Here is a 144,179-nt window from a genome sequence, read left to right as displayed (position 1 = left end):
AGTTTTGGCCTGCATCGTGATTCGATATTTCACATTACGCAGGAACGGACCGAAAAAGACGGTATTATCAGCTGGCCAATGATAGTTTGTTCAGGGTCTGTAGATAAGATTGGTTCGATTGCTGGCTTCCGAAGATTGCGCCGTGTCCAGCAAATGTACATACGACTCACAAACTACTTAAGCGCCCGTAATACAATCATCTTACATATTGATTGTGTTAAGGTGAGTCCGCATTACAAAATGCTCCGAGTGCGCTCGGATTTTTCAATTAGTCGTATCTGATAAACAGGCTTCCTAGTAGCCGAGCTTGATAGATAATTTTGAGAAATAAAATGTGAGTTTTGGCCTGCATCGTGATTCGATATTTCACATTACGCAGGAACGGACCGAAACAGACGGTATTATCAGCTGGCCAATGATAGTTTGTTCAGGGTCTGTAGATAAGATTGGTTCGATTGCTGGCTTTCGAAGATTGCGCCGTGTCCAGTAAAAGGACATACGACTCACGAACTACTCAAGTGCCCGTAATACAATCACCTTACATATTGATTGTGTTAAGGTGAGTCCGCAATACAAAATGCTCCTGGTGCGCTCGGATTTTTCAATTTGTCGTACCTGATAAGCAGGCTTCCTAGGAGCCGAGCATGCTAGATAATTTTGAGAAATAATATGTGAGTTTTGGCCTGCATCGTGATTCGATATTTCACATTACGCAGGAACGGACCTAAACAGACGGTATTATCAGCGGGCCAATGAAGGTTTGTTCACGGACTCTAGATAAGATTGGTTCGATTGCTGGCTTCCGAAGATTGCGCCGTGTCCAGTAAAAGGACATACGACTCAAGTACTAATCAAGCGCCCGTAATACAATCACCTTACATATTGATTGTGTTAAGGTGAGTCCGCATTACAAAATGCTCCGAGTGCGCTCGGATTTTTCAATTAGTCGTATCTGAGAAGCAGGCTTCCTAGTAGCCGAGCTTGCTAGATAATATTGAGAAATAATATGTGAGTTTTGGCCTGCATCGTGATTAGATTTTTCACATTACGCAAGAACGGACCTAAACAGACGGTATTATCAGCTGGCCAATGATAGTTTGTTCAGGGTCTGTAGATAAGATTGGATCGATTGCTGGCTTTAGAAGATTGCGCCGTGTCCAGCGAGTGTACATACGACTCACGAACTACTTAAGCGCCCGTAATACAATCACCTTACATATTGATTGTGTTAAGGTGAGTTCGCATTACAAAATGCTCCTGGTGCGCTCGGATTTTTCACTTTGTCGTACCTGATAAGCAGGCTTCCTAGGAGCCGAGCATGCTAGATAATTTTGAGAAATTATATGTGAGTTTTGGCCTGCATCGTGATTCGATTTTTCACATTACGCAAGAACCGATCTAAACAGACGGTATTATCAGCTGGCCAATGATGGTTTGTTCAGGGTCTGTAGATAAGATTGGTTCGATTGCTGGCTTCCGAAGATTGCGCCGTGTCCAGCAAATGTACATACGACTCACAAACTACTTAAGCGCCCGTAATACAATCATCTTACATATTGATTGTGTTAAGGTGAGTCCGCATTACAAAATGCTCCGAGTGCGCTCGGATTTTTCAATTAGTCGTATCTGATAAACAGGCTTCCTAGTAGCCGAGCTTGCTAGATAATTTTGAGAAATAAAATGTGAGTTTTGGCCTGCATCGTGATTCGATATTTCACATTACGCAGGAACGGACCGAAACAGACGGTATTATCAGCTGGCCAATGATAGTTTGTTCAGGGTCTGTAGATAAGATTGGTTCGATTGCTGGCTTTCGAAGATTGCGCCGTGTCCAGCGAATGTACATACGACTCACAAACTACTTAAGCGCCCGTAATACAATCATCTTACATATTGATTGTGTTAAGGTGAGTCCGCATTACAAAATGCTCCGAGTGCGCTCGGATTTTTCAATCAGTCGTATCTGATAAGCAGGCTTCCTAGTAGCCGAGCTTGCTAGATAATTTTGAGAAATAATCTGTGAGCTTTGGCCTGCATCGTGATTCGATATTTCACATTACGCAGGAACGGAACTAAACATACGGTATTATCAGCTGGCCAATGATAGTTTGTTCAGGGTCTGTAGATAAGATTGGTTCGATTGCTGGCTACCGAAGATTGCGCCGTGTCCAGCGAATGTACATACGACTCACGAACTACTTAAGCGCCCGTAATACAATCACCTTACATATTGATTGTCTTAAGGCGAGTCCGCATTACAAAATGCTCCTGGTGCATTCGGATTTTTCAATTTGTCATACCTGATAAGCAGGCTTCCTAGGAGCCGAGCTTGCTAGATAATTTTGAGAAATAATATGTGAGTTTTGGCCTGCATCGTGATTCGATTTTTCACATTACGCAAGAACCGATCTAAACAGACGGTATTATCAGCTGGCCAATGATAGTTTGTTCAGGGTCTGTAGATAAGATTGGTTCGATTGCTGGCTTTCGAAGATTGCGCCGTGTCCAGTAAAAGGACATACGACTCACGAACTACTCAAGTGCCCGTAATACAATCACCTTACATATTGATTGTGTTAAGGTGAGTCCGCAATACAAAATGCTCCTGGTGCGCTCGGATTTTTCAATTTGTCGTACCTGATAAGCAGGCTTCCTAGGAGCCGAGCATGCTAGATAATTTTGAGAAATAATATGTGAGTTTTGGCCTGCATCGTGATTCGATATTTCACATTACGCAGGAACGGACCGAAACAGACGGTATTATCAGCTGGCCAATGATGGTTTGTTCAGGGTCTGTAGATAAGATTGGTTCGATTGCTGGCTACCGAAGATTGCGCCGTGTCCAGCGAATGTACATACGACTCACGAACTACTTAAGCGCCCGTAATACAATCACCTTACATATTGATTGTCTTAAGGTGAGTCCGCATTACAAAATGCTCCGAGTGCGCTCGGATTTTTCAATTTGTCGTACCTGATAAGCAGGCTTCCTAGGAGCCGAGCTTGCTAGATAATTTTGAGAAATAATATGTGAGTTTTGGCCTGCATCGTGATTCGATTTTTCACATTACGCAAGAACCGATCTAAACAGACGGTATTATCAGCTGGCCAATGATAGTTTGTTCAGGGTCTGTAGATAAGATTGGTTCGATTGCTGGCTTCCGAAGATTGCGCCGTGTCCAGCAAATGTACATACGACTCACAAACTACTTAAGCGCCCGTAATACAATCATCTTACATATTGATTGTGTTAAGGTGAGTCCGCATTACAAAATGCTCCGAGTGCGCTCGGATTTTTCAATTAGTCGTATCTGATAAACAGGCTTCCTAGTAGCCGAGCTTGCTAGATAATTTTGAGAAATAAAATGTGAGTTTTGGCCTGCATCGTGATTCGATATTTCACATTACGCAGGAACGGACCGAAACAGACGGTATTATCAGCTGGCCAATGATAGTTTGTTCAGGGTCTGTAGATAAGATTGGTTCGATTGCTGGCTTTCGAAGATTGCGCCGTGTCCAGTAAAAGGACATACGACTCACGAACTACTCAAGTGCCCGTAATACAATCACCTTACATATTGATTGTGTTAAGGTGAGTCCGCAATACAAAATGCTCCTGGTGCGCTCGGATTTTTCAATTTGTCGTACCTGATAAGCAGGCTTCCTAGGAGCCGAGCATGCTAGATAATTTTGAGAAATAATATGTGAGTTTTGGCCTGCATCGTGATTCGATATTTCACATTACGCAGGAACGGACCTAAACAGACGGTATTATCAGCGGGCCAATGAAGGTTTGTTCACGGACTCTAGATAAGATTGGTTCGATTGCTGGCTTCCGAAGATTGCGCCGTGTCCAGTAAAAGGACATACGACTCAAGTACTAATCAAGCGCCCGTAATACAATCACCTTACATATTGATTGTGTTAAGGTGAGTCCGCATTACAAAATGCTCCGAGTGCGCTCGGATTTTTCAATTAGTCGTATCTGAGAAGCAGGCTTCCTAGTAGCCGAGCTTGCTAGATAATATTGAGAAATAATATGTGAGTTTTGGCCTGCATCGTGATTAGATTTTTCACATTACGCAAGAACGGACCTAAACAGACGGTATTATCAGCTGGCCAATGATAGTTTGTTCAGGGTCTGTAGATAAGATTGGATCGATTGCTGGCTTTAGAAGATTGCGCCGTGTCCAGCGAGTGTACATACGACTCACGAACTACTTAAGCGCCCGTAATACAATCACCTTACATATTGATTGTGTTAAGGTGAGTTCGCATTACAAAATGCTCCTGGTGCGCTCGGATTTTTCAATTTGTCGTACCTGATAAGCAGGCTTCCTAGGAGCCGAGCATGCTAGATAATTTTGAGAAATTATATGTGAGTTTTGGCCTGCATCGTGATTCGATATTTCACATTACGCAGGAACGGACCTAAACAGACGGTATTATCAGCTGGCCAATGATAGTTTGTTCAGGGTCTGTAGATAAGATTGGTTCGATTGCTGGCTTCCGAAGATTGCGCCGTGTCCAGCGAATGTACATACGACTCACAAACTACTTAAGCGCCCGTAATACAATCATCTTACATATTGATTGTGTTAAGGTGAGTCCGCATTACAAAATGCTTCGAGTGCGCTCGGATTTTTCAATTAGTCGTATCTGATAAGCAGGCTTCCTAGTTTCCGAGCTTGCTAGATAATTTTGAGAAATAAAATGTGAGTTTTGGCCTGCATCGTGATTCGATTTTTCACATTACGCAAGAACCGATCTAAACAGACGGTATTATCAGCTGGCCAATGATGGTTTGTTCAGGGTCTGTAGATAAGATTGGTTCGATTGCTAGCTTCCGAAGATTGCGCCGTGTCCAGTAAAAGGACATACGACTCACGAACTACTTAAGCGCCCGTAATACAATCATCCTACATATTGATTGTGTTAAGGTGAGTCCGCATTACAAAATGCTCCGAGTGCGCTCGGATTTTTCAATTAGTCGTATTTGATAAGCAGGCTTCCTAGTAGCCGAGCTTGCTAGATAATTTTGAGAAATAATATGTGAGTTTTGGCCTGCATCGTGATTCGATATTTCACATTACGCAGGAACGGACCTAAACAGACGGTATTATCAGCTGGCCAATGATGGTTTGTTCACGGACTCTAGATAAGATTGGTTCGATTGCTGGCTTCCGAAGATTGCGCCGTGTCCAGTAAAAGGACATACGACTCAAGTACTAATCAAGCGCCCGTAATACAATCACCTTACATATTGATTGTGTTAAGGTGAGTCCGCATTACAAAATGCTCCGAGTGCGCTCGGATTTTTCAATTAGTCGTATCTGATAAGCAGGCTTCCTAGTAGCCGAGCTTGCTAGATAATTTTGAGAAATAATATGTGAGTTTTGGCCTGCAACGTAATTCGATTTTTAACATTACGCAAGAACCGACCTAAAATACGGTGTTTTCAGCTGGCCAATGATGGTTTGTTCAGGTTCTGTAGATAAGATTGGTTCGATTGCTGGCTTTCGAAGATTGCGCCGTGTCCAGCGAATGTACATACGACTCACGAACTACTTAAGCGCCCGTAATACAATCACCTTACATATTGATTGTCTTAAGGCGAGTCCGCATTACAAAATGCTCCTTGTGCCCTCGGATTTTTCAATTTGTCGTACCTGATAAGCAGGCTTCCTAGGAGCCGAGCTTGCTAGATAATTTTGAGAAATAATATGTGAGTTTTGGCCTGCATCGTGATTCGATATTTCACATTACGCAAGAACCGATATAAACAGACGGTATTATCAGCTGGCCAATGATGGTTTGTTCACGGTCTGTAGATAAGATTGGTTCGATTGCTGGCTTCCGAAGATTGCGTCGTGTCCAGTAAAAGGACATACGACTCAAGAACTAATCAAGCGCCCGTAATACAATCACCTTACATATTGATTGTCTTAAGGTGAGTCCGCATTACAAAATGCTCCGAGTGCGCTCGGATTTTTCAATTAGTCGTATCTGATAAGCAGGCTTCCTAGTAGCCGAGCTTGCTAGATAATTTTGAGAAATAATCTGTGAGTTTTGGCCTGCATCGTGATTCTATATTTTACATTACGCAGGAACGGAACTAAACAGACGGTATTATCAGCTGGCCAACGATAGTTTGTTCAGGGTCTGTAGATGAGATTGGTTCGATTGCTGGCTTCCGAAGATTGCGCCGTGTCCAGCGAATGTACATACGACTCACGAACTACTTAAGCGCCCGTAATACAATCACCTTACATATTGATTGTCTTAAGGCGAGTCCGCATTACAAAATGCTCCTGGTGCCCTCGGATTTTTCAATTTGTCGTACCTGATAAGCAGGCTTCCTAGGAGCCGAGCTTGCTAGATAATTTTGAGAAATAATATGTGAGTTTTGGCCTGCATCGTGATTCGATTTTTCACATTACGCAAGAACCGATCTAAACAGACGGTATTATCAGCTGGCCAATGATGGTTTGTTCAGGTTCTGTAGATTAGATTGGATCGATTTCTGGCTTTCGAAGATTGCGCCGTGTCCAGCGAATGTACATACGACTCACGAACTAATCAAGCGCCCGTAATACAATCATCTTACATATTGATTGTGTTAAGGTGAGTCCGCATTACAAAATGCTCCGAGTGCGCTCGGATTTTTCAATTTGTCGTACCTGATAAGCAGGCTTCCTAGGAGCCGAGCATGCTAGATAATTTTGTGAAATTATATGTGAGTTTTGGCCTGCATCGTGATTCGATATTTCACATTACGCAGGAACGGACCGAAACAGACGGTATTATCAGCTGGCCAATGATAGTTTGTTCAGGATCTGTAGATAAGATTGGTTCGATTGCTGGCTTCCGAAGATTGCGCCGTGTCCAGCAAATGTACATACGACTCACAAACTACTTAAGCGCCCGTGATACCATCATCTTACATATTGATTGTGTTAAGGTGAGTCCGCATTACAAAATGCTCCGAGTGCGCTCGGATTTTTCAATTAGTCGTATCTGATAAACAGGCTTCCTAGTAGCCGAGCTTGCTAGATAATTTTGAGAAATAAAATGTGAGTTTTGGCCTGCATCGTGATTCGATTTTTCACATTACGCAAGAACCGATCTAAACAGACGGTGTTATCAGCTGGCCAATGATGGTTTGTTCAGGGTCTGTAGATAAGATTGGTTCGATTGCTGGCTTCCTAAGATTGCGCCGTGTCCAGTAAAAGGACATACGACTCACGAACTACTCAAGTGCCCGTAATACAATCACCTTACATATTGATTGTGTTAAGGTGAGTCCGCAATACAAAATGCTCCTGGTGCGCTCGGATTTCTCAATTTGTCGTACCTGATAAGCAGGCTTCCTAGGAGCCGAGCATGCTAGATAAATTTGAGAAATAATATGTGAGTTTTGGCTTGCATCGTGATTCGATATTTCACATTACGCAGGAACGGATCTAAACCAAGCCCCGAACTACTGCCATCTCCGGCTAAGCAAATTTGCGTTGTCACCATGTTACAGTTGCATTGTGGGGGATAGGCTGGACGACTTAGTACAGGCGCTTATGGAAAAACGTCCAGTTTTAAAATATATTTGATTCGTATTGGGTTTGTAGTATTTTATACGAATGGAGCTTTGAATGAATAATCATCGTAACATTCAGGATTTGTTTCAGCCCAATATCTCGTGTTTATATCTGTGTTATCTGTGTATTTCGACATGTCGAAGACATCTCGTTTTGGTGGTAGCGTTTGTTGCGCCTGTTGGTGCAGTAAAAGGCAGAAAAAGATATCCACGGAGTCATATATGAGAAGTAATAGCGATGGTAGTAGCGATGAAGAGTCTTTGGTAAAGCGTCGGCATCCAAGAACATTTCACCGGTGAGTGAATGGCAGAATATGCAGGGCAGCAAGACTATCTTTGAAGAATCAGTTTCTATTTTTAATATTTCCTGACCATCACAGTTAATCAATGTCCAGATAAGCCACAGCATTAATGAATAGGCCATGTTAAAGTGTCATTATACCAGAACATTTTGTCACAAGTATAATGATGTTGGTATGATCAGAGCAGACTATATCAGCAGTCTCAGCACCATGTCAGTTCATCAGTATACCTGTAATAGCATGACCAGCCAGGTCACTGTTTGTATTCTGTATGGGCAGTTCAGCCAATAACTAGCTTAGTACTCAATCCTTGCTTAAAATTGTCGTGAAGGTTGGAGGTAGGACTAGAAGGAAAGGTATAATTGAGGGCCACACGGTTTTGTCCAGCATAGTTGAGTAATAACTCTATATTTCTGGTGCCAGATGCTCACACTAAAGTTCAAATTGCTAATTCCGTGGTCGAGTTCATTATAGCTTTGTGCGTGCGAGACGTTCGATTTGTCTTGTAAGATGTTTTTTTTAGGTTAACCTTTGGCTTTGGATTTAAAAGGTTACCTAATAGTTTATCCTTCAGGGGTAGAAAGTAACAGATATATCTAAATCAAACAAGATAATTTCACATATGTTCCTGCTACTTTTATCATCGTTCATAACAAAGAATGGTCAATTTGGTGTGCTTCGTATCATAGAATTACTTGTGAACTGATACAATGTTCTCTACAACACAGCTTTCCTACCAATGATTCCCTGAAAGAAAGATGGATAGAATGTATTAGAAGAAAAGACTGGGAGCCAGCAAGATCGTCGGTCGTCTGTTCTGATCATTTTTCAGAAAGTGATATTTACCGTGTTGGCGGGAGAATTCGTTTAAGGACGTGAGTGAGCAAAACCACTTTAAGTAGAAGTACTTCTTAACTGACCACCTCTGGTCATTGCTAGGGCTTATAGTTGTGTTTCCAGAGACGTAATGTCATGATAATATAAATTATGTGGATAGCTCAAATCTTTATGTTTAAAAAAAATCCAAGAGTTGGTTCTATCTATAGAACATATTCAGGTGTTTTTTCGATCATGCGTATTTTATAGGCTTCCATTAAAATATATTCTCTACTAGCACAGATTGGGCATTAATGTTATTTCATTAAGCTGGTTCTGTTACGGCGATTGACACCTTTGCCATATGTTCAATAATGAGGCTCAAGGTGATTCAATTGTTGAATTACCTTCACCCTTCCGTTGAAAAAGAAAATGACAATTCGTTACCGCTTTCCGATGTTGTCGTTGAGAAGGTGGATAACAATTTTGTTACATCTGTCATCCTTTTATCATTAGGCTGCATTCAGTGTCCAATACCTTTAGCGGTTAACTGTCAATATATAATTTATATGATATGTGCTCTGGTACACAGATGTAACTATCGCTTTATTACATACTTGCTCGTGGCTGTTTTCTTTTCCATTCAAAGGTTTTGGAATCGACCATCGTTAAGCTGTAAAGCCAACCCTGCGTCGCCAGAGAGAATATTTACATACCCAACTCTTACTTCAAACCCACGGAAGACACCGGCTAACCCACTGAATGAGGTGAGGCCACTTTCTTCGTATGCCGTAGAATTTTCATTATTGTAATTCTGTACTCACAGTTTTTGGTATCTTTACAGATAATAAGAAAACAAAAAAGGGAGCAAGTCTAGCCAACACATACTTCAAACCCGTAGAAGACACCGGCTAACACACTTTCTTTACTATTTTATACGCATTTTGGTATAAAAACGTTGTCGTGACATCAAGGTATGTCGATCAATGTGTCTTCAAGTGAACAATTTCTCATATGTTAGTTCATTTATCTTGAACAGTGCCCAAAAACGACGTCGTCGTCGTAGGACCCGTAGTGGGGTGGCCTTCAATGTGACTGTGCCTGTGCCGCGTAAGAAGAGAAGAAATTCCATTAAGTTGGAACTAAGATCAGAATCGGTTCGTTTATTATACCTCGTTCGCAGATATTAAGCCCTAACTTATCCCACATTTGACTTTCAGATCACCGTTAATTACGCCGAAGGCGACGTAAAGTCGATAACAATTAATTTATTTCTGGTTTTATTTTTTATGTTGTTATTTTAATAGAAAAATTCGTTTCTCATAACCGAAGCTGGTGTTTCTGAAAACGAGAGTTCAGCATTTTGGTACGAGACAGTACAGCGCGGTATTTCGTGTGACGAGGCAGCACAGTTCACATCTCCAGTTAGTTTTGAATCCAAACTAATTTCTGGTTTCATGAAAGTGCAAAACGAGCCAAGCTTCATGTACACACGCATATGGGTAGCTATAGGTGTAATTATGATAAAATACATGTACGCCGTTTAGATTGTATCTTGTGCCGTTTTGATTCGATAAAATTAATATTTATTATGAACTCCCAAAGTGCACAGATTGCTGTTACAACCAACATAGCCCCAATTTCACTGTGAATTGGGCAATTCTAGCTACATCTGAATAAGGACCCATGCATTTCTTGTTTCTCTCATTCAATGAACTCATTCAGTCACTTCTACAGAAATCACTACCCCATCGCCACACATAGCAGACATATCTTTACTTTCTCTTTTTTGGATTTATTTAAATACGCTGAACCAATAAATACGTAGAATAACCACAATGGCATTCAGTTGATTTCAGCAGTGCCTTTTGATATGTCCCATGATGCTGAATTTTCTCCATCAGCAATATTCACAGCTGGCAGTTATAGCATTCACATCAGCTCCATTGAAGTATGAAGATTTTGAATCCAGGATAGGTAATTCCGAGGCACGCTCCGATAATAACTTCAAGCTGACAATCGTAGATGCTTTTACTTCCTATAGAAACATATATCTGAAAGATAACTGAACTGGCATTATACATCTTTTGACAGCTTGGTTATTTCTGTACACGTAAAATATGCTGGATACAACGAGTAAAGCAATCTACATCAGGAATATAACCACAAAAAAATACATACGATGACACATAGACAACCTTATTTTACCACGAACAGTCGAAACCACTTATATCTTCGACATGTCGAAATACACCGATAACACAGATATAAACACGAGATATTGGGCTGAAACAAATCCTGAATGTTACGATGATTATTCATTCAAAGCTCCATTCGTATAAAATACTACAAACCCAATACGAATCAAATATATTTTAGAACTGGACGTTTTTCCATAAGCTCCTGCACTAAATCGTCCAGCCTATCCCCCACAATGCAACTGTTTCTAGTGACAACGTAAATATCGCGAGTAGCGCACTCCAGTGTTTATATAGCTCAGTGATCTAAACAGACGGTATTATCAGCTGGCCAATGATAGTTTGTTCAGGGTCTGTAGATAAGATTGGTTCGATTGCTGGCTTCCGAAGATTGCGCCGTGTCCAGCGAATGTACATACGACTCACGAACTACTTAAGCGCCCGTAATGCAATCATCTTACATATTGATTGTTTTAAGGTGAGTCCGCATTAAAAAATGCTCCGAGTGCGCTCGGATTTTTCAATTAGTCGTATTTGATAAGCAGGCTTCCTAGTAGCCGAGCTTGCTAGATAATTTTGAGAAATAATATGTGAGTTATGGCCTGCATCGTGATTCGATATTTCACATTACGCAGGAACGGACCTAAACAGACGGTATTATCAGCTGGCCAATGAAGGTTTGTTCACGGACTCTAGATAAGATTGGTTCGATTGCTGGCTTCCGAAGATTGCGCCGTGTCCAGTAAAAGGACATACGACTCAAGTACTAATCAAGCGCCCGTAATACAATCACCTTACATATTGATTGTGTTAAGGTGAGTCCGCATTACAAAATGCTCCGAGTGCGCTCGGATTTTTCAATTATTCGTATCTGATATGCAGGCTTCCTAGTAGCCGAGCTTGCTAGATAATTTTGAGAAATAATATGTGAGTTTTGGCCTGCAACGTGATTCGATTTTTACCATTACGCAAGAACCGACCTAAAATACGGTGTTTTCAGCTGGCCAATGATGGTTTGTTCAGGTTCTGTAGATAAGATTGGTTCGATTGCTGGCTTTCGAAGATTGCGCCGTGTCCAGCGAATGTACATACGACTCACGAACTACTTAAGCGCCCGTAATACAATCACCTTACATATTGATTGTCTTAAGACGAGTCCGCATTACAAAATGCTCCTGGTGCCCTCGGATTTTTCAATTTGTCGTACCTGATAAGCAGGCTTCCTAGGAGCCGAGCTTGCTAGATAATTTTGAGAAATAATCTGTGAGTTTTGGCCTGCATCGTGATTCGATATTTCACCTTACGCAGGAACGGAACTAAACAGACGGTATTATCAGCTGGCCAATGATAGTTTGTTAAGGGTCTGTAGATAAGATTGGTTCGATTGCTGGCTTCCGAAGATTGCGCCGTGTCCACCCAATGTACATACGACTCACGAACTACTTGAGCGCCCGTAATACAATCATCCTACATATTGATTGTGTTAAGGTGAGTCCGCATTACAAAATGCTCCGAGTGCGCTCGGATTTTTCAATTAGTCGTATTTGATAAGCAGGCTTCCTAGTAGCCGAGCTTGCTAGATAATTTTGAGAAATAATATGTGAGTTTTGGCCTGCATCGTGATTCGATATTTCACATTACGCAGGAACGGACCTAAACAGACGGTATTATCAGCTGGCCAATGATGGTTTGTTCACGGACTCTAGATAAGATTGGTTCGATTGCTGGCTTTCGAAGATTGCGCCGTGTCCAGCGAATGTACATACGACTCACGAACTACTTAAGCGCCCGTAATACAATCACCTTACATATTGATTGTCTTAAGGCGAGTCCGCATTACAAAATGCTCCTTGTGCCCTCGGATTTTTCAATTTGTCGTACCTGATAAGCAGGCTTCCTAGGAGCCGAGCTTGCTAGATAATTTTGAGAAATAATATGTGAGTTTTGGCCTGCATCGTGATTCGATATTTCACATTACGCAAGAACCGATATAAACAGACGGTATTATCAGCTGGCCAATGATGGTTTGTTCACGGTCTGTAGATAAGATTGGTTCGATTGCTGGCTTCCGAAGATTGCGTCGTGTCCAGTAAAAGGACATACGACTCAAGAACTAATCAAGCGCCCGTAATACAATCACCTTACATATTGATTGTCTTAAGGTGAGTCCGCATTACAAAATGCTCCGAGTGCGCTCGGATTTTTCAATTAGTCGTATCTGATAAGCAGGCTTTCTAGTAGCCGAGCTTGCTAGATAATTTTGAGAAATAATCTGTGAGTTTTGGCCTGCATCGTGATTCTATATTTTACATTACGCAGGAACGGAACTAAACAGACGGTATTATCAGCTGGCCAACGATAGTTTGTTCAGGGTCTGTAGATAAGATTGGTTCGATTGCTGGCTTCCGAAGATTGCGCCGTGTCCAGCGAATGTACATACGACTCACGAACTACTTAAGCGCCCGTAATACAATCACCTTACATATTGATTGTCTTAAGGCGAGTCCGCATTACAAAATGCTCCTGGTGCCCTCGGATTTTTCAATTTGTCGTACCTGATAAGCAGGCTTCCTAGGAGCCGAGCTTGCTAGATAATTTTGAGAAATAATATGTGAGTTTTGGCCTGCATCGTGATTCGATTTTTCACATTACGCAAGAACCGATCTAAACAGACGGTATTATCAGCTGGCCAATGATGGTTTGTTCAGGTTCTGTAGATTAGATTGGATCGATTTCTGGCTTTCGAAGATTGCGCCGTGTCCAGCGAATGTACATACGACTCACGAACTAATCAAGCGCCCGTAATACAATCATCTTACATATTGATTGTGTTAAGGTGAGTCCGCATTACAAAATGCTCCGAGTGCGCTCGGATTTTTCAATTTGTCGTACCTGATAAGCAGGCTTCCTAGGAGCCGAGCATGCTAGATAATTTTGAGAAATTATATGTGAGTTTTGGCCTGCATCGTGATTCGATATTTCACATTACGCAGGAACGGACCGAAACAGACGGTATTATCAGCTGGCCAATGATAGTTTGTTCAGGGTCTGTAGATAAGATTGGTTCGATTGCTGGCTTCCGAAGATTGCGCCGTGTCCAGCAAATGTACATACGACTCACAAACTACTTAAGCGCCCGTGATACCATCATCTTACATATTGATTGTGTTAAGGTGAGTCCGCATTACAAAATGCTCCGAGTGCGCTCGGATTTTTCAATTAGTCGTATCTGATAAACAGGCTTCCTAGTAGCCGAGCTTGCTAGATAATTTTGAGAAATAAAATGTGAGTTTTGGCCTGCATCGTGATTCGATTTTTCACATTACGCAAGAACCGATCTAAACAGACGGTGTTATCAGCTGGCCAATGATGGTTTGTTCAGGGTCTGTAGATAAGATTGGTTCGATTGCTGGCTTCCTAAGATTGCGCCGTGTCCAGTAAAAGGACATACGACTCACGAACTACTCAAGTGCCCGTAATACAATCACCTTACATATTGATTGTGTTAAGGTGAGTCCGCAATACAAAATGCTCCTGGTGCGCTCGGATTTCTCAATTTGTCGTACCTGATAAGCAGGCTTCCTAGGAGCCGAGCATGCTAGATAAATTTGAGAAATAATATGTGAGTTTTGGCCTGCATCGTGATTCGATATTTCACATTACGCAGGAACGGAACTAAACAGACGGTATTATCAGCTGGCCAATGATAGTTTGTTAAGGGTCTGTAGATAAGATTGGTTCGATTGCTGGCTTCCGAAGATTGCGCCGTGTCCAGCGAATGTACATACGACTCACGAACTACTTAAGCGCCCGTAATACAATCATCTTACATATTGATTGTGTTAAGGTGAGTCCGCATTACAAAATGTTCCGAGTGCGCTCGGATTTTTCAATTATTCGTATCTGATAAGCAGGCTTCCTAGTGGCCGAGCTTGCTAGATAATTTTGAGAAATAATATGTGAGTTTTGGCCTGCATCGTGATTCGATATTTCACATTACGCAAGAACCGACCTAAAATACGGTGTTTTCAGCTGGCCAATGATGGTTTGTTCAGGTTCTGTAGATAAGATTGGTTCGATTGCTGGCTTCCGAAGATTGCGCCGTGTCCAGCAAATGTACATACGACTCACAAACTACTTAAGCGCCCGTGATACCATCATCTTACATATTGATTGTGTTAAGGTGAGTCCGCATTACAAAATGCTCCGAGTGCACTCGGATTTTTCAATTAGTCGTATCTGATAAGCAGGCTTCCTAGTAGCCGAGCTTGCTAGATAATTTTGAGAAATAAAATGTTAGTTTTGGCCTGCATCGTGATTCGATTTTTCACATTACGCAAGAACCGATCTAAACAGACGGTATTATCAGCTGGCCAATGATGGTTTGTTCAGGTTCTGTAGATTAGATTGGATCGATTTCTGGCTTTCGAAGATTGCGCCGTGTCCAGCAAATGTACATACGACTCACAAACTACTTAAGCGCCCGTAATACAATCATCTTACATATTGATTGTGTTAAGGTGAGTCCGCATTACAAAATGCTCCGAGTGCGCTCGGATTTTTCAATTAGTCGTATCTGATAAACAGGCTTCCTTGTAGCCGAGCTTGCTAGATAATTTTGAGAAATAAAATGTGAGTTTTGGCCTGCATCGTGATTCGATATTTCACATTACGCAGGAACGGACCGAAACAGACGGTATTATCAGCTGGCCAATGATGGTTTGTTCAGGGTCTGTAGATAAGATTGGTTCGATTGCTGGCTTTCGAAGATTGCGCCGTGTCCAGCAAATGTACATACGACTCACAAACTACTTAAGCGCCCGTAATACAATCATCTTACATATTGATTGTGTTAAGGTGAGTCCGCATTACAAAATGCTCCGAGTGCGCTCGGATTTTTCAATTAGTCGTATTTGATAAGCAGGCTTCCTAGTAGCCGAGCTTGCTAGATAATTTTGAGAAATAATATGTGAGTTTTGGCCTGCATCGTGATTCGATATTTCACATTACGCAGGAACGGAACTAAACAGACGGTATTATCAGCTGGCCAATGATAGTTTGTTCAGGGTCTGTAGATAAGATTGGTTCGATTGCTGGCTTCCGAAGATTGCGCCGTGTCCAGCGAATGTACATACGACTCACGAACTACTTAAGCGCCCGTAATACAATCATCTTACATATTGATTGTGTTAAGGTGAGTCCGCATTACAAAATGCTCCGAGTGCGCTCGGATTTTTCAATTATTCGTATCTGATAAACAGGCTTCCTAGTGGCTGAGCTTGCTAGATAATTTTGAGACATAATATGTGAGTTTTGGCCTGCATCGTGATTCGATTTTTCACATTACGCAAGAACCGATCTAAACAGACGGTATTATCAGCTGGCCAATGATGGTTTGTTCAGGTTCTGTAGATTAGATTGGATCGATTTCTGGCTTTCGAAGATTGCGCCGTGTCCAGCAAATGTACATACGACTCACAAACTACTTAAGCGCCCGTAATACAATCATCTTACATATTGATTGTGTTAAGGTGAGTCCGCATTACAAAATGCTCCGAGTGCACTCGGATTTTTCAATTAGTCGTATCTGATAAGCAGGCTTCCTAGTAGCCGAGCTTGCTAGATAATTTTGAGAAATAAAATGTTAGTTTTGGCCTGCATCGTGATTCGATTTTTCACATTACGCAAGAACCGATCTAAACAGACGGTATTATCAGCTGGCCAATGATGGTTTGTTCAGGTTCTGTAGATTAGATTGGATCGATTTCTGGCTTTCGAAGATTGCGCCGTGTCCAGCAAATGTACATACGACTCACGAACTACTTAAGCGCCCGTAATACAACACCTTACATATTGATTGTGTTAAGGTGAGTCCGCATTACAAAATGCTCCTGGTGCGCTCGGATTTTTCAATTTGTCGTACCTGATAAGCAGGCTTCCTAGGAGCCGAGCATGCTAGATAATTTTAAGAAATAATATGTGAGTTTTGGCCTGCATCGTGATTCGATATTTCACATTACGCAGGAACGGACCTAAACAGACGGTATTATCAGCTGGCCTATGATAGTTTGTTCAGGCTCTGTAGATAAGATTTGTTCGATTGCTGGCTTCCGAAGATTGCGCCGTGTCCAGCGAATGTACATACGACTCACGAACTACTTAAGCGCCCGTAATACAATCATCCTACATATTGATTGTGTTAAGGTGAGTCCGCATTACAAAATGCTCCGAGTGCGCTCGGATTTTTGAATTAGTCGTATTTGATAAGCAGGCTTCCTAGTAGCCGAGCTTGCTAGATAAATTTGAGAAATAATATGTGAGTTTTGGCCTGCATCGTGATTCGATATTTCACATTACGCAGGAACGGACCTAAACAGACGGTATTATCAGCTGGCCAATGATGGTTTGTTCACGGACTCTAGATAAGATTGGTTCGATTGCTGGCTTCCGAAGATTGCGCCGTGTCCAGTAAAAGGACATACGACTCAAGTACTAATCAAGCGCCCGTAATACAATCACCTTACATATTGATTGTGTTAAGGTGAGTCCACATTACAAAATGCTCCGAGTGCGCTCGGATTTTTCAATTAGTCGTATCTGATAAGCAGGCTTCCTAGTAGCCGAGCTTGCTAGATAATTTTGAGAAATAATATGTGAGTTTTGGCCTGCAACGTGATTCGATTTTTAACATTACGCAAGAACCGACCTAAAATACGGTGTTTTCAGCTGGCCAATGATGGTTTGTTCAGGTTCTGTAGATAAGATTGGTTCGATTGCTGGCTTTCGAAGATTGCGCCGTGTCCAGCGAATGTACATACGACTCACGAACTACTTAAGCGCCCGTAATACAATCACCTTACATATTGATTGTCTTAAGGCGAGTCCGCATTACAAAATGCTCCTGGTGCCCTCGGATTTTTCAATTTGTCGTACCTGATAAGCATGCTTCCTAGGAGCCGAGCTTGCTAGATAATTTTGAAAAATAATATGTGAGTTTTGGCCTGCATCGTGATTCGATATTTCACATTACGCAAGAACCGATCTAAACAGACGGTATTATCAGCTGGCCAATGATGGTTTGTTCACGGTCTGTAGATAAGATTGGTTCGATTGCTGGCTTCCGAAGATTGCGTCGTGTCCAGTAAAAGGACATACGACTCAAGAACTAATCAAGCGCCCGTAATACAATCACCTTACATATTGATTGTCTTAAGGTGAGTCCGCATTACAAAATGCTCCGAGTGCGCTCGGATTTTTCAATTATTCGTATCTGAAAAGCAGGCTTCCTAGTAGCCGAGCTTGCTAGATAATTTTGAGAAATAATATGTGAGTTTTGGCCTGCATCGTGATTCGATATTTCACATTACGCAGGAACGGAACTAAACAGACGGTATTTTCAGCTGGCCAATGATAGTTTGTTCAGGGTCTGTAGATAAGATTGGTTCGATTGCTGGCTTCCGAAGATTGCGCCGTGTCCAGCGAATGTACATACGACTCACGAACTACTTAAGCGCCCGTAATACAATCATCTTACATATTGATTGTGTTAAGGTGAGTCCGCATTACAAAATGCTCCGAGTGCGCTCGGATTTTTCAGTTAGTCGTATCTGATAAACAGGCTTCCTAGTAGCCGAGCTTGCTAAATAATTTTGAGAAATAAAATGTGAGTTTTGGCCTGCATCGTGATTCGATATTTCACATTACGCAGGAACGGACCGAAACAGACGGTATTATCAGCTGGCCAATGATAGTTTGTTCAGGGTCTGTAGATAAGATTGGTTCGATTGCTGGCTTTCGAAGATTGCGCCGTGTCCAGCGAATGTACATACGACTCACGAACTACTTAAGAGCCCGTAATGCAATCATCTTACATATTGATTGTGTTAAGGTGAGTCCGCATTACAAAATGCTCCGAGTGCGCTCGGATTTTTCAATTAGTCGTATTTGATAAGCAGGCTTCCTAGTAGCCGAGCTTGCTAGATAATTTTGAGAAATAATCTGTGAGTTTTGGCCTGCATCGTGATTCGATATTTCACATTACGCAGGAACGGAACTAAACAGACGGTATTATCAGCTGGCCAATGATAGTTTGTTAAGGGTCTGTAGATAAGATTGGTTCGATTGCTGGCTTCCCAAGATTGCGCCGTGTCCAGCGAATGTACATACGACTCACAAACTACTTAAGCGCCCGTAATACAATCATCTTACATATTGATTGTGTTAAGGTGAGTCCGCATTACAAAATGCTCCGAGTGCGCTCGGATTTTTCAATTATTCGTATCTGATAAGCAGGCTTCCTAGTGGCCGAGCTTGCTAGATAATTTTGAGAAATAATATGTGAGTTTTGGCCTGCATCGTGATTCGATATTTCACATTACGCAAGAACCGATCTAAACAGACGGTATTATCAGCTGGCCAATGATGGTTTGTTCACGGTCTGTAGATAAGATTGGTTCGATTGCTGGCTTCCGAAGATTGCGTCGTGTCCAGTAAAAGGACATACGACTCAAGAACTAATCAAGCGCCCGTAATACAATCACCTTACATATTGATTGTCTTAAAGTGAGTCCGCATTACAAAATGCTCCGAGTGCGCTCGGATTTTTCAATTAGTCGTATCTGAAAAGCAGGCTTCCTAGTAGCCGAGCTTGCTAGATAATTTTGAGAAATAATATGTGAGTTTTGGCCTGCATCGTGATTCGATATTTCACATTACGCAGGAACGGAACTAAACAGACGGTATTATCAGCTGGCCAATGATAGTTTGTTCAGGGTCTGTAGATAAGATTGGTTCGATTGCTGGCTTCCGAAGATTGCGCCGTGTCCAGCGAATGTACATACGACTCACGAACTACTTAAGCGCCCGTAATATAATCATCTTACATATTGATTGTGTTAAGGTGAGTCCGCATTACAAAATGCTCCGAGTGCTCTCGGATTTTTCAATTATTGGTATCTGATAAACAGGCTTCCTAGTGGCTGAGCTTGCTAGATAATTTTGAGACATAATATGTGAGTTATGGCCTGCATCGTGATTCGATATTTCACATTACGCAGGAACGGACCTAAACAGACGGTATTATCAGCGGGCCAATGAAGGTTTGTTCACGGACTCTAGATAAGATTGGTTCGATTGCTGGCTTCCGAAGATTGCGCCGTGTCCAGCAAATGTACATACGACTCACAAACTACTTAAGCGCCCGTAATACAATCATTTGACATATTGATTGTGTTAAGGTGAGTCCGCATTACAAAATGCTCCGAGTGCGCTCGGATTTTTCAATTAGTCGTATCTGATAAGCAGGCTTCCTATTAGCCGAGCTTGCTAGATAATTTTGAGAAATAAAATGTGAGTTTTGGCCTGCATCGTGATTCGATATTTCACATTACGCAAGAACCGATCTAAACAGACGGTATTATCAGCTGGCCAATGATGGCTTGTTCAGGGTCTGTAGATAAGATTGGTTCGATTGCTAGCTTACGACGATTGCGCCGTGTCCAGTAAAAGGACATACGACTCACGAACTACTTAAGCGCCCGTAATACAATCATCTTACATATTGATTGTGTTAAGGTGAGTCCGCATTACAAAATACTCCGAGTGCGCTCGGATTTTTCAATTAGTCGTATCTGAGAAGCAGGCTTCCTAGTAGCCGAGCTTGCTAGATAATATTGAGAAATAATATGTGAGTTTTGGCCTGCATCGTGATTAGATTTTTCACATTACGCAAGAACGGACCTAAACAGACGGTATTATCAGCTGGCCAATGATAGTTTGTTCAGGGTCTGTAGATAAGATTGGATCGATTGCTGGCTTTAGAAGATTGCGCCGTGTCCAGCGAGTGTACATACGACTCACGAACTACTTAAGCGCCCGTAATACAATCACCTTACATATTGATTGTGTTAAAGTGAGTCCGCATTACAAAATGCTCCTGGTGCGCTCGGATTTTTCAATTTGTCGTACCTGATAAGCAGGCTTCCTAGGAGCCGAGCATGCTAGATAATTTTGAGAAATTATATGTGAGTTTTGGCCTGCATCGTGATTCGATATTTCACATTACGCAGGAACGGACCTAAACAGACGGTATTATCAGCTGGCCAATGATAGTTTGTTCAGGGTCTGTAGATAAGATTGGTTCGATTGCTGGCTTCCGAAGATTGCGCCGTGTCCAGCGAATGTACATACGACTCACAAACTACTTAAGCGCCCGTAATACAATCATCTTACATATTGATTGTGTTAAGGTGAGTCCGCATTACAAAATGCTTCGAGTGCGCTCGGATTTTTCAATTATTCGTATCTGATAAGCAGGCTTCCTAGTGGCTGAGCTTGCTAGATAATTTTGAGACATAATATGTGAGTTTTGGCCTGCATCGTGATTCGATTTTTCACATTACGCAAGAACCGATCTAAACAGACGGTATTATCAGCTGGCCAATGATGGTTTGTTCAGGTTCTGTAGATTAGATTGGATCGATTTCTGGCTTTCGAAGATTGCGCCGTGTCCAGCGAATGTACATACGACTCACGAACTAATCAAGCGCCCGTAATACAATCATCTTACATATTGATTGTGTTAAGGTGAGTCCGCATTACAAAATGCTCCGAGTGCGCTCGGATTTTTCAATTTGTCGTACCTGATAAGCAGGCTTCCTAGGAGCCGAGCATGCTAGATAATTTTGAGAAATAATATGTGAGTTATGGCCTGCATCGTGATTCGATATTTCACATTACGCAGGAACGGACCTAAACAGACGGTATTATCAGCGGGCCAATGATAGTTTGTTCAGGGTCTGTAGATAAGATTGGTTCGATTGCTGGCTTTCGAAGATTGCGCCGTGTCCAGCGAATGTACATACGACTCACGAACTACTTAAGCGCCCGTAATGCAATCATCTTACATATTGATTGTGTTAAGGTGAGTCCGCATTACAAAATGCTCCGAGTGCGCTCGGATTTTTCAATTAGTCGTATTTGATAAGCAGGCTTCCTAGTAGCCGAGCTTGCTAGATAATTTTGAGAAATAATATGTGAGTTATGGCCTGCATCGTGATTCGATATTTCACATTACGAAGGAACTGACCTAAACAGACGGTATTATCAGCGGGCCAATGAAGGTTTGTTCACGGACTCTAGATAAGATTGGTTCGATTGCTGGCTTCCGAAGATCGCGCCGTGTCTAGCAAATGTACATACGACTCATAAACTACTTAAGCGCCCGTAATACAATCATCTTACATATTGATTGTGTTAAGGTGAGTCCGCATTACAAAATGCTCCGAGTGCACTCGGATTTTTCAATTAGTCGTATCTGATAAGCAGGCTTCCTAGTAGCCGAGCTTGCTAGATAATATTGAGAAATAATATGTGAGTTTTGGCCTGCATCGTGATTAGATTTTTCACATTACGCAAGAACGGACCTAAACAGACGGTATTATCAGCTGGCCAATGATAGTTTGTTCAGGGTCTGTAGATAAGATTGGATCGATTGCTGGCTTTAGAAGATTGCGCCGTGTCCAGCGAGTGTACATACGACTCACGAACTACTTAAGCGCCCGTAATACAATCACCTTACATATTGATTGTGTTAAAGTGAGTCCGCATTACAAAATGCTCCTGGTGCGCTCGGATTTTTCAATTTGTCGTACCTGATAAGCAGGCTTCCTAGGAGCCGAGCATGCTAGATAATTTTGAGAAATTATATGTGAGTTTTGGCCTGCATCGTGATTCGATATTTCACATTACGCAGGAACGGACCTAAACAGACGGTATTATCAGCTGGCCAATGATAGTTTGTTCAGGGTCTGTAGATAAGATTGGTTCGATTGCTGGCTTCCGAAGATTGCGCCGTGTCCAGCGAATGTACATACGACTCACAAACTACTTAAGCGCCCGTAATACAATCATCTTACATATTGATTGTGTTAAGGTGAGTCCGCATTACAAAATGCTTCGAGTGCGCTCGGATTTTTCAATTATTCGTATCTGATAAGCAGGCTTCCTAGTGGCTGAGCTTGCTAGATAATTTTGAGACATAATATGTGAGTTTTGGCCTGCATCGTGATTCGATTTTTCACATTACGCAAGAACCGATCTAAACAGACGGTATTATCAGCTGGCCAATGATGATTTGTTCAGGTTCTGTAGATTAGATTGGATCGATTTCTGGCTTTCGAAGATTGCGCCGTGTCCAGCGAATGTACATACGACTCACGAACTAATCAAGCGCCCGTAATACAATCATCTTACATATTGATTGTGTTAAGGTGAGTCCGCATTACAAAATGCTCCTGGTGCGCTCGGATTTTTCAATTTGTCGTACCTGATAAGCAGGCTTCCTAGGAGCCGAGCATGCTAGATAATTTTGAGAAATAATATGTGAGTTTTGGCCTGCATCGTGATTCGATATTTCACATTACGCAGGAACGGACCTAAACAGACGGTATTATCAGCTGGCCAATGATAGTTTGTTCAGGGTCTGTAGATAAGATTTGTTCGATTGCTGGCTTCCGAAGATTGCGCCGTGTCCAGCGAATGTACATACGACTCACGAACTACTTAAGCGCCCGTAATACAATCATCCTACATATTGATTGTGTTAAGGTGAGTCCGCATTACAAAATGTTCCGAGTGCGCTCGGATTTTTCAATTACTCGTATTTGATAAGCAGGCTTCCTAGTAGCCGAGCTTGCTAGATAATTTTGAGAAATAATATGTGAGTTTTGGCCTGCATCGTGATTCGATATTTCACATTACGCAGGAACGGACCTAAACAGACGGTATTATCAGCTGGCCAATGATGGTTTGTTCACGGACTCTAGATAAGATTGGTTCGATTGCTGGCTTCCGAAGATTGCGTCGTGTCCAGTAAAAGGACATACGACTCAAGAACTGATCAAGCGCCCGTAATACAATCACCTTACATATTGATTGTCTTAAGGTGAGTCCGCATTACAAAATGCTCCGAGTGCGCTCGGATTTTTCAATTAGTCGTATCTGAAAAGCAGGCTTCCTAGTAGCCGAGCTTGCTAGATAATTTTGAGAAATAATATGTGAGTTTTGGCCTGCATCGTGATTCGATATTTCACATTACGCAGGAACGGAACTAAACAGACGGTATTATCAGCTGGCCAATGATAGTTTGTTCAGGGTCTGTAGATAAGATTGGTTCGATTGCTGGCTTCCGAAGATTGCGCCGTGTCCAGCGAATGTACATACGACTCACGAACTACTTAAGCACCCGTAATACAATCATCTTACATATTGATTGTGTTAAGGTGAGTCCGCATTACAAAATGCTCCGAGTGCGCTCGGATTTTTCAATTATTCGTATCTGATAAGCAGGCTTCCTAGTGGCTGAGCTTGCTAGATAATTTCGAGACATAATATGTGAGTTTTGGCCTGCATCGTGATTAGATTTTTCACATTACGCAAGAACCGATCTAAACAGACGGTATCATCAGCTGGCCAATGATGGTTTGTTCAGGTTCTGTAGATTAGATTGGATCGATTTCTGGCTTTCGAAGATTGCGCCGTGTCCAGCGAATGTACATACGACTCACGAACTAATCAAGCGCCCGTAATACAATCATCTTACATATTGATTGTGTTAAGGTGAGTCCGCATTACAAAATGCTCCGAGTGCGCTCGGATTTTTCAATTTGTCGTACCTGATAAGCAGGCTTCCTAGGAGCCGAGCATGCTAGATAATTTTGAGAAATTATATGTGAGTTTTGGCCTGCATCGTGATTCGATATTTCACATTACGCAGAAACGGACCGAAACAGACGGTATTATCAGCTGGCCAATGATAGTTTGTTCAGGGTCTGTAGATAAGATTGGTTCGATTGCTGGCTTCCGAAGATTGCGCCGTGTCCAGCAAATGTACATACGACTCACAAACTACTTAAGCGCCCGTAATACAATCATCTTACATATTGATTGTGTTAAGGTGAGTCCGCATTACAAAATGCTCCGAAGGCGCTCGGATTTTTCAATTAGTCGTATCTGATAAACAGGCTTCCTAGTAGCCGAGCTTGCTAGATAATTTTGAGAAATAAAATGTGAGTTTTGGCCTGCATCGTGATTCGATATTTCACATTACGCAGGAACGGACCGAAACAGACGGTATTATCAGCTGGCCAATGATAGTTTGTTCAGGGTCTGTAGATAAGATTGGTTCGATTGCTGGCTTCCGAAGATTGCGCCGTGTCCAGCAAATGTACATACGACTCACAAACTACTTAAGCGCCCGTAATACAATCATCTTACATATTGATTGTGTTAAGGTGAGTCCGCATTACAAAATGCTCCGAGTGCGCTCGGATTTTTCAATTAGTCGTATCTGATAAACAGGCTTCCTAGTAGCCGAGCTTGCTAGATAATTTTGAGAAATAAAATGTGAGTTTTGGCCTGCATCGTGATTCGATTTTTCACATTACGCAAGAACCGATCTAAACAGACGGTGTTATCAGCTGGCCAATGATGGTTTGTTCAGGGTCTGTAGATAAGATTGGTTCGATTGCTGGCTTCCTAAGATTGCGCCGTGTCCAGTAAAAGGACATACGACTCACGAACTACTCAAGTGCCCGTAATACAATCACCTTACATATTGATTGTGTTAAGGTGAGTCCGCAATACAAAATGCTCCTGGTGCGCTCGGATTTCTCAATTTGTCGTACCTGATAAGCAGGCTTCCTAGGAGCCGAGCATGCTAGATAATTTTGAGAAATAATATGTGAGTTTTGGCCTGCATCGTGATTCGATATTTCACATTACGCAGGAACGGACCTAAACCGACGGTATTATCAGCTGGCCAATGATAGTTTGTTCAGGGTCTGTAGATAAGATTGGTTCGATTGCTGGCTTCCGAAGATTGCGCCGTGTCCAGCGAATGTACGTACGACTCACGAACTACTTAAGCGCCCGTAATGCAATCATCTTACATACTGATTGTGTTAAGGTGAGTCCGCATTAAAAAATGCTCCGAGTGCGCTCGGATTTTTCAATTAGTCGTATCTGATATGCAGGCTTCCTAGTAGCCGAGCTTGCTAGATAATTTTGAGAAATAATATGTGAGTTTTGGCCTGCAACGTGATTCGATTTTTAACATTACGCAAGAACCGACCTAAAATACGGTGTTTTCAGCTGGCCAATGATGGTTTGTTCAGGTTCTGTAGATAAGATTGGTTCGATTGCTGGCTTTCGAAGATTGCGCCGTGTCCAGCGAATGTACATACGACTCACGAACTACTTAAGCGCCCGTAATACAATCACCTTACATATTGATTGTCTTAAGACGAGTCCGCATTACAAAATGCTCCTGGTGCCCTCGGATTTTTCAATTTGTCGTACCTGATAAGCAGGCTTCCTAGGAGCCGAGCTTGCTAGATAATTTTGAGAAATAATATGTGAGTTTTGGCCTGCATCGTGATTCGATATTTCACATTACGCAAGAACCGATCTAAACAGACGGTATTATCAGCTGGCCAATGATGGTTTGTTCACGGTCTGTAGATAAGATTGGTTCGATTGCTGGCTTCCGAAGATTGCGCCGTGTCCAGTAAAAGGACATACGACTCAAGAACTAATCAAGCGCCCGTAATACAATCATCTTACATATTGATTGTCTTAAGGTGAGTCCGCATTACAAAATGCTCCGAGTGCGCTCGGATTTTTCAATTAGTCGTATCTGATAAGCAGGCTTCCTAGTAGCCGAGCTTGCTAGATAATTTTGAGAAATAATCTGTGAGTTTTGGCCTGCATCGTGATTCGATATTTCACATTACGCAGGAACGGAACTAAACAGACGGTATTATCAGCTGGCCAATGATAGTTTGTTCAGGGTCTGTAGATAAGATTGGTTCGATTGCTGGCTTCCGAAGATTGCGCCGTGTCCAGCGAATGTACATACGACTCACGAACTACTTAAGCGCCCGTAATACAATCATCTTACATATTGATTGTGTTAAGGTGAGTCCGCATTACAAAATGCTCCGAGTGCGCTCGGATTTTTCAATTTGTCGTACCTGATAAGCAGGCTTCCTAGGAGCCGAGCATGCTAGATAATTTTGAGAAATTATATCTGAGTTTTGGCCTGCATCGTGATTCGATATTTCACATTACGCAGAAACGGACCGAAACAGACGGTATTATCAGCTGGCCAATGATAGTTTGTTCAGGGTCTGTAGATAAGATTGGTTCGATTGCTGGCTTCCGAAGATTGCGCCGTGTCCAGCAAATGTACATACGACTCACAAACTACTTAAGCGCCCGTAATACAATCATCTTACATATTGATTGTGTTAAGGTGAGTCCGCATTACAAAATGCTCCGAGTGCGCTCGGATTTTTCAATTAGTCGTATCTGATAAACAGGCTTCCTAGTAGCCGAGCTTGCTAGATAATTTTGAGAAATAAAATGTGAGTTTTGGCCTGCATCGTGATTCGATATTTCACATTACGCAGGAACGGACCGAAACAGACGGTATTATCAGCTGGCCAATGACAGTTTGTTCAGGGTCTGTAGATAAGATTGGTTCGATTGCTGGCTTCCGAAGATTGCACCGTGTCCAGCAAATGTACATACGACTCACAAACTACTTAAGCGCCCGTAATACAATCATCTTACATATTGATTGTGTTAAGGTGAGTCCGCATTACAAAATGCTCCGAGTGCGCTCGGATTTTTCAATTAGTCGTATCTGATAAACAGGCTTCCTAGTAGCCGAGCTTGCTAGATAATTTTGAGAAATAAAATGTGAGTTTTGGCCTGCATCGTGATTCGATTTTTCACATTACGCAAGAACCGATCTAAACAGACGGTGTTATCAGCTGGCCAATGATGGTTTGTTCAGGGTCTGTAGATAAGATTGGTTCGATTGCTGGCTTCCTAAGATTGCGCCGTGTCCAGTAAAAGGACATACGACTCACGAACTACTCAAGTGCCCGTAATACAATCACCTTACATATTGATTGTGTTAAGGTTAGTCCGCAATACAAAATGCTCCTGGTGCGCTCGGATTTCTCAATTTGTCGTACCTGATAAGCAGGCTTCCTAGGAGCCGAGCATGCTAGATAATTTTGAGAAATAATACGTGAGTTTTGGCCTGCATCGTGATTCGATATTTCACATTACGCAGGAACGGACCTAAACAGACGGTATTATCAGCTGGCCAATGATAGTTTGTTCAGGGTCTGTAGATAAGATTGGTTCGATTGCTGGCTTCCGAAGATTGCGCCGTGTCCAGCGAATGTACGTACGACTCACGAACTACTTAAGCGCCCGTAATGCAATCATCTTACATATTGATTGTGTTAAGGTGAGTCCGCATTAAAAAATGCTCCGAGTGCGCTCGGATTTTTCAATTAGTCGTATTTGATAAGCAGGCTTCCTAGTAGCCGAGCTTGCTAGATAATTTTGAGAAATAATATGTGAGTTATGGCCTGCATCGTGATTCGATATTTCACATTACGCAGGAACGGACCTAAACAGACGGTATTATCAGCTGGCCAATGAAGGTTTGTTCACGGACTCTAGATAAGATTGGTTCGATCGCTGGTTCCGAAGATTGCGCCGTGTCCAGTAAAAGGACATACGACTCAAGTACTAATCAAGCGCCCGTAATACAATCACCTTACATATTGATTGTGTTAAGGTGAGTCCGCATTACAAAATGCTCCGAGTGCGCTCGGATTTTTCAATTAGTCGTATCTGATATGCAGGCTTCCTAGTAGCCGAGCTTGCTAGATAATTTTGAGAAATAATATGTGAGTTTTGGCCTGCAACGTGATTCGATTTTTAACATTACGCAAGAACCGACCTAAAATACGGTGTTTTCAGCTGGATAATGATGGTTTGTTCAGGTTCTGTAGATAAGATTGGTTCGATTGCTGGCTTTCGAAGATTGCGCCGTGTCCAGCGAATGTACATACGACTCACGAACTACTTAAGCGCCCGTAATACAATCATCTTACATATTGATTGTGTTAAGGTGAGTCCGCATTACAAAATGCTCCGAGTGCGCTCGGATTTTTCAATTAGTCGTACCTGATAAGCAGGCTTCCTAGGAGCCGAGCTTGCTAGATAATTTTGAGAAATAATATGTGAGTTTTGGCCTGCATCGTGATTCGATATTTCACATTACGCAAGAACCGATCTAAACAGACGGTGTTTCTGCGCGGCAGTCTGAATCATGCGCTGCCGATTATAGGCGCAGAAGCCTGTCTATTGGGTTATCTACGGATGCTAATCGTTGTAATTCATACACGTGATCCATGACTTTAATAACACAATAGCACGCCCAACTTGATGATGATAGCTCATACTTAGCACAGCAACAGCAACATACAGCCGGCGAACGTAACAGAATCAAGATAAACGTAACTAATGTAAGATTTACAATTAATTTTGCGTCAACGTAAATAACCAACAAATGGTGGTCCGCAGACGCTTTATATAGCGGTAAGAACAGCCTATCTGAAAAGGCTTGATTACAAATGATTACTAAAATCAGGATTAACAAATAAAATGCGCAAGCGCGAACACTCCTCCATTTGACTGATCCCAGTCAACAGAATTATCAATGTAATACACGGTCCGAATCACTCGAATCATCATCCACATAGGCAAAGTGAGATTGTACAATGACCAACATACAAAGAGCTGCTGAACCTCCGATCCAAAATACAATATATATATATCACCCTAAATAGTAGAAAGGCGTTCACCAGCTCTACAAGCGATGAGAATGAATCACTTTTTAAATGGTAGGGTGGCGTTCGACTCTCTACAGGCGAGAAGAATAAATTATTTGGAATAAATATGGAAGCAGTCAGCAACTACACAAGCGATGATAATAGATCACTTTGAATTGGTAACGAGGCGTTCAGCATGTCTACAAGCGACGAGAATAAATCACTATGAATGAACGCAGACAATCGAACGCGACTCAACTTGGACAGTTTCACTTAGGCGCGTGATGATGACTCTCGATGTCGGATGAATCGTATCTCACTCTGGAAAATTCGTCACCTTCGGAAAAGTCGAAATAATCTTAGAGGCGTCCCCGCAACGTGCAATAGCTCGAAATGAATATTCCGGAATCATAACAATATTTCCGGCATTGCTCGGTAGAAATTCTTCAAATAGCCGAATTCTCGTTTCGATGCGAGGTGCCTGACACAAATCTAACAGACGGTGAGCGTCAATACAATGAGGCAACGGTAGCAGGGGCGAAACTGAAGGGACTGCGCAGAGGAATGAATGTATGTGCAGAGAAATTGTACCGTCTCGACCCTCTGCTGCCTTGAATGCCAATCCGCGTCATCGTCAGGTGCAGTTCTCGATCATCTCCAAGAGGCCGTTTCAATCTTCCGCATCCAACGTTTGTGCATTTCTGTCGGCAACTGTGACTCAAGCACCCGAGTGAATATGGTCCCTGGTGATATCATCTGGAGAGATAATATACTCTCCATGCAGTTGCGCTGCCATCTTTGCAATGATCCTGAATGTGGAAGCCATGCAATCGATGCGACTTTCAGACAAACGGAGGGAGAATGCTGTAAACAAGATCAACGCGTTGTTGGAATACGAAAACTGAACTGACGGAATGAAACCGAACTCTTGATTGGCGAGACGGTGAACGATGAACATAGAATATGGAAACATCGCAATCGTCCGCTCCGTCCAAGAGAAAACGCACTCTTCAATGTAGAGAGCATTCGAAAGTAAATCTTCCATCGGCGAATTGATTGTAGATTGCAAATTAATTGTAAATTGTTTCTGCGCGGCAGTCTGAATCATGCGCTGCCGATTATAGGCGCAGAAGCCTGTCTATTGGGTTATCTACGGATGCTAATCGTTGTAATTCATACACGTGATCCATGACTTTAATAACACAATAGCACGCCCAACTTGATGATGATAGCTCATACTTAGCACAGCAACAGCAACATACAGCCGGCGAACGTAACAGAATCAAGATAAACGTAACTAATGTAAGATTTACAATTAATTTTGCGTCAACGTAAATAACCAACAAATGGTGGTCCGCAGACGCTTTATATAGCGGTAAGAACAGCCTATCTGAAAAGGCTTGATTACAAATGATTACTAAAATCAGGATTAACAAATAAAATGCGCAAGCGCGAACAGACGGTATTATCAGCTGGCCAATGATGGTTTGTTCACGGTCTGTAGATAAGATTGGTTCGATTGCTGGCTTCCGAAGATTGCGCCGTGTCCAGCGAATGTACATACGACTCACGAACTAATCAAGCGCCCGTAATACAATCATCTTACATATTGATTGTGTTAAGGTGAGTCCGCATTACAAAATGCTCCGAGTGCGCTCGGATTTTTCAATTAGTCGTATCTGATAAGCAGGCTTCCTAGTAGCCGAGCTTGCTAGATAATTTTGAGAAATAATCTGTGAGTTTTGGCCTGCATCGTGATTCGATATTTCACATTACGCAAGAACCGATCTAAACAGACGGTATTATCAGCTGGCCAATGATGGTTTGTTCACGGTCTGTAGATAAGATTGGTTCGATTGCTGGCTTCCGAAGATTGCGCCGTGTCCAGTAAAAGGACATACGACTCAAGAACTAATCAAGCGCCCGTAATACAATCATCTTACATATTGATTGTCTTAAGGTGAGTCCGCATTACAAAATGCTCCGAGTGCGCTCGGATTTTTCAATTATTCGTATCTGATAAGCAGGCTTCCTAGTGGCCGAGCTTGCTAGATAATTTTGAGAAATAATATGTGAGTTTTGGCCTGCATCGTGATTCGATTTTTCACATTACGCAATAACCGATCTAAACAAACGGTATTATCAGCTGGCCAATGATGGTTTGTTCAGGTTCTGTAGATTAGATTGGATCGATTTCTGGCTTTCGAAGATTGCGCCGTGTCCAGCGAATGTACATACGACTCACGAACTAATCAAGCGCCCGTAATACAATCATCTTACATATTGATTGTGTTAAGGTGAGTCCGCATTACAAAATGCTCCGAGTGCGCTCGGATTTTTCAATTTGTCGTACGTGATAAGCAGGCTTCCTAGGAGCCGAGCATGCTAGATAATTTTGAGAAATTATATGTGAGTTTTGGCCTGCATCGTGATTCGATATTTCACATTACGCAGGAACGGACCGAAACAGACGGTATTATCTGCTGGCCAATGATAGTTTGTTCAGGGTCTGTAGATAAGATTGGTTCGATTGATGGCTTCCGAAGATTGCGCCGTGTCCAGCAAATGTACATACGACTCACAAACTACTTAAGCGCCCTTAATACAATCATCTTACATATTGATTGTGTTAAGGTGAGTCCGCATTACAAAATGCTCCGAGTGCGCTCGGATTTTTCAATTAGTCGTATCTGATAAGCAGGCTTCCTAGTAGCCGAGCTTGCTAGATAATTTTGAGAAATAATCTGTGAGTTTTGGCCTGCATCGTGATTCGATATTTCACATTACGCAGGAACGGAACTAAGCAGACGGTATTATCAGCTGGCCAATGATAGTTTGTTCAGGGTCTGTAGATAAGATTGGTTCGATTGCTGGCTTCCGAAGATTGCGCCGTGTCCAGCGAATGTACGTACGACTCACGAACTACTTAAGCGCCCGTAATGCAATCATCTTACATATTGATTGTGTTAAGGTGAGTCCGCATTAAAAAATGCTCCGAGTGCGCTCGGATTTTTCAATTAGTCGTATTTGATAAGCAGGCTTCCTAGTAGCCGAGCTTGCTAGATAATTTTGAGAAATAATATGTGAGTTATGGCCTGCATCGTGATTCGATATTTCACATTACGCAGGAACGGACCTAAACAGACGGTATTATCAGCTGGCCAATGAAGGTTTGTTCACGGACTCTAGATAAGATTGGTTCGATTGCTGGCTTCCGAAGATTGCGCCGTGTCCAGTAAAAGGACATACGACTCAAGTACTAATCAAGCGCCCGTAATACAATCACCTTACATATTGATTGTGTTAAGGTGAGTCCGCATTACAAAATGCTCCGAGTGCGCTCGGATTTTTCAATTAGTCGTATCTGATATGCAGGCTTCCTAGTAGCCGAGCTTGCTAGATAATTTTGAGAAATAATATGTGAGTTTTGGCCTGCAACGTGATTCGATTTTTAACATTACGCAAGAACCGACCTAAAATACGGTGTTTTCAGCTGGCCAATGATGGTTTGTTCAGGTTCTGTAGATAAGATTGGTTCGATTGCTGGCTTTCGAAGATTGCGCCGTGTCCAGCGAATGTACATACGACTCACGAACTACTTAAGCGCCCGTAATACAATCACCTTACATATTGATTGTCTTAAGACGAGTCCGCATTACAAAATGCTCCTGGTGCCCTCGGATTTTTCAATTTGTCGTACCTGATAAGCAGGCTTCCTAGGAGCCGAGCTTGCTAGATAATTTTGAGAAATAATATGTGAGTTTTGGCCTGCATCGTGATTCGATATTTCACATTACGCAAGAACCGATCTAAACAGACGGTATTATCAGCTGGCCAATGATGGTTTGTTCACGGTCTGTAGATAAGATTGGTTCGATTGCTGGCTTCCGAAGATTGCGCCGTGTCCAGTAAAAGGACATACGACTCAAGAACTAATCAAGCGCCCGTAATACAATCATCTTACATATTGATTGTCTTAAGGTGAGTCCGCATTACAAAATGCTCCGAGTGCGCTCGGATTTTTCAATTAGTCGTATCTGATAAGCAGGCTTCCTAGTAGCCGAGCTTGCTAGATAATTTTGAGAAATAATCTGTGAGTTTTGGCCTGCATCGTGATTCGATATTTCACATTACGCAGGAACGGAACTAAACAGACGGTATTATCAGCTGGTCAATGATAGTTTGTTCAGGGTATGTAGATAAGATTGGTTCGATTGCTGGCTTCCGAAGATTGCGCCGTGTCCAGCGAATGTACATACGACTCACGAACTACTTAAGCGCCCGTAATACAATCATCTTACATATTGATTGTGTTAAGGTGAGTCCGCATTACAAAATGCTCCGAGTGCGCTCGGATTTTTCAATTATTCGTATCTGATAAGCAGGCTTCCTAGTGGCCGAGCTTGCTAGATAATTTTGAGAAATAATATGTGAGTTTTGGCCTGCATCGTGATTCGATTTTTCACATTACGCAATAACCGATCTAAACAAACGGTATTATCAGCTGGCCAATGATGGTTTGTTCAGGTTCTGTAGATTAGATTGGATCGATTTCTGGCTTTCGAAGATTGCGCCGTGTCCAGCGAATGTACATACGACTCACGAACTAATCAAGCGCCCGTAATACAATCATCTTACATATTGATTGTGTTAAGGTGAGTCCGCATTACAAAATGCTCCGAGTGCGCTCGGATTTTTCAATTTGTCGTACCTGATAAGCAGGCTTCCTAGGAGCCGAGCATGCTAGATAATTTTGAGAAATTATATGTGAGTTTTGGCCTGCATCGTTATTCGATATTTCACATTACGCAGGAACGGACCGAAACAGACGGTATTATCTGCTGGCCAATGATAGTTTGTTCAGGGTCTGTAGATAAGATTGGTTCGATTGCTGGCTTCCGAAGATTGCGCCGTGTCCAGCAAATGTACATACGACTCACAAACTACTTAAGCGCCCGTAATACAATCATCTTACATATTGATTGTGTTAAGGTGAGTCCGCATTACAAAATGCTCCGAGTGCGCTCGGATTTTTCAATTAGTCGTATCTGATAAGCAGGCTTCCTAGTAGCCGAGCTTGCTAGATAATTTTGAGAAATAATCTGTGAGTTTTGGCCTGCATCGTGATTCGATATTTCACATTACGCAGGAACGGAACTAAACAGACGGTATTATCAGCTGGCCAATGATAGTTTGTTCAGGGTCTGTAGATAAGATTGGTTCGATTGCTGGCTTCCGAAGATTGCGCCGTGTCCAGCGAATGTACATACGACTCACGAACTACTTAAGCGCCCGTAATACAATCATCTTACATATTGATTGTGTTAAGGTGAGTCCGCATTACAAAATGCTCCGAGTGCGCTCGGATTTTTCAATTATTCGTATCTGATAAGCAGGCTTCCTAGTGGCCGAGCTTGCTAGATAATTTTGAGAAATAATAAGTGAGTTTTGGCCTGCATCGTGATTCGATTTATCACATTACGCAAGAACCGATCTAAACAAACGGTATTATCAGCTGGCCAATGATGGTTTGTTCAGGTTCTGTAGATTAGATTGGATCGATTTCTGGCTTTCGAAGATTGCGCCGTGTCCAGCGAATGTACATACGACTCACGAACTAATCAAGCGCCCGTAATACAATCATCTTACATATTGATTGTGTTAAGGTGAGTCCGCATTACAAAATGCTCCGAGTGCGCTCGGATTTTTCAATTATTCGTATCTGATAAGCAGGCTTCCTAGGAGCCGAGCATGCTAGTTAATTTTGAGAAATTATATGTGAGTTTTGGCCTGCATCGTGATTCGATATTTCACATTACGCAGGAACGGACCGAAACAGACGGTATTATCTGCTGGCCAATGATAGTTTGTTCAGGGTCTGTAGATAAGATTGGTTCGATTGCTGGCTTCCGAAGATTGCGCCGTGTCCAGCAAATGTACATACGACTCACAAACTACTTAAGCGCCCGTAATACAGTCATCTTACATATTGATTGTGTTAAGGTGAGTCCGCATTACAAAATGCTCCGAGTGCGCTCGGATTTTTCAATTAGTCGTATCTGATAAGCAGGCTTCCTAGTAGCCGAGCTTGCTAGATAATTTTGAGAAATAATCTGTGAGTTTTGGCCTGCATCGTGATTCGATATTTCACATTACGCAGGAACGGAACTAAACAGACGGTATTATCAGCTGGCCAATGATAGTTTGTTCAGGGTCTGTAGATAAGATTGGTTCGATTGCTGGCTTCCGAAGATTGCGCCGTGTCCAGCGAATGTACATACGACTCACGAACTACTTAAGCGCCCGTAATACAATCATCTTACATATTGATTGTGTTAAGGTGAGTCCGCATTACAAAATGCTCCGAGTGCGCTCGGATTTTTCAATTATTCGTATCTGATAAGCAGGCTTCCAAGTGGCCGAGCTTGCTAGATAATTTTGAGAAATAATATGTGAGTTTTGGCCTGCATCGTGATTCGATTTTTCACATTACGCAAGAACCGATCTAAACAATCGGTATTATCAGCTGGCCAATGATGGTTTGTTCAGGTTCTGTAGATTAGATTGGATCGATTTCTGGCTTTCGAAGATTGCGCCGTGTCCAGCGAATGTACATACGACTCACGAACTAATCAAGCGCCCGTAATACAATCATCTTACATATTGATTGTGTTAAGGTGAGTCCGCATTACAAAATGCTCCGAGTGCGCTCGGATTTTTCAATTTGTCGTACCTGATAAGCAGGCTTCCTAGGAGCCGAGCATGCTAGATAATTTTGAGAAATTATATGTGAGTTTTGGCCTGCATCGTGATTCGATATTTCACATTACGCAGGAACGGACAGAAACAGACGGTATTATCTGCTGGCCAATGATAGTTTGTTCAGGGTCTGTAGATAAGATTGGTTCGATTGCTGGCTTCCGAAGATTGCGCCGTGTCCAGTAAAAGGAAATACGACTCACGAACTACTTAAGTGCCCGTAATACAATCACCTTACATATTGATTGTGTTAAGGTGAGTCCGCATTACAAAATGCTCCTGGTGCGCTCGGATTTTTCAATTAGTCGTACCTGATAAGCAGGCTTCCTAGGAGCCGAGCATGCTAGATAATTTTGAGAAATAATATGTGAGTTTTGGCCTGCATCGTGATGCGATATTTCACATTACGCAGGAACGGACCTAAACAGACGGTATTATCAGCTGGCCAATGATGGTTTGTTCACGGTCTGTAGATGAGATTGGTTCGATTGCTGGCTTCCGAAGATTGCGCCGTGTCCAGTAAAAGGACATACGACTCAAGAACTAATCAAGCGCCCGTAATACAATCACCTTACATATTGATTGTCTTAAGGTGAGTCCGCATTACAAAATGCTCCGAGTGCGCTCGGATTTTTCAATTAGTCGTATCTGATAAGCAGGCTTCCTAGTAGCCGAGCTTGCTAGATAATTTTGAGAAATAATCTGTGAGTTTTGGCCTGCATCGTGATTCGATATTTCACATTACGCAGGAACGGAACTAAACAGACGGTATTATCAGCTGGCCAAGCATAGTTTGTTCAGGGTCTGTAGATAAGATTGGTTCGATTGCTGGCTTCCGAAGATTGCGCCGTGTCCAGTAAAAGGACATACGACTCAAGTACTAATCAAGCGCCGTAATACAATCACCCTACATATTGATTGTGTTAAGGTGAGTCCGCATTACAAAATGCTCCGAGTGCGCTCTGATTTTTCAATTAGTCGTATTTGATAAGCAGGCTTCCTAGTAGCCGAGCTTGCTAGATAATTTTGAGAAATAATATGTGAGTTATGGCCTGCATCGTGATTCGATATTTCACATTACGCAGGAACGGACCTAAACAGACGGTATTATCAGCTGGCCAATGAAGGTTTGTTCACGGACTCTAGATAAGATTGGTTCGATTGCTGGCTTCCGAAGATTGCGCCGTGTCCAGTAAAAGGACATACGACTCAAGTACTAATCAAGCGCCCGTAATACAATCACCTTACATATTGATTGTGTTAAGGTGAGTCCGCATTACAAAATGCTCCGAGTGCGCTCGGATTTTTCAATTAGTCGTATCTGATAAGCAGGCTTCCTAGTAGCCGAGCTTGCTAGATAATTTTGAGAAATAATATGTGAGTTTTGGCCTGCAACGTGATTCGATTTTTAACATTACGCAAGAACCGACCTAAAATACGGTGTTTTCAGCTGGCCAATGATGGTTTGTTCAGGTTCTGTAGATAAGATTGGTTCGATTGCTGGCTTTCGAAGATTGCGCCGTGTCCAGCGAATGTACATACGACTCACGAACTACTTAAGCGCCCGTAATACAATCACCTTACATATTGATTGTCTTAAGGCGAGTCCGCATTACAAAATGCTCCTGGTGCCCTCGGATTTTTCAATTTGTCGTACCTGATAAGCAGGCTTCCTAGGAGCCGAGCTTGCTAGATAATTTTGAGAAACAATATGTGAGTTTTGGACTGCATCGTGATTCGATATTTCACATTACGCAAGAACCGATCTAAACAGACGGTATTATCAGCTGGCCAATGATGGTTTGTTCACGGTCTGTAGATGAGATTGGTTCGATTGCTGGCTTCCGAAGATTGCGCCGTGTCCAGTAAAAGGACATACGACTCAAGAACTAATCAAGCGCCCGTAATACAATCACCTTACATATTGATTGTCTTAAGGTGAGTCCGCATTACAAAATGCTCCGAGTGCGCTCGGATTTTTCAATTAGTCGTATCTGATAAGCAGGCTTCCTAGTAGCCGAGCTTGCTAGATAATTTTGAGAAATAATCTGTGAGTTTTGGCCTGCATCGTGATTCGATATTTCACATTACGCAGGAACGGAACTAAACAGACGATATTATCAGCTGGCCAAGCATAGTTTGTTCGGGGTCTGTAGATAAGATTGGTTCGATTGCTGGCTTCCGAAGATTGCGCCGTGTCCAGCGAATGTACATACGACTCACGAACTACTTAAGCGCCCGTAATACAATCATCTTACATATTGATTGTGTTAAGGTGAGTCCGCATTACAAAATGCTCCGAGTGCGCTCGGATTTTTCAATTATTCGTATCTGATAAGCAGGCTTCCCAGTGGCCGAGCTTGCTAGATAATTTTGAGAAATAATATGTGAGTTTTGGCCTGCATCGTGATTCGATTTTTCACATTACGCAAGAACCGATCTAAACAGACGGTATTATCAGCTGGCCAATGATGGTTTGTTCAGGTTCTGTAGATTAGATTGGATCGATTTCTGGCTTTCGAAGATTGCGCCGTGTCCAGCGAATGTACATACGACTCACGAACTAATCAAGTGCCCGTAATACAATCATCTTACATATTGATTGTGTTAAGGTGAGTCCGCATTACAAAATGCTCCGAGTGCGCTCGGATTTTTCAATTTGTCGTACCTGATAAGCAGGCTTCCTAGGAGCCGAGCATGCTAGATAATTTTGAGAAATTATATGCGAGTTTTGGCCTGCATCGTGATTCGATATTTCACATTACGCAGGAACGGACCGAAACAGACGGTATTATCAGCTGGCCAATGATAAATTGTTCAGGGTCTGTAGATAAGATTGGTTCGATTGCTGGCTTCCGAAGATTGCGCCGTGTCCAGTAAAAGGACATACGACTCACGAACTACTTAAGTGCCCGTAATACAATCACCTTACATATTGATTGTGTTAAGGTGAGTCCGCATTACAAAATGCTCCTGGTGCGCTCGGATTTTTCAATTAGTCGTACCTGATAAGCAGGCTTCCTAGGAGCCGAGCATGCTAGATAATTTTGAGAAATAATATGTGAGTTTTGGCCTGCATCGTGATTCGATATTTCACATTACGCAGGAACGGACCTAAACAGACGGTATTATCAGCTGGCCAATGATGGTTTGTTCACGGTCTGTAGATGAGATTGGTTCGATTGCTGGCTTCCGAAGATTGCGCCGTGTCCAGTAAAAGGACATACGACTCAAGAACTAATCAAGCGCCCGTAATACAATCACCTTACATATTGATTGTCTTAAGGTGAGTCCGCATTACAAAATGCTCCGAGTGCGCTCGGATTTTTCAATTAGTCGTATCTGATAAGCAGGCTTCCTAGTAGCCGAGCTTGCTAGATAATTTTGAGAAATAATCTGTGAGTTTTGACCTGCATCGTGATTCGATATTTCACATTACGCAGGAACGGAACTAAACAGACGGTATTATCAGCTGGCCAAGCATAGTTTGTTCAGGGTCTGTAGATAAGATTGGTTCGATTGCTGGCTTCCGAAGATTGCGCCGTGTCCAGTAAAAGGACATACGACTCAAGTACTAATCAAGCGCCCGTAATACAATCACCTTACATATTGATTGTGTTAAGGTGAGTCCGCATTACAAAATGCTCCGAGTGCGCTCGGATTTTTCAATTAGTCGTATTTGATAAGCAGGCTTCCTAGTAGCCGAGCTTGCTAGATAATTTTGAGAAATAATATGTGAGTTATGGCCTGCATCGTGATTCGATATTTCACATTACGCAGGAACGGACCTAAACAGACGGTATTATCAGCTGGCCAATGAAGGTTTGTTCACGGACTCTAGATAAGATTGGTTCGATTGCTGGCTTCCGAAGATTGCGCCGTGTCCAGTAAAAGGACATACGACTCAAGTACTAATCAAGCGCCCGTAATACAATCACCTTACATATTGATTGTGTTAAGGTGAGTCCGCATTACAAAATGCTCCGAGTGCGCTCGGATTTTTCAATTAGTCGTATCTGATAAGCAGGCTTCCTAGTAGCCGAGCTTGCTAGATAATTTTGAGAAATAATATGTGAGTTTTGGCCTGCAACGTGATTCGATTTTTAACATTACGCAAGAACCGACCTAAAATACGGTGTTTTCAGCTGGCCAATGATGGTTTGTTCAGGTTCTGTAGATAAGATTGGTTCGATTGCTGGCTTTCGAAGATTGCGCCGTGTCCAGCGAATGTACATACGACTCACGAACTACTTAAGCGCCCGTAATACAATCACCTTACATATTGATTGTCTTAAGGCGAGTCCGCATTACAAAATGCTCCTGGTGCCCTCGGATTTTTCAATTTGTCGTACCTGATAAGCAGGCTTCCTAGGAGCCGAGCTTGCTAGATAATTTTGAGAAATAATATGTGAGTTTTGGACTGCATCGTGATTCGATATTTCACATTACGCAAGAACCGATCTAAACAGACTTTATTATCAGCTGGCCAATGATGGTTTGTTCACGGTCTGTAGATGAGATTGGTTCGATTGCTGGCTTCCGAAGATTGCGCCGTGTCCAGTAAAAGGACATACGACTCAAGAACTAATCAAGCGCCCGTAATACAATCACCTTACATATTGATTGTCTTAAGGCGAGTCCGCATTATTACAAAATGCTCCTGGTGCCCTCGGATTTTTCAATTTGTCGTACCTGATAAGCAGGCTTCCTAGGAGCCGAGCTTGCTAGATAATTTTGAGAAATAATATGTGAGTTTTGGCCTGCATCGTGATTCGATTTTTCACATTACGCAAGAACCGATCTAAACAGACGGTATTATCAGCTGGCCAATGATGGTTTGTTCAGGTTCTGTAGATTAGATTGGATCGATTTCTGGCTTTCGAAGATTGCGCCGTGTCCAGCGAATGTACATACGACTCACGAACTAATCAAGTGCCCGTAATACAATCATCTTACATATTGATTGTGTTAAGGTGAGTCCGCATTACAAAATGCTCCGAGTGCGCTCGGATTTTTCAATTTGTCGTACCTGATAAGCAGGCTTCCTAGGAGCCGAGCATGCTAGATAATTTTGAGAAATTATATGTGAGTTTTGGCCTGCATCGTGATTCGATATTTCACATTACGCAGGAACGGACCGAAACAGACGGTATTATCAGCTGGCCAATGATAAATTGTTCAGGGTCTGTAGATAAGATTGGTTCGATTGCTGGCTTCCGAAGATTGCGCCGTGTCCAGTAAAAGGACATACGACTCACGAACTACTTAAGTGCCCGTAATACAATCACCTTACATATTGATTGTGTTAAGATGAGTCCGCATTACAAAATGCTCCTGGTGCGCTCGGATTTTTCAATTAGTCGTACCTGATAAGCAGGCTTCCTAGGAGCCGAGCATGCTAGATAATTTTGAGAAATAATATGTGAGTTTTGGCCTGCATCGTGATGCGATATTTCACATTACGCAGGAACGGACCTAAACAGACGGTATTATCAGCTGGCCAATGATGGTTTGTTCACGGTCTGTAGATGAGATTGGTTCGATTGCTGGCTTCCGAAGATTGCGCCGTGTCCAGTAAAAGGACATACGACTCAAGAACTAATCAAGCGCCCGTAATACAATCACCTTACATATTCATTGTCTTAAGGTGAGTCCGCATTACAAAATGCTCCGAGTGCGCTCGGATTTTTCAATTAGTCGTATCTGATAAGCAGGCTTCCTAGTAGCCGAGCTTGCTAGATAATTTTGAGAAATAATCTGTGAGTTTTGGCCTGCATCGTGATTCGATATTTCACATTACGCAGGAACGGAACTAAACAGACGGTATTATCAGCTGGCCAAGCATAGTTTGTTCAGGGTCTGTAGATAAGATTGGTTCGATTGCTGGCTTCCGAAGATTGCGCCGTGTCCAGTAAAAGGACATACGACTCAAGTACTAATCAAGCGCCCGTAATACAATCACCTTACATATTGATTGTGTTAAGGTGAGTCCGCATTACAAAATGCTCCGAGTGCGCTCGGATTTTTCAATTAGTCGTACCTGATAAGCAGGCTTCCTAGTAGCCGAGCTTGCTAGATAATTTTGAGAAATAATATGTGAGTTTTGGCCTGCAACGTGATTCGATTTTTAACATTACGCAAGAACCGACCTAAAATACGGTGTTTTCAGCTGGCCAATGATGGTTTGTTCAGGTTCTGTAGATAAGATTGGTTCGATTGCTGGCTTTCGAAGATTGCGCCGTGTCCAGCGAATGTACATACGACTCACGAACTACTTAAGCGCCCGTAATACAATCACCTTACATATTGATTGTCTTAAGGCGAGTCCGCATTACAAAATGCTCCTGGTGCCCTCGGATTTTTCAATTTGTCGTACCTGATAAGCAGGCTTCCTAGGAGCCGAGCTTGCTAGATAATTTTGAGAAATAATATGTGAGTTTTGGACTGCATCGTGATTCGATATTTCACATTACGCAAGAACCGATCTAAACAGACGGTATTATCAGCTGGCCAATGATGGTTTGTTCACGGTCTGTAGATGAGATTGGTTCGATTGCTGGCTTTCGAAGATTGCGCCGTGTCCAGTAAAAGGACATACGACTCAAGAACTAATCAAGCGCCCGTAATACAATCACCTTACATATTGATTGTGTTCAGGTGAGTCCGCATTACAAAATGCTCCGAGTGCGCTCGGATTTTTCAATTAGTCGTATCTGATAAGCAGGCTTCCTAGTAGCCGAGCTTGCTAGATAATTTTGAGAAATAATCTGTGAGTTTTGGCCTGCATCGTGATTCGATATTTCACATTACGCAGGAACGGAACTAAACAGACGGTATTATCAGCTGGCCAAGCATAGTTTGTTCAGGGTCTGTAGATAAGATTGGTTCGATTGCTGGCTTCCGAAGATTGCGCCGTGTCCAGCGAATGTACATACGACTCACGAACTACTTAAGCGCCCGTAATACAATCATCTTACATATTGATTGTGTTAAGCTGAGTACGCATTACAAAATGCTCCGAGTGCGCTCGGATTTTTCAATTATTCGTATCTGATAAGCAGGCTTCCCAGTGGCCGAGCTTGCTAGATAATTTTGAGAAATAATATGTGAGTTTTGGCCTGCATCGTGATTCGATTTTTCACATTACGCAAGAACCGATCTAAACGGACGGTATTATCAGCTGGCCAATGATGGTTTGTTCAGGTTCTGTAGATTAGATTGGATCGATTTCTGGCTTTCGACGATTGCGCCGTGTCCAGCGAATGTACATACGACTCACGAACTAATCAAGCGCCCGTAATACAATCATCTTACATATTGATTGTGTTAAGGTGAGTCCGCATTACAAAATGCTCCAAGTGCGCTCGGATTTTTCAATTAGTCGTATCCGATAAACAGGCTTCCTAGTAGCCGAGCTTGCTAGATAATTTTGAGAAATAATATGTGAGTTTTGGCCTGCATCGTGATTCGATATTTCACATTACGCAGGAACGGACCTAAACAGACGGTCTTATCAGCTGGCCAATGATGGTTTGTTCACGGACTCTAGATAAGATTGGTTCGATTGCTGGCATCCGAAGATTGTGCCTTGTCCAGTAAAAGGACATACGACTCAAGTACTAATCAAGCGCCCGTAATACAATCACCTTACATATTGATTGTGTTCAGGTGAGTCCGCATTACAAAATGCTCCGAGTGCGCTCGGATTTTTCAATTAGTCGTATCTGATAAGCAGGCTTCCTAGTAGCCGAGCTTGCTAGATAATTTTGAGAAATAATCTGTGAGTTTTGGCCTGCATCGTGATTCGATATTTCACATTACGCAGGAACGGAACTAAACAGACGGTATTATCAGCTGGCCAAGCATAGTTTGTTCAGGGTCTGTAGATAAGATTGGTTCGATTGCTGGCTTCCGAAGATTGCGCCGTGTCCAGCGAATGTACATACGACTCACGAACTACTTAAGCGCCCGTAATACAATCATCTTACATATTGATTGTGTTAAGGTGAGTCCGCATTACAAAATGCTCCGAGTGCGCTCGGATTTTTCAATTATTCGTATCTGATAAGCAGGCTTCCCAGTGGCCGAGCTTGCTAGATAATTTTGAGAAATAATATGTGAGTTTTGGCCTGCATGGTGATTCGATTTTTCACATTACGCAAGAACCGATCTAAACGGACAGTATTATCAGCTGGCCAATGATGGTTTGTTCAGGTTCTGTAGATTAGATTGGATCGATTTCTGGCTTTCGACGATTGCGCCGTGTCCAGCGAATGTACATACGACTCACGAATTAATCAAGCGCCCGTAATACAATCATCTTACATATTGATTGTGTTAAGGTGAGTCCGCATTATTACAAAATGCTCCTGGTGCCCTCGGATTTTTCAATTTGTCGTATTTGATAAGCAGGCTTCCTAGTAGCCGAGCTTGCTAGATAATTTTGAGAAATAATCTGTGAGTTTTGGCCTGCATCGTGATTCGATATTTCACATTACGCAGGAACGGAACTAAACAGACGGTATTATCAGCTGGCCAAGCATAGTTTGTTCAGGGTCTGTAGATGAGATTGGTTCGATTGCTGGCTTCCGAAGATTGCGCCGTGTCCAGTAAAAGGACATACGACTCAAGAACTAATCAAGCGCCCGTAATACAATCACCTTACATATTGATTGTGTTCAGGTGAGTCCGCATTACAAAATGCTCCGAGTGCGCTCGGATTTTTCAATTAGTCGTATCTGATAAGCAGGCTTCCTAGTAGCCGAGCTTGCTAGATAATTTTGAGAAATAATCTGTGAGTTTTGGCCTGCATCGTGATTCGATATTTCACATTACGCAGGAACGGAACTAAACAGACGGTATTATCAGCTGGCCAAGCATAGTTTGTTCAGGGTCTGTAGATAAGATTGGTTCGATTGCTGGCTTCCGAAGATTGCGCCGTGTCCAGCGAATGTACATACGACTCACGAACTACTTAAGCGCCCGTAATACAATCATCTTACATATTGATTGTGTTAAGGTGAGTCCGCATTACAAAATGCTCCGAGTGCGCTCGGATTTTTCAATTATTCGTATCTGATAAGCAGGCTTCCCAGTGGCCGAGCTTGCTAGATAATTTTGAGAAATAATATGTGAGTTTTGGCCTGCATCGTGATTCGATTTTTCACATTACGCAAGAACCGATCTAAACGGACGGTATTATCAGCTGGCCAATGATGGTTTGTTCAGGTTCTGTAGATTAGATTGGATCGATTTCTGGCTTTCGACGATTGCGCCGTGTCCAGCGAATGTACATACGACTCACGAACTAATCAAGCGCCCGTAATACAATCATCTTACATATTGATTGTGTTAAGGTGAGTCCGCATTACAAAATGCTCCAAGTGCGCTCGGATTTTTCAATTAGTCGTATCCGATAGACAGGCTTCCTAGTAGCCGAGCTTGCTAGATAATTTTGAGAAATAAAATGTGAGTTTTGGCCTGCATCGTGATTCGATATTTCACATTACGCAGGAACGGACCTAAACAGACGGTCTTATCAGCTGGCCAATGATGGTTTGTTCACGGACTCTAGATAAGATTGGTTCGATTGCTGGCATCCGAAGATTGTGCCTTGTCCAGTAAAAGGACATACGACTCAAGTACTAATCAAGCGCCCGTAATACAATCACCTTACATATTGATTGTGTTCAGGTGAGTCCGCATTACAAAATGCTCCGAGTGCGCTCGGATTTTTCAATTAGTCGTATCTGATAAGCAGGCTTCCTAGTAGCCGAGCTTGCTAGATAATTTTGAGAAATAATCTGTGAGTTTTGGCCTGCATCGTGATTCGATATTTCACATTACGCAGGAACGGAACTAAACAGACGGTATTATCAGCTGGCCAAGCATAGTTTGTTCAGGGTCTGTAGATAAGATTGGTTCGATTGCTGGCTTCCGAAGATTGCGCCGTGTCCAGCGAATGTACATACGACTCACGAACTACTTAAGCGCCCGTAATACAATCATCTTACATATTGATTGTGTTAAGGTGAGTCCGCATTACAAAATGCTCCGAGTGCGCTCGGATTTTTCAATTATTCGTATCTGATAAGCAGGCTTCCCAGTGGCCGAGCTTGCTAGATAATTTTGAGAAATAATATGTGAGTTTTGGCCTGCATCGTGATTCGATTTTTCACATTACGCAAGAACCGATCTAAACGGACAGTATTATCAGCTGGCCAATGATGGTTTGTTCAGGTTCTGTAGATTAGATTGGATCGATTTCTGGCTTTCGACGATTGCGCCGTGTCCAGCGAATGTACATACGACTCACGAATTAATCAAGCGCCCGTAATGCAATCATCTTACATATTGATTGTATTAAGGTGAGTCCGCATTATTACAAAATGCTCCTGGTGCCCTCGGATTTTTCAATTTGTCGTATTTGATAAGCAGGCTTCCTAGTAGCCGAGCTTGCTAGATAATTTTGAGAAATAATCTGTGAGTTTTGGCCTGCATCGTGATTCGATATTTCACATTACGCAGGAACGGAACTAAACAGACGGTATTATCAGCTGGCCAAGCATAGTTTGTTCAGGGTCTGTAGATGAGATTGGTTCGATTGCTGGCTTCCGAAGATTGCGCCGTGTCCAGTAAAAGGACATACGACTCAAGAACTAATCAAGCGCCCGTAATACAATCACCTTACATATTGATTGTCTTAAGGTGAGTCCGCATTACAAAATGCTCCGAGTGCGCTCGGATTTTTCAATTAGTCGTATCTGATAAGCAGGCTTCCTAGTAGCCGAGCTTGCTAGATAATTTTGAGAAATAATCTGTGAGTTTTGGCCTGCATCGTGATTCGATATTTCACATTACGCAGGAACGGAACTAAACAGACGGTATTATCAGCTGGCCAAGCATAGTTTGTTCAGGGTCTGTAGATAAGATTGGTTCGATTGCTGGCTTCCGAAGATTGCGCCGTGTCCAGTAAAAGGACATACGACTCAAGTACTAATCAAGCGCCCGTAATACAATCACCTTACATATTGATTGTGTTAAGGTGAGTCCGCATTACAAAATGCTCCGAGTGCGCTCGGATTTTTCAATTAGTCGTATTTGATAAGCAGGCTTCCTAGTAGCCGAGCTTGCTAGATAATTTTGAGAAATAATATGTGAGTTATGGCCTGCATCGTGATTCGATATTTCACATTACGCAGGAACGGACCTAAACAGACGGTATTATCAGCTGGCCAATGAAGGTTTGTTCACGGACTCTAGATAAGATTGGTTCGATTGCTGGCTTCCGAAGATTGCGCCGTGTGCAGTAAAAGGACATACGACTCAAGTACTAATCAAGCGCCCGTAATACAATCACCTTACATATTGATTGTGTTAAGGTGAGTCCGCATTACAAAATGCTCCGAGTGCGCTCGGATTTTTCAATTAGTCGTATCTGATAAGCAGGCTTCCTAGTAGCCGAGCTTGCTAGATAATTTTGAGAAATAATATGTGAGTTTTGGCCTGCAACGTGATTCGATTTTTAACATTACGCAAGAACCGACCTAAAATACGGTGTTTTCAGCTGGCCAATGATGGTTTGTTCAGGTTCTGTAGATAAGATTGGTTCGATTGCTGGCTTTCGAAGATTGCGCCGTGTCCAGCGAATGTACATACGACTCACGAACTACTTAAGCGCCCGTAATACAATCACCTTACATATTGATTGTCTTAAGGCGAGTCCGCATTACAAAATGCTCCTGGTGCCCTCGGATTTTTCAATTTGTCGTACCTGATAAGCAGGCTTCCTAGGAGCCGAGCTTGCTAGATAATTTTGAGAAATAATATGTGAGTTTTGGACTGCATCGTGATTCGATATTTCACATTACGCAAGAACCGATCTAAACAGACTTTATTATCAGCTGGCCAATGATGGTTTGTTCACGGTCTGTAGATGAGATTGGTTCGATTGCTGGCTTCCGAAGATTGCGCCGTGTCCAGTAAAAGGACATACGACTCAAGAACTAATCAAGCGCCCGTAATACAATCACCTTACATATTGATTGTCTTAAGGCGAGTCCGCATTATTACAAAATGCTCCTGGTGCCCTCGGATTTTTCAATTTGTCGTACCTGATAAGCAGGCTTCCTACACTGTAAAAAATAAAGGTGGATTTTAGGGTGGAATTAGGGTGGAAATATTGTTTCCGCCCATGATCAAAGGAGGGTGACTATAATACACCTCCTGAAAGGTGATATCCTTCTTTCCACCCCTATTTGACTGTGGATGATGAATCTGCCTTTACGCGTGAGGTGCGCATACGGGGTTGTTGTCGCGAAATTTAATGCGTGTGCCCAAGGTGGCTGGTTAAACACACATATGAAGGCCGGAAGGACATTGGTATGTAATATGTGACCCTCATATCGGTACACAGAGACAGCGAGATAATAGTTATAAGCCATCGCGCAATCGTGCACAATCATTGAATGAAAATCTCTATCTTCATTGCGGGGAGCAGATATTTGTTCAATGTTCAGTTTGAAAGTGTTGGAATCAAAAATTATTCAATCGTCCGTTGGTCGTCCGCTGTACTAGTAGTTCGTCCGTTACTATATAAGTTACTACGTATATTAGTTATATGCCGTTACCGTATATAGTTAGAAGTTTGTTGTTGCCATTGTTACGGTGCGAGTTACTGAGTCTGTGAAATCGTCAGACTGATGCCTGCTTCTGATTGGTTGTTGTATCACTAAAAAGTTCGTGTGGTAAAAAGATGGCGCCGACAACACAGTTGTCTGCGACAAATTTTGTAGTAAGAGAAGCGAGTTTTTTTGAGTCCATGGAGTATACGAGAGGGAGATAGTTGGCTTTGGATTATGGATTGGCGTTGTCATGCTTGTATTAGAAATGCGTTGTCGTGTTGGACATACTTGCCCAGCCTGTCAAGTCTTCGGCTGTGAAATTGGATCGTGCAATCACATTGCCACGGCATGCAACAGCTACAGATGCCATTTAGATTCTCAACACATGACGGTGCAGGCCAGATATTCATGAACATTTGCTAATCAATCTGTCTGTTTAGGTAGCCATGAAATTGTTAGTTAAGCTATCAAATTATTGTCCGCTGATTACTGTCGACGACGCTTCTGAGATAAGAGAGGTTTCGGAAATACACAAAGGTGAACTCCATGACCGTGACTTCAAAATCCAGTGTTATGGCAGAAGATTAGGCCAGTATCTAGATCTGGAGTATGCGGATGTCGGAGATGATGACGTCTTCAAAGAGGACATTGCAATATGTCAAGTAATTGTAAGTAAGCACACACTGAATTCACATCATTTACTTGCTGCTAGCTGAACATTTTTTAGTTGTCCAATTCTGGTGCGATAGGCGTTACATTTCTATTGTCGAATTTATCCAGCGTATAATTCACTGGTAGCCGCGGCCCGTCGGTATACATGTTTTGTAGGACCGAATTCTGCAGTACACTCCTTGTTTTGTGATGCCACACCTGGTCTGCTCATATACCTGCCTTTGATTGCGTAATATTGATAGTACATTGACTCTTGCTGGTGCGAGAAAACATTGTTGTGTTTAAGAACTACGATTGGTGGTGTGTCGCACGTCCAACAGCTTTCAAAAATGCTTCATGAAGACTAAGTTTCGGTGTCACTGTACTGAATGTCCTATCAAGTTAATTCGAATTATTCCACGCCCGCAAAAGTAAAGTATATGCATATTGCATATTGTATATCCACACAAGTGCATGCCATCTCACAGTTTGAAAGGCAATGCTGCAAAGCCAATTTTGGTTCCGTCAGTATTCCTTGATCCCATAAGTACACTTCTCTTTACCCAGGTAAATATTGCATTGCCGAGAAAATGAATGATCCATTGGATGTGCTGTCGGAAATCGCCCTCAATTTGACGCCAGGTACTCATGACGGAAACGACAGTTCTGGTGAGTTATAGTAAATTTTGAACTGAGCTGTTGGTTTTAACAGAACTTACGATCTCGTCAATTATGCAATCAAGTATTTAATTGTGATCCATTATTTGCCATATGTGCTCATTAGTCATGTTCAATTGTACAGCAATCAACATCAGGACTTGCCATGAGTTTTTGTGCCGTTTTTGATCTATGCCAGGGGGGTCAACCTGTAGCCTTAGAAGCCGATATGAATAAATAGGTGAGCTCGGAGTATAAAATAAATGGACATAATCGACAATTTAATGCGGATATTTGACTTCCAGTTGGTGCATTAGGACTGTGCGCTGGAATGCGGCCGCGTGCTGTTTTAATATTAGGAAATCAGGCCGTGAATAGCAAAAAGGTTGGTCAACCCTGATCTACACCAATGCCTCCATAGCAAACAACACACTTATGCTCTGTAAGTTAGTTGTATTTTGTATTACAGAATCTGACGATCTGGACTGGATCTGCCATTTTCCTCAAAAATAAACTTCTTCCTGTCTGATCAGGTACGAATATTTATCGATATTATCAAGCAGTTGTTTGATTTGAAGTATACATAATTCGGGACTGTCAGAACGATTCGACAGTCCTAGTCGAACTTTGCATTTTATAGCAACTATGTAATTGTAGTTTAAACACATTTTTTCAACGGTATACATCCCATTGCTATTAAATCGTTTTTAGTCTGGCAGTTTTTCATAACTAATCATTTGGCTGGAAATTCGACAACAGAGCAGTCATGTTTTTTTATAGCTGCAACCGATGAAATAAGATCAGATAAGGGCATTTGAATATTTACTCCTTCTCAAACGCCCTGCTGTTGACAAGCCCGTGCACCCTTTTCATCGCAGTCGCAGTGAAGCAGTGGTGTACAAATGGCGTTTCGCAAAGCAATTTCTGGGTGTCCACACACTCAATTGGCAACATGAATGATAACCTAATTTTTAGGCCCTGATTCAGATCATCACGCCGTATATTTAGGCGATTACAAGTATATAAGTGGTGATCTGCAAGCCATGTTAGTGTTATATACTTCAAGTGGACATCTTGAGTAGTACAGCTTTTTCAAAAAGTAGAACTAAACGCATAATTTTAGCTGTATTTCGAAGGTGGCCACTTTTCAACTCGATAGATGCATATTCGCAACTTACTCAATATGAGTAATAACATGACAGTTGCAGTAAAACAGAGTTACAAATTCAAAAACTTTTGAGGGTGTCCAGCCCGCAGGACTGGACGGTCAAAAAGAGGTCGGCATGGTGACGACAAAAAGTTGGTGTCAGCGTGAACTGCTGACTAACACCTGGTTGTCAAGTCCATCTAATGTTCATATGCCCGAGCCAGTGGCGTTAAACGCAGTTAACAAGGCTATACTGAAGTAGAAGTAGGAAGACATAATTTTATTCGGTACGAGTTATGTTGTAAACCAGCTACAAGTAGACGTAGTTTGACAGTCTTTTGATACTACTCAAGTGAGCATGTATTTTTGAATAGTTATAATACGCTGCCAATATGTATGTTTAACCTGTTTCACAATACCAAACCTTTCTTCAGATGCCCAGATCAGCCTACCTTACAATTTGTTCTGCTGTGGAAAAGAAGGAGTGGGCCATCTACTTTGATAAGGAGACAGTCCGAGATATCAACAGCTTCCATGAGGGATTTGCAGTGATGCTTTCAGTCTACTGGATATTCGACATACAGTTTTCGACAAACATCAGAAATTCCCTCACTTTCATATCAGTTCTAGCACACTGTTGAAAGAGATGAGTTCTGCTGTTCGCACCAAACTTGGTAAAATCTGTGACTAATTTAAAAATAAAGTTTTGGAATAATGGCCATGTTGTGATTTATGTCAACGTGAATTATGAAGATTTAATTCGGATGTTGTGCGCATCTACGTCGTTTGACGAAGACATCCGGATAGGATGAGGTGGTATGTGGATAGGCTGATGAGGTGGTTTACCGATAGCATAGGGGAGGGAAATTTTCCACCTAAAATAGGTGGGGGAGTCCACCACCCTTTAAGGGTGGAGAAAATACCACCTCCTTTGGGTGATTTTTGAAACACCTCTGTAAGGTGGCCACAGTTTTTACAGTGTAGGAGCCTAGCTTGCTAGATAATTTTGAGAAATAATATGTGAGTTTTGGCCTGCATCGTGATTCGATTTTTCACATTACGCAAGAACCGATCTAAACAGACGGTATTATCAGCTGGCCAATGATGGTTTGTTCAGGTTCTGTAGATTAGATTGGATCGATTTCTGGCTTTCGAAGATTGCGCCGTGTCCAGCGAATGTACATACGACTCACGAACTAATCAAGTGCCCGTAATACAATCATCTTACATATTGATTGTGTTAAGGTGAGTCCGCATTACAAAATGCTCCGAGTGCGCTCGGATTTTTCAATTTGTCGTACCTGATAAGCAGGCTTCCTAGGAGCCGAGCATGCTGGATAATTTTGAGAAATTATATGTGAGTTTTGGCCTGCATCGTGATTCGATATTTCACATTACGCAGGAACGGACCGAAACAGACGGTATTATCAGCTGGCCAATGATAAATTGTTCAGGGTCTGTAGATAAGATTGGTTCGATTGCTGGCTTCCGAAGATTGCGCCGTGTCCAGTAAAAGGACATACGACTCACGAACTACTTAAGTGCCCGTAATACAATCACCTTACATATTGATTGTGTTAAGGTGAGTCCGCATTACAAAATGCTCCTGGTGCGCTCGGATTTTTCAATTAGTCGTACCTGATAAGCAGGCTTCCTAGGAGCCGAGCATGCTAGATAATTTTGAGAAATAATATGTGAGTTTTGGCCTGCATCGTGATGCGATATTTCACATTACGCAGGAACGGACCTAAACAGACGGTATTATCAGCTGGCCAATGATGGTTTGTTCACGGTCTGTAGATGAGATTGGTTCGATTGCTGGCTTCCGAAGATTGCGCCGTGTCCAGTAAAAGGACATACGACTCAAGAACTAATCAAGCGCCCGTAATACAATCACCTTACATATTCATTGTCTTAAGGTGAGTCCGCATTACAAAATGCTCCGAGTGCGCTCGGATTTTTCAATTAGTCGTATCTGATAAGCAGGCTTCCTAGTAGCCGAGCTTGCTAGATAATTTTGAGAAATAATATGTGAGTTTTGGCCTGCAACGTGATTCGATTTTTAACATTACGCAAGAACCGACCTAAAATACGGTGTTTTCAGCTGGCCAATGATGGTTTGTTCAGGTTCTGTAGATAAGATTGGTTCGATTGCTGGCTTTCGAAGATTGCGCCGTGTCCAGCGAATGTACATACGACTCACGAACTACTTAAGCGCCCGTAATACAATCACCTTACATATTGATTGTCTTAAGGCGAGTCCGCATTACAAAATGCTCCTGGTGCCCTCGGATTTTTCAATTTGTCGTACCTGATAAGCAGGCTTCCTAGGAGCCGAGCTTGCTAGATAATTTTGAGAAATAATATGTGAGTTTTGGACTGCATCGTGATTCGATATTTCACATTACGCAAGAACCGATCTAAACAGACGGTATTATCAGCTGGCCAATGATGGTTTGTTCACGGTCTGTAGATGAGATTGGTTCGATTGCTGGCTTTCGAAGATTGCGCCGTGTCCAGTAAAAGGACATACGACTCAAGAACTAATCAAGCGCCCGTAATACAATCACCTTACATATTGATTGTGTTCAGGTGAGTCCGCATTACAAAATGCTCCGAGTGCGCTCGGATTTTACAATTAGTCGTATCTGATAAGCAGGCTTCCTAGTAGCCGAGCTTGCTAGATAATTTTGAGAAATAATCTGTGAGTTTTGGCCTGCATCGTGATTCGATATTTCACATTACGCAGGAACGGAACTAAACAGACGGTATTATCAGCTGGCCAAGCATAGTTTGTTCAGGGTCTGTAGATAAGATTGGTTCGATTGCTGGCTTCCGAAGATTGCGCCGTGTCCAGCGAATGTACATACGACTCACGAACTACTTAAGCGCCCGTAATACAATCATCTTACATATTGATTGTGTTAAGGTGAGTCCGCATTACAAAATGCTCCGAGTGCGCTCGGATTTTTCAATTATTCGTATCTGATAAGCAGGCTTCCCAGTGGCCGAGCTTGCTAGATAATTTTGAGAAATAATATGTGAGTTTTGGCCTGCATCGTGATTCGATTTTTCACATTACGCAAGAACCGATCTAAACGGACGGTATTATCAGCTGGCCAATGATGATTTGTTCAGGTTCTGTAGATTAGATTGGATCGATTTCTGGCTTTCGACGATTGCGCCGTGTCCAGCGAATGTACATACGACTCACGAACTAATCAAGCGCCCGTAATACAATCATCTTACATATTGATTGTGTTAAGGTGAGTCCGCATTACAAAATGCTCCAAGTGCGCTCGGATTTTTCAATTAGTCGTATCCGATAAACAGGCTTCCTAGTAGCCGAGCTTGCTAGATAATTTTGAGAAATAAAATGTGAGTTTTGGCCTGCATCGTGATTCGATATTTCACATTACGCAGGAACGGACCTAAACAGACGGTCTTATCAGCTGGCCAATGATGGTTTGTTCACGGACTCTAGATAAGATTGGTTCGATTGCTGGCATCCGAAGATTGTGCCTTGTCCAGTAAAAGGACATACGACTCAAGTACTAATCAAGCGCCCGTAATACAATCACCTTACATATTGATTGTGTTCAGGTGAGTCCGCATTACAAAATGCTCCGAGTGCGCTCGGATTTTTCAATTAGTCGTATCTGATAAGCAGGCTTCCTAGTAGCCGAGCTTGCTAGATAATTTTGAGAAATAATCTGTGAGTTTTGGCCTGCATCGTGATTCGATATTTCACATTACGCAGGAACGGACCTAAACAGACGGTATTATCAGCTGGCCAATGATAGTTTGTTCAGGGTCTGTAGATAAGATTGGTTCGATTGCTGGCTTCCGAAGATTGCGCCGTGTCCAGCGAATGTACATACGACTCACGAACTACTTAAGCGCCCGTACTGCAATCATCTTACATATTGATTGTGTTAAGGTGAGTCCGCATTACAAAATGCTCCGAGTGCGCTCGGATTTTTCGATTAGTCGTATTTGATAAGCAGGCTTCCTAGTAGCCGAGCTTCCTAGATAATTTTGAGAAATAATATGTGAGTTATGGCCTGCATCGTGATTCGATATTTCACATTACGCAGGAACGGACCTAAACAGACGGTCTTATCATCTGGCCATTGATGGTTTGTTCACGGACTCTAGATAAGATTGGTTCGATTGCTGGCTTCCGAAGATTGTGCCGTGTCCAGTAAAAGGACATACGACTCAAGTACTAATCAATCGCCCGTAATACAATCACCTTACATATTGATTGTGTTCAGGTGAGTCCGCATTACAAAATGCTCCGAGTGCGCTCGGATTTTTCAATTAGTCGTATCTGATAAGCAGGCTTCCTAGTAGCCGAGCTTGCTAGATAATTTTGAGAAATAATCTGTGAGTTTTGGCCTGCATCGTGATTCGATATTTCACATTACGCAGGAACGGAACTAAACAGACGGTATTATCAGCTGGCCAAGCATAGTTTGTTCAGGGTCTGTAGATAAGATTGGTTCGATTGCTGGCTTCCGAAGATTGCGCCGTGTCCAGCGAATGTACATACGACTCACGAACTACTTAAGCGCCCGTAATACAATCATCTTACATATTGATTGTGTTAAGGTGAGTACGCATTACAAAATGCTCAGAGTGCGCTCGGATTTTTCAATTATTCGTATCTGATAAGCAGGCTTCCCAGTGGCCGAGCTTGCTAGATAATTTTGAGAAATAATATGTGAGTTTTGGCCTGCATCGTGATTCGATTTTTCACATTACGCAAGAACCGATCTAAACAGACGGTATTATCAGCTGGCCAATGATGGTTTATTCAGGTTCTGTAGATTAGATTGGATCGATTTCTGGCTTTCGAAGATTGCGCCGTGTCCAGCGAATGTACATACGACTCACGAACTAATCAAGCGCCCGTAATACAATCATCTTACATATTGATTGTGTTAAGGTGAGTCCGCATTACAAAATGCTCCGAGTGCGCTCGGATTTTTCAATTTGTCGTACCTGATAAGCAGGCTTCCTAGGAGCCGAGCATGCCAGATAATTTTGAGAAATTATATGTGAGTTTTGGCCTGCATCGTGATTCGATATTTCACATTACGCAGGAACGGACCGAAACAGACGGTATTATCAGCTGGCCAATGATAAATTGTTCAGGATCTGTAGATAAGATTGGTTCGATTGCTGGCTTCCGAAGATTGCGCCGTGTCCAGCATATGTACATACGACTCACAAACTACTGAAGCGCCCGTAATACAATCATCTTACATATTGATTGTGTTAAGGTGAGTCCGCATTACAAAATGCTCCTGGTGCGCTCGGATTTTTCAATTAGTCGTACCTGATAAGCAGGCTTCCTAGGAGCCGAGCATGCTAGATAATTTTGAGAAATAATATGTGAGTTTTGGCTTGCATCGTGATTCGATATTTCACATTACGCAGGAACGGACCTAAACAGACGGTATTATCAGCTGGCCAATGATAGTTTGTTCAGGGTCTGTAGATAAGATTGGTTCGATTGCTGGCTTCCGAAGATTGCGCCGTGTCCAGCGAATGTACATACGACTCACGAACTACTTAAGCGCCCGTACTGCAATCATCTTACATATTGATTGTGTTAAGGTGAGTCCGCATTACAAAATGCTCCGAGTGCGCTCGGATTTTTCGATTAGTCGTATTTGATAAGCAGGCTTCCTAGTAGCCGAGCTTCCTAGATAATTTTGAGAAATAATATGTGAGTTATGGCCTGCATCGTGATTCGATATTTCACATTACGCAGGAACGGACCTAAACAGACGGTCTTATCATCTGGCCATTGATGGTTTGTTCACGGACTCTAGATAAGATTGGTTCGATTGCTGGCTTCCGAAGATTGTGCCGTGTCCAGTAAAAGGACATACGACTCAAGTACTAATCAATCGCCCGTAATACAATCACCTTACATATTGATTGTGTTCAGGTGAGTCCGCATTACAAAATGCTCCGAGTGCGCTCGGATTTTTCAATTAGTCGTATCTGATAAGCAGGCTTCCTAGTAGCCGAGCTTGCTAGATAATTTTGAGAAATAATCTGTGAGTTTTGGCCTGCATCGTGATTCGATATTTCACATTACGCAGGAACGGAACTAAACAGACGGTATTATCAGCTGGCCAAGCATAGTTTGTTCAGGGTCTGTAGATAAGATTGGTTCGATTGCTGGCTTCCGAAGATTGCGCCGTGTCCAGCGAATGTACATACGACTCACGAACTACTTAAGCGCCCGTAATACAATCATCTTACATATTGATTGTGTTAAGGTGAGTACGCATTACAAAATGCTCAGAGTGCGCTCGGATTTTTCAATTATTCGTATCTGATAAGCAGGCTTCCCAGTGGCCGAGCTTGCTAGATAATTTTGAGAAATAATATGTGAGTTTTGGCCTGCATCGTGATTCGATTTTTCACATTACGCAAGAACCGATCTAAACAGACGGTATTATCAGCTGGCCAATGATGGTTTGTTCAGGTTCTGTAGATTAGATTGGATCGATTTCTGGCTTTCGAAGATTGCGCCGTGTCCAGCGAATGTACATACGACTCACGAACTAATCAAGCGCCCGTAATACAATCATCTTACATATTGATTGTGTTAAGGAGAGTCCGCATTACAAAATGCTCCGAGTGCGCTCGGATTTTTCAATTTGTCGTACCTGATAAGCAGGCTTCCTAGGAGCCGAGCATGCCAGATAATTTTGAGAAATTATATGTGAGTTTTGGCCTGCATCGTGATTCGATATTTCACATTACGCAGGAACGGACCGAAACAGACGGTATTATCAGCTGGCCAATGATAAATTGTTCAGGGTCTGTAGATAAGATTGGTTCGATTGCTGGCTTCCGAAGATTGCGCCGTGTCCAGCATATGTACATACGACTCACAAACTACTGAAGCGCCCGTAATACAATCATCTTACATATTGATTGTGTTAAGGTGAGTCCGCATTACAAAATGCTCCTGGTGCGCTCGGATTTTTCAATTAGTCGTACCTGATAAGCAGGCTTCCTAGGAGCCGAGCATGCTAGATAATTTTGAGAAATAATATGTGAGTTTTGGCTTGCATCGTGATTCGATATTTCACATTACGCAGGAACGGACCTAAACAGACGGTATTATCAGCTGGCCAATGATAGTTTGTTCAGGGTCTGTAGATAAGATTGGTTCGATTGCTGGCTTCCGAAGATTGCGCCGTGTCCAGCGAATGTACATACGACTCACGAACTACTTAAGCGCCCGTAATGCAATCATCTTACATATTGATTGTGTTAAGGTGAGTCCGCATTACAAAATGCTCCGAGTGCGCTCGGATTTTTCGATTAGTCGTATTTGATAAGCAGGCTTCCTAGTAGCCGAGCTTGCTAGATAATTTTGAGAAATAATATGTGAGTTATATCCTGCATCGTGATTCGATATTTCACATTACGCAGGAACGGACCTAAACAGACGGTCTTATCAGCTGGCCAATGATGGTTTGTTCACGGACTCTAGATAAGATTGGTTCGATTGCTGGCTTCCGAAGATTGCGCCGTGTCCAGTAAAAGGACATACGACTCAAGTACTAATCAAGCGCCCGTAATACAATCACCTTACATATTGATTGTGTTAAGGTGAGTCCGCATTACAAAATGCTCCGAGTGCGCTCGGATTTTTCAATTAGTCGTATCTGATAAGCAGGCTTCCTAGTAGCCGAGCTTGCTAGATAATATTGAGAAATAATATGTGAGTTTTGGCCTGCATCGTGATTTGATATTTCACATTACGCAGGAACTGACCTAAACAGACGGTATTATCAGCTGGCCAATGATGGTTTGTTCACGGTCTCTAGATAAGATTGGTTCGATTGCTGGCTTCCGAAGATTGCGCCGTGTCCAGTAAAAGGACCTACGACTCAAGAACTAATCAAGCGCCCGTAAAACAATCACCTTACATATTGATTGTCTTAAGGTGAGTCCGCATTACAAAATGCTCCGAGTGCGCTCGGATTTTTCAATTAGTCGTATCTGATAAGCAGGCTTCCTAGTAGCCGAGCTTGCTAGATAATTTTGAGAAATAATATGTGAGTTTTGGCCTGAATCGTGATTCGATATTTCACATTACGCAGGAACGGACCTAAACAGACGGTATTATCAGCTGGCCAATGATAGTTTGTTCAGGGTCTGTAGATAAGATTGGTTCGATTGCTGGCTTCCGAAGATTGCGCCGTGTCCAGCGAATGTACATACGACTCACGAACTACTTAAGCGCCCGTAATACAATCATCTTACATCTTGTTTGTGTTAAGGTGAGTCCGCATTACAAAATGCTCCGAGTGCGCTCGGATTTTTCAATTACTCGTATCTGATAAGCGGGCTTCCTAGTAGCCGAGCTTGCTAGATAATTTTGAGAAATAACATGTGAGTTTTAGCCTGCATCGTGATTCCATTTCCACATTTCGAAAAGAGCCGCCCTAAACAGATGTGATTATCAGCTGGCCAATGATGTCAAGCTTCTGTAGATATGATCTAGCATTGGATCGACTGCTGGCTTCCGCAGATTGCGCCGTGTCCAGTAAAAGGACATAGGACTCACGAAATAGTTAAGCGCCCGTAATACAATCACCTTACATATTGATTGTGTCAAGGTGAGTCCGCATTACAAAATGCTCCGATTGCGCTCGGATTTTTAAATTAGTCGTATCTGATGAGCAGGCTTCCTAGTAGCCGAGCTTGCTAGATAATATTGAGAAATAATATGTGAGTTTTGGCCTGCATCGTGATTAGATTTTTCACATTACGCAAGAACGGACCTAAACAGACGGTATTATCAGCTGGCCAATGATAGTTTGTTCAGGGTCTGTAGATAAGATTGGATCGATTGCTGGCTTTAGAAGATTGCGCCGTGTCCAGCGAATGTACATACGACTCACGAACTACTTAAGCGCCCGTAATACAATCACCTTACATATTGATTGTGTTAAGGTGAGTCCGCATTACAAAATGCTCCTGGTGCGCTCGGATTTTTCAATTTGTCGTACCTGATAAGCAGGCTTCCTAGGAGCCGAGCATGCTAGATAATTTTGAGAAACAATATGTGAGTTTTGGCCTGCATCGTGATTCGATATTTCACATTACGCAGGAACGGACCTAAACAGACGGTATTATCAGCTGGCCAATGATAGTTTGTTCATGGTCTGTAGATAAGATTGGTTCGATTGCTGGCTTCCGAAGATTGCGCCATGTCCAGCGAATGTAGATACGACTCACGAACTACTTAATCGCCCGTAATACAATCATCTTACACATTGATTGTGTTAAGGTGAGTCTGCATTACAAAATGCTCCGAGTGCGCTCGGATTTTTCAATTAGTCGTATCTGATAAGCAGGCTTCCTAGTAGCCGAGCTTGCTAGATAATTTTGAGAAATAATATGTGAGTTTTGGCCTGCATCGTGATTCGATTTTTCACATTACGCAAGAACCGATCTAAACGGACAGTATTATCAGCTGGCCAATGATGGTTTGTTCAGGTTCTGTAGATTAGATTGGATCGATTTCTGGCTTTCGACGATTGCGCCGTGTCCAGCGAATGTACATACGACTCACGAACTAATCAAGCGCCCGTAATACAATCATCTTACATATTGATTGTGTTAAGGTAAGTCCGCATTACAAAATGCTCCAAGTGCGCTCGGATTTTTCAATTAGTCGTATCCGATAAACAGGCTTCCTAGTAGCCGAGCTTGCTAGATAATTTTGAGAAATAAAATGTGAGTTTTGGCCTGCATCGTGATTCGATTTTTCACATTACGCAAGAACCGATCTAAACAGACGGTATTATCAGCTGGCCAATGATGGTTTGTTCAGGGTCTGTAGATAAGATTGGTTCGATTGCTGGCTTCCGAAGATTGCGCCGTGTCCAGTAAAAGGACATACGACTCACGAACTACTTAAGTGCCCGTAATACAATCACCTTACATATTGATTGTGTTAAGGTGAGTCCTCATTACAAAATGCTCCTGGTGCGCTCGGATTTTTCAATTAGTCGTACCTGATAAGCAGGCTTCCTAGGAGCCGAGCATGCTAGATAATTTTGAGAAATAATATGTGAGTTTTGGCCTGCATCGTGATTCGATATTTCACATTACGCAGGAACGGACCTAAACAGACGGTATTATCAGCTGGCCAATGATAGTTTGTTCAGGGTCTGTAGATAAGATTGGTTCGATTGCTGGCTTCCGAAGATTGCGCCGTGTCCAGCGAATGTACATACGACTCACGAACTACTTAAGCGCCCGTACTGCAATCATCTTACATATTGATTGTGTTAAGGTGAGTCCGCATTACAAAATGCTCCGAGTGCGCTCGGATTTTTCGATTAGTCGTATTTGATAAGCAGGCTTCCTAGTAGCCGAGCTTCCTAGATAATTTTGAGAAATAATATGTGAGTTATGGCCTGCATCGTGATTCGATATTTCACATTACGCAGGAACGGACCTAAACAGACGGTCTTATCATCTGGCCATTGATGGTTTGTTCACGGACTCTAGATAAGATTGGTTCGATTGCTGGCTTCCGAAGATTGTGCCGTGTCCAGTAAAAGGACATACGACTCAAGTACTAATCAAGCGCCCGTAATACAATCACCTTACATATTGATTGTGTTCAGGTGAGTCCGCATTACAAAATGCTCCGAGTGCGCTCGGATTTTTCAATTAGTCGTATCTGATAAGCAGGCTTCCTAGTAGCCGAGCTTGCTAGATAATTTTGAGAAATAATCTGTGAGTTTTGGCCTGCATCGTGATTCGATATTTCACATTACGCAGGAACGGAACTAAACAGACGGTATTATCAGCTGGCCAAGCATAGTTTGTTCAGGGTCTGTAGATAAGATTGGTTCGATTGCTGGCTTCCGAAGATTGCGCCGTGTCCAGCGAATGTACATACGACTCACGAACTACTTAAGCGCCCGTAATACAATCATCTTACATATTGATTGTGTTAAGGTGAGTCCGCATTACAAAATGCTCAGAGTGCGCTCGGATTTTTCAATTATTCGTATCTGATAAGCAGGCTTCCCAGTGGCCGAGCTTGCTAGATAATTTTGAGAAATAATATGTGAGTTTTGGCCTGCATCGTGATTCGATTTTTCACATTACGCAAGAACCGATCTAAACAGACGGTATTATCAGCTGGCCAATGATGGTTTGTTCAGGTTCTGTAGATTAGATTGGATCGATTTCTGGCTTTCGAAGATTGCGCCGTGTCCAGCGAATGTACATACGACTCACGAACTAATCAAGCGCCCGTAATACAATCATCTTACATATTGATTGTGTTAAGGTGAGTCCGCATTACAAAATGCTCCGAGTGCGCTCGGATTTTTCAATTTGTCGTACCTGATAAGCAGGCTTCCTAGGAGCCGAGCATGCCAGATAATTTTGAGAAATTATATGTGAGTTTTGGCCTGCATCGTGATTCGATATTTCACATTACGCAGGAACGGACCGAAACAGACGGTATTATCAGCTGGCCAATGATAAATTGTTCAGGGTCTGTAGATAAGATTGGTTCGATTGCTGGCTTCCGAAGATTGCGCCGTGTCCAGCATATGTACATACGACTCACAAACTACTGAAGCGCCCGTAATACAATCATCTTACATATTGATTGTGTTAAGGTGAGTCCGCATTACAAAATGCTCCTGGTGCGCTCGGATTTTTCAATTAGTCGTACCTGATAAGCAGGCTTCCTAGGAGCCGAGCATGCTAGATAATTTTGAGAAATAATATGTGAGTTTTGGCTTGCATCGTGATTCGATATTTCACATTACGCAGGAACGGACCTAAACAGACGGTATTATCAGCTGGCCAATGATAGTTTGTTCAGGGTCTGTAGATAAGATTGGTTCGATTGCTGGCTTCCGAAGATTGCGCCGTGTCCAGCGAATGTACATACGACTCACGAACTACTTAAGCGCCCGTAATGCAATCATCTTACATATTGATTGTGTTAAGGTGAGTCCGCATTACAAAATGCTCCGAGTGCGCTCGGATTTTTCGATTAGTCGTATTTGATAAGCAGGCTTCCTAGTAGCCGAGCTTGCTAGATAATTTTGAGAAATAATATGTGAGTTATATCCTGCATCGTGATTCGATATTTCACATTACGCAGGAACGGACCTAAACAGACGGTCTTATCAGCTGGCCAATGATGGTTTGTTCACGGACTCTAGATAAGATTGGTTCGATTGCTGGCTTCCGAAGATTGCGCCGTGTCCAGTAAAAGGACATACGACTCAAGTACTAATCAAGCGCCCGTAATACAATCACCTTACATATTGATTGTGTTAAGGTGAGTCCGCATTACAAAATGCTCCGAGTGCGCTCGGATTTTTCAATTAGTCGTATCTGATAAGCAGGCTTCCTAGTAGCCGAGCTTGCTAGATAATATTGAGAAATAATATGTGAGTTTTGGCCTGCATCGTGATTTGATATTTCACATTACGCAGGAACTGACCTAAACAGACGGTATTATCAGCTGGCCAATGATGGTTTGTTCACGGTCTCTAGATAAGATTGGTTCGATTGCTGGCTTCCGAAGATTGCGCCGTGTCCAGTAAAAGGACCTACGACTCAAGAACTAATCAAGCGCCCGTAAAACAATCACCTTACATATTGATTGTCTTAAGGTGAGTCCGCATTACAAAATGCTCCGAGTGCGCTCGGATTTTTCAATTAGTCGTATCTGATAAGCAGGCTTCCTAGTAGCCGAGCTTGCTAGATAATTTTGAGAAATAATATGTGAGTTTTGGCCTGAATCGTGATTCGATATTTCACATTACGCAGGAACGGACCTAAACAGACGGTATTATCAGCTGGCCAATGATAGTTTGTTCAGGGTCTGTAGATAAGATTGGTTCGATTGCTGGCTTCCGAAGATTGCGCCGTGTCCAGCGAATGTACATACGACTCACGAACTACTTAAGCGCCCGTAATACAATCATCTTACATCTTGATTGTGTTAAGGTGAGTCCGCATTACAAAATGCTCCGAGTGCGCTCGGATTTTTCAATTACTCGTATCTGATAAGCGGGCTTCCTAGTAGCCGAGCTTGCTAGATAATTTTGAGAAATAACATGTGAGTTTTAGCCTGCATCGTGATTCCATTTCCACATTTCGAAAAGAGCCGCCCTAAACAGATGTGATTATCAGCTGGCCAATGATGTCAAGCTTCTGTAGATATGATCTAGCATTGGATCGACTGCTGGCTTCCGCAGATTGCGCCGTGTCCAGTAAAAGGACATAGGACTCACGAAATAGTTAAGCGCCCGTAATACAATCACCTTACATATTGATTGTGTCAAGGTGAGTCCGCATTACAAAATGCTCCGATTGCGCTCGGATTTTTAAATTAGTCGTATCTGATGAGCAGGCTTCCTAGTAGCCGAGCTTGCTAGATAATATTGAGAAATAATATGTGAGTTTTGGCCTGCATCGTGATTAGATTTTTCACATTACGCAAGAACGGACCTAAACAGACGGTATTATCAGCTGGCCAATGATAGTTTGTTCAGGGTCTGTAGATAAGATTGGATCGATTGCTGGCTTTAGAAGATTGCGCCGTGTCCAGCGAATGTACATACGACTCACGAACTACTTAAGCGCCCGTAATACAATCACCTTACATATTGATTGTGTTAAGGTGAGTCCGCATTACAAAATGCTCCTGGTGCGCTCGGATTTTTCAATTTGTCGTACCTGATAAGCAGGCTTCCTAGGAGCCGAGCATGCTAGATAATTTTGAGAAACAATATGTGAGTTTTGGCCTGCATCGTGATTCGATATTTCACATTACGCAGGAACGGACCTAAACAGACGGTATTATCAGCTGGCCAATGATAGTTTGTTCATGGTCTGTAGATAAGATTGGTTCGATTGCTGGCTTCCGAAGATTGCGCCATGTCCAGCGAATGTAGATACGACTCACGAACTACTTAATCGCCCGTAATACAATCATCTTACACATTGATTGTGTTAAGGTGAGTCTGCATTACAAAATGCTCCGAGTGCGCTCGGATTTTTCAATTAGTCGTATCTGATAAGCAGGCTTCCTAGTAGCCGAGCTTGCTAGATAATTTTGAGAAATAATATGTGAGTTTTGGCCTGCATCGTGATTCGATTTTTCACATTACGCAAGAACCGATCTAAACAGACGGTATTATCAGCTGGCCAATGATAGTTTGTTCAGGGTCTGTAGATAAGATTGGTTCGATTGCTGGCTTCCGAAGATTGCGCCGTGTCCAGCGAATGTACATACGACTCACAAACTACTTAAGCGCCCGTAATACAATCATATTACATATTGATTGTGTTAAGGTGAGTCCGCATTACAAAATGCTCCGAGTGCGCTCGGATTTTTCAATTAATCGTATCTGATAAGCAGGCTTCCTAGTAGCCGAGCTTGCTAGATAATATTGAGAAATAATATGTGAGTTTTGGCCTGCATCGTGATTCGATATTTCACATTACGCAGAAACTGACCTAAACAGACGGTATTATCAGCTGGCCAATGATGGTTTGTTCACGGTCTCTAGATAAGATTGGTTCGATTGCTGGCTTCCGAAGATTGCGCCGTGTCCAGTAAAAGGACCTACGACTCAAGAACTAATCAAGCGCCCGTAAAACAATCACCTTACATATTGATTGTCTTAAGGTGAGTCCGCATTACAAAATGCTCCGAGTGCGCTCGGATTTTTCAATTAGTCGTATCTGATAAGCAGGCTTCCTAGAAGCCGAGCTTGCTAGATAATTTTGAGAAATAATATGTGAGTTTTGGCCTGCATCGTGATTCGATATTTCACATTACGCAGGAACGGACCTAAACAGACGGTATTATTAGCTGGCCAATGATAGTTTGTTCAGGGTCTGTAGATAAGATTGGTTCGATTGCTGGCTTCCGAAGATTGCGCCGTGTCCAGCGAATGTACATACGACTCACAAACTACTTAAGCGCCCGTAATACAATCATATTACATATTGATTGTGTTAAGGTGAGTCCGCATTACAAAATGCTCCGAGTGCGCTCGGATTTTTCAATTAGTCGTATCTGATAAGCAGGCTTCCTAGTAGCCGAGCTTGCTAGATAATTTTGAGAAATAATATGTTAGTTTTGGCCTGCATCGTGATTCGATTTCCACATTTCGAAAAGAGCCGCCCTAAACAGATGTGATTATCAGCTGGCCAATGATGTCAAGCTTCTGTAGATATGATCTAGCATTGGATCGACTGCTGGCTTCCGCAGATTGCGCCGTGTCCAGTAAAAGGACATAGGACTCACGAAATAGTTAAGCGCCCGTAATACAATCACCTTACATATTGATTGTGTCAAGGTGAGTCCGCATTACAAAATGCTCCGATTGCGCTCGGATTTTTAAATTAGTCGTATCTGATGAGCAGGCTTCCTAGTAGCCGAGCTTGCTAGATAATATTGAGAAATAATATGTGAGTTTTGGCCTGCATCGTGATTCGATTTTTCACATTACGCAAGAACGGACCTAAACAGACGGTATTATCAGCTGGCCAATGATAGTTTGTTCAGGGTCTGTAGATAAGATTGGATCGATTGCTGGCTTTAGAAGATTGCGCCGTGTCCAGCGAATGTACATACGACTCACGAACTACTTAAGCGCCCGTAATACAATCACCTTACGTATTGATTGTGTTAAGGTGAGTCCGCATTACAAAATGCTCCTGGTGCGCTCGGATTTTTCAATTTGTCGTACCTGATAAGCAGGCTTCCTAGGAGCCGAGCATGCTAGATAATTTTGAGAAACAATATGTGAGTTTTGGCCTGCATCGTGATTCGATATTTCACATTACGCAGGAACGGACCTAAACAGACGGTATTATCAGCTGGCCAATGATAGTTTGTTCATGGTCTGTAGATAAGATTGGTTCGATTGCTGGCTTCCGAAGATTGCGCCATGTCCAGCGAATGTAGATACGACTCACGAACTACTTAATCGCCCGTAATACAATCATCTTACACATTGATTGTGTTAAGGTGAGTCTGCATTACAAAATGCTCCGAGTGCGCTCGGATTTTTCAATTAGTCGTATCTGATAAGCAGGCTTCCTAGTAGCCGAGCTTGCTAGATAATTTTGAGAAATAATATGTGAGTTTTGGCCTGCATCGTGATTCGATTTTTCACATTACGCAAGAACCGATCTAAACAAACGGTATTATCAGCTGGCCAATGATAGTTTGTTCAGGGTCTGTAGATAAGATTGGTTCGATTGCTGGCTTCCGAAGATTGCGCCGTGTCCAGCGAATGTACATACGACTCACAAACTACTTAAGCGCCCGTAATACAATCATATTACATATTGATTGTGTTAAGGTGAGTCCGCATTACAAAATGCTCCGAGTGCGCTCGGATTTTTCAATTAGTCGTATCTGATAAGCAGGCTTCCTAGTAGCCGAGCTTGCTAGATAATATTGAGAAATAATATGTGAGTTTTGGCCTGCATCGTGATTCGATATTTCACATTACGCAGAAACTGACCTAAACAGACGGTATTATCAGCTGGCCAATGATGGTTTGTTCACGGTCTCTAGATAAGATTGGTTCGATTGCTGGCTTCCGAAGATTGCGCCGTGTCCAGTAAAAGGACCTACGACTCAAGAACTAATCAAGCGCCCGTAAAACAATCACCTTACATATTGATTGTCTTAAGGTGAGTCCGCATTACAAAATGCTCCGAGTGCGCTCGGATTTTTCAATTAGTCGTATCTGATAAGCAGGCTTCCTAGAAGCCGAGCTTGCTAGATAATTTTGAGAAATAATATGTGAGTTTTGGCCTGCATCGTGATTCGATATTTCACATTACGCAGGAACGGACCTAAACAGACGCTATTATTAGCTGGCCAATGATAGTTTGTTCAGGGTCTGTAGATAAGATTGGTTCGATTGCTGGCTTCCGAAGATTGCGCCGTGTCCAGCGAATGTACATACGACTCACAAACTACTTAAGCGCCCGTAATACAATCATATTACATATTGATTGTGTTAAGGTGAGTCCGCATTACAAAATGCTCCGAGTGCGCTCGGATTTTTCAATTAGTCGTATCTGATAAGCAGGCTTCCTAGTAGCCGAGCTTGCTAGATAATTTTGAGAAATAATATGTTAGTTTTGGCCTGCATCGTGATTCGATTTCCACATTTCGAAAAGAGCCGCCCTAAACAGATGTGATTATCAGCTGGCCAATGATGTCAAGCTTCTGTAGATATGATCTAGCATTGGATCGATTGCTGGCTTTCGAAGATTGCGCCGTGTCCAGTAAAAGGACATAGGACTCATTTATACTACATACCGAGCTATCTTATTGGTCATATTTCAACACTCTCGCATTAGGATTATAGATCAGGGAGTGGGGTAGATCTAGTTTGAAATTCTCGCCACACTAACCCCAACCAAATACTGTACTAATTATCACGCAGGTCGCTGCAGTATTGATCGCCTGCAGCTGGGGTATTTTATGGGTGCACCTATAATATAAATTATTCTGCGAGTATTTAATTTACTTCAAACTTGCATGTGCCTCATGCCAATGAACCGGAAATGCGATGATATCTTATGGAGCAGGGGCGTGCAACTTCTCTAGTCGGCGGGCCGGGTATAGGAAAATTAGGTACTTGGCGGGCCGGATTGCTGAATGGATAAATTACTCGCCTATATATACAAGGAATAAATCGTATTTATTGATTGTATTTTATCGACAGAAATGTCACTTCAAAGCCATTTCTCGCCAATAATGAAAATACAATGTGGATTTGAGAACAGCATTGTCATACAGGCGCCGCCATGTCTGCTTCTCTCTGATCAACTAACTCACTGTGCAATCCTCAATTAAGATTTCAAAGCGTTTGATAAGCCCCTCTACCCAAAATGTACCAAGATATCAATTCATTAGGGTTGAGTACATCGTATAAGCCGATAATGCAAGTCTTCCCGCTTCGAAGGACTTACCCCTAAGCTCCACTCTCGCGCAGTGCACAGACCTATATAATAACATGCAGTCACTAAAATTTGATGTTTAGGCAAGTAGTGGGGAATCTCGGCAGATTGGGGCCGCGGGCCACATGATCATGTAAGACGGGAAACTGTCCGCGGGGCGGACAAAATCTCTTTGCGGGCCGTATATTGCCAGTCCATTTTGTGGACATTCCTAGTTAACAATCTGCTGACTATCTCATTTTGCTCGCGGAAGCTGTCGAGTAGAGGTACTCGGCACCTCACCACTGTGAACTAAACCTCACCAAAACAGACTATGTAAAACTATTACCAGGAGTTAGATTCGCATGATGGCTAGTTTAAGCTATAACGACATCCGAAATATCAATAATATAGGTGCTAGAAAAGGTACTATACTTATGATATTGAAGTATTTGAAAGTATGGAATATGTATCAAGTATGGTATGGAACAATGTTGGTATGGTATGGAAAATTGCAAGTATGGTATGGAGAGAGTAAGGTAAGTATGGAGTATGGAAAATTCTCGTTCCATACCATACCATGCCCTGCTAAACAGACGGTATTATCAGCTGGCCAATGATAGTTTGTTCAGGGTCTGTAGATAAGATTGGTTCGATTGCTGGCTTCCGAAGATTGCGCCGTGTCCAGCGAATGTACATACGACTCACGAACTACTTAAGCGCCCGTAATACAATCACCTTACATATTGATTGTGTTAAGGTGAGTCCGCAATACAACATGCTCCGAGTGCGCTCGGATTTTTCAATTAGTCGTATCTGATAAGCAGGCTTCCTAGTAGCCGATCTTGCTAGATAATTTTGAGAAATAATATGTGAGTTTTAGCCTGTATCGTGATTCGATTTCCAAATTTCGAAAAGAGTCGCCCTAAACAGAGTTGATTATCAGCTGGCCAATGATGTCAAGCTTCTGTAGATATGATCTAGCATTGGATCGATTGCTGGCTGCCGAAGATTGCGCCCTGTCCAGTAAAAGGACATAGGACTCACGAACTACTGAAGCGTCCTTAATACAATCACCTTACATATTAATTGTGTTAAGGAGAGTCCGCATTACAAAATGCTCCGAGTGCGCTCGGATTTTTCAATCAGTCGTATCTGATAAGCAGGCTTCCTAGTAGCCGAGCTTGCTAGATAATTTTGAGAAATAATATCTGAGTTTTTGCCTGCATCGTGATTCGATATTTCACATTACGCAAGAACGGACCTAAACAGACGGCATTATCAGCTGGCCAATGATAGTTTGTTCAGGGTCTGTAGATAAGATTGGTTCGATTGCTGGCTTCCGATGATTGCGCCGTGTCCAGCGAATGTACATCAGACATGGGGTAATCGTGATTAGTAATCGTAATCGATTACGACGATTACAGCATTTCCAAGTAATCGTAATCGCAATCGATTACATTCGAAAAAAATCCGAAGTAATCGTAATCGTAATCGACTACTTCACATATCTAATCGATTTCTTTGTGAAAGAACGATTACTTTTCATTAGTGCAATACCCATGACATAAACTGAACTATGAACATTCATGGGCAACGAAGAGTGTGATTTAAAACAGGTTTTGGATAGCAGAAATGTCGGGTTTTCAAACGCCTCTATCTCATTATTGCGTCACAAGTATTAGCTTGGTTCTTGATTGCGTAACGAATTATCCGCACGTAGTAAATAGATATTCGATGTAAATAATGTAGTACTGTGACTGTAAGAACACCCGCTGTGGATTATGTCACTGCACTGATCATTACACTGCACACGCCACTACCTGGCAGCAGGATAATAATCACCACTCGACCTAGTTTCGAATAGTAACGTATGTGTACAAATTGTACATTGTACGATGTATAGATGTTTTGTTATGCTTGGGTAAACGCAATCTGACCGTACCTGATTGGCGAGCGGTAGGCCTATTTACGTATACAATGGACAACGATTTGAAATTTTGTACCCGTCAAATTAAACATGACAATTTCTACATCGAAGCATTAAAAACCAGGCTGCTGATAAGAAAATCATAACCGAGCCGTTATTCTCCGTTACTCGTATAACGGCAGATCGAAATATATGTATTAAGTGGATTGCAGTCAGAAGTTGATGTTTACCTCATCATATTCTCATACGGCCCTACTTAAAACGGGCAACTATTGTTCTTTCGCAATTTTATACTCATCATTCGGATATGCCACTAGCCATCCGCTTACACGCCGTGTTAGCGTGGATTTCAGCTAGAATCAGTACCGAAACAGCACTTCACCACCGCCATTCTCACAAATGGTGATCTGGTGCTCCCCATAAGGCGATCAATAAAGCTTGTGGCGGGCGAAGTCCCCCAGACCCCCCTTAAAGGCCGGGCTTCGCTGTGAATTTGCTGTCAAGTCGCGCCAACCGCGAATATTTAGGCACATAATTTACGACTATAACTTTATTGTATGTTGTTAACTCGTGACCTCTGTCACGTGTCTGCTATATAGTCAGCAGATATTGGAGTCGCCCAAACGTAGCGGACGAAAAGAAAACTAAACGAAAAACTTTCGTGAGACGCACCACAAATTGTCATTTAAGCACGTGGTTCATCATTTTCCGCAGTGAGTGCCCCCGGTGGCATTTGTATTGTGGGGCTTAGATTGAGAAGACTATTCTTCGCGACCATCCAGCGCGGCTATGGACAATGGACATATACACAATGTTTCGGGCAATGTAACATGTCTTGGTGTTTTGCGGCGCGGTATTGGCTGGCACCGAAATGCCTTGTGTGAATCATGCCATGGTATATTATGTCATACACAGGAAATGACGTCATTATGTCTCATTTAAAAATAAAGAACTTCTCTCATGAGGCCTTTTCATCGCATTGTTGTCTTCCAAAGATAACTTCTCAGAAGCTAAATGAATGTAATCGTGAGTAATCGTGATTACTTTTCCAAAGTAATCGTAATCGTAATCGACTACTCGCGGATTTTGCTGTAATCGTAATCGTAATCGTAATCGCGTGATGCATAAGTAATCGTAATCGCAATCGATTACATTCATGAAGTAATCACCCCATGTCTGATGTACATACGACTCAGGAACTACTTAAGCGCCCTTAATACAATCACCTTACATATTGATTGTGTTAAGGTGAGTCCGCATTACAAAATGCTCCGAGTGCGCTCGGATTTTCAATTAGTCGTACCTGATAAGCAGGCTTCCAAGTAGCCGAGCTTGCTAGATAATTTTGAGAAATAATATGTGAGTTTTGGCCTGCATCGTGATTCGATTTTTCACATTACGCAAGAGCCGACCTAAAAATACGGTGTTATCAGCTGGCCAATGATGGTTTGTTCAGGGTCTGTAGATAAGATTGGTTCGATTGCTGGCTTCCGAAGATTGCGCCGTGTCCAGCGAATGTACATACGACTCACGAACTACTTAAGCGCCCGTAATACAATCACCTTACATATTGATTGTGTTAAGGTGGGTTGAAATACAAAATGCGCCGGGTGCGCTCGGCCGGTATTAGTCTTTGTTGATTTCCAAGGTGTTCTATATCGAGATTGGGGACAGGATTACGTATGGTGTAGCTTGATGATGGTATTTAGCACTGTGCCATGTTTCAAGGTCGTCACTTTAATGATTAAGGCATTAATTTCGCTATGGAATCACTCTTGCAATCAGCAACAGTTGCCATTCAAACAGACTAACTGCCGACGCACATATTGTAATATGAGTTACTGCTGTGTTCCTGGATGTAACTGGTCTTCTGTCAAATCGAACAAGACAGGTACAGGTCGTACTTTCTTTGCCATATTGCGACCAGATTTAGCAAAAAGTGAAGAACAGAAGATTCACAGGGAGACGTTGCCAGGAATTATTTTGTCGCTGCGAAATGCCTCACACAGGAATGACAATATCATGCACCAGCGTCACAAGGAAACGTAAGATTGGAGATAGCTTCGTAATAGGCAACTCAGGAATAACGTGGAGAGGAAATATAGTGGCACTGACTTGATAACCTCGCGGTTTCTACCCATATAAACCATCTTCCTTCAAATCAGAGTTTTAGCATTTTAGAACATTCGATACCGTAATGTTTTCCTTTCAGTCAGGAAGCACTGGAGTCTGTAGCAAGTAATATTGTCGCGGAAGAATCTGAAGCAGATGTAATTTAAAATTGTTTCTCTCATCAGATTAATAGTTGCAGCGAACTACTGTGATATTGAGACATAATAACTTCTGACGCAAACTTCATCCGTAGAAATTGTTTTTCAGTGCTCGTATTTGTGATGTGCATTTCGATGATGATGACATCATCCCTTTCAAAGGAATGAGAAAGTTGAGGATTGGCGCTCTACCAAAACATCACTCACCAAAACCTCAAAATGTTTGTGTGCCACGCATACTGCCAGCTGTGCGAAAAGTTCAACCTAACAAAATCAGGCATTCAGATCAGAAGGATATTTGGCGTTCAAGTAATAGCATGTCTTTGACATTACGAGGTGATACAGCTTCGTAATGTCAATGTATTTCAGTTTGCAAGAACAAATGAGTGTATTCTTAACCCTGGGAACATTTCATCAAAGTAATCCTGTTTTATGTACAGCTCTGATATACTAGCCTATAATCGAATAATATATTCTTATTGGAAGAAGGACATTGCTTGATACTGAATTCCATGCCGCTCTTTGGACCATGCATTTTCTGTTTATATGTGCAACAGGTTAATACTTTGTGTTCGTTGGCAGGCAATTGGGTCTTATACTCTAGAAAAGAGATGCTAGTCATGGAGCTACGAAGGAATGGTGCTATTGTTCCTCAAATACGGTATATAGGCCTAACTCAAACCACGAATTTGGAAGAGTTTAGTGGCAGTCTCTAGCCCCAAGAACTAACAGGACTTTTCATTCAGGTTGGAGTTTGCACAGGATATGTAACCGCCTGACCTATGACCTCTGCGCGGTAAGACCACTCAGGCATGCAGCAAGGGAAAAAAGGCCTTCTGAGTCGTGTTGTCGAGAGCGTGGCGCTTGCAGGGGCTTGTGCCCTGTGCGTTTTGGTGAATACATGATATATCCGCTCCAATCGGTGCAGTCTGTGTATCCAGGGAAGAACCTGAAAGGAATAGTCATCCTCTTCTGCTACAGTGTTAGATGAGCGAGGGAACGGCTACAATGGCGAGCACGCAGTCCAATCCTGGATATGGCAGGCATGCGATGATGGAGAACGGAGACTGTCACGAAGGACCCGATGTATTTAATCGAATAGCAAGAGATTTGGTGAACGTTGCAGATATACATCGGGAAGCTGTGATCAGAACACCCGAATTGCACAAGGTAGTGCTTCGTCTGCATCACCAAGTTGCTGCTCCAAGCCAGGAAGTTCACATTCTACGCGAGAGCCGCGACGCTGGTATTGGAGCATTGAAGACATTCTGGGGTTCGTCTTAAGACGCTGGCATTGAACTTGATGGTATTGTTTTGTTGGATTCGTCTATAGACGTTGGCATATTGAAGTTGATTGTATTGTGGGGTTCGTCTTAAGACGTTGGCATTGAAGTTGATTGTATTGTGGGGTTCGTCTTAAGACGTTGGCATTGAACTTGATGGTATTGTTTTGTGGGGTTCGTCCTGAGACGTTGGCATTGAAGTTGATTGTATTGTGGGGTTCGTCTGAAGACGTCAGCATTGATCTTGATGGTATTGTTTTGTTGGATTCGTCTGAAGACGTTGGCATTGATGTTTTGATGATATTGTTGGTTTTATCTTGAGACTTAACATTGAAGTTTTGTTGATATTGTGGGGTTTGTCTTTCGACATTGACATTGAGTTTTTGAAAACATTGTTGTGGTGGTCTCATGATCATTATGAGTGTGTGTAACATATCTCTTGTACATGTTCTTTTGTTTTTTTACATGTGTTTTCCTTGCTGCGTCTTGATGTCTTGTCGCTTGTGAGTGATCCTGTGTCAGCTCTGGATCACTCAAACTATGGAGGGGGAAGTGTAACCGCCTGACCTATGACCTCTGCGCGGCAAGACCACTCAGGCATGCAGCAAGGGAAAAAAGGCCTTCTGAGTTGTGTTGTCGAGAGCGTGGCGCTTTGCAGGGGCTTGTGCCCTGTGCGTTTTGGTGAATACATGATATATCCGCTCCAATCGGTGCAGTCTGTGTATCCAGGGAAGAACCTGAAAGGAATAGTCATCCTCTTCTGCTACAGTGTTGGATGAGCGAGGGAACGGCTACAGATATTAAGCAGATTTGTGCTTCTTTTTATTGTTGGAATGTCCCCATTGAAAGTACCGCCCTGCCTAACTTGAGATTCCAAACCTTACATTCATTTTTGAGTAAGTTCAATATTCCAAAGCTTCTTTACCAGGATATGTAGAACTGCTAGTGGTAAAGTGCAATATGAGAGAGAATTATTAGTTGTATGATTGGTATTGTAGGCTAGTATTGTGCTGTAGATCATAATTTTTACTGCAGTGGACGTCGTAGTTTAGCTGTACCATTACATCAATTTTATTGTTGTTTTCAAGAAAACTTGATTTACAGGTGATATGGATGAGCTGAAAATTTGTTGTGGTGTACCGAATTCAGTCTCAGCATGCAATATCAACATTCACCCAATTCCTATTTGGGATGGTACCAAGGTGTCATCCCAAGATATTAGGAGATCTGCTGATTGTCTGATCATTGGTGAAGTGCATGTTCAAAAATATAGCTGTTTGGTTGAGACTTGAGTACTATTTCTCATCATGGCTGGAGATTGTAAGGATAGTTCTTCACAGTGCATATTTTGTAAGAAGGTAGAAGCCTCATCTGAGTTGACGATGCATCTGGATGAAGAATGCAATATATCGACTGAAGTAATCAGATTGAATGATTAATTAGTAATGTTAGCAAGGTAGTACAGACGTCAGCCTGGCTATGAGATTTCTCTGTACTTTGTTCAGTAGATGAGCTACTGTAGTCAGTTTTTACCTTTATGATGGCTCAGAAGCTGCCATGCCTGTATTTAGACATCCCAGGACAAGATTGGCGAAGGAGTGAATGACTGGCAAAGAGTTTTCATTTCCAATCAAATTGAAAATGCAGAACTTGACACCGCGGGAAGGAGATATCATCCTGATGTCATCAGATGGGCTCTGGAATTATACTGTCGCTCACCTGCTACATATCAGCATATTATTACTTTAAAACATTGCAAAGATACAGGTAAATGTCTTTTGTCATCTGAGGCGTAGTAATGTTGTGATGTAATTGTAATGCTTCCATTCACAGGAACTTTGTGAAGCCTCAACCAGGCATTAACAATCTGGCATTCAAAGAAATTGAGAGAGTAATGATGCAGCATGACCACCTCCCTGCCTTCATCACTCTCGATGAAATGAAAAGTAATAAGATGTACGTTTCGATATATATTAATGTAAATTAATTTCGTTATTATTTTATTAGTCAGAGAAAATTTGGTGATGTCTGAAGGAAAATTGGTGGGCTTTGTTGATGCAAACTTTTCTACTGAGTGCAAGCTGGCTGCACATATTCTTGGTGGGTTTGTTTTCAATAAGGTCGCGAACTGGGATTACAGTATTTGATTATTTTCCAGTATTTTACCTGCGCACTGTCAAAGGAGAAATCTCGCTCCCCATTGCGTGGTATCCTACAACTGTCACTCATGGGGGGTCTGGCTTTAAAATTTTGTCACTTACTTCGTGAATGTGAGATAAAGGGCATTCAAGTTCATGCCGTTATTGCTGACGGCATGGCATGTCTACAAATAGACAATTTTTCAAAGTTCTGGCTGGAAGCCAAGAAATTCCTCTAAACTGCTCCTTCTCCGCCCCCAATCCATATTGTCGTGATAGACAGATACTTATCTTTTCCGATACACCTCTTCTTCTCTTCTCAAGGTATTGTATGTAGCTATATACTCCTACCTCATCATTATTTTATTATTTCTTATCTTGCAGACCATGAGGAATGCTCTTTACTCGTCGAAATCAAGTGGAACAAAATACATGAACAAAGATGGGAATGACATACTATAAAACTCTACGAAAATGAAAAATACAGCCTCATGCTCAGACGGACCAGGCTCACAGAAGCCCATATTCGATTTAATCCATATTCGATTGAATCCATATTCCAACGTACATTTTCCATTTCAGTCTACTGTTCAATATTATCACAAGCCTTACAATTGACATGTAGATGAAAGTGAACTTGTCGACGGATATTCTAAGCTGGGAAGTGGGGAAAAATTTATCAACGATGGATGGAGCAAAGGGTACCTCTGACTTCATTCTCCTTATAAACAGGTGCAATAGTTTTTTTCTCAAATTTATTTATGTGAGCAAAACCAAAATTGTTATATTGTCTTACAGTTGGTTTGAAGTGACTAACTGCGGAGTCAGGAATCCTGTACGCAGCATGGAGGATCACAGGATCAACTTCCTCAAGGAATTTGTCCAGGATCTGATGTTATGGAAGGTAGACTTCAAATGCTTGCCATGTAAACTAATTAGAGTGATAAATCCTTATTTGGAAGGCTGAAGTAGATGAATTGGGAGAGCAAAAACGCATTCTTCCTCGAGCAACCCTGGAGGTATTGATTTTTACATCTCGAAATCTTGTTTTTCTCTGTGAACGCTTGCTTCGTGAACTGGATTATGTTTGCCTGCGAACTTTCTCGCAAGACATTTTGGAAGCTTTCTTTGGAAATCTGGTAAAAATATATTTCTTAATATTTAGGAACTGGCTAGTTCTGATACCGTATAATCTTTTTCAGATAAACTTAGGTAGGCACTCACAAAATCCTGATCTGAAGGCCGTAGCTTACGGAGTGCAGCAGATCACCCAGCGAAAAATTATAAAAAAGCTAAAAGGTCGAAACACCACTTTCGGTACACAAAACGCTTGGCATGAAGTCTGCAATGAGCCAATACTGAAACGCAGTAAATTCGAAGGTCTGCTAAGTCCTGGTATGAGGAAAGTTATTTAGCAGGCTACTTATGCAATTTTCTATTTTCAGGGTAATGGTACATGATGGTCATTTTCTCTCGCTGCCACCTCAAATGTCCAAGCAGAGAAGCTGTTGCTGTTTATATCAGTTTTGCATCATGTCAATTTGTTTGACTACTCATTAAGAGTGTTCTACTGTGCGAGCGATACAACAGATTGTGCACGTATACACGCATATTCAACTCTCTATATTCATTCCATGATAAGAATTATTCCGACCTTGATCTGTATTTCAAACACGTAACAAAAAGTGACTCTAAAATTTGATTGACTTGATTTGTGACTCATGACCGTGTCTTGGCCCAAAATCGTGGGGTTTTTACTTAAACATGAATAAAAAAGTGGCCTGTAACCAATGTTCCCTCTAAGCTGCGCACGTGCGCAAATGCGCAGTGCTGAAGCGGTCTCTGTGCACAGAAAATCTAAGTTGTGCACAAAAAATCCGAATTGATGTTTTTTTTTAGTCGTTGCGCACTGTTGTCCAAGGGACCACGCAGGCGCGCTAACTCGTGAAAAATTAGAGGGAACATTGCCAGGGGCAAATATCGCTGAAGTATAACACTGAGGTACAAGTGCGGCCCGCAAAGGTAAATATTGCGCTCCGTGAAGAAATGAAACTTTGCAATCACGAGTGTCTAACGAAAAATCTTTTCTTTTAGTATGGTCTCGTACGCGTGAGCGATACTGATATCATTTCAATTGCGCATTATTTTCTGGGAATGGCGAAATAACATGGTTTAACAAAGTTATAAATAACAATGGGCTAGCTCGAGGTTAATCTGCGAGAAACTAGTGCATAGTCTTCTCCGCGTGTCGTGAACATTGCGTAAGATTTCCTCGGGACCGTAACTGCCGCACCCCAAACCCTCAATTAGGGGGCCGAGATCGAAGGGAGCCCAAAATTATTTCGTGAATTAACATAAATCATGGTGTATTTTTGGGGAATTTTTCAAAATATTTTTCGCACCGCGCGCGAATTAATTTTGTCAAATATCTTGATTATTGGGTACCCTTCCCACAACAAAAAAAAATACGCGTGATTAAGAGAAACGGGCACTTGGGCGTCGGCCAATACCTAGCCACGACGAACCAAGACATATGAAGTTATACGCTATGTGTCATGCGACTCCGAGAAGTGCGCCAAAACGATCAGCAGCGAGAAAACCTTGGCCGAAAAGGACTGCCTTATATGCTGACCGAAAACTTCGACTCATACATATAGGTTTAATTGTCCATAGGCGCGTAAATGGCTGGCGCTGAATGTTCATGTGCTGGCGATCCGAGTCCCACAACAACAACAAAAATGCCATGTCGAGGGAACATTATTTGCCAGTAGAGAAATACCAATTTTAAATCGTGTTCGTGTTTTAGTTTAGTACGTTTGAGCGATTTCAATGTCTTTTGACATAGCCGATAGGAGGTCACGAAATAGCATCATGTAACGAAGTCATTATACCAACGGGTGCGCCCGAAGATGTTTAATTAATATTTAGAGGACCTACCTTTTCTAGCACACCTCACTCGATCAGCTTTACCGGTAAATCTGATTATGTGAGCAGAGAGAGGATAAAAATGGATAGCAATAGACATATGCAATTCCCGATAATATTGACCGATTCAATCATGAATCATATAAAATTTTCGCGCTTCGCGCGTTCAGGCGCCACAACCACCAAACCGGCCCCCGATTTAGATAATAAGTATCGGCAAAAATCGCAGAGCCCGATACGGGGGTCTGGGGGCGAAGCCCCCCAGAAGTTCGGTTTATCACCTTATGTGGTGGGCTGGTTGCGCACTATTGTCTAAGGGCCTGCGCAGTGAGTTAACGTGTTTGCGCAGACTCGTGAAAAATTAGAGGGAACATTGATTTCCAGTAAATATATCAAAATCTGCTTTTTTCAACTTCGGTCAACTAACTTTTTTTTTTTGTAAAAGTGTCCTTCTTGATAGGGAGCAATGTTCCCTCTAACTTGTGACGAGTCTGCGCACACGCACCAACTCACTGCGCAGACCATTGGACAACAGTGCGTGACGTCTAGAGAAAAAGGTCATCACTTCAGTTTTTTTTTTTTTTGTGCGCAACTTAGATTTTCTCTACGCAGATACCGTGTCAGCACTGCGCATTTGCGCAGCTTAGAGGGAACATTGATGGGGAGCCCATTCCCAACGTTTTGTTGGAGGGAGGCTGACGAAGTGCTGTTTTGATCCTGACTAAATAGAGCGAAATTTTAATTACATTTATGAAATGTTCCATGCTCTAATTTTAATTCGAATCTAATTACAGAGTTTCCTGAAAATGCTACAGGAGATTTGTATGGTGTGAATCGAGCCACGCTAATGAGAATGATCTCTGATTTGATATGAAGTGAACTTGATTTTTGTTGCATATATCTTTCGAATGCGCAATTGAATTTCTAAGATTTTGCGCATTCGTTAATTCAAATTTTAGTTTATTTTAGACAAAAAATGATTTCAGTCTCAGGAAACAGCGTGCAGACGGTTGAATTGTGTTCAGAGAAGGCGTGCATTTTTATAAGAGCAATATAGAAAACTTATCTCATTATAGAGCTGTATAGCAATTGGTCGTTACAAACACATAGCATTTGACATATGTAGGATGCCAGGGAACTAGGGTTACCATATTTTGGAATCGGGAAAAGAGGACACTTTTGGAAATCTTCAAACACAGAATATCGGAGGAAAATCTCAAAAAAATAATAAATTTTTCACACTTAGTGGTCGGTTGATAAAATAAAGGTCGGTCGGTCGGTTGATTTGAAAAAAGGTCAACTTTCCGGCTCAAATCCAAAAATACAGTTTTTCTTTCACGCTTTACGTTGGCTGATTAAAATATAGGCGTCTCTTTCGTTCGAACCTCGACTTTACTATTTAGCGTCATTTATGCCCATTTTCACTCGATTCTGTATCCACTATCCTGGCTCTAAAAGCTATAAAGGGGGACGGATTGCCAAAAAGGGGGACATTTAGACGTCTTCGGAGGATATTTTTAAAAACCTGATAAAGGTGGACAAATCCCCCTAAAGGAGGACGTATGTTAACCCTACAGGGAGCGAACTTGTTATATATGATGCACGTTAAATAGAAAATAGTAACAAACCGTTTCGAGTGTCAAATGGCCCAGCACACTGAAGCACGCAAATCCCTCTATAAAACTCGTAGACGCATTCAAAAACAGCAGAATGACGAGGTCCCTGGGAAAATTATGTTTCCGTTTTGTACAGTACTTTTTATAGGTGTCGGAAATGACTTTAGGCTACCTCAAATAGTTATGATTGTAGGAGTTGAACTTGCTGAGAGTGGGTAGAGCGCCGCTACATAGTCCAAAGGAAAAAAGTACTTGAGCAGTTGCCTCCTTCCAGACCTGTTATTATCATTATGTCGACGCTTCGATATAAAATAAAAACCGTTTTACAATTCAATCAACCTTGGTCAATATAAAGCAGCGAACTGACCTTTTCGGCCAGGGGGGCACATGAGATTTACGAACCACGCAGGTCACTCGAATGTTGATGAGCTTTTTGGTCGCACGATAATAGCAAGCGGCGCAAACAATTCTTTTATTACTACACATTAAAATCGATTACAATCATGTCTTGAAGACTCACAAGTAGATTTTCAAAGTTAATGAATGAATGGGGTACGGCTGGGCTCATTTGGCGCTTGGACATATAAATATGGAAGCCTTCAGCAAACATGCGGCGATCATTTTGTGCAGAGGTTTGGTCGCCGACGATTTTTCTGCCTGTGCAGACCCGGAGTTGTTGTTGTTGTTGTTGTTGTTGGATGACACGTTCTGTTGTTGTTGTTGTTGTTGTTGGATGACACGTTCTCTTATAATTGAGAATATAGGTAAACTAAGTTCTGTAAATTGCGGGTATTTTTAATTGTGAGGAGGGTACCAACCAATACTCAAAGCAACAAACCGAGTGACAACAAATTGTGCGAATTGCTAAGAAAAATATCGGGTCAACTGGATCTGTCAGGAAATATTCTACTTTGTGGTCATATGCGCAGATCTACGAAAAATTGTGGCAGTCCCTGACTTTGCCAATACGTCGGAACTGATGATTTAGTCATCAACATTCGAATTTTCGCGGTAAGCTGATGAAATTTCTGGTTCGCCGGCCTCGCAAGATCACAATAAATTACAGGGGTATATTTTTATGCTACAGCTAATTTCGAGAATTACCATCCGGACCACTCAAAACCTTCTTGCGTGCCACGGGTACCCCCGCGCCGATATAAAGTACGTCATGGCTAGTGAATATCACATATGGAATGAATAGAACTCAGGTTGATATAGCAAATATGCAGGCCTATACTTCACATAGCTCCACACAAAATCCCTCAGTAGTCGCACTTTCAATTTTGCCAACGTCGGAGAAGCGATTGCTACACCTTGAATATTATGCTATCAGTACATCGAGATCGTAGAAAGGCCAAATCACCTGCACTTCCAATAGTTTGCCAACATCCGGTTTTAAATATTCCGTTATACCGTCCGAAGCACCTTCTAAAGTCACAGCCCTCGCCATCAGGACCATCAACATTATAATAGGCGTCGTAGCAGTGACGTACACGACCTTTTTTCTAAATATGAGCGATGTTTTCAACAGTTATTCTGTGACGCGGCTGCCTATTCATTACTTTGCTTGTCTATCCGATCCCTTCCCATACTGAGAAGTACGCCGCGATCCATACTATGACCAAGCAAAGAAACAAATCTGGCTTGATTGTACCATAATCTTCCATACTTTCGATCCTCCCGAGTATATGATTACTATGCAGCAAAGACCAAAACAAAATATTAGTAGATTAAAAAATATGGAAAGTCCATTTATTTGGGATGGTTCGAACATTGCACGTACGTCCGAATTCTGTGTGAGAAGCTCGGTCTTTCAAATGCTCGCATTCGCATAAGAACCTTGCATGATTCTGCACTATGGAATTTATTTATGACATAATATTTATTTTACAGTATATGCTTGATAATTTTCCTCAAAGTTATTTGAATTTTTTTAACTATTTTACCTCGCTTCGGAGCAGTTGCCGAAAGATAGTCAATTGAAAATAGGCCTAAATTCTAATGAAAGTATTCGGATGTTTGCCCACCGACGTGATCGTAATCGCGCGCTGGTCACGTCGATATCAGTGATGAGCGGAGTCTGCTTTTCGAGACTCCGAGTCCCTCCGGCAACTTTCGTCTCTGATGCAAAGTCCCTCCGACTCCGGGGATCTCAATCCCAGACTCCGAGATAACCCGAAGAATCTTGTCCAGTCTTCGAAATATATCCAGACCATTGTCGAAGAATCCCAATCGATGTTTTCGATAGCCTGTCTGATATTCATACCAGTTTTTTTAGTATCCGTGAGTTGCCGAACAGTCGCAACATTACTTCTGAGAGTCAAGTTCTCTCCAACAAAATGGACAGTCAAGCTAATAGAACCGCGACCCTTTAGATCGGTCCACATATCTGAGGTGATGCCAGCCAGCTCATAACACTTGATAGCAACTCTTAGTTCCTCTGACAGCTTCTGCTTCAAAGATGAAGCCTCCTCATCCAACTTACGTTTCACCGTAAATCTGGATGGCAAAACATTTTCTGCACAACACCACGGCAAACCGGCACTTCTTCGGTATTCTCCACCCGGCGATCAGTGTTCCCCATGATCACCTTCTCCTTTGATTACTCGCTTACTTGCATTTCAACTGCGATCAATTCTTCTTACAAGCTTCGATATGTCTTCGAAGATGCGACGTACCACGTGTCAACTTGTGATGCTTTAGCTGAACATTGCAATTTTGACATCTCGCAAACCCAGTATACTGGCCGTTATTATCATGCAGCATCAGAGTGAAATCCTTCCACACGTCACTCTTTCTCTGCGTCTTTGTGAGTAACCCACTTGAAGTCGACGGTGCTTCAGCCATTATATTAAAACGACGAAGGAAGACCAGTCAGTTCGAACTAACTACCACTAACACCACTGAAATCGACGATCACATCACAGGTTTCAGTAAATTAAGTTCCGCACCGTCATGAACCAGTTGATGGAACTGCACTGCACTAAACATACATGATGCATCACTGACGCACCGATCGATGCTCCTTGGAGTTGACTAAATGACTAGTGACTTCCAATTTTGAAGCTGATACATGATATCTGGAATTTGGAGTCTGAGACAGACCAGCAGCAGAAACTTGATTGCGGTGCTGATTTTTCTTATCACATCAAAGTCATTTTTCAATCAAACCAAACATTACATGACGAAAATTCAGAAGAGTTCTGGATGACTGACTACGTCAATCAATATTGAAGGAAGCGTAGTTGAGTTGATGCGAGCAGAGCAAAGCAGACGGGTGTAGTTATTTAGTGTGGCTGTTCAGAATTTCGGAATATTCTGTTTTTACAGGGTAAGATCAGCTTACCTTAGTGATTTATGTATTGTTGAAATCTTAGATGCTGGTATGCCTCTGTGAGCAGATCTTACTAGCGAAAACTCGTCGCAATGTCATTAAATCATGTAACACATTGCATAAGTTATTATTGTTTCCATCCAGATACTTGCTTGTTGTATGTATATTTCTCACAGATATAAAGGTAATATTGATGCAACACTTATTATCGATATCTCTTACTGCAAATTGCAAGTACGATGAAAGTTGCGAAAAGTTATCACAAAAGTGGTATCAGATAAATTATCTTGTTTCAACTGATACCAACGTTAGGAATACATTTTCACAAAATGGACCTATTACTATGTTGAATGTCATCAGGATAATGGGATACATTCCGTTATGATCATGAACTTGCTGGAAGAATCAGGGTAGCTAAAGGCTGTACCATAGGGAAGCCCCGCTGTATGTTGCTGATTGTAAATGTTTCGCACAATTACTGGGGTAGCATGAAACTTAGTCACGAAACAAATACGCCAGGAGGAATGTGATGTGACTATACGCAAGGAGGAATGTGATGTGACTATAGAAGACCGCAATGATAGCAACGTGGAAGATTCTGGAGATCTTATCTCATAATATGGTGACATTCAGCAGTGGATTCAAAGACTGCATCTCAAGGCAGGAAGCAAATGATGCACTGCGAATGATATTGGGTGCCTTGGGTGCCTTCAAGTTTGTGAACTACAGACCCTGCTCAACGGAAATGCCTTGCTAGATCACTAGGTTACTCTCCAGTCCCCAATTGCAGTGCAGATGGCTGATTTTTGTGCAGTTGGCAATCATATTACCGGTCATATTACAACTTTACAAGGTGTCAACTGTCTGTGTTTGTAATCAATAGTGTCTTCTGGTCAAAGCTATCGAAAGATATCGGGGGCAAAACTTAACAATACTCCGGAAAACTCCGGAAAAATATCTGTTGTAAACTCCGACTCCACTCCGGGTATCACAAAATTGGCAAAACTCCGCTCCTAATCCACTCCGACTCCGCTCCGGTGCTCATCACTGGTCGATATGCGACTCGTTAGGGTCTGGTCACGTGGGGGGCGCTAGAGACCCCCGAATATCGGATTTCTGGGGGGTTTGTCGGCCTGTAGCGGTCCTCCCCAAGGTCTGAACGGCACGAACGACCCATCGTTGCGTTCTGCTACGCGAGCCGGTCACTCGAACACCGGATTCGACCTCGTGGGACCTCGTGGGGGGGGGGGTCGCCAGAGCCCCAAAAAAATATTCCTTTAACCGGACATATCTCGGCTCCGAAAACTCCGATTTGGAAAATGATTTTTTTTTCGCATTCTTTTCTTTGCGCAGATTCCAACGAGGGGTGGTTTTAGGGTCTGGGTCAACCACGAGCCGAGCTATTCGACGAAACGTCCCAAAAAAATCCCCATACTTTAACGTGGCGCGATTTGGTGGATTTTTTTTAGGTCCAATCTCCCACAAGGAATGCATGAGCCGTGTTAAATGGTCTGCTCCGACTGTTTACCCATCGAATCACAGATATCCAACATGCGTCATCAATCCAGGCGCCCAAAAGAATACTGTCTACACACCAAATCTCGATTTCTCCATTTAAAATGCTTTCAAGTCCCCTAAACTCCACAAACTCACGATGCCACCGATTCGATTGTGAGACACTGAATTAGTCTTTAACGAGTCCTAGTTTGCAGAATAGAACCCTAACCCTAACCCTCTTTTAGGATATCTTTGAGGATTTCCATCAGGATATCTTTGAGGATGTGCGTTGGGATATTTTATATCCATTTCTATCGACAAATGTATATCTTCTGCACATATTGGTAGGATATATTTCGAACTCATGAAAGATATTTTTAAAATATCTTTAATAAGTTTTGTGTTAGCTGGGTGGACATTGAACACATTTACAGACAGTGCCAAACACGATTGTGCTAAGCGTGGCGAAATGGGTCTCCTTCTAGTTGCTTGTCCCACTAGAAATAGACATGGTGTTCCACCAGTCACCGGCGAACATGAGTCCCACCAATCGGGCAATTCAATAAACATGCCATAGCAGACCATGGGTCCGGTGACGCTGTTTTTATGGATATAGACCAGGATTTGGAAATACTTTTGAATTTCGTATACGCGCTCCGGGTTCACAGCTGATACATCGTTGCATCGGTGAATGACAGCCTGTCGGCTAAACTTTTGGTAGACTCAGGCAGTTCCCATACCTTCCTCGAATATGATCTATACACTCGACTGTACGATATAACTGATTTGAAACCATGTGCTATCCCAATTGTCACTGCCTCTGGTGGCCCCATGGATCTATATGGCACAGTGGCGTTGACCCTGCGTATTGGTGATTTTTGTGCATAACACGAGGTGATTGCTCGTTTGGGTGCGCCATATAGCTTGCTAGGGTGTGATTCTATGGAGAAGCTGATGCTATCCTGTAGGCTACATGGGGGAAAAGGTATGATAAGGTTGCATGGTTTACCGAAATATATTGTTAACGCCATTTTAAGATTTGAGCAATAGGGAGTGTTGAGAAAACCTTACCTAATTCCCTGAAGTGAAAGCCCGAAAGACCTTCGTGATCGAGTCGTCTATTTGTCGTGTGAATTATAGATAAGAGAAATAAATCGTACGATGTTTGGTGCATGTAATCTCTTGTGGCTATGATATATATACGAATGTGATACAGCGTATATACACATTAATTCATTCAATATTCGCTGGTTCGGAAGTCCATTGCATTGCCGTACGTCAGTCAATAAAGTTACAAGTCGTGGAGACAGAAACAAAATATATTCGTCAGTGTGATCCATCGAATACGTGTGCAATAGACAGGTCGAGGTACGTCAGCCAACAAGGCCGTACGGCGTGGTTACGTCGGTCCGTCGAACGCAAGGGAACACGCAGCGAATCGTAAACGCAACCTTCTGGAGTCATATAAAAGACAACTATAACATAACATCTACAAACATTCGCTCTGCGTTATACATGGGCAAAATGTTATATTGCAACAGCTGTCGGTGTCCTGCTGTGGTGTTGTAACTCAGAAACATATAATAGTATCTAAGTGGTGTAAAAGAGCTATCGTGGGTGCAGTGAGTGGGTCGTGGTTGCCGTCCATTTCACAGTATGGCGTTTTTTATTATTATTAATGAGGAGTTTTAAGTGGCGCGTGGCGCCGTTTCCGGCCTTGTGCAACACGGACAAAATATATTTTCAGGAATCGAATTTTCGTGCTCTGGGACTTAGGTTTATAATAACTTTCAAACTATATAGCCTATACAAGTTACATGAAATAATAAACTCGCTGACCGGGGTAAATAATTGCGGCATAGTAAGTAAATTGGTTAAAGTAAGCGGTATATGCGTCGGCAAGAAATGTTTGGCGTGGTTGAATCGTCACGTTTGATTGAGAGCCAGTATGATAATATTGGTTTGTGTGTAGGAAACGACGTAGTTTATTTTTGTCCTTGGTGTTTTTAAGACAAATACGCCGACTCATGATACACATACACACACATTCTAAGTCATGCACCGCCCCTCCATGCTATCCCAATAATGTATGAGCGCCAAGCAGGAAAGTCATGGATACCAGTGTTATTAATCAGGTCTTTGGTCTGACCCAGCCGGGGATCGAACCCACGGCCTACCGATCAAGAAGCCGGCCGCTTCACCATTAAGCTATCTTGTTGTGTATTGCCCGGCTTGGTCGATCCTTCATCTAAAGAGGTGCCTGTGTTGTTGATAAACCTATCGCAAAATGATATCGTAATCCCTGCCGCGGAACGGGTAGGCTTTTTCGTTCCCGTTGCTACTTGTGGGTCTGTGGCGGCACCCGACACCGTGACGTCGCACCGTTCTTGGGTCTGCGGGATCATCTGCGACATTTCGTAAAACAGGGCTCGCAAGGTCATATTTTGCGGCGTGCGACCACCTGATTTGAACTTTCGGAAGAACGCTAAGCATTTTGAGATGCTAAATTTAATTTCAGTTTAAACATAATGTTGTTGTTGTTGTTCAAAGTAAGCCGTTCTCATGTGCCAAACATCACTATTCGTCACTAGCTGATACGGTTTTGGCGATGGTAATATCATTCCATGGATGAGGAATTTGCTGATAACGGGCAATCGGGCATATTGCCTTGACGTATACTATAGCCAACCACTGTAAAATCCGAAACGCATAGAAACGACTTTGAATTTTCCAGAAGACCAATCATTACGATGTGATATGCCTTCCAGCATATACCAGTATTGGGATCAAGTCACTACCTTCGAGTCACGAGTCATTTCGAGTCATTGCACATTTTGACTCGAGTCAAGTCAAGTAAATCGATTTTCGAAGGCTACTCGAGTCAATTCAAGTCACTCGATTTTTGGAGGTGACTCGAGTCAAGTAGAGTCAAGTCAAGTCAAGTCACGAGTCAAGTCACAATTCAAGTCAAGTTGCCTTTTCGAAGTATGTGGTGTGGTTACGTCATTGCATTTTGCTAGCTGACAGAATTACATATTAAGTGGTCATTGATACTGGACTCATGAACGAATATAGAGTTAAATATAAACGCAAGAAGGCGCTTTATTGCTCACTTATACGTAGAAATGCTAAACTACGTAAGAAATAGCATAGCCTCGTATTATAGTTGCCAGCCAAAATAGGGAATAGAGAAACGAATTGATAAGATGTAATACATTAACCAGTTACAAATTTATATCATACAATTCGATCCTGCGCCAATGGTTGATGACTATGTAAACTATATCGGATATCAATTTCAATAAAATAAAATATTTGGTCAAGTTAAGAACAGATAACAGAAATAGACATACAAGTTTACGACAGCGTAACCTGTAAGCTTCGATCACTTCGTTTGCGATCAATCCATTTGTGTGAGTGCAATGGAGGCTCAGTAAAACGCACTATCATTGAATGATTGGTCGCTCTCACGGGTTACACCAGCGTTTCGCGTACAGTCCGAACATATGCATATGACACAATGATTTTTATCGACATCGATTGCTTGATGACTCGAAATTGACTCGTGAATTTTGCTCCGAGTCACGAGTCAATCCACATTTCTGATACGCCGAGTCAAGTAAACTCAAGTCATTTTAGCAAAGTGACCCGAGTCAAGTCAAGTCATACGGAAAAGGTGATTCGAGTCTGACTCGAGTCAAGTCATGACTCGAGTCATCCCAACACTGGCATATACCGTGTCTGGGGGTGGCCAACCTGTGGCAGTAGAAGTAAAATTATGCGGCAGTCGACCCATTATTGAGAGGTGTGAATTAGTCTTGAAGATTCTCCGCGCAAAGTGCGGTTGAATGCGAGTTGACTTTCGATATTAATATAGTAGTTTCCTTTGTATCGGGGCCTCACAGTACAGATGCGAACAGCAGAGGAAAATGATGCGTCCCCTAAAGAAATACCAATGTTTTATTGTGTTCTCCTCATCACGAAGGAAATTTGTTTCTGTTAGGCCAACGTTAGGTCGAATCCAATATCGTTCCTATATATCGACGATCCTGATGGGAGGTCAAGAAATAACAGCATGCAACAAAAGGGACCAATACCGATTGGTCCACCCATGAATGCGGCAGGGAATTAATTAATTCCCTAAATGGTCAAAGACACCACTTGCACTGGGGAATCTGATCCGATCTGATCTGATCTGAATACTCACGATTTCCGTGCGCATAGTAAGCCAATATAAGTAGGCCGAGTCCAGCGCTCACTGGCACTGAACAATTGCGCATGGACAGTAGGTGAACGTGGGTATTTGATCTCCAGTTAGTTCATTACGACTACGCACTGGAATCCGGCCGTAGGCTACATCAATAGTCTATCTGAAATTAGGTCGTGAATAGCAAAAAGGTTTGCCACCCCTGCTTTAGGGGCTGAAGAGTGTTGTCAGGTATCGCACGGATCTCATAGATCAAAATAGAATGAAAGTGATGAACATGATATTTTTGTTGTATTTCTTCAGTGAAACATTATGTCTTTTTGGTCTATTTCCGTCATCAATGTTAGAGCGCTCAGCATTGTAGTGACAGAGTATCAAAACGTGGCTGTTAAACTGCGTTTCCTCTTTTTATCTCGATACAGAAGTCATGCGGCCCGTGGCCTCTACGAATTTTAAAAACTGGTCCGCGACGCGTTTTGAGTTGGCGACCCTTGTCGTAGAAGAACCAGACCGCTTGAAGGAACAACGGTGACAACAGTTAAGAGATCTTCTCATTAAGTATCATGACATATTCAGGGGGATGATGGGAAACTGAGATATACCTTATACCTTAAAATTTAGCTATCTTCAACAGTACCAGTTGAAGTGCCTCCACGACGTTTGAGATGGAAGGCAAGGAAGATTGTGGGTGAGCAGATCGAAAAGATGGAAAAATTGAGTTAGGCCGAAAGCCCGTACAACACGTGAATTGTTTTCCGGATAACACGTACCGCTTCTGCACCAGCTCCCGGAAATTGAATTCGGTAAAGGATGCCCATCCTCTGCTCCACATTGATCATATCTTAGATCAGTGGTACGCGTATCATTAGTGGTACGCGAAGGTCTTACAGGTGGTACGCTAGTATATTGTTTTTTTTCGACCGAAGGGAGTTATTAGTTCAGATGGATGTGATTTTTAGTTTGTTGAAGCCGTCGTCGTCGTGGTAAGGTCTTTGTTGGGGGTAGGATTAATCCCATCAATGACGGCCTACGGGGAAGAGGTCTCGTTTTATTATATTTGACCACAAGAATTCCAAATTGATCCATTACAGAAATCACATGCTGTGCCTAAAAATGGGCAGTTTATTTTCTGTTTCACTGCTTTCGGCAAGTCAAAACGGTGGAAAATAATTTGGATGCCCATACCGCTCATAACTTATGTAGGTGGTACGCGAGCGCTGCAAAAAAACTCGAAATGGTACGTGGAACTCGGAATGGTACGTGGTACGTGGTGGAAAAAGGTTAGGAACCACTGCCCTAGATGAAGCAAAATGGCATCGTACTCTTGATCTGGAATCAGTCAGTGTACCAGAGGGCATTCACACTTCCGATCGACGATCCTTCGCTAAGGCTTATGCAATGCTCCTGCCACGTTAATGGCAACGATGGAGAAGTTACTGGATGGACTCTTATGAATTGCCTTGCCCTCATGGATAACATTGTCGTGTGGCGAGAACTTTGGCCAAAAAGTCTGCAATAAGGAAGAACTTTTTAAGCGAATTCATGACGCTAGTCTTAAGCTCAAGCCTAAAAAACGTAAACTGTTTTACCATGAAGTACAGTATCTCGGACATGAGATTTGCCCATATGGCCTCAAGTGTAGTTATGACAAAGTTTCTGCTGTGAAGGATTGACCAGTGCCGAAAAATCTCAAGGATGTTCAAGCGTTCCCAGGCACGGTAAACTACTATCGAAGATATATTGACCAGTTTTCAACCATTACAGGGCCATTGGTGAAACTCACTCGCAAGAAGGCTACATTTGAAAGGTCCGATGATTGTCAGGCTGCATTCCGGTGTCTGAAACAGAAATTGACCAGTACACCAGTATTGTCTTATCCGCTTGAGACTACAGGAGAGTTTGTTCTCGAGACTGATTGCTCTGGCTTTAGTGCAGGAGCAGCTCTCTCCCAAATACAGGGAGATGAAGAAAGGGTTATTGCGTATGCCAGCAAGACGCTAAACAAGCAACAGAGACGATATTGTGCCACCCCCGGGTAATTATATGCCGTACAGTCGGCCGTGTATCCTTTCAGGTCTTATTTGTGGAGAGGGCCGTTCCGACTGAGAGTAGATCGCAGTTCTTTACAGTGGCTGCAGGCTACAACTTCCGGAACCCATAGGGCATTACGGCGAGATGAATCAACATGTTGAGTACGTTCAACTTCAAAATTGAACATAGAGCAGGGGCAAAGCAGGGCAACGCAGATCGACTTTCCCGTATCAGACGTAAATGTGAAAGAGAATGCCGTGCTACATGCGGAGACAAGTCGGACATTGAACAGACCTGTTTCCTACCCAGATTGGAGAGAGAGAGAGAGAGAATCTGTATTCGTGTACATTACACATCAACATTACACTACAAAAATGTAACAGTGAAATGCGACATGCAAGGTAGACGGGAGGCTCGATATGACAAAGTCTTCAGAGCCGAGCCACCCAGGACAGGAGCAATTTTCACAGTTAATAACTAACGAACGAAAAGAAAAATAAGACACAGTATCATGGACCAATTCGAAATACAATGCAAATACAATTTAGCCGTAGTTAGAGATAAGGGAATGAAAACATTGTTTTTTAAATGCTTAGGAGTCTAAATTGCGGAGATTAGGTGGCAGCTTGTTCCAAACATTGACACCAATAAAACTGATCGAATTGAAATGACTGCAATTCGACTATAGGTCTTGTGAGCAGCACTGATGAAGAAAAGTGCTCTTGGCTGGAATCGTACCGTCCAAGTCAACTTTCAGAGCTGCAGATGAAGGATGAATGCGTATCCGTCGTGCTGGACTTGAAGGAGACGAGAGATGATGCCCCTAAAGAGACTGAACTTTTACCATATCTAAGGGATATCCGCACCCTATGTATGCAATGGGGTGTCTTACGAGTTTTTAATGGCGTGTTGCACCGAGAATTTATGTCACAAAAAACGGACTGTGTTGAGCTCTTTCAAATCGTGATGCGATTGAGCTTGCGTGAGGATACCGGTTACTCCAAGAATCGAGAACGGAAAGTCATCTTGGCAAAGAGACAACTTACAAGAAATTCGATGAAGATTTTACTGGTCTAATATTAGGCTTACCATATTTTGGAAATCTAAAAAGAGGACACTATTTCAGAAATTTGAGACTTGCAAAACCGGTTCGCTCAGAACTCAAAATACCGTTTTTCTCTCCATATTTCTAGGTGGATGACTAAACAAAAAAGGTCATATTTCCGCTCAGAGCTCAAAATACCGTTTTTCTCTGCACATTGCTAGGTGGATGACTGAAAAAAAAAGGTCATGTTTTCGCTCAGAGCTAAATTCACCGTTTTTAACTCCGAAATACCTGCTGGAGCGTCCCTTCTGTGCTAATTTACGGCATATCACTCGCAATTTCCTCTAAATCTGACCTAAATTTTCAAAAAAGAGGACAAAATCTCAAAAGAGAGGACAAAAGGGCGTCCTCCGGGACACTTTCAAAAAAGTCAAAAAAGAGGACAAATCCTCTTAAAAGAGGACGTATGGTAACCCTATCTAATATGCACCGACAAAATGGCTGATTGGACCAGGTTATTTAAACCGTGCTGTATAACTACCGTGTAGGTCAATCAATTTTTCACGAGATATGGTGTTCCAGTTACCATTCATTCTGATCGTGGATCTGCATTTGAATCTGAGCTGTTTCGTCGTCTCATAAAATTGTTTGAAATTTTCAAGACGCGAACAACATCTTACCATCCACGTAGTGACGGTCTGGTCGAGAAATTTAATGAAACTTTGCAAAAAATGATAAAAACGTTTGTGGAGAATGGAAATCGCAACGATTGGGTGGGCTATATCCCATGCTCACAGGAACGGCCCCATGTCGTTTGCTGGCAGCTAAACGACGCTTCCGCCTAATTGGCCATCTAGTGCGGCATCAAGACGAGCAACCAGCCGCCGCCATCATTAACCACATTCCCACGGAGCCATGGCACAGAGGTAGCTGGAATCGGAAAACATGGTGCTCGACAATGGAGACTGATCCAGCGCAACGCGGGCTGTCGCTTGAAGACGCCAACGACCGCCTACGCTGGAGCCGCTTAACACGTTCCCAACGCTGATTTTCTCGATAGTCTTTCGTTTCCTGTTTTCTTTTGCCCTTTTTTTATTTTATCTAATGGAAAAGTCGATATATATACATATATCCCATATCTGGTGATGGCATACAGATTCACGGTTCATGAGAGCACAGATACACGCCCAACCGACTCATTTCTGGGAGGGAAATTTCCTTTCCCATAGACTTGATGTTTCGAAAACCATGTAACGAGCTGTCATTCGAGATTTACCATGAATATGTCCAACGGGTCGAATCAACAACATCTGACGCCTTTACGCTTGCAAGACAGCAGTTTTTGAGATCTGCTGAGAAACATGAGCTCAATTTTAACCTTTCCGTTAAACCAGCCACGTATAGTGTCGGCGATTTAGTCTGGTTCTTCTATAAACCCTTGGTGAAGAAATTTTCCATCGGTTGGGCGACCATTCAAGCTTTCTCGGTCGGTAGGTTGAGGGTTCGATCCCCGGCTGGGTCAGACCAAAGACCTGATTATGGCCCCATCTATGGCGACAGATGACGTCACGCCTTGAGACAATGCGCTTGCGGGAGATATCCACAGCCGTCTGAAATATTCTGTCTGTGTGGTGCACGCGTACTGTTTGCGGTGGTCAATATGACTGTTATCTGTCTGTGTTGTGAACTGATTGCCCCTGAAGGATAAGAAACTAGTAGCGACACCGTTACAATACGCAGGTAATCGGAAAACAAGGCAAAAACTATTTATACAGCTATTTGAGAAACCCCGACCAACTCGCACTTCGCTCGGTCCACGTGTTTTCAAGAAATTCGAGCCACGACGGGGTTTTTGTTCAGCTTGGTATGGTATAAAACTTAAAAGCGTTACTGCGCTGAGCAGATTTCATTGTCATACCGCTGTTTCATCATAGCACATCGAATGCCCATTACAGCATTAAGTAAATTTGGCAGTCTGGTCTGTTATGTATGATCTGTTTTTCTCAAATAGGGCCTGATATATACCTTCCGAATGACTCTCCGGAAACTACCACCAAACAATGTCACACCCAATGTGTAGTAAATAAGTAGTAAGAAGAATTGGAAGTTTCAAAAACATAACTAATCGAGTAAGTAATGCAATCGGGAAAAATCTACTTGAGTACTTCGTTAAACCAAGTACTCTGCTACTGGTTAGCTCTGACCACATCTGATCTCTACGCACTATTTCTATCCAGACATGATCCAAAGTTGATATCTGCCAGATCTCAATAGTGAATGAAACTGAAGTCGATCGTAACGATCCGGCTCGATTCGTTTTGGACACGGCTGCACGGAAACTGATTTTGGTATGCAACGTATAAGGAAACTCCAACTGTTCTCATTTATTTGGAGAGAAAACGATCATCGTCACCAGAATATTGTTGCGTAGTGTTCATCTTTCTTTCCCAATGACAACTCTCGCTCAGCGCGATATCATGGCATAAAGAAATCTTTGCGTTCGCGTATTTACAGGGCGTAATTCGGAGGCGGGCAAGTTTGGTTCGTTGGAAACTACCCGCATTTCCCGATTCCAGTTCCGACTGCGCGTTTGGAGTGCCTTAGAATTCTTTGTCCCAGCCGGTCTCGTCCACTTCAGGCAGAGACTCGTCTTCTGGCGGAAACTTGTCGAAGTAGGATGTGTCCGTCGGGCCTTTGAGCTGAAACCATTTCACAAGACGGTTAAATAACCATCGATGGTAGTCAGTGGTTAACATTGCTACTCAATAAGAAGTAAGAGTGACGCCGTGCATTTCATCTCATGCCACGGCATGAGAAAAATTTAATTGGAAGTATAAAACGTAGATCTCAAAGCTACTCGAGTAAACGTTTGAAATGTTGATTTGGCCCAGGTCATGTTAATCGTATGCGAAAGAATCTACTTGACTACTTCGAAAAAGTGAAGCCAAAATCTGTCAATAACAGGCCGTAATGAAAATTCGTACTATAACCTATATCCTACTGCACGGATTATGCCAGCAAATATTATTCCTTACGTTTCCATGCATATCCCCTTGTTCGAATGTACGGGCAGATAAGAGTCGCTTTTCACCAACGATACATCGGCATTCCTTTTTGACAATTTGATTATTTGAAATCGGAAGCCATGGAATTATCATTGATATTTGAATTTGACTTGTATCCTGTTATCTCCAGTGAAGGATATCATTTTTCACATATTCAATTGTGAAGCACGGTCAGTAATTATGCTTTACGTTCAAACCACATGCAATCGAGTAATTATTGCATTTTCAATACCTTAGGAACAATGGGTGGCGTGACGTTGCATTTCCGAAGCCCCTCCCAATTGAATCCGTCGAACCATTTGTGCTTTTGGATATCTTTGATTCCATTTCTTTGATTCCCCAACCTCTCGGCCGGATTGTCTCTGTTAAGCAAGCATATTCGTCTTCATGTCTCTTTGCACAATCAGAAGAACGGACCTGCACAACTTTTTGATGAGGCCCTGCGCATTCCGTGAAATCTTCTTTGGAAATTCGACCATGTCGATTCCCTTCAAAATGTGATTGTATGTCTTCATGGGGTCGTGGCCAGTGAACGGCGGGCTGGAACATTAACAGAGTGTGAGTGAAGTAATATCCAACTAGATTTTGCCTACTTGTATTATTTACTCGATTATTAAATGTTACTTGTGATTCTATATGGATTTGATAAAGTATAAAGTGGTTTTACGTTGCACCTGCAAGCACTTTTACGAGCGAAATTGTCGCAAGAAAGGCACGAAATAAACCTATAATATATTTCCAGAAGCCAACGTAATCGAAGCGCCATCGGTCATTTTGCTTTTGAAAGTAACCAACCGTGGTTAGCAGCTAAAGATATTTGGCTATTAGACTAAATCAAGGGTTCTCAAACTAGGGGTAGTAACCCCAATAGGATCGTCTGCCTATTCTCTGAGGGCGCGAACACTAAATTTAAGTAGCAATGCCTATTACGAGAAGACTAATGAAGCGGATGCTATCGGCGGCTCATTTTCCTATATCCTAGTTCATTTTTCAAAATAAAAGAAACAGGACCTCTGAGAGAGGCGAAACCGGTAAGCACGGTGTCAGGTCACTGGTCACTCGAAGAGTCATTTTTATACGCCACCACTGGCCATCACTATGAAGAATAAAATGTCGGGAGCACAATAAAAATCACTACAGGAAAACTACAAGTGACCGTCAGTGCAATGTGTTAACATATAACCGTAATGCACACGCTGGGCGCGGCAGAATAATTTATAGATCGTTCGTTATCCGTATTTCGCGTGACGCATTATATCACGTAGCAATACATCACTATACTTCTATTGGAGAGACCTACTTACGTTGTTATAGTCTTGTTTGATATTTTGATTTAATCTAAGGACGGAGGTTTACGAGTTCATAATTGCTATTACTGAGAACGCAAGCTTCACACATGGGGCCATGAGAAAGTTTTTGCGAATATGCTGGCCATTTATTTAGCAAACATCACGCCAAATTGAGAGGTGGGGTGGCGCAAAATTTTCAAATCGAAATTTAGGTCCCCGATCATAAACAGTTTGGGAACTTCTCTACTAACTACTGCTTACTTCAATACTTTTCAAGTCTTTCATTTTCGACTACTACTTGATTTGGCGTGGAATGTTTGGAAACCGCTTGTGATAGAGTCGAAATGTTCCGCACAGCTTCCACTCCTACTTGAGAACCGTCGTCGACTACGACGTAATACGTCAGCTTCAGATGACTCGAAAACCAGACGCGAAACCAACAAAATATATTTCACGCACCGAAACGATCACTAATGAGACGTCACAAACGCACACACCGTGAACTCACCTGCCGGTCAGTAGTTCGAACATGAGAATTCCCAGCGACCAGTAATCTGCAGAAAGGTCATGACCTTTGTTGAGTATGATCTCCGGTGCGACATATTCCGGGGTTCCGCAAAATGTCCAGGTTTTTCTGCTGAACCCTATTTTCTTGGCGAATCCGAAATCAACCTGAAGATATTGATTTTCTGGTTACGGGATTCATTCTTGGTATTACTTAGCAGAAGTGGTCAGAATGCACAATTCTTACTGAAACATTAATCTTTTTCGACTACTTCCACTTCTACACACCCGTTTTAGATGCAAAACTTTGTAGAATTTTGTAGCGTTACCATATTTTGAGATCCGGAAAGGAGGTCAATTTTTACAAATGACATAATTTACATTATCGGATGATTAACGGGTAATTTGAAAAATTTACCGTAAATACTGTTGTGCTTACTAATGAAAAAGGTTATTTTCCCAACCAGACTCTCGGAAGACTCGTTCGGACGTAAATTTGAACCTTGCCGTCACTAACGTCAAATCCAGATTTCGCGTCATTTATGACGTGTTTTAGTTGTGCCTTTACAATTGCCTGGCTGTAAGAGCAGCTCTTATATGAAAACGAATTGCCAAAAAGGAGGTCATTTAATCGATGTCGGACAAAGGCCTTCAAAACAATTGTATTTTTTGAAGTTGTAAAATCATGCCCTAATTGTGTAAATAATTTCCAAAAACATGTATGAGCATACGGACAATCACAACCCGATATAGCCGACGTTTACGATATGGGATAGTTGGAACCCTCAAAATAGTCAGTTCCACGGCTATAGTACGTAGATATTTGTTCAAAGGAGCTATATTCACCCTATATTTTAAATTGTCAATGTCGATCCTGTATGACGTCACAACAGAATATTCGTGACGTCATTATTTCAAAAAATATGAAAAAAAATATTTCAAACTAAGGCCTTGTCTTAAACTTGATTGTTTTAAATTGATTTCTGTTTTAAGTGCAACGCTAATGGTAACCCTACGCTTACAACACTTTTGTAAGTGATTTTTTATACTAACCACATGAAATAGCCCCCGTATCGCGATAACTGAATATATTTACCAAAACTGCACCTACTTGTGAGTGTGAGGTCATGAAATTTTGAGTTAGTTGCGAAGATACACTTTGAACTTGCGGATGCCCACAAATCTGATTAACTGCTAAAAGTATCCGACCATCGACTAAATCCACTTTTGGAAAGTCTTTATGCTTGAGTACTTTTCAAGCCTTCGTTTCGACACCAACTTAAGGTAGTTTGGACATGTCTTGTGAATCGCTACTTATTATTATGATTGATATGGAATTTACGGCGATACATCTGCTTCTACTTGAGTACCAACGCCTAATATTTTGACCTACTCTGTCATTTAGTAGAAACTTCTACTAACATCAATAACACTATCAATAACATATTCCGTATTTTCAGCTGAAGATACTTCTATGAAATCCGAATTTAATTCAAAACGAACAAGTCTTGAACGTAATTCAGGTTCCATCTAAAATGAATCCCTGGCAAGGTAACTGACCAGCTTTGCATATCCCCGCTCGTCCAGGATAAGATTTTCTGGTTTGAGGTCTCGGTAAATGATGCCTCTCGAGTGCATGAAGATAAACGCTTCTACCACGCATGCTGTGTAGAATTTTGAAGTGTTGTCATCGAAACAGCCCCTGTACAACGAACAATTTCCATTTGCAATCCGTAAGACAGGATTCCAACGAGACACACCTGTCTCGAAGCAAGGTCCAGAGTTCACCGCCAAGACAGCATTCCATTAACATGTACAGAAAGCGAGAGTCTTTGAAAGTGCAGTACATTCTGGAAATAAATATCGGAAGCTTTATCGCATGAGGAATTAGAAGACCAATTTATAGACGACTCAACGACTATGACGCATGAATCAGAGGAATTGGTATCGAAAAAAATTGTCGCTTGACACCAAAATAAGTCGTCATGATATGAAATTGATTATCGACTGTTTTCCAATTGATTTCGGCGCTTTCTCACGTGATTGACTAACGTGAGTTAACGTGTGATGCATTACAATTGACGGCATGGCCCTGTGCGGCAATAAATATATATTAAAACCGCTGTATTATTCAACAGATTTCTATAAAAAGTAAAGATTGTTTTAAGAAATAGGCTACTTGCAAGTCGACAATCCCTGAAGAATGCAAATGTCTAATATGTTCATGGTCGTTGTTCACATGCGACATAATAACTAGGCCCGAGCACAAAGTTGCGAATACTCGAATCCGAGTTGAGTATCTGGTTCAGGGGTGGGAAAACTACGGCCCGCGAGAGCCAAGAACCTTGATATTGATAAAATGCGTATAATATCGATTTAATGTTGGGTTTCATTAAACTTTTTATTAGTATATTTCACTATGATAATTCCAAGGCAGTGGTACTCAAACTGGGGTGTGTACCCCACCTTGGGGCGTGAAATAATCTGAAGGGGGTCGCGAAGCTGAGATTTGCTGATAATTATTTTCGCGCCCCGCGCGACGTACATCCAACTCATGATTATTGCTCTGTATTAGTCTGAATTTCATATTTAAAAATCTCCCATCCATAGTCGTAACCTTCCACGCCATCAAAATATCCGTGAGGTTTGCTGGCATCCTGGCTGCGTTTTGTGATATGACGATAAGGGGCGCGAAATCTTTCACCACCATAAGGGGGGCGTGTCTTAGAAAGTATAAGAACCACTGTTCTAAGGTAAATGCTTCCTAAAGTTTTTTTTATTCGTTGCGCACTGTTGTCCAATGGACCACGCAGGCGCGCAGACTCGTGAGAAATTAGATGGGACATTGCCAGGGCCAAATATAGTGTTATCGCCGAAATCTGAAATCGAGGTACAAGTGCGGCCCGCAAAGGTAAATATTGCGCTCCGTGAAGAAATGAGAATTTACCATCCCGTGCGCCTCACGGAAGGGATTTTTTTTAGTATGGTCTCGTACGCGTGAGCAATACTGATATCATTTCAATAGCGCATTATTTTCTGGGAATAGCGAAATAACATGGTTTAACAAAGTTATAAATAAAAATGGGCTAGCTCGAAGTTAATCTGCGAGAAACTAACGAATAGTCTTCTCCGCGTGGCATTGCGTAAGATTTACTCAGGACCGTAACAGCCGCACCCCAAAAACCCATCAATTGGAGGGGCCGAGCTCGACGGGACCCCAAAATTATTCGTGAATTAACATAACTCATGACGTATTTTTTTGGAGTTTTCAGGATTTTTTTTGGCGCTACGCGCGATTTAATATTGTCGGATATCTTGATTATTGGTTACCCTATCCTGACAAAAAATACGCATGATTTATAGACATATGAGCACTTGGGCGTCGGCCATTACCGCACCATGATGCGCCAAGACATATGAAATTGAAGGTTGTGTGACATAGGCGACTCCGAGAAGTGTGCCAGAACGATCAGCAGCGAGAAAACCTTGGCCTAAAACGACTGCCCTTGTGCTGTCCCGGTGATCCGAGTCACAAAACAAGACAAATACTATATCGACGGAACATTATTCTCCAGTAAATAAATACCAATTTGAAATGGTGTACCTCTTTTAGTTTAGAACGTTTGAGCGATTTCAATATCTTTTGACATAGAAGATAGGACAGTGGTCGGGAACCTATGGCTCGCGAGCCATATATGGCTCTTTTGGGTATAAGATATGGCTCTTTGAGATATTTTCAATTTTTACTTAATTTTATCCATATTGCAGCAACTTGTTAGTAAATATTCTCACCGGCTAGAATAATTATACTCGTGGCACCATAAACATGTATTTGAGAGGTCAAGACAGTGGCGTATCCAGGGTTAAGGCCTTGGTTCCCTTTACAAAATCCTCAAATTTAAGTTGCTGTAACGCCAGCGACTAATATCCCTCGCGAATTAGATGTACCCGGCATCGCGCGCTGCGTAATCTTGGATGGCACCACACGTTGGTTGATCAAAGAGAATAATAGCATGACGTGGGGACGCCTAATATGACGATCTAGTTTTCAAATGCGCATTGTCTTCCTCATCTACGCCGGGAAATGAACTGCTTTGGATGTGACATTCCAATTACAAATCCAAATTACAAACAACGCTGTGCCCCCTGTGCCACCCGTGTTCGTCATTGATAAGTAGCTTTCTAGTACTGCCGATAAAATGTAGGCGTGGAGTACAACGTTTATGTTACCGCCGAATTGAGAAGCCGATCAATATTTAGATTTTTGGAATCACCCTACAGTTATACTAGATCAGGGGTCGCCAACTCAAAACGGGTCGCTGGCCCCTTTTCAAATTTCGTAGCGGCCGCGTGCCGCGTGAATTCCATATCGATACAAACTGGGCAACAACGTTTTAAAACTCCACGTCAGTACAACGCGGTGCTACCTAAAATAGGCAATGGGCATAGTGACCACAAAAGAAGTAATATTTTATTGAAATATTGAAATACAACAAAAAATCATTATCATCAATTTCATTTTATTTTGAACGCTGAGCTGTGCACGATACCTGGCAACGATTTTCAGCGACTAAGGAATCGATATTGGGGCTAGGGAGATACGTTACTAGCTGAAGGACCATCTCCACGTTAAGCTTGATCTTGTAGGGAAGCCTTAAGGCAGTGGTTCTCCAACCTTTTTAGACACACCCCCTTTATGATACTGAAAAATTTCGCTCCCTCCCCCTTATCGTCATATCGCAAAATGCAACCAGAATGCTAGCAATCCGAACGGATAGTTTGATGACATGGAAGGTTACAACTGTTAATGAGAGAATTCTATAAAGTGAATTCTGGACTATCCAAAAATTTTGAATGTGATGGAAATCCCGCGGAGCGCGAATTTTTTTCAATTGATCGCAGCTCCACTTCCCTTTCAGATGCTTTCACGCCCCCACAAGAGAGGCGCGCCCCCAGTTTGAAAACCACTGCCATATCCGTTTTCTAAGCGTCTCGGTATTTGGGCCATTGTACGTCAAGGCAATATGCCCAGCACATTCATATCAGCTGATTATTCTCCCTCGTTGGAATGCTGTTGCCATCGCCAACGCCATAGCTAGTGACGAATAGTGATGTTGGGCACATGAGAATAGCTTGTTTTGAAACAACAACAATATGTTGACACTGTAGTCAATTTGCAGCATTTCAAACTGTTTTTTTTTTAGCTTTCTTCCGAAATCTCAAATCATGTCGCGGGCCGCAAAATATGATGTCATGGGCCGCATGCGGCACGCCGGCTGCGTGTCTTGGTGACCCCTGTATTAGAACAATATAAATTATTATAAATTCTCAGCTATTTACGATGAATTGCGCTACCACAGGATGATTAGTAGCCTACCAGTTTTTACAGAGAAAATATGGCTCGTCACGATAAATACCATGTAGGAGTTGGAATTTGTACTAACATGTCGTCACGACTTTTCAATTGTGACTTAATAATTGATTGACATGTGTGACTCTTTTGGAGTTAAAATGAAAAATATGGGGCTAACATGGCTCTTCAGACGAAAAAGGTTCCCGATCACTGAGATAGGAGGTCACGAAATATAGCATCATGTATCGAAGTCATTACCAACGGGTACGTTCGAAGATGTTTTATTATTATTTAGAGGGCCTATCTATTTCAACACACCTCGCTCGATCAGCTCTACCGTTAAATCTGATTATGTGAGCAGAGAGAGGATAAAAATTGATAGCACTATATATGTCATTCCCGATCATATTGACCAATGCAATCATGAAATATATAAATACTTCGTGGCCCGCGCATTTAGGAGACACAGCCACTATTGCAATGATTAGCACCGGAAAAAAGCCAATAGCCCGGGGGGTCTGGGGGGCGAAGACCCCCAGAAGTTAGTTTTATCGCCCTTTGGGGGGTTGCGCACTGTTGCCCAAGTGCCTGCGTAGTGAATTGGCGTGTTTGCGCAGATTCGTGAAAAATTAGAGGGAACATTGTACACATAGTAGAAGCGTGTTAGAAGCTAACGTATGGTTCCTGGACCTGAACCCAAAGTGGACTTAATAAATCTATGAACAGATCGCTGCTCGCAGTTTTAAATTTCAATCCTGTTCCAAGACTCGGGACAACCGACTCTCATCTTTATAGTTTTGACAAATAGGTTTTCGAGGTTGACTAGCCTATGAAATCTTGCCACTGTTTCTGACGCGTGTACGATATCATCAACGCAATGTTTGGTTTGTTTTAAATAGGCATATTATCTCCATGCCCTCCCTATATAATCAAATACCAATATTGCGTTTTGATTTATATTCCTATTGCTTTATAGTGCGGCCCGCGAATGGATTCAGGTGTTGAATGCGGCCCGCGAGCTCAAGTGCGTATATACGTACCGATGAAATGCGGTATTGTCTCGGTTGCCTATGACCTATCAATGTCAACAAATTGGAAACAAATCATAATATCGTGTATCTGTCCATATTTAGTTCGTGAACACTTCAAGTCTGGCTTACTGATAAATTGTCAAAATGAGTAGTATTCAAATACTCGACTCGTATAGCTTAACACTTTCCTCCGAACATATCTGGTCAGCAACGAAGTACTTGTACTTTCTCGGAGTACTCAAGTAGATTTCATGTAGTTTGACTACCTTCTCTAGTGTTTATGAGTTTAGACTATTTCCACTTGTACTGAACAGATTTCCATGTTTTTGTCAGACCAACGCCTATAATATTGACTTTTGACTCACTTGGAAATCGCATCTTGCACTTGGAAGCCTACTTGAGTCTAAAATTACAAACTACTATGTACATACTATGACTACTTTGACCAACTCTGTCTCTGAATATATCACTCAGATACTCGGTTTTGTCCGGGCTTGATTGTAACCACACGACGGCAATGCTGCATTATCACTCTAGTCACCACTAGTAAAAAGTCTGTGACATCCACACCAACTTCCCTCAGGGCAAAAATCGCACACTCAGTTCAGAGTGTTGTTGAAAATTGGGAAAAGGGTAGTTTTTCACAGAGTCGAGTATGACAAGACAAACTCATTGCATGCAAGTTGTAGTGGTAGAAGAAGAATATGTAAATGTTTGCGGTCGCTCTGCACTGTGGTCTAATTATCTACCCAAAATGTCAGCTTTGAAGGTATGCCCGCCGCGTAACAAATATTTGCATAATCTAACCCATTTTTATTGTCGAGAATTGGTTCAGTGCGGGGTGTTTCGAAACGTTTTTGTCATAATTAAAAACTGGAATGATTGTTTAGTAGAAATGAACAAAATTTGCAGCGTCCGGGTTTACAGCTAAAACTCTGAACACCTTAGATATACGAATAAATCGAAGGGATCCTAGGCATTAGCGCAAGGCAGATCTGCAAATTACCTAGTTAGACTCCGTGTCGGCTTCTTTACAATAAACTCCGGACGTGTCAGAAAAAGTATCAATTTGGCCAGAAAACTAAAAAATCCTGCCAATCCACCCACGATCTTGCTAAATCCTGCATATCGTTACGAAGTGCGGGTTAAAGTGTCGTCTTTACAGTGGTCTACAGCTGCATTAGCTCGTGCGATTATCGTCATTTTACCAATTACATTGTTTTCAACTAAAGGTGCTGCTAGAACTGAGAAACATTACAATTTACATAGGCTTGATAATGAATCACCCAACTGAAAAGAAAAAACATCGATTTTGATATGATTTGAGCTAGAGGATTCTTATTTTCCATTACCTATCATGTGACGTCATCAAGTAAGCGATTTACCTGACGATGAATTCACAGTTAGATTGCATCATAATCTGTTTCTCGTTCATAATATGTTCCTGTTGCCTCGTTTCGACGATGTGCTCTTTTTTCAAGATCTTCATTGCAAACGTCCGCGAGGGGTCGCTGATGAGATTTACCTGAAATTCGCAAAACAAAGGTTGCTTTTCGTGGAAACGTACAATGAATCTGTTGGTCGATCAAGTCACAACTTTGTACATAAAGCGATGGTGCAGCTTGCGATTCGTCAATGAAGCTGAAATGCTAATTGCAACAACATTGATATGGAGTTACTGATATGACGTTGCATATGACTTATTCAAATGAAAGGTGTATTGGCAAATCGAATTCTTTGTATGACAACTGGGCGAAGGACACTAAATTGCACAAAAATCAACGTTTTATTTGAAGCTTTTTTTACTGCTAGTATAACGATTGTAAGAGGACATAATAACATAATATTACAATATACAGAGTGGTCAGTAACGAAGTACCGCTAAATTTTAGTAGTAGGCCTACTAAACTGCGTTTTGCATGCGTGCACTGCTCATTGAAGTAATTCACTTATTAGACTGCCTTCACTTATACTTGACAGTTTTTCGGCAAAAATACTCAACATTTTACCATTTCGCTTTTGTGTTGTAGAAAATACTCCTGGGGTATGTTTGAATCGCCTTTACGAGTGAAATTGTGATAAAAAACCGCCCCAAACACTTCACAGTACGTGAATGATTTTTCAATTACGCTCGTTTTAGCGTCATTTTGCGTTAGTCGCAAAGATGCAACCCGCCATATCGGAATTAGCAAACTCTGAGTAGCCCCTTAAAATGGGCTGTGCTACCAGTCGCCAACTCGAGAATCATAAAAACTTCGAACCGGCGTTAAGTGACCAAGATTGTCGGAACACGGTGAAGTCTAAAGACAACAACAACAACAACAACAACAACTAAAAAAAGTGTAAGACTAACTATACTTTTTGATACTACTAGAGCACTTTTCAAACCTTCATTTTCTACTACCACTTGTAACGGTTTTGACGGGTCTTTTAAATCTTTTACCCGTACTTGAGTAGAAAGTTATGACATTTACTCTGCTTATACTTAAGTACAGAAACCACCAACAATTGCAAGCGTCCAATTACCAGTTCAACTCTTCCAAATCCGCCCACTCCGAGAGTTTCCACGACGTTGAAATCGGAAAGTTTCAACAAATTGTAAAAGCCGCGATCCGGTTGCGAGCTGTATTACGATGAGAGTTTTTCAACTGAAACTAAGAAAAATTCAAGGGACTCACTTTACGGCTTGCACTTCTCTGTACGTCTTCGTGACGTCGTCTAGGCCGCCGATCAATTGCGTGAACGATCTGAAAATATCCGCAACAGTTCGGACCAGCACATCAGCCCAAGTAGTGGGTAAAAAGGATTATTTCCGCTTTTTCGCAGTACTCTAATAGGCTTCATCTATTTGTACCGATTGCTTTACAATGCTATACCACTTCTACACAAATAATTTTTTTGCAAAACTTCTTAGTTTCTACATATTTGATATAATTTAATTCAATTAATTTCAGAATTTTTGGATGTCTTGCATCTCTGGGTTATGTGCAAAATCGTTATTACAACTTGGCGAAATCTCCCCTGCATCACCGTAAATGACTTTATTTATGAAAATTGCACCAATCTGTAGCGCTCAAGTTATTTCGCGAAACATATCGAAATTCCGGAAGTAGCCACCTCTAATTAACTGGCAGAAGTAGGCGACCCTGCAACCAAATTTTCTTTTTGAACTACTTGAAATTTTTAGTTTCACTTGAAGTAATTTTGACATCCCTCGGGAATATCTCACTCTACTTGAGTAGAAATCTATTACGTCACTACTACCACGTCTGCTGATCACCGTGTGAGCTAATTCCATTAAGTGAGATTGACGCAGAGGCGCAGATAAAAAGAATATTTTTGGAAGGGCGAGGCTCCTCTAAGCTGTCATTCAAATAAACAAGAGATCGAAGAGATAATCTAATTGAAGGGATCACGAACCTGTTGCGTCACGTGTTATACTGATTGATAAAAGAAGCGGGAGATGTATGCTTGATCTGCTGATTCCCAATTTATTTGGTTTGGTTGATTATAAATACCAATTCAAGGACTATTCACACGGCTTTTGTAGGCTCGAAACGAATTCATCGGCGGTGTTGGTAATTGATTTGTAGGAATGCTTCATTTAATATTCATTACAGCAACGGCTCTTGTTCTCGGTATCTTAGTAAGAGAATGCACGTTGGGTGTTGATGCGTTAGCACTAGAGCTGAACATATTCGACTCGGAAAATATTTGTGTACTTCCTGACCATGATGATTTTATTGAGGCTTGAGACCAATTTCATGATTGGTCACCGAAACACCATTTCCATGAATATTGGTAGCTTCCTACACTTTAAGCCAGAGGTCTCAAACACGCGGCCCGCGGGCCGCATGTGGCCCGCCAGAGCATTTTGTGCAGCCCGCGACGACATTTTAGATTTTTATTAATTTGACTATATATGAGTGTCACATATATCTTTTCAGGTTATGAAGTGAAAATTCCCTCTTAAATTGCTCCGAAAGCCTGAAACTATTCATCAAACTTCACAATCACATCAATTGCAAACGCGACCATGATTCACTATTTCGCCACATTTCCAATTCATGATGACAAAACCTGACCCTTAGACGATTAGTGATTGAAATTTGTGAGTTGGACTTCAACGCTACATTTCTTAGAAATACCCAGACTCGGGCTAACTCGATGGCAAAATGAAAATGACTCGAGTGGACTCGGAGTGACTCAGAATGCTGTGAATTTGTTAGTACCATGGACGCAACTAACTAATCGCGTATCAGGGGAATAGTAATAGATCAGAAGGTCGCAGCTTGGTATTTCGTTAACTCAGCAAGTAGTTATGGCATGCATTGGCTATCTGTAAGTTACATCTTTGGTCGTTAAACCATGTTATTAAGGCCACTTAAAGGTGCCGAGTACCGTAGTGGTACGCTCCAACGATGTAACAACAATGGGCCGTGCGGCGTTACGACATTTCAATCATCAGGACACATTCATTAATATATTTATATTTTTTTCTTCTATATTTCAAGATATTTGGCCATGAGATTAATAACCTACTTTTCAGAAGTATACCCGAATCCTGGAATTACAATGCTAAACCTAAAAATGTTTTGATATCAGATCAGTCTCTATTATCAATCTGTTAAATTCAAAATATTCATAGTAGCTGCAAAATTATAACCCGATAGCTTTTATGATGGCATCATACATTTGTCCGCCCATATGGTGTCTATATCTTATAATTATTATATATCAAGTACAATAACAATTCTATTCAAATAGGTATAAATTGATGATTCTTTTCGTGCCAGGCCTAAATTGATACAAGAGTAAATCACATTTTGACGATGTGTGTTTACTGTCAGTCTGCTGGATCGGCTCATTTTCAAAAGGACAATTCATTCCCGCCAAATAAGGCCTACTTGGAAAGACATAGAATACCACTATAATGCTGTGGCCCGCGGCGTTGTCGAAACTGGAAAACTGGCCCGCGAGCACATTTGAGTTTGAGACCTCTGCTTTAAGCGGTAGCAGTGTGCATTTCCACCCGTGTAGCATCGCGGTTACATGTTTGTGAATATGCACTATATAGGGTGGTCTTTAAGAAACGAAGTTTGGAAAGTTGTTGGTCTGACCCTGCCAAAATGTTCCTTTCGGATAAAAACTCCCTATGTGAAATTTTCTGATATTCAATAATGGTTAGAGGTGGCTCAATGGATTCGAAATTCTACTCATTTACAGTATAAAGCACATATAGTCACTTCTATAGCTGCTCTCTGACTAACGTTTATGCCTGGATTCCCTCACGTGGGTACTAGCTGCTCAGTGGCTGGGGTATCATGACGACCAATAGCAATTGCCGTTGCCAAGTGAGTGGTGTTTGAGTGCCTTTTCGCGTTGGGCACCAAAAAATCCAAATGCAAATTGCAGTGGCGCCTTGACCTTCATGATATTGCCAGAAAATTCCTCAACTAAGGCAATGGAACGTTAATCCAGGTAGCTGGTGAAAGCCAATGTGCGGATAAAAGTTTCTGCGGCAATGAAACTAGATGGCTCTTTCCTCTAAGCAGCCTAATATTCAAGAAAAACATCTGAAAGATGCAAGTTTCTGAAATTATTTGGTGATTTCTTCGTTGTAAAGTTGAATAAAGTATTCTACCGTATGTTTTTCTAGATAATACTGACCCGCTTTAAGAGTAGAATCATCTCCGAAGAAATTAAATATCATTTAACCCCACAGTTTCCATTCATTGAGCACAGGGATGGCAAACTAATCCGATAAGTCACTGGAATAACGACTGTTGACTGCTAGTGACAAATACTAGCCAATCACAGCTGCTCTTTAGTCTCTAATCTACCATATAGGATATGAAAAGCACAAGCTGAGGCTATCTTTTCTATTCTAAAATCAGTGTTGGGATCAAGTCACTACCTTCGAGTCACGAGTCGTCTCGAGTCATTGCGGATTTTGACTCGAGTCAAGTCAAGTCACTTGATTTTCAAGGGTGACTCGAGTCAAGTCAAGTCACCCGATTTTTGGAGGTGACTCGAGTCAAGTCGAGTCAAGTCAAGTCACGAGTCAAGTCACTAGTCGAGTCAAGTTGAATTTTCAAAGTACGATACGTGATTCAAGGTCATTGCATTTTGCTAACTGTTTTAAATACAGATGGGGTCCCCATTTATTTTGAATCGAGGAACGAAGAAAGAGTTGATTATACACGCAAGAATGCGCTCTATCGCTCATGCATACGTAGAAATGTCAAACTACGCAAGTATAGCGTTATAGCTTTAGTCTATAACAGGGGTGGAAAAACTGCGACTCGCGAGCCGCATGCTCATCTTTGAGTCTTTTATTGCGGCTCTTCAATGAGTGTGCACTGTGCAATGTGCATTCGGTGATAATGACCGTAAGCCACTGTGACTTTTCCGTCAAGATTCTCCCAATAATAAGCACAAAGCTAGAATTCAAACGTCATTACGAAACCAAACACTAAAACCTTAATTGCCAAGAGTTACCCAAAAAAGACATATTTACGAAGTATAATGATTACCGAGCTCCGCATTGTTTGACGTCATATCAGCCCGATTTCAAACACCTTGCAGCCTAGCTGGAGACGCATCGTCTTATACCACACAATAATAAACTTCATTCGATACCCAACATTTCCCTGTGACGGAATAAATTAGAATATATAAATTTTTGAGTCGTGACTCATCGATTTTTGATATGCGGCTCACGCGTGCAGCAGCTCTGCCCTCCCCTGATCTGCAATTATCAGTCACAATATAGGATAGCATATGACGCATTAAAACGTTCAATAAAATGATATGGAGCAATACCCTACTCACATATACATCCATGATATACAATTATAAACGTATGGACCATATTTGTTCGATTTAAAGCACGCAAGAGGGTTGGTTGAGGTGCGCAAGTTTACGAAAACGTAAGCTATAAGCTCCGATCACTGCGGTAACGACCAATTCGTTAGTGATGTAACAATGAAGGCTCGGTAAAACGCACAATCATTGAGTGATCGGTCAACAATCCGAACTTATACAAGATACGGCGATCTTGTCGACATCGATTACTTGATGACTTGAAATTGACTCGTAAAATTTGCTTCGAGTCACGAGTCAATCTGCATTTTTGAAGCGTCGAGTCAAGTCAAGTCATTTTTGCAAAGTGACTCGAGTCAAGTCAAGTCATACGAAAAAGGTGACTCGAGTCATCCCAACACTGTCTAAAATATGGGGATTTAAAGATAAAGAGCTGGTGGTTATGCTTCCATTCCGATGCCGTTCGGCACTAAAGAACCTGCATTCTTTTAGAGAGAATGCTTGGCCTGCATCGGTCTGTTTGGAAGCCCTGGTAACTTCATCTGCTTCTGATGTTCTCTTGGTCAAGTGTTTCGAAAGAAGGTGACGTCGTATTGACCAGACTACTTTTGAGGACTCGTTAGCTGATCATTATACATACGATGCTGTGGCTTACATGATACATGCGATGATGAAGGTATTGGAGACAGCTGTGAAAGTCACTCAGACGAGACATCATTGCAGAGAACTAATGGATCTGGCCTTTATGTGCCTTTTCGAGACAGCCTCTTTGAAACTCCCGGAGCCGTGCACCAAGACGAATGGAATGCGAAAGTGATATAAACTTTCAACGGTCCCGATGTATCGTTCACAGTTTATATAGTTATCGAGCTAGCATAGATGCATGCAGGAACTCTGCAGTCTGCATATTCTATTTCGCATCCACGTTGAGACATGGGCAACATTCAACAATAATGTGGATGTTTAAAGCTGCTAAAGAAGCTGTAGAAGTATAATGCGAATATTGTCGACATATCTAAAGCTACAGTGAGGAAGATGGTAGGGCAACTGTGGTTTCCGTTTGCGGGGTTGATTGGTGTGGCGTTGTTTGATGACGATCGGGACAAGTGCACCAAGGATAAGATAGTTGCTGCTATAAACGAGACTGAAGTGAAATAATAACTAGCATAGTGTGGGAGATTATTAACTTTAAACTCATTCCAGAGAAGATTTAAATTGACAAAGACGACGAAACATATTTTCAGAAAACATGCGTCTTTCCTATGGTTTTCTTGAATATCCGGAAGCTCAGTAGAAGGGGAAGTATAGTTTTATTGCTGCAACCAACGGCGACACAGAACGTCCCACACAGTGGCTGATGATGTTTATGCCCATATCACAAAAAATGAGGACCAACTTCACTTTGCAGTTGGTGCTGTTGCTGACCTCCGCGAAAATGTGCCCCAACACCCTCAAGCAGGGCTTACTTGGCAAAATAAAATGTGATTGGTCATCATGCCACCTCCGCCAATGATCAGCTAATACCAAGACGAGATATTCCAGGCTTTCAAGCGTTGACCCAATAGCAACTATAAATTAGCCATATATGTTCTAAACCTGATATGGGCAGAACTTATGATCCATTGAGCCACCTCTAATCATTAATGAATATCGATAACATTTCACACGGTGTGTTTTTTACCCAAAAGAAACATTTTGGCAGGGTCAGACCAACAACTTTCCAAAATTCTTTTTCTAGAACCACCCTAATATACATACATGGCACGCGAAATCAAAACCTACCTCAGACTATACTACGGTAGAAACCGAGTAGTCCCACAACATTGTAATCCAAATTATGAATGCACGCAAGAACGTAGGATTTATGACCGCGATATGATTCTGATTTGGGTTCTGTTTTCGTGCACCACTCTTTTCGGTCCTTTAAGTGTGAATACACAACACACTCATTTTGCTAAGAGTGCAGCCAACTAGGTATTTCGGGTGCTGTGATGCGGCCGATCAGGCCTTCAAGTATCTCATAGTGTCGAGATTTTGTAGAAGCTACATACCTCGTCGACAAAAAAATCTTATTGCCGATGGTCAGGGTTATAATGAGTCGAGTCATGACTGGAGTGGCGATTTTTTGACGACTCAACTTGACTCAAGTCATTTTCTCAAAATAGGGACTCGAGTCGAGCCGTTGCGCATGACTCGAACCAAGTCATATAACTCGACATTCAGCCGGCCAAGACCGACATTTCATTGTAATTTCGAAGAACAGTAAAGTAACCACTCTGTTGGGATTACGTCTATTGGTACTGGTACTTAAAAAATGCGACCAGAAACCGTTAAACGTGAGGAGAACTAGTATATTATAAATGCGAACCATTCGATATCACCAAACAGAGTTATAAGAGTGGTTTTAACAAGACTTTAATTGGAAACTGAGCAGTCAACACAATTACTTGGACTCGGACTCGGGTAATAATACCATGACTCGGACTCGAACCTTTGCTCGATGACTTGGACTTGGACTTGACTCGGTGGTGAATTGAAAATGACTCGACTTGACTCGAGTCAAAACCGTAAAAGTGAGAATGACTTGTGACTCGGAGCTTTGTGACTTGGTTACAACCCTGCCGATGGTGTATAAATATTTTTACTAGACTCGCATCACCCTATGGTTCAGTGCTTCTCAACTCTTTCAAATCACCGCCTCTTTATCAAGCTCAACACATATTTACGCGCCCTCTATCGCCCACTTTGGTATTTTAGCTATCCTGTTTCTCAACATTGCCAACGTTCGGAGCCACTGCCATAATTGATAATTACTATGATTCCAGCAATCGATTAGTTGTGCTAAGCCCGGGATAGGCAGTGGCTGCTTAGAGTTTCATTCACGCAGCCGGTGTCCATTGGTTGGTCATTTAAATTCCCCTTCCGGATAGAATAAAGAATCGCAAATTATCTCACTCTCGGTCTAGGACAAGACACGAAACTCCGTCTTTGTCATCCACGATTGCGTTCGCGGTTCGAAGATCTTCGCTGTGAAACAAATTCAAGTCGTTATTACACAGTTCGGACGAGCAGACTTGTACATACTACTGCATTTTCATTGTGTGCAACTAGCAATAGAACTAGAAATACTCTTCAAATCTTGCAACTATACCTATAACTAGCACTATAAATGATCTATAAATATCCGCAACTAGCTAACTAAAACTCAACCAATTCGACTCAATTCCGAAACAACTTCTTCACTTTCGTTTTATCCATTTGGATCCGCATTTCAAATGGACGGGGTTTAGAGTTCGAAATGGAACGGGTTTCGACTACTCAAACCAACCCCATGGCTACCCCAATATTGGCAGTGATGAATCCGAGCTAGCAATGACTGCAAGAATAACAGACAACGTCAAACGACGACGCGTGTTTTCTAGTTGTTTTGCTACTAATGTGCAAATAAAACTACACCAACTCACTTTTCGAAAACCGCAAATAAAATTAGACATTAGAACTGCTCAAAACGGTGTTCGGTTGACTTTTTCAACCAACTAGATTGGTAGTTTGTACAATAGGGTTGTCCAAATATAACTTTTTTTTCGGATTTTCGCGGCTATTAGCTAAAATTGTTAGCTGAAAAAACGTGGCACACCAAATTCGGCTCAATTCCAACTATAGTAGAAGCAAAGTTATTGAAGTTCAAAATCGTGGATTTGAAAAAAAATAGTATTTAATGTGGATAATCCAAGAATTATTATTAAAAAACTCGGATACCTTCACTTCTACGAGCTGGATTTAAGTTAAATTTGTTTTGCATACTTTTGTAGAAAACTAAACAATTTCATTGGTTAGTTGGCCAGTAATTTTAAAAAACATTTTTGGTAATGAATACAAAAATTTCACTTCTACTCGTTGGAATTGAATCAAATTTGGTGTGCAAAGTTTTGTTTAGCCACTTTAACAATTTTAGGTAATAGGCACAAAAATCTGAAAAACAGTCAATTTTGAACAACCCTATTGTAAAGGGTCTGCAGCCGAGTGCATCTATGTTTTTGTTTCGAGAACTCACCTGGTCAGAGCTTTCTCTCCAAACCAATCACCCTTTCCTAGAGTTCTGACGAAAACAGGTTCCTGCGATGACTCTTTGCGTTTCGTTATCTTTACCTGCGGTGAGAGTCACGTGATCCAGAGCCAAGCAACTTGACAATGACCACCGTAAATTCTCACCTTGCCTCGAGATATGATGTAGAACGTGTCTCCTACCGCACCTTGCCTTACGATGTATTCCCCGTTCGGATAGTGACACTGCAGATGGAATAAGCATCATCGATTTATCCTACACTGTTGGTCGGGTAGCTAGCCTCAAGGGTTGTTTCTAGATAAAAGAGCCCTGTTGGTTATATTGTACTAGCATATTAATATTTGTTTTGAAAGCCCGGTGATCCTAGTCCACGCTGAAGTTATTAACATTGATCAAAATTTCGGATATGGTTGTCGCTCAATCTCAAGCATTGCGTGAAATCGATTCAAAAAGATGTGTCCAGCACACTATATTTGGTCCCATCCTTTTTGGCTTTTTAGACTTGGCTTTTTCACGACCTTTGCTCTGGAACAGTGGTTCTAAAAGGGGGCGATATCTCCCCACTAGGAAAGATTTTAAGAAGGGAGCAAAATAACGATTGAGTCGATTGCGGGGTGGAGATATTAGAGCTTGAACAGAGTACTACTTGAACAGAGTAGCTATTTCCCACGCAAGCTTTATGGTTTGTAATACGCCACGACATGATCAACGTGAATGAAAACCAAAGAGTTACGAACCTCCTCCAAGACGTCAACAATCCTCGATATGACTCCTTCTTGCAATTTGGCGAACGTCGGTACGCTGTAGGAAGAAAACCATTCCTAAGTATGTAGTACTGCAAACTTTGGGTATAGGAAAAAGGGGTTCTGATGTATTCGTAATAGCTTTAACAACTGTTCGATACTACCCTTTGACTGAGGCACTGGCTTTCATATTTACAATTATTTGTAAGGTCCTAACTAACTAATCGCAGAGTAGTAGAGATGCATCTCACGAATCTGTTACTACCCTGCGATAGCACTTTCGTAGGGAACGGCTTGACCGAATCTATTGGACGCAGCTACTGTTGGTCTTTAATCGATTATTTAAATTGCTGGCTCATAATAAGTGATTGATGTCCTGGAGCACAAAACCCAACGGTAGAGTTACCATATGCCCTCCTTTGGGAGGATGTGTTCTCCTGAGTGGTGGCTTTTGGGCCCATCCCTCCGCCCTGGCCGAAGCCCCCCTCTTTTGCCAATCATGAAATCTCTGCATTTGTTAGAAAAGTCCCATATTTCGATAATCATCAAGTCTCTGCATGCGGTAGAGGTACATAGTTTTGATTTAGTCTATCCTTGCAACCATACAATAATAGATATAACCTGATGCAGCACATGGCTCAAACCCTGATGTGGTGTGCTGGCTCGTTACTAATGTCAGCCGATAGCTTCCCAGTTTAGTGTGGGTCTATTTAGCCCGCTGTCGTCGTACCGCTATTCTATTATTTCACGCTACATGTCATACATCTTCAACATGAAGGCATGAGCTCTAGTTAACTGGCTCACTTCTTTTATAATTTGTGACAATGTACGGTGAAAGAGGGTTCAGGAGCTAGAGCAAATCAACATTCCGGCTCGCTTCAAAGCCTTGTTATGGTGTCATAACACATCACGTAACCACGTTCCATATGGCGCTCCAATATTCAGTCAGTAACAATAAATGCTAAAGAAGGGCGGAGCTCCCCAGAAGCTGAAATTACATACTTATTACAGACAGAAGTCTCGCCCAGCACCCCCATCCCCCCAATTGCATGGCTACTACTGATCTTCCTATTTTAGGAAATCGAAAATGTCGTCCGATGTGGCCTAAATGTTTTCCCCTTTGGACATTTTACCTCCTTAGTAGCTTTAACAGCCAGGCCACAGGACAGGCACAACTAAAAAACCTCATAAATGACGTGATATCTGTAATGTGGATATTTGAGCGGGTCTTTCATTAGTAGGACTGGAAAAAATACCTTTTTTGTCAACACAAGGGGATTTTCCGGGAAAATTTTAGAATTAAAAGTTTCCTATTTCCGTAATCTAACTTTTGTGATTTGGAAAAAAAGTTCTCCTTTCCGGATTTCAAAATATGGCAGCCCTACGTAACGGTGAAATGAAATTATTGCAATAGTAATAATAGTAGTAATAGTAATAATAATAACTAATGTTGGTTGAGTATTGTCGAATGTATCATTTTCTGCTTCTATTTTTTGTCTCAGGATGAAACACTTCAATTTGAACTTCATTAAAGAATTATCTTCTACTTCAGTTGCATCAGCAAGTACTTTTCGTGGCCTTCATTGTTGGATATGAAACGCACCTATTTTGAAATGAGTGTGTTCCTATTGACAGCAAATCGAAGTCAGCGGACGAACTTTAAAACGAGAAATCAGTGATCTGCATTCGAGGGCATTCCATGTTGCAAAGTTTAAACATCATAAATTTATTTAAATATCATGAAGTGAATTCACCTCTTGAGAAATTCGAGATGCTCTTCCTGTTTCATGAGTCCGGTTCTCATCATGATCGCCTGAAAGCATTGTCGGTCGATGGCCCAGAGTTTTACTCGAGTCACGGCTGCCGAAAAAAGAAATTACGCATTTAGTTAGGGTAGGGTTACCATACGTCCTCTTTTAAGAGGATTTGTCCACTTTTTTGACTTTTTGGAAAGTGTCATCGGAGGACGCCCTTTTGTCCTCTTTTTTGAGATTTTGTCCTCTTTTTTGAAAATTTAGGTCACATTTAGAGCAAAATGCGAGTGATATGCCGTAAATTAGCACAGAAGTGACGCTCCGGCGGGTATTTCGGAGTGAAAAACGGTGAATTGAGCTCTGAGCGAAAAGTTGACCTGTTTTTTTTAGTCAACCACCTAGCAATGTGGAGAGAAAAACGGTATTTTGAGCTCTGTGCGGAAAGCTGACCTTTTTTTTTAGTCAACCGATCACCATGTTCGGTAGAATTCACCGACTTTTGAAAATTCTTCTCCGGTTTTGCAAGTCTCAAATTTCTGAAAAAGTGTCCTCTTTTTAAATTTCCAAAATATGGTAAGCCTAATTTAGTACCGGACCAATACAGACTCAGGACACGTTGTCAGAGTCGATTTCGACTCTAGTCCTCCACCATCGATTGTTTATTGGCTTGATAGGTATATTCCGCGGTCGCTGGTGTTTGCAGAGATCGGCAAATTGTGCTCAAGTTTTATATTTCGGGCGACTGACGTTATAGTGAATATGGAGATGGTGGGATCAGTAACTAAGTACTGCTATACTTGTTCGGAGTACTCAAGCAGGTATTACTTACTTTTACTAATTCGTTGAACCAATAGTAGACGATATTGATAATTATAAGATCTTGCAAAGTAATAGTTATAGTTATTACTTTGCAGGTGGACGTTAAATATGGTGTGAAAGCAAACAATATCTTATACTTACTTTTACTACTAACTCGAGTGGTGATATGTTAAAGCAGTGGTTCTCAACCTTTTTGTCTTCGCGGACCCCTTTCGGACCGTCACAGACCCCACGAAGTTTTAGTTCAAAATTAGCTCAATTATCGTGCAATGGTCATCTGTCTTGTGCAAATGACAACTGTTGGCTCAGCGATGAACAGCAGCAAAATGACCTCTCTTGAAAATAAGATCATACTTGCGCATGTAGAAATTGGGTTGACTTGAATTATTTCAAAGTGAATTCCGCAACTGCATTTCCTGAAAATACTTGGCCGTGTCTTGAAAATACGCTCATTCGAGTTGATATGAACGAGTGTCAAAATTCCATTCCCACAAATATATAGGTGGTGGCCGATGTAATATTAACGCGTAACGCTTCCGACAACACATTTGGGTATGATCGCAACAAACAAGGCGCCAAAATAGACAAACAAATTTTTTAATGAACATATAACGTCAAGACTAGTCATTTCTATCTAGCAGCTTATCTTGAAAAAGGGTTGAGTATATCACTGGAGAAGAAGAATTTTTATAAATATTACGCAGTCACCGTGAACCTCACTCATCCATCCATTTTTCCCACAATCCCCAACAAAACATCTCTAAACATCAAAATGTTTGTATCATTAAGTCATTGGCAATATAGCAATTAAAATGAGTCTGCACGGTAGGATATTTCATCTCAGATAGTCATTCTACTGATGTGAGCCCAAGGGTTGTAAACAAGTCATAAGGCTCCGAGTCACAAGTCAGTCCCACATTTATAGTTTTGACTCGAGTCGAGTCGAGTTATTTTCAATTCACCGCCAAGTCAAGTCCGAGTCCAAATTCCGAAGTAGAATGCCGAGTCCGAGTCCAAGTCATTGTGTTGACTGTTCAGTTCCTAGTTAATGTCGATTGAAACCCACTTTTTACAACTCTTCTCGGTGATATCGAATGCTTCGCATTAATAATGTACTAATTTTCTGCTTTTTAACAGTTTCTGCTAGCATTACATTACCAGTACTGATAGACGAAAATATAATAGTGCGATAACTTTACTATTCTACGAAATTACGATGAAATGCCTGTCTTGGTAGACCCAATGTCGTGTCATATGACTTGGCCCGAGTCATGCGTAATGACTATAGTACAAGTCGAGTCAATACACAAATTGACTCGATTCGAGTCGAGTCATTTTTCAATTTTTAGAATTTAACTCGAGTTAAGTCGAGTCACCAAAAAATCGTGACTCAAGTCTGACTCGAGTCATTATAACCCTGGTGAGCTCTGGAGTTTTACTTATAATGAAGCGAAAATGACTTGAGATTTTCCGATTTAAAAAAATAAAAATTTGGTTATCAACTATTTTGGGGCTTCGCAGACCCCTGAAAATGCTTCGCAGACCCCCGGTTGAGAACCACTGTGTTAAAGAACTTCCATTTGGGCCATTGACGATTAACATTTCCATAACAACCGCGTCAAATAGCGACTGCATCGCGATAATTGAACATATTTTCCAAAATTGCAACTGTTTGTACTCTCATTGCTCACTTTGGATAAATCATGACGATGCAGCCTGCCATTTCGGAAGTAGAAACCTCCGATGAACTGTCAAAAGTTTGTACGATCATATCCACTTTGTGATGCAACTTTATTACTTGAGTACGCTTCAGACCTTTCATTGTCTAGTTCAAATAGTTTTGATATGTGTTATAAAACAGAACGTCTAGTTAGGCCTGAATATTTATGACGTTGTGTACCAACGATAACTACTTTGACCGGCTCTGAGTGTAGCTATATGTATGTATTTAGTTCACTTATCATAAGGATACGCACCCACTATTGCTGACAAAACTTTTGGTGACCAGCAGTTTTCGTTGCAGTGAAATTGCGATCATCGACTCACCTTTGACGGAAGCGGTCCTGGTGCAGTTGTACAAGATAGCTAGCTCGCCGAACACTTTTCCAGCGCCCATATTGCAGAGATGTTCGCCCGCCTTCGTCACTTCCACTTTACCATCTGTCAACAGATTGGACGACTGTCTCATATTGATTCATCGATTGGTGTTTGTCATTCGGCGGGAGCCATCGAGCAGTCATAGATATAGGGCTGAGCAAGTCGAATATCTGAGTGATTCGATTCTGAATCGAGAGTCAGACTTCGGGTTAGGTATTCGAGTATCACTCGTCATGATGTCATAAAAGTATGTAATATGTGGAAAGTTCAAGTACATGCACCTTTTATGCGGCCACAAACAATATAATGACAGCTCAGCCACATAAAAAGATAATTTTGCATTTTGACCATGCTTATTTCATTGCACTTTGTGGCGATACTTTGAGTAGATCACGACTTCCCAGATATATGATTTCCACCGACGTGCGTAGTAAGGATGGTGTGAACGTGAGGTTCACGTTCGCGTTCTGTGTGTGAACCTCAAGAATTTAGAGGTTCACGTTCACATACGACCCTTGGTAGGTTCTCCACAATGAACCTTTTCATATATTATATTTGTCACTTCTTCTTAACATCTTTGGTTGAAATTTATTGCATTTCAATGGCGGGCCACTCTATGTATGGCGCTGGCAGCATGAAAATCACCACTAAACGAACCTGCACCTTATTCGAACAATCAATGAGAATTGATATCGTGTCTGCTGTAAAAAATCTAGCAGGCGTACGGGTCCATCTTGACTTCATTTACTGTGTCATAGAAACCAAATCCGTTCGATTGGGGTGTTGGCTACAGTTGTATAACTTATCAATGGGGTAATATCGGTAGCAAGTATAGAAACTCGTTTGACACACTGCTCAATATCAACGTAGCAATACTCAGACGCCGAATACATTGTCCGGTCTGGCCGATACCGCTGAGGCACAAGGTTATATATTCCCTTGCAAGTCCTCGTCGAAATTACTGACAAAGCGACGGAAGATATTGATTTTATGGGATTATTATATCATTTGATTGTCCCAGTTGATACATTTAGCGACGTTTAACACGTCAATATGTACGTCAGCATTGACGGAATTATGTGGCTCGAGTCGTCGCTGGGTATCGTGTAATATGCTATCACTTCATTGAAACATAGGATTTGAATTAGCAATATGACGTCATGAGGTTCACACAATCCCTATAGTGCGTAGTTTTGTGCTACATATTACATATGCTGCGATAAGACCAATCGAGTTATTGAGGATTCATTAGTGGAAAATAATATCGGAAACATAATCTTCATGAATTAAATCTGTCACTACTCGCCTCGACTCATTATTTGGACCATTATGCTCAGCTTTCTTCACAGACTAGAAATGGCATCTGACAACACATTGAGTGACTGCTTGTACAAATGTACATCCGTCATTCCAGATTAGTGGTCCGACTCTATGCGGCCTCGCTAGAGCAAATAACGAACCTTCAAGCACGTAGACGGACGACCCGACATTTCCTTCCTTGATAATCATGCAGGAATGGTTGTACTCGACCGGATGCATGCTTTTGACGATTTCCTCGATCTGGCATTTCTCCAAATGCTTCATAAAGTCGTTGTCCAAAATCGCCTCGCGGATCAAAGCTTTCGTCCTGTAAAGAAAAGTCAGTCGTGAAAAATTAATCAAAATCTCATCATTGCCTTGTTGTAACCGCAATTACTATCTTTGGTCTCGATGTTACCTCAACGATTTCGGAGTGTGTTGAATAATGAACGAGTTTTGATTGACGGGCTCGCTGGAGATGGCTTGTCGCTTGGCTCGTTTTGCATGACCGCCTCTGCCGTTTTGCGCGGGTTTCGAGTCGACAGAAGTCGCGCCATTTGACGGAAACGCGGTCGGGAGCGTACCGCAAATGTAACTCATCATCCGACGCTTATCGGGAGTCATGGTTTTGAAATATTCGCCGATTACGTCAATGTTGTCGAAAGAAAATATGTTTTTGTCGCTTTTGATGCCATGGTCGACGCTTTTACTGCGGGAATGCTTCCTGTTGTGCATAGTGGGCGAGGTTTGAATCGCGACGTTCACTCGTTGCTTTTTGATGGCCTTCTCGCTGCTTTCCGACTTTGATTCATCTACTTGCGGGCAGCAACGACATTCGTAATGACATGGGTCAGCGTGGTTATTATTTTCTTCTTTCGCCTTGTTTTGTTTAAATCTCGATTTCCACGAAGACTTCTTGGCTCTGCGTGTCTGGTTCTCGCCCGCAAGCTTTTTCATCTTATTTCGGTTGAGCTCCAAGCAATGTCGCGTCTCCTCGGTGGCAAAAGGCATGAATGCAGTGATGAGACTCGACGACGTTTTCTTCTTCCTGCGAACCCCGCGTTTTTTCCACAGACATTTCGGCAAAATGCTTTTGCCACCGCAACCAGACTCGTCGAAGGATCCTCCCAATGAAAAATTAGCGGCGAAATGATTGGTGGATTTGTGAGGCGAATCAGATTGACTGCAAGATGGCCGCCCGCAGAATGAGCAATCCTGAGATTTTTGGATGTAAACGGGACTGGTGCCTGTAGAGAACGACACGCTGGATTGTGTCTTTTCAAACTGATCGCTTATGACTTCACGTCCACATCTGTGAAGAGACGCGACGCTTCTGGATCGGACGCTTTCGAGCGGCATAGTTTCGACGTAGTCCATTCGAGTTGGCGACACTAACGGACTACCGTACGTTTCCTGTGATTCGTTCAGGCTCGGACTAGAGGAATCCAGGAGAATGATTGGTTTGGCCGTATTATCGGAACTCTCTTTGTTGGGAAAAACGCTGATGGTGATGCGGTCATCCGTCTTCGTTTTCGATCCCCCATTGAACTGATTCCTGAGGTTGATGGCTGGCTGCAAAATGCTACGATATTTGTCCAGCTCGCTCGAAAGCTGTTTGATCAGATCGTCCTTCTCTTCGAGCTCCAACTCCAAATCGGAAATGAGCACGTCTCGTTGGTGGAGCTGATTTGTCGTGTCTTGGACGCACTGCTGCAAGTCCCGTACGGACATCATCACGGGTAATAGGGTCTATGACGAAATATCAGTGAACTGACTGATGAGAAGAAAATTCCTGACAGGCCAGACTTGTGCAAACGACTGGAATATGAAAATTCGGAACTAGAGTCTAGAACTATTCGTAAACCAGTTGGTTATAGTTGAGCATCAACTAAAACAAGGTAGGCACTGTGTACAAGTCGGTCGCTGATACCTTCGCAATCGGTTTGAAACTGATATCACGCAAGGTGTGGTAATTAGTTGTCCAGGACCTTTTTTCTGGTCACGATCCAATTTCCGATTTCAAATCGTTCCCCGACCCCCTTCTAATTTGATGAACTGATTTAATCACTGCTCTCTTGAGTCCAGTCCAGCAATTCGAAATATCCCAGTGAATAGGCAAACGAGTAAAAATTGATTATGAATCCCAAATAAGTCAGCTTCATTGCGCGAGATTAGTTCCACAAATATAATTTATATTGCTTTATAATTTTACGAGCAAGTCTCTCTGCATCGCGATCTAAACAAGCAAAATTAGTGACTCAACATTTCTCTTTCTGTTACGGGCCATAACGTCAGGTCAACCCATCAAACGTTTCAGGATATGACTTGAGATTTCTGCTAAAACCCCGCTTGCAGTCGCGAAATGTGTCAATGTTTAGTTTATTGATACTGTTGCGAGACTATACTTGGATAATGGATGTTATCTGTCCTTTACGAAGCAATTGTTCAGATAAATCGAGCTTGTGACGTAGTAGATATTGCAAACCATTGGAAGCTTCATAAAATGGCAAGATATCGACATTTTAGTCGTGACTAAGGGGTTAATATCTTGCTGCTTAATATCTTGATCATCCTTGGAATGAAATGGTGGTCGATCAAGAGCGCGCGGGTCCATTTCGACTTGTTTGGCGGCGGATGACTCACCAAATTTTATTGCGAATCCAGTCATAGCACTACCATCAATCAGAATATCCTCAGTGACCTGAAGCACTGCTTATCAACTATCCTTTTGATATGGTGCGTTGATTTTTAACCTCTACAATTGACGTTCTGTACGCTAGGAGTCATTTAATGTTTACTCAAAACTTATACATCCCAGTCCATGCGATGCACCGAGTCTGCATAAATTCTAATCAGAATAATGATGAGATAGGCCGCAAGGTATAGGAAATACGCGGCCTATATTGAAACAAATGCGAAACTACACCTGTCATTTACTGCGTGCGATGCTGTTGAATTTGCTGAGCCTGTTCTGTGAAGCGAGGCATAGCCTTGTTTCGAGTGCTGCTCTCATGAGCGTGTCGATATCATGGATACAATTTTTTTATTGGAATTATTTTCTGCAATAGCAGGAAATACTCGCACTGAAAGGTATGTCAGGTAGGGCTGTTCAAATTTTTTTTTCTCGATTCCAGCTATTCAGTGAATAAATTGTCAGTTTACCCTAAAAACGCTGCACACCAAATTGGTTCGTTTCTAACAAGTATATGGCTCTGCATATCCAATTAAAAAATTTAATTTATTAGGGAAAATTTTAAAAAAATCAAATCTTTCTGTCAACTCCATGAAATTGTTGAGCTGTCTTCAAGGATGATGCAAAACAAATTTGACTTAATTCCAACGAGTACAATCACTGAATTGCTGGAATCCAGAAAAAAAGTTATTTATGAACAGCCCAAATGTCGGGGGATGGCCTGCAAACAGACACGGAAATTTTTTTTTAATGAGATTTCTATATTCATGAATGTTTAGAAGCAATACCCCAAATTCAATATAGGTATTCAACTGTTTAAACTATGCCATTGAAGCAAATCGTATTGAACTTAAACATGTTCACTGGCGAAGTCGCCAAAATGCTCAAGTTACACTCTACATTTGTAAGCGGCTTCACGATCCACAACACAGAAAACTTCCCCCTTGAAAATAGGCTCCACATTTCGGCAGTAGCACCACGAGATGTCCATTACCGACTCACAGTTGATTTTTTTTTTAATCTATGCTAGGGTTTTAGTTTCCAATAAATGATAGATGTTGTACACTCTTACCGAAAAGAGTGTGTGGTCACGGCCAAGGACGGAAAATGGTGGTACACAAAAACAGAACCTAACTCAGAATTATATCGCAGACATAAATCCTACCTTGCCACGTGCATAGTATGCACTGCATACCTTCCTACGTTTCTACGTGCATATATAATTTGTAATAAAATGTTACACCGCGGTATAAGTCTGAGGTAGGTTCTGGTTTCATGTATCATGGGTGTATACTGTATATACACTCCCGTATATCAGGTGTGCTACACGACTGGAAATTTACACTCTTTTCGCTAAGAGTGTACCGTATATATTGCATCCTGTTAACCTGGTATAAGGCATAAACCTGCCTACATATTGTGATAATGTGTCTGGTGCAGCCAGAACCATTAACGCTGTACGCGTTTGCAATATTATGGTGCACACTGGGGTATGCGATACATGTCACTGAAACACACTGATCTGAAGTCGATGTTTTCTAGCAGTAACATTCTCTTAACAATGATCTTCGTCTCAAAATCATTCAATGAACGTACACGAACGACATGCCTCCAGTGTGCGACTGCTGAATAAATACTCGCGACGCTTTTGAGTTATGAAACGAGACATGGGGTTACTTTTAAGCGATCATGTCTGGAGTGCATGCTTTATCGACACCGTTAGTATTTTACGCATCAGCAGTAGCCGTGCAATTAAATAGTTTAGTAGTTTGCAATACATTTGAGCGATTGGTGTCGTTCGCATGATATCGCATCGTTTCGAATATTTCATTTCATTGCTACTTTTATATATACCCTTCTCAAGTATTTTGGACATTTTAGAAAATGTCACGTCTATTTGAGTGGCCTCAATCTTAACGTGGAAAGCATACATTCTGCGACTGCATTGAAGTTTTCAAATCAAAACACAAACCTGCTCTGTCCAAGAAGTCCAGAATATATCTCTTCAACCAGACATTCTGAACCTCGTTAAAAACTTAGCTACCGCTCTTTCCTGAGGCTCGCGCAAATAATGTAACGCAATGCGATTACGAGTGGTTATATCCTGACAACCGATTCATAAACGACCCATGACAGCGGCAACAAAGACCCACCATCGTCTGACTGCCATAAATACGTATTCGTAATTTTATCGTAATTAATGCTGAGAAATCGATTGCTTTTGTGTCCTGTTATTGCCGATATCTAATGTTGATCACTTAGGAAGACGTAAAATCAATTAATTGCTTTCTGATATTGCGCGAGAAACTGTTTAAACAGAGACTGCAAACAACCGACAATCCCGCTTCTAAACGTCAAACGTAACCCAAAACATATTCCGTTACGCGACATTAACTCAAAATTTCGCCTCGAGGCCTCGATAAGGGACCGATTTCAAAACATACTTTAGCAGTTCAAGTCTACACATTCTTCACGAGTCGATACATTTCACATCTCGTGGCTTTTCGAAAGATTCTTTTGATGTCAGATAACAGATTTTAACTCGACCCTTCTGCCTGCGTCACAATTCGAAATCGCGTCTGAGTGGTAAAAGTGATCAAAATTGCTAGCGAATCAACACTATTTGATTTTCTCAAAACTATCTAAATTTGTCGCCCAAATCCAAAATTTGCGATACAAAGACGTCTAACTGGCTTTATTACATTGTCAATTGCAAGGATACATATACGATAACTCGAAAATACTTTCCCGGTGCCTCTTATCGAGAATTATCGACACAACTAAGGAATCAAACAGATGCAAAAGTGAAACCAATATGCCAATGTATGGCTAATCAATCCAAATTACAGATATTCGTATTGTAACAATGGTAACAACAAGAACTTGGTACCGGAATAGCAACGATACAGGTAAACGACAGAAGAGATACATAAAGAAAAGCAGACTAATGGTAGATTTGTAAGTCACATCAAAAATATTTTTGTTCACAAAAACTGGGAATCATTTCCATTGATTGTTGGAAAGCGAATCGATGTAGATTCCCACATTTTAAAATGAAGAAAGGGTCTAACCTACGCAATACAGTGAAAATCATATGCATTATTGCAATGGATGCCTAATGTTCAAGGCAATGGATGCTTAATGTTCAATTTCGGTAGCACAAGCCAGCTATCTTATTTTATGTTGGTGTACTCTGTCACCTCACACTGCCGCGTTAATTGAAACAATCCCTTCGCTTGCCGGGTTTAGAAATCGTTGCCCACAATACTCACTTTTCCAGCAGTAAATAGATGTCTCGAATTTGTATCGTGGCACTCAAACTTGTAGAAACTATCGGATATTCGAAATTCGCAGAGGGAAATAGCACTCTAATTAACGATCCTTAAAAATCCGCAACCAACTAAAACACAACTGACTAATGACTATAGAATCAGGTCTGAAGCAAACCATCAATCTTTATTCGATCAGAATCGGGTCGGGAGTTCGACCACCAAAATCCACCCCTGACTGCGCCGCCGTTGGCAGTGATGACTCCGAGCCAACAATGATACAAAACAACACCGGTAATACGATTTACGCCAAACAACGACACGTATTTTATGGTTGTTTAAATTAGAAGTTGAAGTAGTCGCGTTTCAAAATCCGCAACTATAGGACCAAAACTACTCAAATAACCAGTAGTTATTTGATGACCTTGAACTAACTAGATTGATACTTTGCCAATGTGCAGGTTATACAAACTTACTACTATATATCACGTCTGATGTGGAAAATTATAAAAAAAAATACAAAAATAAACAGTTCTAGAGGTTTTAGTTGCTTTGAATATAATGTTTGCTGACTCCTGTACAGTCCTGACGAAAAAAGTATAATATGCGTCACTCAACTTCCTTTTAAATATAATAGCATTAATAATAACTAGATTGGTAGTTTGCACGAGTCTGTTCCCGCCATTCAAATCGGAACACTGCAATCGACAATCGAACAGTAATTGTCAATTTGACTATAAGCGCAGACCAATGCAGTTTCTGTGCGAGTTGAATTCCTTCATATCTAAACCTTCTCCATCCATGCATCGCTCGCTGTATTCCAATGGAAAACATTCGTTCGCTCTGCCACACAATCGGTTTCCATTAGCCGATGTAAATACATGCTAATAGAGCTATTTCCGATGACTCATCTCTAGCCAATTACCGATCAACGGCTTGTTTAGGCTGCGTCGCGGATTATTCTGTGGTCAACATTCGCCAGCAAATCGATAATGATGATGTTTGCGTGAAAATAGCAGCTCGATGGATCACGGTAACATGGAACACGCCAAGACATGAATGTTCACGGCTCCATGCGAAGAAGTGTTTCCTAACCTTTTTGTTGGCGCGGTCATTTAAGCGTTTTGAGCGGTTGCGCTGGCCGCTATTGAACGTTTCGTGGACTGGACAGCATAGGTTGGCTATAGAACGGTATACTTGCCGGCAAAGCTACCTGATGACTAAAGCAAGCTCATAAGTGCCGATGGTGACATGTGCTAGGCGCAAATAAAGACTATTATTATAAATATATGTATATAGATATAGATACATATTATAGTTGTGGTGTAGACATTGGCATTCTATGGACCTTTAAATTTAGTCCCCAGGGGGTACCTCATGTTAAGAATACCACTAGCAAAGTGGAACTAAAATGTAATCCCTAATTTCTCCGCACATGGACGCGTGTATGGAAAAGTAGCATGTCTCTTCTCCAATTATATCCAAACAAGAATAAACAACATCCAGTCTAGAACTAGATACTTACTTGTTTGGCTTTGGATAGGTTTTGGAATCCCGTAGAACGGCGACTTGCGGCTCGGCGCTGATGCCTTGCGCCCTCTCCTTGCGATGCTTCGTCTTTTTTTCAGCCGGTGGCTGACGCTGGTGAGCCGCGTGGGCTAAGATGGACTGCATGGAAGGAATCAGGAGCGTTATGAGTTATGACGTCAGATTTGTACAAATCTGGTTAGATGGACAGTAGTTTCAGTCCTAGCTGTAGTGGTGGATTAACACGTGTCATCGTTTGGCGTGAATCGTGATACCGGTGTTATGTTTTGCGATGTTCTTGCAGCTATTGCTAGCTCAGAGTCTTCACTACTGACAGTGGTCAGTAATAGACTTTGAATCGTGTCGAGAATTCATGTATTGCACATTACGACGTCAGGAATACAGATAATGTGAAAAGTACCACACGCCGATATTCCAAATCAATTCAAACTCATTATTTTTCGACAAGACCTATTTCATTACGCTTTGTGAGAATGCTGTGGGTTGATCACGACTTCGTGCATAGCTTTCTACTTGATGTTTCATATGCTGTGATACGATCAATCGAGGTTTAGACACATCGATAATATAAGTGTAGGCGGAAATGGGCTTTTCATTTCAGTAGTTGAAAAATCGCCTCTCACTACGCGACTCGAATTACCAGAATAAATTGGCCATCCAGATTCGACTAATCGAATCATCGTGTCCACTGTCTAGCCATAGTCCTTAGAGGAGGTATTGTGGCACTTTTTGAAAATTGTCTGATTCGGTTGATGCATATTCGAGTTGGATTCGAATCAGCTGTGAGTCATTTCTCCTTCCCCCGAGACTCGAGGCCAATGACCCGTCTTCGCGCGTGGTCGAGTAAATATGAATGGCGCATTTAATTAAAAGCTTCTCGAGAAAGGTCGTTGTTGCACCTGCTCGTCCTCGATCGATATCTGCGTCATCGAGGCATGGAGTGGATGGCAACGTTAACCTGTCCTTACGCCTATACTCATTATATACTGTGTCATCAGCATCGATCAAAATGATCAAATTATCCAACCAAATAGTATCCCAACTAGGTAAGCATTTGAAACAAACGGTGTTTTAGAATATTTTTTCTAAAACATGCTTACAGCGTTTTAAACGAACGCCTTTAAAAAAATGTTTTTTTCCAAACGTTGTGTAATTATGCCATAATTGTGTGAATACTTCTGAAAACCATGTACTATGATTTTACGGACGATTTGCACCCAGCAGAGTCAACGTATACGATGTGGGGTTGCTGGAACCCTCGAAACCATCGTCTGTTCGACAGTTATAGCAGTTAGATATCGATCATTGGTACGGAATGGGTGTTCTGGTGATGAGAACTGCCGGCCGTAAAATTGCCGCATATCGATGTAGTCCTGGTTAGAGATATTTTTGGTCTGTTTATGTCAGTGGTCTGAAGTAAATTCGTCGAAGGAGCCATATTTACCCTATGACGAAAAACATACACATAAAAACAGTTAAAAAATGTTTTAAATAGATGTTTGTTTTAAATGCAACCCTGATCCCAACTAAGAGATTTCTTGACTACTCGGACCTATCATGTGGAACACACTACCGCAACATTCCCGTGCATTGTCGCATGATAGATTTATATAGTATCCCTTGATTACCTATTGTTTTCGTAGCACCGATTCCCTACTTGACCAAGACATTGCTTCCAGTTTTGCTTCCAGTTTCGCATGCTTGTAGTAAGATAAAAGATCATTTCTATACGATCAGTAATACTGAGTCCGCGTGATTTCCTGAATCCTCAGTATAGTTTTTTTTGCAATGCATCTCGTCGGAATGAAAAAAAAAGTTCTCTCTCATTTCCTCTCTTCGAATTATAGATGAGAAGCATCTGCCAGTTATCGTCATGCTTAAGTATCGCGAATCCATCTGGAGCGCAACAAACTCCGGTAACAATGTGTTGAAGAGCCGCAACTGACCTGATATTTATCCAAACTCGCTCGCAACTCCTCGATTAGCGCTTCTTTCTCTATGAGCGAACATTGCAGCTCACGGATCTGTTCGTCTTTCAGAAGCAACGCTCGCCGAAGGTCGAACTCCATCGAAGTCATTTTTCTACAGAGTGACTTTTAAATAAATATTTACATTTTATATATGAGCTGCAAGTGTATAGATAGAAATACACCCTTAGCGAAAAGAGTATGTATGGGCATCCGTGCACCACCCGTGATATACGGCTGTGAATAACCTCCAGTGGTGCACGAAATCAGAACATACCTCGAACTTATACCGCAGTCAAACACAACATTTTAATCCAAATTATGCATGAACGTAAGATTTAAAACCACGATATCATTCTGAGTTAGGTTCTGCTTTCGTGTATCATCATTTGGGTGTGAGTGAACACTCTTTTCGCTAAAACTGTACTTGGTCATAGCGGCACTGTAAGTTAATAACTTGCACCTGAAATGAACTTAATTGCGAAAGTATCCCGTGCTACCTTTTCACTCTACGTTCGTTTCTCGGTAGCTTCCAGTCTATACTACACATGAAAAATTTACGTCGTGATACGATCAACCGATGTCTCAAGGTTCTCACGATGGTAATAAGGCGTCGAAAGCACATTTTTCGTTGCCGTGTCATCATATTTGATACTCGACTAAGATTTGACTACTTGAATCGACGAGGCTCTAGACCTGTGGTTCCTGAGGTGGACGATATTGCCCCCTAGGCGATTTAGAGAGACGGGAGAGGAAATAATGAAGGGGTGATTGGGGGAGGGGGCTACAATAGTAAAACGTTCAGTCAGTTGTATTAGAATTCTGGTCTCTTGCCAGTTCAATGGATATAATAACTGATGGTGTTGATGAAAAAATCGACTTAATGCTAGACTCATCTCAGCCCCCGAGAAGGCAAAACCATCGAATCGGAGAAATTTATATTGCTTCATGCTTATTGCTTATTTATGTAATCTATTAACTTCGTAGCAACTCAGTTTTGAAGGGAATCCCCAAAGTACTTCTCACTTACTAATATCAAGTAGAGCCAAAAATTAATATTTGAGCATCATAAGAACGTTAACGTAGAAGTAGTATACAAACGCAATTACTTGTGCAAGTGAAAAAAGATATAAAACCTGTCTGAATACTGCGCAAAAGTATAGCTGTTCAGTTTAGTATGACTTCTATCTCCTCTCGTTGAGTTCGTGATGGCCAGCAATGTGCTAATTGAAGTCATTTATAGGTAAATGGTTTGTGACTTTCGATACGAAATTTTAGCTGCAGCGCACCAGACCAATAAGGTGACAAGCGCCACAATGTCTCATCAATTATTATTAATAACAATAATAATAAAGAATGACATTTCGCTTTCAAGGGACGATATGGATATTGCTTAATTTTGGAGACATATTCCTAGAGCAGAAGTGGAGCTAACTTAAATAGTAGGTTAATTTGACTGACTAGGTAACCTGGAAGCACTGTTCTACGCCTGGGGTTTTCAAATGGTGGGCTTAAGGAGTAATTTGAGGTGGACCACAGAGCTATTCAGAAAATTGTAGATTTAGGAAAAGTTTAGTTATTGCCTGCTTGTTATGTTCATATATTCAAAAATACATTCATATCATCGAATTATACGTATTATACGTAGGCTATAAGCTTTTCATCCGACTCTGATGAGTTGTAGTGACGCGTATGCAGTCAAAGTGTACAAGTCGAAAATGGGAGGGAGAGAGAAACGATGGCTTTTGTCACCCTGCTATGACAACCTACGGCCAAAAGCAAAGAAAATAATTTCGATTATATAATTAATGGAAGTTAATGCAGAAGTAATCAAGTATTCCGCCAGTGTCATACGTCGTATGTCTTTGAAAAGGCTCTGCATTAAACTCAGACTGAAGTGCATTTGACCTAGATTTACGGTACTTCGGCAGGTGGTATTATTGTAAGATAAAAATATCTACAATTGCAATTCATTATTATCAATTATCAACTTCCTGTGGAAGTAGCCTATACTGCACCACCGTAACGTATCGTAATGGAATGAGGATACAGCGCTTCATAATAATCTTTGGGGTCGGTCTGAAAATTTTCAACCTTCAAGTCATTGTACATAATGTAAGAGCAACATGAATTGATTGTATCGTCAGATATTATGTCTTGACGTCGCAACTTCAATAGGTACAATACATACTCTGTACATACTGTACGTTCAGGTAAAGCATACTACAAAATTCGTTCCCCACTTCTCTGTAGTATCTCATTCACCAAAGAATTGTTTGGGGCGGGACCAGAATGGTTATATCATTCCCCACCGTAGTGGAGCAAAAACCCCAATCACACAGTGGGTGCGAAGATTGGATCATTGGGTCATATGGAGCAGATTTATTCAGCTTTTTTCGTCGCGCTTGGCACGATTTCATGTCCCCACAGGTCTGCATTAAAGTATGATTAGTAATAACAGAAAAATTAGTATAATTTAGAGAAATGCGGATATCGGCGCCGTCGATTACCACACATTGAATAAAACTATGACACTAAGATAAGAGGTTGGCCACAGAGTATTTTCAAACCTTGAAATGGGCCACGGCTGAAAGAAGGTTAGGAAACCCTGTTCTAGACACTTCACTATCATGTCTGATCTGATATCAAACCTTTTCCATGTAAACGAGTCGACTAGCGCCAAAATGTAGTTGTAGGCGAACTATGTAGGCTATGGTAAGCTATTTATTTTTCAGATTCGGGTCGTTTCGATGTCACTAACCAATGCTCTCCGTTGATACCGCAACGAATTGCCACCTAAGGCGATACTATCCGGACTGTAATCTCCACTGGAGTTGGACAACTTTCATATATTTCAAATTCGATTAGAATTGGAATTACTGAATTAGAGAATACTTGGAAACTGAATTGAATTCCGAATTAGGAAATAACTCAAGTTCAGGTTATATCAAATCAGTTCATTCTCATCAGCACGAGAATGGCAAATGTCTTTTCACCAACCTCAGCTTGTTTTGCACGATATAGTTCTCCTGTAGCGTTATCAAGAAAAGCAGAAATTAAATTAGAATTAAAATGAGAGCATAGACATATCTAACCAGGTAGAAGATGATAGGATTACTGGTATTTCGTTCTAATTACACAGCTACAATTATCCAGTTGTCCGGGCCTGGTAGCTACATTACGCAGATAAGGGATAAATATCCGTGGATGAAAATCTTACTTTCTCGAGATTGTTACACGCACTTCGTAGATATCAACCAGGAATGTATGCGACAGCCCTCGAACATAAACTATAATAGGCCGCAACCATATGGTAGCGTATTTTACAGCACTTGACTAAACATCTATATTGTACAGATGATAGGCGTTAAATGACATGGGAGCCATCAAAATGAGGTGTTCTTTCAATACCACTTATTGACTGACCATAGACTTAATGTCGCGCTTTGGAAATAATTTTGTACAATAGCAATTAAAAAGCCATGTTTACAATGTCATATATGTTTAAGACGTTACGATATGTCTTCAACTCGACTATGGTTAATAAATACTGTTTATTCGGGCCGGCGTATGAAATAATTGACACGTGCAACGGTTCTGTATCCGTAACAGACGTTCCCACCTCTATTTCATTCGTTTTCAAGTGGATTTAAATTCATTCCTCGCGATCCTACCGATGTAATAAATATGATCGTTTAAGAAGATACCACTGCCAATTACGTGAATCCGACTTTATTATTGTTTGCCATCCTTTGGTCGTTTATGTTCTTGGCAATGCACCGAATGGGCCAATTTTTCTTGGTCAAACATTACAAACTGTTATACTCTTAATTCAGTGCACATTAGGGTTGTTCAAACGTAACTTTTTTCGAATTCCGGGATTCACTGATTAAATGTTTAGGCTGCCTACTTCCAACCGGTAGAAGCGGAATTATTGCAGTTGAAAGTTATGGATTTGTAAAAATAGCATTGACGGTGGGTAATCCCAGAATAATGAATGAAAAATTCAAATAGCTTCGCTTCTAATTGTTGGAATCGCGTCAACAATTGCGTCAACAATTTCATTAGGTAGTAATTTTTTTTATTTTTTTTAATCGAATTCAGTCTGCGTCGGCTTCTACTTATTGGAATTGAGCGGATTTGGTGTGCTGCATTTTTTAGAGAACCGAACAATTTAATCAGTGAATCTCCGGAATCCGGGAATGAAAGTTATTTTTGAACAACCCTAGTGCACATGAACAAATTGTGCAAGCCTTTTATTTACTCATTCTTCGCCAAGGAGGGTCTTTGATTGCAAGACTATTCCAATTCATTTCGACACCTTCGTCGATTGTGGTGTTTTAAACTGATGAAAATAGTAATGGAATAAACGCAGAAATGCCAAAGAATCCATCCCGTCGGAATCGTATCTAATACTTGATCAAGCGCAACGATTCTAGCACCACTCGAATCCGAATAGAATTGCTCGCGTACTCAATTTTGCCCAGCCTTACCCATCCATATTCGGCAGCTACATGAATTTCTCAACTATCCCTGATACGGTTGATTCGGGTATCTCCGTGAAAGACGCTCGAAGACCGCTATATAACATGGGATCTCATCATTTGTAACGGAAAGGCGGCTTAGAAGGTGAATGCCGAGCAACATCACGCCAACTCGTATCCTTAACAAAGACTTGTGTGATATTTGCCGATCCATTTCAAAGGTTTGCGAGTTGAGCGTTGTTTGTATTCTCGGCCTTCAAGCCGCCTATACAGTCGATCTATCAATACGCACCACAGCGTTTCTGACAGCAGACTGTACAAGGTACATCCTAAATGTGAGTTTAGTACGTTCAGGCGACCGTGTCGTGTATATACGTACACACCGATAACTACGAGGTCTACTCTAAGATTACAGCGTTTCAAAGTGATCAACGTTTCTCTAAATAGCAATGACTTTTTGGCTTAATATCCGAGGGCCTGGATGATTTCATTCTGAATCGAATAGTAAGCTTCGATTCGAGTTGACTATTCGAGTATCCTTCATTATGACGTCACAGCCGTGTGGAAGATATGGAAAGCTCACATGTGTACCTTTTATGCATATGCACCTTTTATGCGACCACAACTAATATTATACCGGCTCTACATCACATTCAAGATAATTTGGGTTTATTCGGACATACCAATTTCACAGCGCATTGGGATAATACTATGGTCGATCACGACTTCACAGATATGTCATTTTACACTAACGTGCACAGCTTTGTATTGCGTGTTTCGTATGCTGCGATACGACCAATCGAGGTTTAAAGCCTTGCGCAGTGGAAAATAGTATCGAAACTATCATTTTCATTGATTAATTATCTCTTTCTGGTTATGAGTGTATACAATTTCATGACTCGACAAAATCACTTCTCACTACTCGACCTCGTATCATTAGCAATAATACTCGATTTAGATCTGAATACTGGAATAAATGTGCCCATCCCTACTGAATACGGATATCTGCTGCTCACATATATCATCAATATAACTAGTAGTGACCACCAAATACCCTTCAAAGTTCATGAACTACTCGCACCACTTTGACTTCAGACGAAAATCATGTAGCGTGCAGCCTGCCATCTCCGTGTGAATTTCTCTCGCGAACCGACTGTTTGACTTCCAATGCAAACAGTCGAATAGGATCATCGTGCCTCATGACGAAACTGTGGAAAGCACACAATGTCGATTTATTACCAACGAGATAACTTATGATGTCACTCGCACACGTAACCTATGTTGCGGTAGGCTTTGAGACATGTGAAGTTGGTGGTAAGTAGGGTTACATTTAAAACAAACAATGTTTTGAAGGATTTTGTTTAAAACATGTTTTAAACAGTGTTTTTTAAGCAAAGGCCTTTGAAAAAAATTGTGTTTTTTTCAAGTTGTAAAATTACGCCATACTTTCCAAAAAACATGTTGCATGAGCCTACGGACAATTACCACCCGATATAGCCGACGTATATCGATATGGGATGGTTGGAGCCCTCAAAATAGTTGGTTCAAGAGCAATAGTACAGATATTTCGTCAAAAGAGCTATATTTACCCTATAATTTCAATAACCGATATCAATACACTATGACGTCACAATTGAATATTCGTGACGTCAGGACTTTATGAAAAAACAGTAAAAAAACATGTTGTAAACAAAGGCCTCGTTTTAAACATGTTAATTTTAAATTGATTTTTTGTTTTAAATGCAAACCTAGTGCTAAGTAATGTTCGCAAACCGTATTTTAAAGGCAAGCATGAAATGAAAGGAACAACAGACAAGTGGCGTCAATGTTGCTAACACGGGACATCGCAACGTTGATGAAGCAGTGAGTAGGATTGCCGGGTTCTGGCCGATGATAATTAGGATACACACAATGATTGGGTTGCTCGAATCTGAATCGGGCATTAATTCTTATTACAGTTGGAATCGAGTAGTGAGATATATATATTTTTCGCCTACTGAAATGATACGATCCTTGTCACTAAGAGTTATTAATTTATCAATGATCATTAGGGTTTTGATACTATTTTCCACGGTGGAAGCCTTGAAATCTCGATTAGTCGTAAAGCAGCATACGAAACGTGTCGTACAAAGCTACCTATGTCAGTTGAAATCACATATCTGTGAAGTCGTGATCGACCCCCGGCATTGTCACAAAGTTCAGTGAAATAAGCATGTTCCAAAAATACCAAATAATCTTTAACATTATTTTTTATTCATGTGGTCACACGAGAAGTCGATAGTTTAACCATTCGATCATTCGTACTGTAGTGACGCCATAATGAGTGATACACGAATACTACACTCGACTCGAAGCCTAATACTCTAATTCAGGGGTGGGCAAACTTTTGAGCTCGCGGGCCGCATTCAACATCTAAATCCATTCGCGGGCCGCACTATATAAAATTGGGATTATAAACCAAAACGCAATATTGGTATTTGATAATATAGTGAGGACATGGAGATAATATATGTGGTTATTTAAAACAAACGAAACATTGCTTTGATGATATCGTACTCGCGTCAGAAACATAGTGGCGAGATTTCATCGGCTAGTCGACCTCAATAACCAATTTGTCAAAACTATAGAGATGAAAGTCTGTTAGAACCGGATTGAAATTTAAGTCTGTGAGCAGCGATCTGTTCATAGATTTACTGATTCCACTTTTGGCTCAGTTCCAGGACTCACAATGCTGACAGCATCATAACCATGTTAGCTTCAAACACACTTCTACTATGTGTAGATAAAATATAGATTCCTCAATTCTACGCATACCGAGAACGAATCTACCTAAGACACGCGCAAATCGTTTTTATAAGCACATCACTGAGATAATTAAAACTGTAGTGGCCAATCTGAAATCCCACTCGTGATCCGAATTATGTCAATCTCGTTTAGGATTTCTGTGATGTTTAGCAGTTGAAACCTATCAAACTGTGTGGGCCTTGAGATCGAGCTGTCGCGCAAGAAATTAAACATAAAAGTTATAATAGGAAGTATTTACCTTAGAACAGTGGCTCTCAAACTTGTTAAGCCTCCCCCCCCCCCCCCCTTTATGATGGTGAAACGCAAACCTAACGGATAGTTTGATGGCATGGAAGGTTACGACTGTGGAGGAGAGATTTTTAACTATGAAATTCATACTAAATACAGAGCAATGATTATGAATTGGATTACAATCGCGCGAAGCGCGAAAATTTTTTCATTCGAGCTCAGCTTCGCGCCCCCTTCAGATGCCTTCACACCCCCAAGGAGGGGGTGCACCCCAGTTTGGTAACCATTGTCGTAAAATTATAATGGTGAAATATACTAAGAAAAACTTTAATCAAGTCCCTACATTAATTCGATATTTAGTATATATTTTATCAATATTTTTAAAAAAGTTCCTTTAGACTCTCGCGGGCCGCACAGAACGGTGTTGCGGGCCGCATGCGGCCCGCGGGCCGTAGTTTGCCCACCCCTGCTCTAATTAGAAACGTGTCATCCAGGTTCTTCATCTTTTCTAGCCCAGAGATAATTGGATTTCAAAGCTGGATTATATAGTGAAAGTGGGCGAACTAAACAATTGTTTTTAGAAAATGCTGCAGCAGATGATGAGAGATAAAGTGATGCAAATATCATCGATTTCGTCTACCTGAATACTTAAGTATAACAAAATCTTGGTCCAAAACAACACTCCGCGCCTCTGGTGAACAATGAACTTCGAAATCTCGGACATCTTCACGTTTCCACCTGCCATTGACAGCTACAAATTACCATAAATTCGCGATCAATATTTTGCCTGTAAGTCGCCACATCATCGACGTCAGGCTTTTCATCGCTAGCAACGGACTCGAGTTAATCGATAACTCTTCGGCGTTTTCACCCGGCACTAGCGAGATGGCTTACAATAAACATCTTACACAAAAAGCTGTTTCCCAATTTCCAATACCTATTTCATTGAACTAACGTGAAGCTCCAGTCTTGCCGACAACAAAATATATTCTTCTGTTATATAATCCGAAAGAGTACTACTGTGAAAATGTGATATAATTCCAAACAAATACGATCAATGAAGCTGCATCGTCATCTCAACTCTTCCTATTAACGCAATTTGGTTTGGTGTTTCCTTAAAGAGGTTTCCATACCAGCTCGGGCATGAACAATTGAATATCTCTCCAAACCCCTGTCAGAACTCAAGCTCAAGTTTAAACCACATTGCCAAAATTCCAAAACCCCGACATTTCAGACGCACGAACTATCCAGAAATAAGTATCCAGGATTCGTGAGCCAGGAAAAATAATATATGAATTATGAAATTATCTGAATGAAAGCAATCTTTAAGCCGTAATTTTGTCAATTTATGCATACCATGATTACAAATACAGTTAGGACATCGTTTTATGAGCAGATTTGATTCAATCTTGTGCATGTCATTGGCACTAGTTTTCATCCTGTTTTCCTGACTGTTCAAGGTGAATTATACGTTCCGGTTACCAGTTAACAACGAGAATGTACCAAACCTGGGAAAGGCCCTCAGTAGATGAGAGAACACATGGTTTGAAAATACTGAGCAGACTGCTGGCTGTGAAATTGAATTTACCAATTTACATCACAGGCTCGACGCACTGCTTAGTGTGTATTGAATGCCGGCACCGTCTAAGAATATGACTGGGGACAATGATTTGAATACTCGAATCTTACTCGAATATGAATTGCCACAATTCTAGTCGAGTAGTCAGATATGATTCTGTCGAGTAGGCCTACTGAAAGAATGAGTGCCTTTCAGTTAAGACTATATTTATCAACGGGGATTATAGTTTCGATACTCTCTTCCCTAATGATCGATTCGTCTATCACGAAATCACGATTAATCTATCCCAGCATACGAAACATGTAGGACAATTCTACGCACGTCAGCGCAAGTGACATACCTGTGAAGTTGTGATCAACCGACAGACCATCGCAACATACACCATTATTTGGTCGCATTGAAGGTACATATTAGAAAATACCAAGCCTAATATATTCTTATGGCATCATAACGAGTGATGCTCAAACACACAAATAAACTCGAAGCTGCATACTCGATTTAGAATCGAATCGGACAGTTACGCGGATTCGTTAGCCCTGCCTGAGAACTATCTGAAAACATGACCTGAGCAGAGGCTTCATACAGAATCTCACATTACAAAATTGGTCTCTTTCGATTTCGAATCCCCATGGACATGCAACTTGATCATCTCCCGTCAGTCCGCGAGAAATGAAATTCAAAACTTCAATTTAAATCGATATGTAATCATCAAAACCTTTCGTTTCCTGTAAATTTCTGCACTACATCTACAAATGCGAATCTTGTCTGTTCCGATGGAAGTGGGCGCAAATGCCAACGGCTCGATCGTAATCAAATTCCAGCCCGGTATCAAGCTGCGACCTTCGCCAGTCGCGAGTGATTTCTACGGATTACATCAATCTGTTATAATAGAGAGGCCATATCTTTCAGCATAATGTATTTCAGTACCAACAAAATCCTGTATCCTTTTGTAAGACCTCGCGAATCATCCACTTCATCGTAAGGATATCATTCACATTACATGTGACTGAAATCAAATAAAAATGTCGTTCCATACGTAATACTTTTTTATTGATTTGTTTTGATTTCCTACTAGTCTAGGGGCTGGATACAATCGAGTAGCTAAGTGATTCGATCCCGAATCGAGTAGTAAGCGTTACTTTGTGCAATGCTGTGGGTTGATCTCGACTTCACAGACATGTCATTTCTACCTACGTAAGTAGCTTTGTACTATCAGGGGTCGCCAACTCAAAACTGGTCGCGGACCACTTTTGAAATTTCGTAGAGGCTGCGGGCCGCAGGAATGCAATATTAAGACAGAAATGCCACACAGTTTAGCAAGCACGTTTTAAAAACTTTACGCAAGTACAACAAAGTGCTCCCTAACGTTGCCGACTGTCATAGTTACCTTACAAGAGGCAATAGGTTACTTTATATAAGTAGTAGAAATAGAACGAGAAATAACATGATAATCAATTTCATTTTATTTTGAAGTATGGATGAGCTCCGCACTATACCTGGCAACGCATTTTGATCGACTAAGCTGTCGAGACACGTTACTATAGCTGAAAGACTGCCTCCTCCTAAATCTTGATCTTGAGCCGTTTTCAAGCGTCTTGGTCTTGGCAGTGTCTGGATTATTGAACGCAATACGCCCATGCATATCGGCTGATTCTCCCTCGATGGCATGCTGTTGGCAGCGTCCAAGCCATTTCAGCTAGTGGGGAACAGTGATGCTGGGCACAGGCTAATATTTTATTTTGAAGCAACAACAACATTTTGAAACTCGAATAAATTTTAGCATTTGTAAATGCTTTAGCTATCGTTCTTCCGAAATCTCAAATCAGAGCGCGGGCCACATGCGCATGCACCCCGCGTGTTGGTGACCCCTGTATTGGATGTTACGTATCCTACCAATCGAGGTTTAAAGCCTTCCATGGTGGGGTAAAGAGTATCAGAACTATAATTTCTCTTGGTAAATTAACTCTAATTCCAGTACTGGAAAAATCGTTTCACACTACTCGATTCAGATTCTAGTTTCGAATCATTTTGACAGGCCGTACTAGCGGGGAGCCATGGGCTGCTGGTAAATCAACGGTCAACTCCATGACTTACCGTTCAAGACGCTATCCCTAGCTTCTGGTTCCATATTGGATAGAATGAAGAAGCTTACAAAATACAAATAGCCATTGCGGTGTCAGAGCATTGCAAAGCTAGAAACCAAGGAATGCGTTTCGCGTGATATTCTTGCGGCAACATCAGAGCATCTCACGGCTCGCAAGTGACCTGGCGTTGAACTCATCATCCGTGCTAATGAGGTCACAATCACACGTACAGTTCAAAGGTCATCCGACTGTTATTTCCAGGGCATGGCATGGTATGGTATGGTATGGAACGAGAATTTTCCATGCTCCATACTTGCCTTACTCTCTCCATACCATACTTGCAATTTACCATACCATACCAACATTGTTCCATACCATACTTGATACATATTCCATACTTTCAAATTCTTCAATATCATAAGTATAGTACCTTTTCTAGCACCTATATTATTGATATTTCGGATGACAATATTGCTTAAACTAGCCATGATGCAAATCTAAGTCCTGGTAATAGTTTCACAGAGTCTGTTTTGGTGAGGTTTAGTTCACATTGATGAGGTGCCGTGTACCTTTACTCTACAGCTTCCGCGAGCAAATTGAGATAGTCAGCAGATTGTTATCTAGGACCGTCCATAAAAGGGACTGGAAACCAGGGCCGTAACAGCACTTCGTCAGCCCCCCAAATAAACTTTGTTCTTGGGCCCCCCATTGGGTTATAGACCGAACTTTTTATCTTCTCGCTCTGCTCATGTAATCAGATTTGCCGGTAGAGCTGAGTGAGGTGTGTTTGAAAAGGTAGGACCACTCAATAAAAATTGAACATCTTCGGGCGTATACCTCTTGGCAGGAACGAAACAGCACCTCGTCAGGCCCCAACAAACGTGGGTCTTGGGCTACCATAGGGTGATGAAACGACCCCCCCCCCATCACGTTGTTCGCGTTTGTCAC

At 41.7% G+C, this 144,179-nt stretch overlaps 3 protein-coding genes and 2 long non-coding RNA genes across 6 annotated transcripts; 4 read left to right on the top strand and 1 right to left on the bottom strand.

Annotated features, from left to right (window-relative positions):
* The first annotated feature begins 7,457 nt into the window (after positions 1-7,457).
* On the top strand, positions 7,458-10,040 carry LOC145434661 (uncharacterized). Its single transcript, XM_080312002.1, has 6 exons — positions 7,458-7,887; positions 8,622-8,768; positions 9,359-9,476; positions 9,554-9,683; positions 9,749-9,866; positions 9,930-10,040. Exons 1-4 carry the CDS (start codon positions 7,727-7,729, stop codon positions 9,584-9,586), a joined length of 459 nt encoding a protein of 152 aa, XP_080168128.1. The 5' UTR covers positions 7,458-7,726; the 3' UTR covers positions 9,587-9,683; positions 9,749-9,866; positions 9,930-10,040.
* Positions 10,041-49,185: 39,145 nt separating this feature from the next.
* LOC145434660 (uncharacterized) lies at positions 49,186-52,420 on the top strand. The gene is made up of 4 exons (XR_013913518.1): positions 49,186-49,655; positions 50,206-50,307; positions 50,765-50,828; positions 51,877-52,420. It is a non-coding gene; the product is annotated as an uncharacterized LOC145434660 (long non-coding RNA).
* A 22,001-nt stretch (positions 52,421-74,421) lies between these two features.
* On the top strand, positions 74,422-75,575 carry LOC145434659 (uncharacterized). Its single transcript, XM_080312001.1, has 2 exons — positions 74,422-74,900; positions 74,988-75,575. Exons 1-2 carry the CDS (start codon positions 74,642-74,644, stop codon positions 75,029-75,031), a joined length of 303 nt encoding a protein of 100 aa, XP_080168127.1. The 5' UTR covers positions 74,422-74,641; the 3' UTR covers positions 75,032-75,575.
* Positions 75,576-76,719: 1,144 nt separating this feature from the next.
* Positions 76,720-77,230, top strand: LOC145459631 (uncharacterized). The gene is made up of 3 exons (XR_013921491.1): positions 76,720-76,883; positions 76,945-77,037; positions 77,096-77,230. It is a non-coding gene; the product is annotated as an uncharacterized LOC145459631 (long non-coding RNA).
* An 18,869-nt stretch (positions 77,231-96,099) lies between these two features.
* Positions 96,100-132,231, bottom strand: LOC145434658 (cGMP-dependent protein kinase 1-like). Of its 2 annotated transcripts, XM_080312000.1 has the most exons (18): positions 132,031-132,231; positions 130,062-130,204; positions 122,737-122,903; positions 121,226-121,339; positions 118,361-118,466; positions 116,601-116,664; positions 116,010-116,087; positions 115,852-115,946; positions 114,753-114,824; positions 107,651-107,719; positions 107,499-107,595; positions 106,358-106,497; positions 100,349-100,438; positions 100,149-100,290; positions 98,593-98,756; positions 97,213-97,335; positions 97,028-97,157; positions 96,100-96,429 (listed from the first exon to the last, which is right to left on the bottom strand). In XM_080312000.1, exons 1-18 carry the CDS (start codon positions 132,160-132,162, stop codon positions 96,331-96,333), a joined length of 2,025 nt encoding a protein of 674 aa, XP_080168126.1. In that variant the 5' UTR covers positions 132,163-132,231; the 3' UTR covers positions 96,100-96,330. The 2 variants fall into 2 exon arrangements, with proteins under 2 accessions (XP_080168126.1, XP_080168124.1); XM_080311998.1 differs by lacking the exons at positions 130,062-130,204; positions 132,031-132,231 and adding an exon at positions 122,994-130,038.
* Between the last annotated feature and the right edge of the window lie 11,948 nt (positions 132,232-144,179).

This window comes from Botryllus schlosseri, chromosome 2 (assembly GCF_051294905.1).
Source record: "Botryllus schlosseri isolate E-star chromosome 2, Bs_hap1, whole genome shotgun sequence".
Lineage (NCBI taxonomy): Eukaryota > Metazoa > Chordata > Ascidiacea > Stolidobranchia > Styelidae > Botryllus > Botryllus schlosseri.
Note: the sequence above shows the minus strand (reverse complement) of the source record. Positions and strands in the feature narration are given on the sequence as shown.

Coding starts and splice junctions, on each gene's coding strand:
- LOC145434658 (XM_080311998.1), bottom strand. CDS start 124,309: ATGATGTCCGTACGGGACTTGCAGCAGTGCGTCCAAGACACGACAAAT. Junction 98,757..100,148: donor AGCGGGGATATGCAAAGCTG/GTCAGTTACCTT, acceptor CAATATCTTCAG/GTTGATTTCGGATTCGCCAA. Junction 97,158..97,212: donor CTCATCAAAAAGTTGTGCAG/GTCCGTTCTTCT, acceptor CTTGCTTAACAG/AGACAATCCGGCCGAGAGGT.
- LOC145434661 (XM_080312002.1), top strand. CDS start 7,727: ATGTCGAAGACATCTCGTTTTGGTGGTAGCGTTTGTTGCGCCTGTTGG. Junction 7,888..8,621: donor CATCCAAGAACATTTCACCG/GTGAGTGAATGG, acceptor TCTACAACACAG/CTTTCCTACCAATGATTCCC. Junction 8,769..9,358: donor GGGAGAATTCGTTTAAGGAC/GTGAGTGAGCAA, acceptor TTCCATTCAAAG/GTTTTGGAATCGACCATCGT.
- LOC145434659 (XM_080312001.1), top strand. CDS start 74,642: ATGAGCGAGGGAACGGCTACAATGGCGAGCACGCAGTCCAATCCTGGA. Junction 74,901..74,987: donor ACGCGAGAGCCGCGACGCTG/GTATTGGAGCAT, acceptor ATTCGTCTATAG/ACGTTGGCATATTGAAGTTG.